Source organism: Python bivittatus, unplaced genomic scaffold (assembly GCF_059951505.1).
Source record: "Python bivittatus isolate LINGU-HERP-01145 unplaced genomic scaffold, Pbiv_v1 ctg000080_np1212, whole genome shotgun sequence".
In the NCBI taxonomy this organism is placed as follows: Eukaryota; Metazoa; Chordata; class Lepidosauria; order Squamata; family Pythonidae; genus Python; species Python bivittatus.
Genome location: NW_028277035.1, coordinates 37,360,289 through 37,471,285, shown reverse-complemented (window position 1 = coordinate 37,471,285; position 110,997 = coordinate 37,360,289). Strand labels below are relative to the sequence as shown.

Here is a 110,997-nt window from a genome sequence, read left to right as displayed (position 1 = left end):
GGTATGGTGATTGAAGTAAGGGCTGTGTATTTACATACACACCTGAGAAGAGTATTCTTCATAGTACCATTATGAGTAACCATCAGCTTTTGATACTTGAGTAACTCCAGCTTCTTCGCATAGGAAGCATGGAGAGATCAAGGTGTGTTTGTGATCCCATCCTCCTCTTTAGTGGTAAGGCAAGCAGGATGTTAATTATTAGAACAAGATACAGGAGTTTTTCTTTAGTTCTATCCTTAGTCTCAGTAATCAACTAACTCATCTGTCTACTGAGTTTATACAAAAATATCATCTCTGCCATAAATGTGAACGTTTGTCTCTTCCTCATGAAGATTTCCCCTCCAAAATAAAGGATAATAATCCATTCAAATCCTGTCTTATTTCTGGTTTGACCCAAAAGAAATAATACATAAGCCACGTGAGGGGTTAATGAGGAAGAGCCTTATTTGTAATAGTTTCCCGGTGAGACAATCACTAAACTAAAGCTGTATTTGTTCTGAGCAGGTTTCTAGGGTAACTTCCCATGCCTGGCTTCTTTATAAATCTTGACAAAGTGAACACCAGGTTGCTGGCTCACCAACTAAAGTATCTTCCCTCCCATCCCTGGATAAACAGGATACTGTATTGTCTCCTATGGTTTTGCTTGAGGTTGTGGGAGGGTGGCCTCTGAACACAGGTTGTCATCTGGAGTGGTGACTTATCATCTGTAACAGAACCATTTTGTATAATGAAAATCATCATGAATTTTGCCTAAAGTGGTTCTCTAGTAATTTCTAATCACTACATCCTTTTATGATAGAAGAACCATTGATGAAATAGCAAATGGAAGAATGGGCCATACAGCCTATAATCAAAATAACAGGTTGTTGTTGTTTAGTCGTTAAGTCGTGTCCGACTCTTCATGACCCCATGAACCATATTGCGCCAGGCCTTCCTGTCCTTCACTGCCTCCCTGAGTTTGCTCAGTTTCATGCTCACTGCTTCAGTGATGCTATCTAACCATCTCATCCTCTGCCGTCCTCTTCTCCTTTTGCCTTCAATCTTTCCCAGCATCAGGGTCTTCTCCAAAGAGATCTCTCTTCGCATTAGGTGACCAAAGTATCTGAGCTTGAGCTTCATTATCGATCCTTCCAATGAGCAATCAGGGTTGATTTCCTTTAAGATTGACTGGTTTGACCTCCTAGCAGTCCAGGGGACTCTCAAGAGTCTTCTCCAGCACCACAGAAAATAACAGGAGGGTGGTCTAATAACAATAACTTACTAGAATACTGGGAAGGAACCAATCATTTTGTCTGACTAGTGGGGGGAGTGTTGGGGAGCCTAGTCATGTCAATATGTCATTTCTCAAATCGCTATCTCCTACGGACCTTTGGATTGCTTCATTTGCCTTTGTTCTAATGCATCATCACAGATATTTACTTTTCAACAACTATTACCGCCAAGCATATCACACTGCTCAAAAGATCACTTTATGGGGGACCAGTCTAAGGAAAGTCCTAACAACAATCCGGTCCAAACAATCTCATTTAACTGCGGTAGATTTTAAAACTTCAGTGCCTGAGCCCTGAACTACTATAGCTGAGTTATATCACTTTCTGGAGATATTTATAGAAATAAAAATAAATGTTAACTTGTTTAAAAACATTGAAGGAATTTGCAGAAAAGAAAAGCTTCTGCTTTTGTCTGCTATATACATGTAGGATCTGATGGCACAACAGATGAGAACTGGGCAACAATGTTCACAGCTATCAGGCTGGTGAGCGTAGAACGTCTTGCAAACATCCTTATGTTCACATGGCAGAAGATTTGCTGCTATCCTATCACAACTGGCCTGAAACAGCAGGACTAATTCCAATCATGGACTTTTAGGCTACCATGGTAAAAAAGTCTTAAAATATATTTTCATCACACCTTGTTATTTTGCAAATTAATACTGTGCTTTAGGTAAACAGACTAGATCTGAAGTTATGAAAAGGGAGGGAGGGATAGATGGATAGATGTGAAGTTGTCAGGTATTTTAATTAACCTCAATGGAGATTTGCTCCTATATTATCCTGTAATTAAAAGATTTTAAGATCATTTCAGCCTTCATTAAGCTGGCATCTTAGATGTTCTATATTGGCTGGAATCTTGTGAGTTACAGTCCCAACATACTGTATCTGCAGGGAGCCAGGTCAGTGAAGTTTGTCTTAGACTATCATTGCATCCCACACTTTTGGTTTATTGGTTACATAAAGGCTTTTAACAATGTAGACTACAACAAATTGTGGTTAACCCTTAAAAAATGGTATACTAGGCTACTTCCTTCATCCATCCATTGAAGAATTCTGAGAACTGAATAGAATATGGAGAACTAAATTGTTCAAAATAGATAAAGGAGTGTGCTAATGTTATCCACCATTTATTTGACTTAGATACAAAATAGATAATAAATGCTGTGGAGTCCTTGGGGTTCTCTGAGCTTGGTTGTTTTTTTGCAAACGTTTTGTTACCTGGCTAGGTAACATCTTCAGTGCTAGAATGGAGTGGACCTTGCTCTCTGTTTATATACAGTAGCTTGCCCTGTCAGTGTTGGTGGGGGTGGAGTGCTGGACTAGAAGGAATAGGAATTAGAATTTAAGTTTCTCAGAGAACAACAACCTCAGATACACTGATAATGCTATTTTGATAGGTTGAAGTGAAGAAGACTTGAAGAATCTCTAGGTCAGTGTTTCTCAACCTTGGCAACTTGAAGATGTGTGGACTTCAGCTCCCAGAATTCCTCAACCACCCATGCTGGCTGGAGAATCCTGGAAGTTGAAGTCCATACATTTTAAAGTTGCCAAGGTTGAGATACATTGACCTAGGTGGAGCTGAAAGAAGAGAGTGCAAAAGCTGGCTGACTGCCCAATATTAAAACAGACCCCAAAACTAAGACTGTATGAACAAATAATGTTAACCATATGCAAAAAGGTGGAGAATAGTAGCAGACCTTACCTTCCTAGACTCAAACAATCACAGGGATATTGACATCTACTTGTTAAAAAGGCTGTGATAGAGCTAGACAAAATATTGAAGTGCAGAATTACCACACTAACAGAGTACATATTGCCAAGACTATGGTTTTCATAGTTGTAACATGGCTATGAAAGCTGGACTATCAGACTGAACAAAAAAAAAATGATGCCTTTGAAAAGTACTGGAGAAAACTCTTGAAAATACATTAGAATGGACAAAGAACAACCAATGAACAAAGAACAAACAATTCAGTTCTAGAACCAAACTTTTCACTGGATGCCCTATTAATGAAGCTAAAGCTTTGACCTGTAAACTAAAGGGAAGTGATAACCAGTGTGGTATAATGGTTAAAGTGATGGATTGGGAGTAGAGCGACCCAGGTTCTAGGTATGGAAGCCAGCTGGGTGACCGAGGGCCAGTCACTCCCTTTCAGCCCACACAGGGTCAAACTCTGCAACAAGCCAGCTGAAAAACCAAACCTCATATCATGCATTGGTAAACTTTAATAACTAGGCAAGTACCATGCAAAACAAGTGGACCCTGCAACTAAGCTAAGCTAAACTAAGAAGAAGAAAAACAACAACAGAGGAAAGGCCAGAGTCACTGGAAAAGACCCCAATGAAGGCAATAGAAAAAGAGATGACAGAAGAGAATGTGGTGAGATACTATCCTTGATGAGACACGCAGGAGATTACAAGAACTCAGTGCAGTTTCTAAGACACCATCCTGGCAAAATGATGCCCATTGAAAGAGTCAGAAACACAGTGAACGACTGAAAAACAACAGCCCACAGAAACTAATGATGGCGCCAATACAACTATTCTCACACTTATCACATTTACTTCCGTCACTACTTGGGCTTTGTGGTTTAGAAGCTTTTTTTTTTTTTTTCAAAAAGCCAACCAAACAATGTAAACAAGTATTGTAGCTTGTAGACTTATTTTGGTGAGTGGACATAAGAGTTACTCAGTTCAATTTCCAATTCCAGAAGCATTTTTCTCTTATTTAAATCATTCCCTTCATAAGGAATATTCAGTCAATGCATTGTTGCACATTGCTAAATATTTATGTTCTATACTTGAAGAAAGATTCCTACATAAAATCTTGAAAATGGGATCCTTTAGATTAGGCATATTTCCATTTGTGTATTTTATTTTATTGTATTGTATTGTATTGTATTGTATTGTATTGTATTGTATTGTATTGTATTGTATTGTATTGTATTGTATTGTATTGTATTGTATTATTTTAGGAATGAGCATTAGAGTCAACCAGCTTCAGAGATAGAAGTTAGGGGTGCACAACCTCTTTTGTAGCTGCATCTGACCCTTTGTATGTTAACGGCAAGGTAAAACAGCTAGACTAGACCAGAATAAACACAAGCAATTGATTCCCCTTCGGTCACAGTAAAAATGAATGCCTGGCATTTGGAAAATGAGGGTAGGGGCTCTGGAGGCCACACAAAGCTTTGAAGTCTGGATGCAACCTTGGGGTTCTGGTTGTGCATCTTAATGTAAGGTGTAGCAAAGAAGAGGCTTCATCCCCCCTTAGTTCCCACACACCTCAATGTCCTGCTTAACCTGTGAGTAGGGAAACACATGATTTATGCCACCAATATGCTGTGATTATGTATTCTGGCACATTATTCTATCCAACCTATTCTAATTTATACTCAAAATAATTCTGTGAGGGAATTTAGGAGATAGTGGCCTGGCTCATACTTTGCACTAAGCCAACTCATAGGTTGTTGGGTTCTAGCATAGTGTATTTTGTGAATTCAAACATTGTGGTTTATCAAAACCATAATTTATGGCTTAGTGTGTTGAATGAATGTGGCCAAGTGTTGTTAATTTGGTAAAGCATAACTAAACAAATCAATGAACAAAACCACTGACCGAGGCTGAATGGAGATTTGAACCAGGATATTCCTGGTCCTAATTCATTATGCCTAACAAGGAAACACAATTTTCGTGATCTGTGGAGGTGTAATCAAATGACTTTGTGATTCAGCTTGATCCTGGAGTTTAATTAAAGTTACCTAATACAGTAATAGGAGATATATTCCAATTTTGTATTTCTCTAGTTGCTTTTCTTTTTAGTTGAACTCTGATATCTGGTATACACCACATGGTACCTTCCTTTACCTACCCACCCCACTCCAAGAATGTATACAAGGTAAAATATATACAATTGGGTTAGATTTATATTTACTATCATTGTTCCAAAAGGCTAATAAGGGATTGTTATTGACTTCTGAGAATTATTCTGACCTATTCAAAATTGCCAGATGAGTTAGCTTAGGCCAGTAATCTATTTCTGTATTCTCTGAAGACAATATTTTTTCCAAAAAAAGATCCAAGAACAGCTGCATTTCTCACACTCAATTATATAGCCTGTGCACACAGACACAATATGGTTGAACCCAAAATTAGTATTAAATGAAAGTGTGGAAAACCTCTACTTTTGGAAGGACCACACAAAATGTAGACAAGTGTCTTAATTTACAGAAGACCATCTTTATTTTTAAAAGCTGTCCAAGAACAGTTGTCTATTTTAGAATATTCTTTGATCTTTAAAGGTTGCTAGTCCAAATCTAATTCACAGAGAAAAACCAAAAGGGAAAATGCTGAGAAGTCAGACTGAATAGGCACCTAAATCATCTGATCATATCTTCCCCACTAACATTGCACACATCCTGTTTTTAGTCACACTGTATTCATTGTTTCTCAGTTTTTTTATCTTCATATATATACTCCATACATATACCCACATTTTATGTAAAACATTGCCCACTTTTACCCTCTTTTTTGGATATGCATAAGTAACTATTCTGGAATAGCTAGTGTTGGAAATAATTACTTCAAGGGTGACATTTGGGCATCTTCTTTTGCTTTTCCTGGGGCCCCCAAGGGGCACATTGCCAACCCTAAAATTCAGAAGGACATTTTCCTCAGCTCATGACAGCCTGACTAAGGGGTGTAGGAGGAGGTGGAAGCAACAGGAAATAATGTCTTAATGTTTAGAAGAGACGTTGATACTAAAAGAGAGGAAGGAAGGAAGAAAAAGGCTAGCTATGAGGAAACAAAATAATATTCTAAGTGATTTCCCCAGGAAAAACTACACTTGCTAAAGATTACAAGCTAAGAGACGCATATAGCTGAATTGCATGGTTTTGTGTCAAAGTGGGTAGTCCAGCAAAATATCCAGGAAAACCAAATTGTGTTTCAAGAGTTGCAACATTTTGGAAAAAATACAACCCAAATAATAGTAAGTCTAACAGAGATTGGATCCAGATGTCTGGCACATATTTGCTTGAGTCTGTTAATAACAATATATCACATCCCTTTTTTACCACTATCTGATTCCTGAAAAAAATCTGGCTCTCAGCTTCATGGGACTGTACTTCTGTAGACAATTTTTGGTTTAGCTTCTATACAGTAGAAGGTCGTACTAAAACTTCTCTTTTTACTGTTCTCCCCTCGACTGACATAAAATTATTTTACTTATATTTTGGGGGGAGGAGAAGGAGGGAAATGGAGAAGGGCCACCATTGTGTTGAACAAGGCTGCACATCATCCCAAATTTGAGACTTATAAGGAAGTGTCCTACTTGATAAAGCCTTATTGGTAGGATGGACTAGGATGTTCACCGGACTGTCACTAGGTCTTTACTGCATCTACCTCACAAGATTATGATGAGGATAGCATTGAGGAGAAAAGCTCCATGGTAGGGGTGGGCAAAGTGTGGTTCCCCAGGTGCTGGAGTTAGTAATTTATCTACTTTCAAATGTCATGCTTACTCTTTTGGCAAAATAAATAGTTGCTTCAAGACTAAGGAGAGAAAAGGATGAGGAAATATTATGTGTGGAAATGTTCAGTGCTAGATTCTAAACAAACAAACACCTCAGCAACTCAAAAAAAAAAAAAGGCAAAATACAAGAAACAGGAACAATGATTTCTTGGGCAGATACTAAAAAGCAAATATAGTTGGAATATTTTCTAAACAAATCGCCTTATTAAGCTGCTGGAAAAATGCTTCATAAACTGCAGGATAGACATTATTATCAAAATATTTACTGCCAACTAGCAACGTATTATTTCTACAGTTGGGAGGCAAGGCCACTACCTCAGACTGCTCTTCCCTTTCCCTCCCCACTCATTTCAGGTTTCATCATTTAATTACGTATTTATTTTTTAATACAGCATTGGAGAAATTTCTCTAGAGAGTTTTTAATAACAGGGATCAGACACATTCTTTCACTGAAGCACCCATTATTTATTATGGTTTGGAGGCAGCAGAAGTTAACCTAAAGAGGGGCAGGATGGCAGCGCCGTTATATAAATATACGCAAATTATTTATAATTGGTTCACCAGAACAACTGATTGGATATGGAGTCATAAATTTGATTGGACATGCATGTTAATAAGGTAAGGACACTGAGGTAATTTGAGTGGTGCTATAAAGGCAACTGAATTAGATCAAGGCAATGTCCTTTGAGTAATGCCTTACTTTCTTCAGGTGTTATCTTCCAGTGGCCTTGCTTCCTAGCACAGTTGCTATCCCTTAGAGACCGAATCAACATATTTTGTGTCTAAATGTTTTATGCTGGAGCTGACAGTTTATTTTCCCTGGGAAAATGGATTCGGGAGGGGTAATTTATTTGACTTACCTAAAGCCATTTTCTTTCTACTACAACACCAATTTTCCATGTCAAATGAAAATGAGAATAAGCTGATATACATTGAAAATGCACATCTAATGAATAAAGGAAAAAGTAACACTGATATCTGCTCTGAAGCTTCTTTAAATTTTATTTATCTTCCATTTTCTGAAGCATACTAAGCCCAAATTTAAAGTTCAACATTAAAATGTATGATTCTTTTTTTTTTCTTTCCGAAATGTATACACCAACTCAGTGTGGTTATACCTTCAAAGAATTTAGACCATTGGTTCTCAATGGGGGCGGTACCGCCCCCCTGGGGGTGGTGGGAGGATGCTGAGGGGCGGTGAACATGTTTTGGGCGGTAGGGGGGCAGTGGGCATGTTTTGGGCGGTAGAGGGGCGATGAGCATGTTTTGGCATTCGAACTTAATTTTAAAACTCCCCAAAAAATGTATTAAATCAATTATCCAGTTTACACCATTTGTACCAGCAATAAAACTAACTTACGCGACGGCTGCCCTCACGCACTTCTAAGAATGGCGAGACGAATTTGTATTCTAGGTAGGCTGACCTTGAAGAACTCGACACTACGATTCTTCTCCGATCCCAACCAGCACAGCACATGCGTCAGCTGTCTTCCCGCGCGATTAATCACAGTGCGTGCATTGAGCGTCCTTTCAATATGAATGTTTGATTTGACCCGTGTTTCTTGAGTTGTTTTTCGTTCGCTTCATTTCTGTTTTTTCCCCTCAGTTTCGATTTACTTTCATTGTTTATTTGGCCAGTCGGCTAGGTAAGTGCGCTTATTAGTTCTTTATCTTTATTTTTTTGCATTAGTCATTTTAATTTTAATAAAAGGAATGCAATTACCTTCCAGGGCAAAAGTATCGAGTTAAATCGAACAAATTTGGTGTGTACGTCTACTGAAAAAAATTACTTAAAATTTTTGCCTTTTATAATTCAGTAACTCCCCCCCCCTCCCCATACCCTAAATTACAGGATTTTCACAAAGGGTGGCGTTGAAAAATTTTCCGCTCCTTAGGGGGGTGGCAGCTTCAAAAAGGTTGAGAATCACTGATTTAGACACTGATTCAGATTAGAAAAATAAATGTGAGTTACAAGGAAGGAAGGAAGGAAGGAAGGAAGGAAGGAAGGAAGGAAGGAAATCTTTGTGCATGTTTATTCAAAAGGGGTCCCTCTGAATTAAACGGGGCTCACTCTCAGTACAATGGAATTGAAGAAACATGAGATTGCTAATGAATATGCATAAATGTTTCACAAATCTCTCTCACATATCTCTCAACTGCATAGCCTATAGAACAGTGTTTCTCAACCTTAACAACTTTAAGATGTGTGGACTTCAACTCCCAGAATTCATGGCTGGCTGGGGAATTCTGGGAGTTGAAGTCCACAGATCTTAAAGTTCCCAAGGTTGAGAAACACTGCTATAGAACATCTCAAATGTACCTCCTGCAACATTGCGCCACAGGTACTGAGGAATGAATGGGTATTTTTTGTTACATTGATTCACACACATTTGTTCCTCATATGAATTGTGCTGGAGTATGAGAGTTTATCTTCTCCATTAAGCCAAAGGAAACCCTGTTGTAAAAGAATTTCCCTTTGTCCTTTTTCTCAAACTGACTCAGATGTGTAATTCTTAGGTATGCTGGGGAAAGAAAATAATACAAATCTCTAATGCTGTTGACAAAATAGCTAACAGATTTTTAAACACTCTTATGAACATACCTGAAAATAATTTTAGTATAATTAATAGAAAAAGAAACATCTTATTTTATCTAACAGAAAACGAGTATTCTTTAATAATGAAAAATTAAAGGGTAACAAAATGGAAAAAAAATATTACAACAGACTACACCTATCCACAAACTATGTACCTGTCACCCAACCCCATTTATGGCTAACCGTGCATCCCTGCGTAATCCTAATAAACATTTCGGCAGTCTCAGTTTGTCACACTGTGAACAGGTTTGATTTCTGTCATCTCAACTGAGGCAAAAAGCCAAAGAATATACAAATCATAGTTTTTAAGCATTCCTCAGTTACATAAAAGAAATAATTTCATGTGCATTAAAATCTGTATTTCAGTTACCTACATAGGTGGTGACGAGTTTCTTATTCACTAATCACAGGATGAGACTACTTTCTACATAAATTCTTATCTTTTCTTTGGAATAAGTTCCAAAGAGCTCAGCAAGTTCTACTTCTAAGTATATACACATAAACGTGTGCTGCAGGGCTCTACGAAACCATTCTACCTATTTCCACAGAGATTTATAATTCATTTCACCCGGGTCATTCCCTGTCATTCTTTCTCTTTGCCCTCATCTGGGGGATGGGGAAAGGGAGGAAAGTCATCAGAAAGTCTTTGCAGAAGAGAAGGGCTTAGAACGCTGTGGAATCTGACTAGAGAAAGGTCTCTTTGCTCCCAGTCATGCTGGAGGTGGGGGGTTTCAGGAGCTTTTCCACCTTCCAATTTGAGAAGCATTCAAGCCTTTGAACCTGCCTCCAGGGATCTGCTATGAACCTGCTCACCCTGACAAGGGCATTCCAGTCAATGAATGCAACTGTTCAAACTAGAGAGCTCCATCTTTCATGCTGAGATAAAAACAAAGGTTAAAAGATCATAAAGAAGATTGACTCCTGGATGAACTGATCTGTCATGTCAGATTATTGGCTGGCAAATGGTCCATTGGAATTATCTAGATTCTGAATTCAGAAGGTAGGTAATTCTCAGTAAAGAAAAGGGGAAAAAATATGGTGTCCGTTGACCCATTTCTCAGCTGCTAAGGTCAGAACTGTCCCTCAACAGAAAGGTTATTCTCAGCTTCACAGCTATCTGACATGATTTATCTAACCTTTTTGTTTCCCTTTAATTGTTTTATTAGTAATTAAGTAGAAAAACCACAGGAAAAGTAAAAAAGAAAAAAGAAAAAAAGGAATATATACACATACATAAAAATACGTACATAACATTGTAATCCCTAACTCATCTATGTTGTTATTTATCTTTTGTTGTTAATATTAGTATTATTATTGCATAAATTTTGCACTAAGGTGCAGGCTGAAATAAAAATTCAAACAATGAGATACAGTGATGAAATAAAAACAAAAAAATGCACATTATAGGAAAAAAAATTCAAATTGCTCTCTTTTATATTTTCCCTTTTTTTCTCTTTGTTTTTTTCTCTGACAGCTATTACTTAAATATTTTTGTACTATGCTTTAAACATAATTTATCTAATCTTAACATAAGCAGAAGGCCTGATTCTTTGGGTTTAATTAGCAGTGTACATGTTTACTCAAAACATCTACAGCTGTTACTCCCAGTGAAATATGCATAGAACTGCATATTTAGTGCAGTAACTTTCAACAATATTCCTGCAAGGATTAAAAAAATAAGAAGGACTACTTTTCCTGGCCCTCTGGCCATACTTGGCCTTTGAGGCTGCATTCAGAAGAGTAGTGGGTGGGTTCAGGACAAAAACTACTTTTGATTTGTAGTTTAAATTCAATTAGAATTAAATGGAATTGATGTGATTACTCTCCATTAACGTATTAAATAATTTTTGTGCCTTTGAGTGGCAACTACCTGGACAAGTTCCTGTAATTTTCTTGACAAAAAAGTGGTTTGCCATTGCTTGCTTCCTGGGGCTGAGAGAGAGTGACTGGCCCAAGGTCACTCAGCTGGCTTTGTGCCTAAGGTGGGACTAGAACTCACCGTCTCCCAGTTTCTAGCCTAGTGCCTAAACCACTACACCAAACTGGCCTAACTAAGCTATATTGGCAAATAAAATGAGCTTCATTTTCCTCCTTGTGCAAATTTTAGTTAAAAAGATGGAATAGCATGTTCCATTAGTATTGATTAAAAAGATAAATTGTCAATTAGCATTTAATTGACAACATTCCTCCATCATCTTTACTGCTGCAACATGGAAGTGAAACTGTGTAGTAGTGTTCCCTGGGGAGTCAAAAGTGTCAGGATGGTGACCAAAAATGCTTGATTTAAGTCCCACCCTTTTTACATCTATCACGTATGCAATGTTCATGAAAAAGGGTTGGGGCTTCAATTACAGAGTTGCAGCCATCACCTTGACTTTTTTGACTCCTCTGTGGACAACCATGAGCCCATGGCTTCCAATACTATCTAAAAAAACAGTCCCATGCTGATTTCATCACAGCAGGAAAGCTGTTAGGTAAACGCCCAGCTTTGGATCCCACATATAAACTCTGGCTTGAATAAAATGCTATAATGACACATTTAGTCAATGCACAAAGCCATTACATCTGGGCCATCCCAGCAGCAGTGATGTAAAAAGGGGCCCTGCAGCGTAATATTTGGACAAGTGCTCAGAAGGCACATTTGCATTAAATCCCAGTAATTAAGCAGAATCAGACAGCTGAGTGAAAGATGAAGTCAATTGCGTGTGTTTGTGTGTGTGCATGTGTGTACAAGTCTGTATATATGATATCCCATATAGGTCCAAGCAAGAGCATTAGCATTCTAGTAGGTGGCTGGGTTCACACATTGCACTGAGCCATAAGGAAAGTTCTTCGAATGTACGTACTTTTAAGATTTATAGACACCGAATTCAAACAGGTAACATAAACAAACAATAAGTCAAAAAAGAAAAACAAAACAACAAAGAAAACCATAAAACAATAAACAGACAATATATAAAATGTAAAATGTTTGGCTTTAGCCTAGCATGCTTTGTGACTTCCAAGTTTGGTAAACCATGCTTTATAGTTCAACTGCTGTGCAAACTGAACTGACTGCAATTTAAAATATAGCTTACCACAATGTGTGAACTGATTATTTATAGGAATGCATCTTAACTCGTGGCATATGCAACTTCCAGGACTAATACGTTTTGCTGTTGTTAATGCTATTTCATAGATTAATTTAATCCAATTGTACTAACTTTTTAATAAATTTAATAAATGATGTTAACATCTTTAAAGTAAGCCATGGATTGAATTACATATACAGCAGAGTCTCACTTATCTGACGTAAACGGGCCGGCAGAACGTCGGATAAGCGAAAATGTCGGATAACACGCAGTAACGATTGAGTGCGGTAAAAAAAAACAAAACCCAATCCGTATACAATAACAAACTGCACTGAGCGACCATTAGGAAAGGCGAGACATGACTGACACGAGTCATAGGCTAGACGCGTGCGCCTGCTGCGCCTGTTGCAATCGATTTTTGCGTTGCGGCGCCGCACCGTCAGGAGCAACAAGAAAGAGTACACTCACGCTCGCAAACAAGCGGCACACTTTTCTCGTCGCCAATTTATGCGTGTTGTTGTGTTTTGGGGGGGCGTCGGATAAGACGGAATGTCGGATAAGCGAAGGTCGGTTAAACGAGACTCTATTGTAGCTCAGCAGGAGTCATAAAACCTTTCATCATGCACCAAGGAATCCAATTTTGCATGTAAAACAGTTGCACTCAGTTGATTTGCTCCAGGTTGTGGAATTTCACCTGCAGTCAGATCTTCCTCTCCATAGCTCTAGTTGCAACAGGACAGAATACCCTAGTCACTGCTTAGCCAGTCCAATATAAAAAATCATGACAGTGCATAATATAATGGAAGACAGAAGTGCTTGTAGTGAATCAAACTCCTGGTCTAACAAATTAGTCTGAAATCAGGAGTCTGGTTGCATCTTTTCCAACAAACAATTTAAATCCCACCTCAGTCAAGCCACTCTATGTGGCTTGTGATGTGTGATGTGATGATGTGAGCCGCAGCTTGCAAAAGCTTATGTCTTTTAATAAAAGGTGTTAGTTGGAACAGGTGCAACCAGACTTCTTCTAACCTTCTGCTACCATAGACTAACACAGCTCTCCTTTTACAATGTCTCAAATTAACCTAGGCATTCCAGTTTGCACTATTTCTATAAAAACACAGAGAGATTTGTTTTTCAGCTGGAAAGGCCAGTGAACGACCCTGGCATTTTCAGTGAATAAAGCATGTTTTCCACCTTTGACTACCCATGTTTTCCACCTTTGACTACCCATGTTTTCCATGATGTAGAAGTGAGGTTGAACATTGGCTCCTTGATCTTAAGATAGTGACATAAGCAACTAGGCTAGTTTCAGAGCAAAGGATTAGGTCCAATGCTACTTTTCTTCCTGAAGGGATGACTTAAATTGTCAAAACTGATTAGTTACCGTGTGATTTTCAGATACAGGCCAATTCCCCAGCCAGGCATCGCTGAGGCGATGTGAAACCTGTCCTCACTGTTGTTATTTCAGCACCACAAGGATTCTAAAATGATTCTAGCTTATGCTGGAAATCGTAAGCAGGGATCCTGCCCTGGACAACTAATCTGGAGCAGGGCTAAGACCTTCCCCTTCTTCTTCATCTTGGTGAGATTTCTCAATGTCACCTTCCCTGGCTCCCTTTTGTTCCTTGGGGTCCTTTTCCTTCTCCAGTGCCGCAGGGCCCCCTTTGACTGTGAAAAAGATTCTATGGTGTCTGACTTGCTCAAATGCACTCCGATTAACCCTGAGTACATGATTTGCATAGACAGCGGAGATCTCAATGTTCTGGAAATCCCCTTTCCTGACCAAAACTTCCTCCCTGGACTCAGAAAGCGTCATCATTTTGTTTCACTGCTTTCTTTCAGTTCAAAGCAATGCAACAGAGTAGTCTGAAGGGGTAAACAAAAAGCCCTCCTGATGTCAGAAAGAAGAATGTCCTGGGAAATCTTCAGTGCTACCCTTTGTGCCCATTCTTGGGCAGCACCCTTCCTTCTTGCCCTGTCAGTTCTGCCTCTTTTTCTGTTTCGGGCCTTGCTTTACAGAGGATGGCTCTCTTCTTTAATGATGTTGAACAGGGAGAAGTGATTTCCCATCCTACTGCATGCTACACATATATTTATATTAATATTATTATTTATATGTACGTGCATTCTTTTCCTTGCTGTGAATTTATTGAAGACTGCTGGTTTATTAGAATATTCAAGAACATTAACACATTGGGCACCTTAGAGATATAATTAATAGGCAGAACTTGTTTACAGCTTGAATATGCAAACTTCTTGGAGTACCTTGAACTCATTGGGACTGACTTCCAAGCAATCACTTTGGGCTTCAGTGATGTTGTGGGTTTTTCTATGTGCACGTACTAGCAGTTAAGGTGGAACCAAGAAGACCCAAGTTCTAGTCCACCCTCAGCCACAGAAGCTTTCTGGGTGACTTTAGGCCAGTCATTCTCTTGTGGCCAAACCTACCTCACAGGGTTGTTGCTATTTGGAAAATGGGAGGAGAGAACACTATGTGTTCCACCCTCAGCTCCTGAACAAAAAGCAGGATATAACTTTAACAAATAAGTTGAAGCCTTTCTCTCTTTATCTCACTCTCTCTGCATGTTAGTTCTTAGTATTGTTTTCCAGCTCTTCAAGAACTGACTTATGGACATTTTATCTATGTATGCATGTATGTATGTAAGTGGAACATCAGCCTGGTAAAGCACCACCGAGGTTTTTCAGAGCTTCCTTGCCTTTAATCAGTAACTTCCTTCATGCAGTTCCTGCTTCTTTACTTGTTTGATCCGGTAGCAGCATTTGTATGCAATTCACCCCAGCCGTCTAGGGCATTTTAGTCTTGGCCAGCTGGGAAGTCCATAAACCTTCCTAATTGAATATTTGTCCAGAAAAGGGGGCATCGCTGAATGATATACTAAAATATGCAGGAGAAGTGCATAGAACAAGAAATGAAGAGGAGTTGTAAATAAGGAGCAAAAGGATACATAAATCATGCTGCAGTTCAATCGTTCCAAGTTTGTTATAATAGTTCACAAACACACGGAGGCACACAGAGGCACACACACAAACCCACAAACACATTTACTAAGGTGGTAAGATGCATTTGCTTCACTTATTTCAAATATGCTGCCCAATTTTCGAGTAGGCCTAGCTAGCTAGCTAGCTTGCTTATTCACTCATTCATGTATGTTTATATTCAATTTACACCTGCCAGAACTGGAGAGGCTCTCGGTGGTTTTCAATGCATCTATAATAGTACATGTCTGTGGCAATATAAATAAAAAATAAAATCAGAGTTACAGAATAAAGCATTCATAATGGAAGGGAGGAAGGGAGGAAGGGAGGAAGGGAATGAGCAATCACTATTTTCAGATAAAGAGCTACAAAGCCTGTATGTCCTCTAGAATCATTCTGGATCTTGAAGACACAAGTATTATTCAACTGAAAGCAAGACATAATACAAAGTAATGATGACAGGAATTTGTAAACAGTGCAGACAAAAATGTCATTCCCTGCAACATCTGCAGCAAACCACAGTGATGGCAAAATGATGACATGCACGCAATAGGATTTCCAGGCAGATACCAGCAGTATGTGCTTGGGTCCTAATGTCTAATGCAGTGCGTCATTTGCATGATGACGATATCACACGTGCCCTTTTTTGCTACCTTCCTGCAGATGTGCACATTCATATTCAAGATCACCGAATGAACATTCATTGCCTTTGACACGGGTTAACCCATTGTGTCATACTGACTGCAGGGGATGATGGTTTAAAGCAGGGATAGGGAAATATGGACTTCCAGTCTTTCTTATCCCTGGTTGGGGTTGGTGAGACTTCTGGTCCAGCAGTAGCTGAAAAGCTACAGATTTTAAGGATGAAAAATGGAGAACTTTATGTATCTGGAATGAATCTCTTTGTAGTTGATTTATGAGATTCTAAATCATATTAGCAATAGCTGTGAGTGCAGAACTGAGGGGTGGGGGTTTATTCCGTTCTCTCTTAACAAAAAAGCAAACTTGTTTGTGGATATTCAGTGGAATACAACCCTAGCTTGACTTCAATCAACCTGAAGTGCACTCATAACTGTATGTTGATAACTTAAAGCTGGTACAGACACAATACTGTCTGACCTTGAGATGCAGAAAAGCGGCATCCAGATCTGATCTTGAACAAGGTATCTATTTTCTCTAAGACACAGAACTCCCCCTAGCTCTTACAGGAAAGTCTTGCTTCCCCCTTGTCACCTGAGATCTGGGTTTTGTTCATGTATCAGCAGGGACCTCTCTTATCTGCCATGGTTTGAAGTAGTCTGACCTGTATCTGCCCACTGTGTACTACTTGTCTTGCACAGACAATATAGTTTCTCTTTACTGTCATCAGGGCTTCAGAATGGCCATGAAACACCATGGGGACAGAATCTGGGTTCAAATCTGCTACCATTCTCATTTTAGTGAAGATGGATTTTGAAGTTATGACAACTCAATACACATATACTGTACACAGACACACACCCCTTAACTGTGAGAAGAGAAAGTCTTCTTCTCCCCCTCCTTCACATTAGAAGCAGGACTGATTAGAGAAGGGGAATGTGATGAGGCTTCTCTTCCTCCCAAAGTGACACTTAGGTTAATATGCACAAGAGAAAATGATGCACATATGTACACATATGCACAGCCCCTGCATCCTGCTTGCCATCCAGACCAAAGATCTTAGCTACTCCAGACTAAGAATGATGCTCTAGAAGGCCTGTTCATTGTGCAACATGACAATTTGCCTTTCGACAGATGGTGACTTGGGCACAGATAAACAGGAGAAGATGAGAACATTTTCATGTATGAAACTTGTTTCCCATTGACTGTGCTCATACAACATCTTTACTTATCAGTTGCATTCACACAATATGCTAAGCTTGGTTAGCATTAACTGTTGGGTTAGGGCATTTTTCTTTTGTTTTTTCAATAGTTTATGGTATGGTTAATTAATTAATTAATTTGTTTATCCAATTTATATGGCTGCTCATCTCAATGAATGACTCTGGGCGGTGAACAGAATTAAAATAGAATAAAAACAGTAATAAACATTGTAAAAATTAAAAATACAGGCAGCCAAGAAACAACAACCCAAATCACTAACACAACCAAGAAGTGGGTCCCTGCAGATACTTGGGGCCCCAGGTCCAGGCACATTACAGTTCAACATACTGTATTGTGAAAGCCCAGAAAATTAATGCAGTAATCAAGTTGAGTGTGTTGTATGAACACATACTTTAGGTTCCCTTGTACTATTTATTGTCCTCCAAGACCTTTGTTGATCTGGGAAAGAAAGCTAGAAGACAAATGCTATTGCAGACAAATCTGCCTAAAGAAAGACTGGCACGTGATATCAGCCACTGTAGCAAGAGCTGTTTTAAGCTTTGGGTTAATTGTTCAATTTGTTCTGATTGTTACTCAGAACACATTTGTGGCTCAGTAAATGTGAAGGGATCAACTGTTCATATAATAATGAATAATTTCCTGATATTGCTTTTTCTTCAAATATTTCGCATGAGTCAGTGGGGACAGACTTGGTGTTTTCATCCAGTAATAGCAAAGTAAATAGTACCTTGACTGTTGATTCATGCTTGACTCCTGCTGACATCACATATCCATGTAGTTTTCTTGGTAACAATATGGAAGTGATTTTACATTTCTTTTTTCTGAGTTATTTTTTTCTGCTTCCCAGTCTAGGCTGCAGTTCTGAAGTTCCTTGGTAATATCCCATCCAAATACTAATCTGGTCTGACCCTGCTTAGCTTTCTTGACATCAGTCAAGGTCTGCTGGATGCTGCCATACGTTGTGACAAATGTTTAATTTCCCATGGCTGCACAGATTGCTTAAAATAGCTGCTTGTATGCATTCTCCATCCAACAAGTGTAGAGTTTGATTAAACAGGCCAATTTATGGTTCCTCAGAAGCTGATAGAGGAACCTGTAAGAATATACTGATTGCAGTGTAAACCTGGTTCTTTAGCGTGAACAAGCTTTCCTAACTTTCCTCCAGGTATTCCCAGAATGACTGACAGCACAGCCAGATTCAGGAAACTGAAGTCCCAAGTGGCAGGAAATTCTGGTTACTGACATCTCAGTACATCTGGGGTGGAACAAAATGCCCCAGAAACACAGCAGAGATATCCTCTGGGATGAAAAGATGCTTATTCTACAGCAGTGTTTCTAAACCATGGCAACCTGACGATGTGTGGACTTCAACTCCCAGAATTCCCCAGCCATGTTTCAAGTTGCCAAGGTTAAGATACAGTGCTCTAGAGGATACCATAAAGCAGTATCATTGTCTTATTCAGCAGGAGCTGCACATCTTGTACTGTAATGAAGTCTGAGCAAACCTTTATTAGGCTTTGATCTTCATATCTTAGCAGTTGAACACAAGAACCCACCCACCTCTATTGGCAATTCTGTACTTAGGAAATGAGTTATCTGAAACTCCCATAACTTTTGCCTCAGAAATAAAAATGACTCTAGCAAGAGTTGGAAGCAGATTACTGTACTTGTATAACAAGTTATCTTTGGGAAACAGTATAACCAACTTGTGAGAAAATTTTGAAGCATCTTGTTGCATGAAGAACAAAAATCACAGATTTCATAAATCAGGGAAGAAAATATTAGTTCATCAAAAGTGATCTCAAAAGAAATGTCATAATGCTTTTCTACAGTTGGATGGTAAAGACACACTTGAAATACTGTCATTACCATATTTCCAAAACAAAGATACTGCAGATCAGTTAAAGTACAAAAAGCGCGAACTAAAATAATCAGGAAGACTTGGCTAACTCTCCTTGAGAAAAAGTTATGGCATTTGGACTATTTTAATTTAGAAAAAAGGATGTGTAAGGGGGCCTGACAGAGGTGTGTAACATTATGCATGCAACAGAGAGAATAAAGAAATTTATATTTCTCTTTTGCCGCACTATAACAGTTGCTCATCCAGTAAAGCTGAGCAATGGGAGAAAATAAAGTACTACTCATAACGCTAGTTTAAACCAGTGTTTCTCACCTCAGCAACTGTAAATGTGTAGACTTCAACTCCCAGAATTTCCCAGCCAGCTTGCTTAAACTTGTTTAAACTATGGAATTCATTGCCACATGATACAATCATGGCCACCCAAGTCTGTTTTTTAAATTGAGCTACTAGGCAAAATCCAGATGGCTGATACTGTAGATGACAGCAATGAGTTAGCTTTTCTGTACAGTATTTCTTATTTGCCATCTAGTGCTCTAGCAGCAGGGTTAAGCTTGTAGAGGAAATGGTTGGAGGTCTCACCCTCTGCTCCCAGAAGCCCGCTGGGTCAACACACCTGAGCTCCCCCTGCCTTAATGTTGTGGCTTAGTACTTGCCGCTCTGCCACCTCCTCTCCAGGGAATGCCTTTACCTGGCACCCTTACCTCTAAACCTGCTGTGCAAGAGAGATGGGACTCCCCTAGCCTAGGGCAAGTAAAAGGGGAAAAAAAGGAAATAAATTACATAGCACCATCTTTTGGCCCTTTGTATTGAAATGTGTAGGGGGACGCGGTGGCGCAGTGGCTTAATGACGCTGAAAGTTGCCGGCCAGAAATGGTCGACGCTTCAGCGGTTCGAGTCCAGCCTTCGCGTTAAACAGGGTGAGCTCCTGTTTCCTCCCCAGTTCCTGTCAACCCAACAGTTCGAAAACTTACGTGAGTAGATAAATGGGTACTCTCACTCCGATAGGAGGAAAAATGCTGGCGGCGCCTTGCAAAAAGGAGTTGGGAGCAGTTGCCGGTAAGCGCGAAAAGGGCGCGAAGCAACGGAAACCCCGCCTCCTGCGCTCGCCAGCTGGGCTCTGCTCTAGGAAGGAGGCTCTGGCAAACCACTTCCGAAAAAGAATTGCCTTGAAAACTGCAAGGACTCGTTCAAGCAGTCACTGCAGGGTCAGCAATGACTGAGCGCAGACAAAAAAAAAAAAAAATTGAAATGTGTGACTAGGCAAATCAGCCCCTCCTTTGGGAGATGGATAAAGGTATAAATAGAACCAAATTTTATTTTATAAAAAAGGATTTACAAAACAACCTTTCATTCACAGGTAAAATATTCATTGGCAAAGGAAATAAAAATATAGAGTTATTCAAATGACAGATCTCCCATATAAAAACAATAAAGGACACTATAAAACTCTGGGCAGACATAAATGATGATATTGGTCTGCCAATAGCTTTGAGGCAACTCTGACGTAAAGAGGTTCGAAGCCACACAAAAAAAACACTGAGCTTAGATAGAGACAATCATAGCTACCTGTGATGGAATGGAATTATGAAGGCCAAGCTCAGGGAGATAAACATTTTCTTAGCTCACCAGAACCACGTGAGAGGAACAAGAAGATGAGACTGGTACCTCCCTGAGGAATTCACACTGTTGTGGCTGGAGGACTTTGGGAACTGGGGTTTTAGTCTGGGAAGATTCTTGCTAGAGGTTGTAGCTAATAAACATAGCTGGACTGAATTGGCATTGTCTCTTGGAGTTCCTTGGGCTAGGCCTGACACTACCAGAGACAATAAAGTATTAACCCACAGACCTAGAAGAAAACCCCCATGCAACTCATTAGCTAATTTCTTCTTCCTCTGGAAAATGGACTAGCATTGGATCAGATATTACCTGTGCCAATTCCTGCAAATACCAACTTTAATCAGACATTGGAGAGGAATTTAGCTCTGCATCCTCCTATGCGGCACAAGCCTTGGACCTTTTCTCCTGGGAGTTCTTACTGCAATTTCCAAAAGAACAAAAGCTTTTTCATCTGGAAAGGGAGGCTGCAGAATCTTTTTAGCTGCATGCTAAAGTCAGCATCTCTGTTGAGCCTGAGCAGGGGGTGGCAGGCTGGCTGTAGGGTTTTGTGACCTGCCCAGTCACTACAAGCGGTCATCTGTGCAACCAAGATCTGTACCTTCAAAAGCCGAACATTCAGTGGTGCCTATTCATTGGAATGGCTCATTGGAAGCACTCAAATGGTCCTCTACTCCTGTTTTGCTGGTGGCCTTGCAGTTATTTCTGGCTGGCTCCTGAGGGAAAATACTCAATCACTCTGGTTGTAGCATGGCTTTTCTTTTCTTTTCTTTTTTCTTTTCTACAAAGGGGTTAATGGGTATGGGACCAATTCTTATTTAATCAGACAAAGAATGCATTACTAGGCATGGTCTGTTCAGTGTTACTAGAGAAACTGCTGGCTAAACTGCACTGTAGAAAAGGGATTTGGATTTTTTTAAAATGAGAAACAGGCTTTTTCCAGGAAAAAAACACAGGCATTAAAAGAAAAAGAAAAACAGCAGATGACATCTGGATATTTTTTTTTCCTTGAAGTCAGGCATAGCCTACTTGAATTTCAGTGATACGCTGATTAATTTTCCCTTGCAACGAACAGCAGCTTGATGGTTGGAATGAGCTGAACTACAGAAATCAGAGAGAGAAACAATTGTGCACATTGATACATTTTGTTCCTTACAAAATAAAAATTATTCCCGAACGTATTTCTGTGAGGAGCCCTTTTTTCCTGCCTGGGGCCATCCGTCTCCAGGAATAATTTACTGGGCTCATGAACAGGGGAGGGGAGAAGCCAGTCCTGCAATGGGTGAGCCCAGGGGTCTCTGCAGGGTGGGGCCAAAAAGACACATAAAAAAAGGGAGAGTTTCAATTCCACTGTTGCAGCTGCTATCTTGACTTTAATTACCATACCATGTGGACACCCCTAGTTGAGCCTGGAAGATTCTTCAAGGTCACCCAGTGAAATGTGCAGTTAAAAGAGAGTTGACCGCATGTTTACAACACTGCCTCTCCTGAGGAGCAAATCATTTACCCTTTAAAAACCCTGGTTCCTACAGAACTGTTTTGCTCTTCCTTTCCTTCCTCAGGTCTCCTGTTTCTCCACAGTATGATAATTCTCTGTCAAAGAGTCCTCATATTGCACAGCTCCTAAGGCATTATTCACCCAGTATTGTCACCCATGAGTCACTTAAACATGATTTACCCAATTAGCTTGAATATATTTTCTGGTTCTGCAGGACGTACTATGTTGTAAATTGACAATACAGGTTGGGTTCACATAACTTGCTAAGCTAAACTATGGTTAGTCACTCTGTGGCCCAGCGTGTCATATGAACGTAGCCAATCTGCTATCAAAGAGATTTGATATTATGGGGTGATGCTAAAAGAAGACAAGCTGGAGGGGGAGAAATAGTTACATAAAGGCTGGAATTATTCCCCCCAGTTTTTTAGAATTTTTTCCAGTTTTCATTGTTTGGATCACAAGTTTGGGGTTTGACACCACATGTGAACATATCTTTAGTACTCAAGAAAAAAACACCCGAAGAAAACCCAGTTTCCTAGCAAATAAAATCAGATTTATGACATTTAAGGAGTAAAATAAACACTAAATATGGGATTCCAACAACTGGATGTTTTTTTTCTCAGTGAACTACATATTCACGTAGCAGTGACGTATTTCAGCATCCCCCCTCTGGGCTACAGGGGAGCCCTTTAAATTACTTTTGGATCCTCTTCAAAACCACCAGAAGAGCTGTCTAGGGCCTCCTTCGTGGGGAATTCCCCATCTCCAGGCTAAAAGTAAGCCTGGGTGTGCCTTCCTTTCTGCAGTTGATTAAAGCATCTTGGAAGGCTCTTTTCGACCCTCTCTCTGATTTGCCTGAGTGAGTAGTCATTTGCTGAGTAGAACATTTGCTACTGATTTTGGACCTTGGGGGTGTTTGGGGCAAGATGGTTCTCTGGTTTGGATATAATTTAGGGGCTGCCCTACCCCAGAGTTTAGGATTTCCACGTTTAGGGCTACCTGATAGAAAACTGGAACAAAGCAATGTTTACTGATTTCAGCAGCCTAGGAGAAAAGATGAAACTTTGGTTACTTTAGCTGAAATAAGTTTTCTAAAATAGAGGCAGAAGAAATCCAAATAAAATTTGGATAATGGTAGGGCTTGCATTAAACACAAGAAAGGAATGGTGTATAATCCCTGGAAAAAAGTGAATGCTCTAAAGTATGAAGGAGATTGACAATTCAGAGAGAAGGCTCCTTATACAATGTTATCTCCCAAGCAATGTAGAACAGAATTTATTTAACAAACTGCTGGAGAAGAAACCCTGGAAATATGATTCTGAAGGTCACCTTGCAGAGGCTGAACTACTCGATAGCTTTTTTTAGTGGCAGCATTTGTTTGAGAAAGAGGAGTGCCACCATTGCATAAGAATAAGCATAGCTTTGCTGGATGGCATTGGCTTTAAAGTATAAATTCCTTTTTAAAAAACCAAACAAAACTTTTTAAAATTCTGAGTGGGGGGGGGGGGAACAAGCCAGAAAACAAAACATACAGAGATATTCAGTGTTGCTGCCTTGCTACATAAAGAGCTGAGAACAGTTTGATGAAGTACATTAGATATAATTCACAGTGGCTAGAACAGCCATTTGGCTACAAGCTGTGTTGTTTAAACCAGGTTCTACCCAAAAAAAAGCTGCCTTGTTCATTAAGCTGTTGCATGCTGATAGCGTTCTTGTAAGGAAGTTTGTGCAAATTATCACTCTCTTTTAAACTGTAGGTTATGGATTTTTGCTTTTATTTTTGTTACCCTGATCCATCTCCAAATAAGATCTCTATAGCTACAACGAATAAAGTCGAATTATCATATCTTTCTATCTTGTATTTCAAAAGGTCTGTCCACACTAATTAAGAGACAGAAGGGTGGGGTGTCCACCGTATTTTTGTTGTCATAATGCTGTTCCTTTCAAGAAACAAAGGACAATCAGATAGGTTTGCTATGTCAGCAGATTGAATTCAGAAATATATCTCACATTGATACAGGGTATTTTTTATTATTTTTTTTAAAGAAAAAATATAATTATTACAACTTTGCTAAAAAAGTGGGGAGATTCTCTCCCCCCTCCCCCGGTATCTCCTGGCCTGAACCATTAAGCACTGCTGACAGGTTTTCTAATAATTTTTAATACTTAAAATCATTAAATAGCATAATATAGTACATATAGGACTATTCGTATTCGTACTATCTACATACTACTAAAACTCTTGCGTCTGTAACCTTTAACTGGGCAAAATGGTGCATCATAGGGCAACAATTTTTGAACCAAGGTACCTCAAATGGGCTAACTTACAGAATGCACCCAAAATCCAGGACCCATTACTCCTGTGGAATTGAAATTTGGGAAATTTGTCGCTGCTTATGCACTGCTATGCTGCTGCTCCGCCATGGTCAGCTCAGGTCACATGATCATCATGGGTGTATCCCTGACCTCTTTCCCATCTCCCTCTGTCCCCTGCGCCCAATTGGCTGGCAGCAAGGCAATTGGGCGGGTGAGTGGCAATTGGCTGCTTTGGAAACGAGGCAGAAATTTGAAATCTCTAAACAGCTGTGGGCATTGAGGGAAGGATGAGGGATCAACCTGGATGCCTGCTGGTGAGATAGGGCTGGCTGGGAGGCATCAGTGGTTGATGGATGAGCTCTCTCCCTTCCTTGAACGAGGGGGCCCTTGGGGACATGCCAGACTGGGGAGCGGGGGTGCAGTTTTCCTCATGGTCCACAGCTCCCTTTGTTCCATCTCCACCCAGCAAACTGGCAGGCAGTTCAATGTGTCAGCAGCAGAGGAGGAGGAGGAGGAGCAGCAGCAGCAGCAGCAGCAGCAGGAGGCGGCTTCATGGGGGGTCTCCTGAGGGTTGTGAGGGGAGGGCAAATGGCGCAAGCCTATGTTATATGTGGCAATGAACAAATGAAGGATGGAAGGGAGGGAGGAGGGGAGGGAAAGAAGGGATCCCCGACCTCTTTCCCACCTCCCTCTGGCCCCTGTACCTAATTGGCTGGCGGCAAGGCCCAATGGGCAAACAGTGATTGGCTGCTTTGGAACCGAGGCTGAAATTTAAAATCTCTTAATGGCTGTGGGTGTTGACAGAAGGATAAGGTAGTGACTTGGATGCCTGCTGGCGAGGTAGGGGTGGCTGGGGGGCACCGGCGGTCAACGGGTGAGCCCTCTTTCTCCCTCAAGGGAGGGGGCCCTTGGGGACACATCAGAATGGGGAGTGGGGGGTGCAGTTTTCCTCATGGTGCATGGCTCCCTTTCTTCCATCTCCCCCAGCAAAATGGCAGGCAGTTCTGCTGGTCAGTTGAGGAGGAGGTGGCAGTGGCGGCTTCACCAGGGCTCTCCTGAGGGTTGTGAGGGGAAAGCAAATGGTGCAAGCCTATATTATATGAAGGGAGGGAGGGAGGGAGATTTCTGACGCTCCCTGCCAGCTTCCCACAAGCAAAGTTAATGGGGAAACCAGCAAGTCACAAGATGCTTACATTCTCACTCCTTTTTTCCCCTTGGTCATTCTGTTTCTCTGTTTAGGTAAGGAAGTATCTCTTGAAATAATGACCCAACGGGTCACGGGTTGTCTAGTTTGTATTATAATTACTACAGTACAATGTATATTGTACAAGCCTGGATAGAGTAGTGGTTAGAGCGCTGCCCTTTGACGCAGGAGACCAGGTTCAAATGCCGGCTGGTACCTACCTTACAAGTAGGGGTCTTTGGGCAAAGACCCCCTAAGCTTCACTTGCCTACCTCAGATATGAGAGTGACACGAACTAAGAGTCATGCCAGCTCAGATGTCGCTTGGATTAACAAGGTCCGTGCCAGATGTTGGGGAACCAGGACAATCTGACGATAAGTGGGCTACTGGAATAAACCATACATGGATGAGACAAGAGAACCTGGAATTGATGGGATGCTACTACAATAGTAGAACTAATGAGAGGGGATATATGAAATGTATGAGGGAACTATGGATGGACAGAAGACCTACATCACACTGAGAAACAGCTAGTTTCCCAATGCTTCAGCATAGTGAAGAGGAAGCTGCTCTCACAACTTGAGATAGAGCAACTACATATTACATTCCAGACTCAAGAAGACCCAGAAGAACAACTGAATGTGCAGCCAATACCTGAAGCTGGAATGTCACTGCCACCCCCTCCATTACAGAGCACAGCAGCTGATATGAGGCCTAAGCTCATGGATAAACTAGCTATAGTCAAGCCTTGAGACCAATTACCAAGGCTCAGTGGAGAACTACCATCAGATAGTATGCTAGAAGATGTCAATAGAGCCCTCATGACAATCTGTACTACCACCATAACTCAAACCAATGAGCTGGTATATGCTATAGCTGCTGTAATCCTGGAGAAGCTTGGCTACACGATCAAGAAGAACAGCAGTACAACCCCCCCCCCCACCCGGAAAATGAGGTTGGAGGCTAAGATCAAGGCAACTCAGGGAGAAGTTAGTAAGCTGGTAGAATTACAGATGGATATGGAGATTAAGGATAAGACTCGGCTACTGAAAAAAATACAAGGGCCTGACTCCACCTGAAGCCCTAGAGACTGCTAAATAAAGGCTCATAGCACTGGCTCCCAGGCTAAGGAGATACACTTAGAGAAGCAGAGGTCAAGAAGATAAATGCCCGGTTCTCCAAAGAACCATCCAAGGTGTACTCCCAACTGCAGTACAACAACACAGTAAAAGCAGAGCCACCAGCAGCAGAATCTGAACAGTACTTGAGGAACATATGGGAGAAAGAGAAGATATATATCACCAGTACAAAGTGGCTGCAGGACCTGAGAGCAGACCATAGCAATGTTCCAGAACAGAAACCAGTCACCATCATAGTAGCAGACATCTAACAGTGGGTCAAGAACATGAAGAGCTGGACAGCACTGGCCTGGACATGATCCACACCTACTGGCTAAAGAAACTAACAGCAGTGCATGAACGCCTAGCAGCACAGATAAACCAGCTGCTAGCACCAGGCTCCCATCCAGACTGGCTACCACAAGGAAGGACAGTGCTGATCATGAAAGACCCCCACAAAGGAACAGCACCATCCAACTACCAGCCAATAACCTGCCTCCCCACAATATGGAAAGTCCTATCAGGCATCATAGTTGCCAAGCTACAGGACCATATGGACCATTACATGAGCACAGCTCAGAGGGCATTGGGAACAACACCTGAGGCTCAAAACACCAGTTGCTCATAGATAGATTCTAGACTCAAAGTCTAGACACAAAGTAAGACAGACCAGTCTGAGCACAGCCTGGATTGATTACAGGAAAGCCTACAGCTGAATACCACACACATGGATCTGGGAATGTCTGGTGCTATACAAAGTCAGTAGGATACTAAGGACCTTCCTCAAGAACTCAATGGGACTGTAGAAGGTAACACTGGAAGTCAACTCAAGACAGCTCGCACAAGTGGCCATCAAGTGCAGCTTATACCACTGCTGTTGTACATAGGCTTGAATCCTCTCAGCCAGATAATCGCAAGGACTGGATATGAATACAAGTTCAAGAGTGGAACTACCATCAGCCACCTCCTGTATATGGATGACATCAAGCTGTATGCTAAGAATGAATGAAACATCAACTCGCTGATCCACCTGACATGGATCTACAGTGAGGACATTGGGATGTCATTCAGAATGGACAAGTGTGGCCAGATGGTAGTAAAGAGAGGGAAGGTAGTTAAGACTGATGGGGTGGAACTACCAGCAGGCCACAAAGCAGTCATACAGACCAGCTACAAGTACCTTGGTATTCCACAGTCACATGGGAACCACAATGAGGAGGCAAGGAAGACAGCAGCATTCAAGTACCACCAAAGGGTAAGACAGGTCCTGAAAAGCCAGTTCAATGGGAAGAACAAGATCCATGCCATCAGCATGTATACCCTGCCAGTCATCAGAAACCCTGCTGGTATAGTGAGCTGGCCAAAGGAGGACATGGAGGCTGCCAATGTGAAGATCCGGAAGCTCCTCAAAATGTACAGAAGTTTCCACCCCAAGTCCAACACTCAAAGACTGTACATCAGCCAGAAAGAGGGCGGGTGGGTTCTGGTGAGTGTCAAAGCCACCATCCTGGATGAAACCCAGAGCATCCAGGAGTAAAATGGCACCCAAAGATCAGCTGCTGAGAGAATTCATGAGGCAGCAGTAGACATGGGAGGAAGTTCAAGCAGAGGAAGTGCCATGGCAAGAGCTTGCTCAGATAGCTGAGGTGGATGACATTGGGAAATTCTACCAGTGGCTGGAAAGGGCTGGACTAAAAGACAGCATTGAGGCACTGATCATAGCAGCACAAGAACAGGCACTAAGCACCAGATCCATAGAAGCAGGGGTCTACCACACTAGACAGGACCCAAGGTATAGACTGTGCAGAGAGGCCTCAGAGATAGTCCAACACATAGTGGCAGGGTGTAAGATGCAGGCAGGAACAGCATACACTGAATGGCACAACCAAGTAGCTGGCATTGTGTACAGGAACATCCGCACAGTGTATAGGCTAGACCCCCCCCAAGTCCAGATGGGAAATTCCACAGAAGGTTGCGGAGAATAACAGGGCTAAGATCCTGTGGGACTTTCACATCCAGACAGACAGGCAGCCAATCAACCAGACATCGTGGTAGTAGACAAGAACCAGAAGAAAGCGATGATAGATATAGCAGTGCCAAATGGCAGCAACATCAGGAAGGAGTATGAGAAGATATACATACATACATACATAGTGTACATACATGTATACATACATAAAATTTGTACTGTAGTTACTGCTTCTTTGCGGCTGCAGCAATTTTCTTGATTCCTCACCATGTTTTGACTCACTGAAAGTGATATGATCAGATTCTCCATAATTTGTCAAGTATAAAACTGGAAACAATTAGATGCATTAGCAAACCAATTATTCTACACAACTGAAGACAAAGCATGGGTACTTCTTAAACTGAATTTAATAGGACTGATACCATAATCCTATGTGAAGCTGCATTCTCAAACCCAATATTAAACCCCAGTCTAATTGAGAGTACAATCAAGTACTGGAATGATGCAGAAGCAGAATGTTAGATACTAGGTATACTGATGAAGCTCCCCATATATGCCAGTGGCATGGGTTAAACAGGATGGACCGCATGACCTACATATAGAAGGGTGATTTCTCTAAGCCAAATATGTACCTAAGGGTAGGATCTCCATTGGTAGCCTAGGTTTACACCAACCCCAGATCTATTGCAAGAAATCTTTCTCCATTGAGACTTCAAGATACTGTTTAAAATGGTGGATAAATTTATTCAAGATCCTTATACTAGTAATAATCAGGGTTTTTTTTTTTTCTAGCTTTGTATCATGCCTGAGTTTTCTTGCTTGATTCAGAATTAAGCTCAACTGAAACATTTTCCTGAAAAAAAATCAACTTTAAATTTAATAAATCCTTACGAAGTGCTAACTATTTCCTCAGATGCATTCTTTCACTTAAAGGGTTTGCTTTAATTCTCTTATAAAGCATGTATATATTGAAGGCAAAGGCAATAAGATCAGGTTAGATCTTATGAAATGACAGCTGTTTGCAAACAAAAATGTTTCCACAATAAACCAAACCAGTGAACACACCTGCCATTGCTTCATGGAAGCCTCTGATACAGTACAAAGATGTACAACCTTGGACCCTCAGGCTAATTTCTAAAGCCCTTGACTAGCCTGCTGAACAGGGAGGGAAGAAAAATGAGAGAGATGGGGGTCTCAAAAAGGAAACAGCCACCTGGCTCCACCTGGTAATAATTTCCGCCCCATTTTCTACTATCATGAATCTGAGGACAGATTATGAAATTCTCATCCCTGGTTTACAATATTCCCATGTGATGCCTCTCTTATAAATCTTCCCATCTGTTAAAATTCAAGAAAGACATCCCAAAATTTTTAGATCTACCAGAGGTCCATGCATCTTGTGATCCCAGGTGCATGAGTGATGCACAGAGATACCATAGATTGTCCCTGATGTGAGCTCAAATGAAATAGAACCACCATTTTAATAGCCACAATCTTACAACATTAGCAACTCTGGCAAGATTTGGTATTTTCACCTACATTCTTACAAGACTGCAGAATGGAACTCTAAACTTTCATGAGATTTTGTGACCTTATGAGATTTTGGCTACTTTTTAAATTTTTAAATTAATTCGTAACTAATGTTGGCATCCCAGCAGGCATAATAACATATGCATGATGGCCCCCAAAAGCAATGTGTCACCAACCTGATTATGTGATGGCTTTAAAAAACTTGCAGTGGCCATTCAGTGGTCCACATTAATGGAAAAACTGAAAACTGCTGGTGGAAAACAGAAGGGTACTGAGGACTGTCTCAGAATAACATGCCTATAGAATTTACTCCCCAGCGTAATGACCATGGCAGTAGGGTTCATAATTATTAAGCACCATTTTCTTGAGCCCCCTCCTATGCGAAGTTGTTGCAAGCTCTGCAGGGGAGGAGAGAACAACAAGATGCATACAGGCTTACCAATTTCACAAATGATGTGTGGTCACATCTGCATATTTGCATAAACAAGCAAATTATTAAAAAATAAAACTGAGTTTAGTGAGGCTTACTCCCAAGTACATGGATTTCAAAACTGCAGGCTGTGTTAGGAAAAAAACAAGTCTGCTATTAAGGATATTTATCTTCACCAGAAAAGACAAGATATTCACTCTTAATATATCTAATTACAGGAACACATGCTTTTGACAAACTCTGTGATATGACAAACTGTGGAGTCCTTGGGGTTCTCTGAGCTTGGTTCTTTTCTTGCAAACGTTTCATTACCCAGCTAGATAACATCTTCAGTGCTAAAATGGGATGAGGTTTGCTCTCTATATGAGTTATATGAAAAACTGTTACCTATCTTTTCATTCCTTTCATCTCTCATCCATATTGATTGGATGATGATGATGATGATGATGATGATGATGGTTACTATGACCTGGAGTCTCATCATTATCATCATCTCCACTTATATGCTATATTGAGAGATAAGAATGTGCCTTAAAATAGATCAGACTATTTACCAACTTATCCCAGTGTTGATGAGTGAAGAGGACAATTTAATCTCTAACTGGTAACAGATCTTTATTTCAATAGAATTAGCTCAGGGTTGAACTGTAGAGTCCTTGGTGTTCTCTGAGCTTGGTTGCTCGCTTGCAGATGTTTCATTCCCCAACTAAGTAGCATCATCAGTGATGTTACCTAGTTGGGGAATGAAACGTCTGTAAGCAAGCAACCAAGCTCAGAGAGCACCAAGGGCTCCACAGATCTCCATTTTCTTAAGTATTGATTTACTAGGTGCTGCTTTAAACTGAACTACAATCCTTTCCCTTTAGGGCTAGCATATTTGGGCTACAAAACTGGAGGACGCTGGATAGCAGCAAAGACATACAAAAACTCCAGCTCTTTGCTGCCACCTGGATGTTTGTAGCTCAGATCTGGTAGCCCTACTTCTCTTTTTCCCAGGAACTCATTGTGGCAGAGGCTGAATCTGTTTATTCTCTCAACAAGTAAGAGAGAGTAGCCCAAATTCAGATCCTATGCTAGAATCTGGAATGATCTCTTCTCCAAACTTTCCCCTGCAATGGCTCCCTTACATGTTCTGGTCCTAGCGTCTTTTTGACACAGCCAAAGTGACACAGCCAAAAAATGCTGGGTGCTTCCAGATAAAGCTTTATTTTATAACTGCCTTACCTCATTCAGATAATTTTATATGGAAGCCTGAATACTGCCAACTTCCATTTGTCATTCTCTCATGTCCTTTTATTGCTTCTGTGTTTTTTTTTCTTGAAGGGGGAAATCCATTAGGGAGGGCCAAATGAAATGACTGTGAAATGTCTTTTGATAGTGCTAGCAACCATATATCTGGAAACATCCTCTCTTATACATTATTTTTTAGAAGCTGTGGGCAACTTAGGTGACCAGATGTTGAACACTCCTGAACAAGGGCCCTATAATATTAGGTCAGACAAGGGCATTTTGACAGATGCAGATTCTTTCACTACTGCAATATGAGCATTTTCTAAAAAAAATAAATAGTACAGAAGTCCACCCCAATCCATTTAATCACATTGTTCTCCCACTTTTTTCTGCTGTCAGTATCTATGCAGATTATTTTAAAAAATGCACGACTCTCATTACCAATTCCATGTTGATATGGTTCTGAGCTACAGCAATACAGTAGAACTAGCTGCATAATATTTGCACAAACAAAAACATAAACTGAATATAATTGCCAAGCAAGACTGCACTGTAATGCCAAGCTGCTGTAAACCAGTTTACACCTTACCAGCCCAGTCCTGCATCCCTACCTCTTTTTAATCATGATCTCAGCCTACATTAATCATGAGCTTAGCCTACATTGTAACAGAATGGAAGACTAAAGCAACCCATTTTTCTAAAAAAGAAAACTATACATTTACTTTGCATATTCATGCCAGAGGAGGTTGCTATTTTTATCACTGCTCTTCAGGCTGCTGCCCCCCTAGCTAGATCTAATTCTGATCAAATCTCATTGCGATTTATTGCAACCGCTTTGTAAAAGGAACGTGGTGCTTTATTTCGGGAAAAGCATGGAGCTGAAAGAAACAGGCTGAAACGTAAAACCGAACAAACTTCAAAACCCCAAGGGAAACATCAGCGAGGAAAACAGCGGCTGAAGGGCAAGCAACCATATTTCTTGTTTACGCAGAAGACCGTTGCGGCCAGCTCCCAGCTTTGCGTTCAGGGGCGGACTCGGGAGATAACGTCAGAAGGCACACTGTCGGCTGGCGTAACCGGAGAACCCATCGCGCGCGCCAGTAACTTTACCAGCCCATCTGGGCTTCCCCGCGCCAGTTCCCCTCTTTTGTGCCTCTGCCGGCGGGTCTGTTTCCGCGGCAGAGGGAAAGTTTGCTGATTAGCTGAGCGGCTTGTCAATCAGGCGCCAGGGAAATTCCAGAGTGGGCGGTTCTGACTCAAGGTTCCTCCTGGGCAGCGGAGAGGAAGTAGAAGCGATGCCAGTGATACGAAGCTGTGGAGGTCCGGGAGCGGTTTGGACCCCGATCCGTAGCATTTTAGCAGGTAGGGCTGGCTCACCTCCTCCCCTCTCCTTGCAGGAAGTCGAGTTCATTGCCTCTCTTTTAAACTTGAGGAGGAGGTGGGAAGGATGGAGTCCCGGGTGCTTTAGGCACGTTCCCGGGATGCTGTGTGTGTGACAGTGCTGTTTCAAAAAAAATCAGGGGTGCATCTCACATTTCCTGGTACTTTCGAGTTTTGGGCTGAGGGCGGAACAAGAGCAGCCGAGTGCAGATTGCATTGGATAGGCAAGAGTATTGCTGTAAGGGATGCAGAAGCAGGTCCGAATGCCCTCATTTGGACCACTTTCTGGGAAATGCCTTTTCTTAACCTCACTTTGTAATGTCCGTAGTTCTGTTAGACAGCATAACCGGCAGTTCTGATCTCTTATACCACCGCAGGGAGTAAACAGGGATACTTGTAACTGTACTGAGTTCTTGGAGGTTATCAGGAAAAAAGGTTAATGTTCCCTTTAGTGTTGAATGGACGCTCTTTTTAAAAGCAACTTTGTCCAAGTACACAACCAAAATCCTGTTGACATATTTCTCTCTGTTGTTAAAAGGTCAGATCTCTTGTGTTAAACTGTGACAACTCACAGTTGAGACAACTGTCTCAACTCTTTGAGACACATGGATGGAAAGATCACATCAGATTGTGATGTCATGTAAATGAATTAAATTATTGACTCATTTGCTGAGGAATGTTCCTCTTTGGGAGCAACTGATATGTCTGACATCTGGTGCCCAATTCTTTTCATATACACTGTTTTGTTCAAAGCCATAATATGCACATTCCCAGATAAACATGCACAGGATTATAATCTTTCCTTTATGTGTTTACAGTATTTTTGTTTTGACTATCTTCCACAGAGTACAGGTTCAGATACCTGCGAAAATATTTTATCTCCTCAGTCCAAGATTGAGGTTAGATCCATGTAATTAATGTTAAAATGTGATTGGCTGGTTTGGGGTTAGTATGCTTAGTGGGTTGGGTTAGTCCAGTTGTAAACCATGGTTCAAGTTAATTGTTGGTTGGCTGGAATGTCATATGACCACAGTCTATGAATAGCTACTAATGAGCAGGGAATTAAAGCTGAATCTCATTAGTAAAAATAAAATCTTCAAATTGAAGGAGGGACGTGGATGTAGCCTCAGTCTGGGAAACTGGAAAACAATGCAAGCAGGAATATCTTTCTGTTGTCATGGTAACAATACAGTAGTGGTTTGCTACTTCTATTTTTGGGGGGAGGGTTACTTTTATTTTTACTATATTATAATCTAGCCTATATCTATGGTATTTCCTGTGATCTCCTTTCCAATACTAGTTAGATCTGAATCTGCTTAGATTTTTTTGGGGGGGGGGCAGGAAGGGAGAATAATCCAGAGTTAGCTACTTGCTATCTCCTGCTATAACAAATGCCCAATTGTTTTTCAGTGATGTCACTTTGGTTTGTCAGATTAATTTCTCATTCTCTGGTATATTTATTTCTCTGAATAAGGGAGAAAAAGCATAATCACCCATTTCCCTAAATCGTAATATTGTTTGTTTTAGGCTTAGAGTATTGTGTGAACTGAACCACTTGATTTGAAAACCATGGTTTAGTATAATGTGTGAGACCAACTAGTGGTTACCAATCAAGTGTAACAGAGTAGTTACAGTTGCAAAGATTGTTTGTTTGGGATTGTGCTCTAATGTTGTAAAGATGCATAAAATTGGATTGGAAATCTGTGTTCATATCTTTCAGTTTTTTCTAGACATGTAGAAGTTTGATGAATGTTTGCTTGGGCCTCTTGGGCCTTTTTTTGCTCACCACTAATGATAAAATCTCATGTCTGAAATGTTTTTGCCTGACGGTAGATAAATTCACACAGGCGGATTCTGCAAGCTTTTATCAATCAACAACTTAGTTATATGAATATTATACAGAGATACCATGTAGAATGCATTCAAAGATATCTGTGTTGTGATTATGAAACTCACTGGTGGACAAAAAATGAACAAGAGCCAAAACAGGTATTTAAACCTCATCTCTTTAAAAATAATTACTAACATTAAACTTAGTTTTTCAGAAAAATGAAATAATGGATTAATGAGCAAAGGAAATTTTACTAGTTGATTGCCTTCTTAGCTCCAACAGTTATTTGTTGCTGAAATCTTTTGGCTGTCAAAGTATATAGCATAAAATATTACTAAAATAAGGATACTAAAATTGTATCCTTATCCCATTACTTTCTGATTACAATTGTTACTGAATGCATCACAATAGATCAAAACTTTTTCCTTGTATTATATTCCACATGGGAATTTGCTGAAATGATCAATTTACAGGACTGAAAACATTCTTTCCAAATCCCTGCAAGGTAATAAGCATTATGATGTTTAGCTACTCGGCTATCTAATGGCTAAGTCCATAGACTAATTGTATATCATTATGAAGCTGTTGTTTAATCATACTGTGTCAAAAGTAGCAACTATGCCTGTGCAAATGTTGGTTAATTTTTTACTTATTCTAATATCTTTGGGAATATGGATGCTCCGTCACTGGTTCTAATTGATGAGGTCAACAGGTTCTTCATACAGATCTTTATTACTATAAGCAAAGGATCTTCAATCTGAGAACATTCCCTAACCCAAGTTACACTTGGTCTTGGCATTCAGGCTACACAGATAGCCAAATGCGTTTATCACAAGAATACAATGCTGGTCATGGGAATTTGACATGTGAACAGTTCTCCCAGTGCATACTTAATATTAAACATGTCAATGTGACTACTTCACCCAGTGGTGTTATTGATATATTGCCCAGGAATTCCAAACTTAGTTTGGTATTCTCAAATTCCTCTTTTTTGACAATCAAGAATAACAGTTCTTAAACAGTTATTTTGGGAATGGAATTGACGGAATGTCATTTCTTGAGTTGTATATCAATGATTTCCTGTAAGCAAAGCTAAAATCACTTCAAGTTTTCTTTTCATGAGATAATCTTGGAAAGTTTCATTTCTGAGTAACTTTCTGTTGGAGTTATCCTTGTGTTCCAGGTTATATTGAGTGGAATGAGTCAACTCTTGTCAGTTAGAAGACTTGGTATTGCTGTTTCAGAATTCTGTTGGTTCCAAAGATTTTTCTTTAACTATTGTTAGAATTTTTCTGAACAGTCTCAAAAGCAATTCATTTTCTTCAAAGACACTATCAATCCTGCCTCAAAAAACTGCTTTTAGTTTAGCAATGTCTGACTTTCACAGAACTTTATGATCAGTATATCATTGTAGAATTAAAACACACACACACAGACACACCCCTGATTTTCAAGGGGTTGAAACAAAGGCTTTTTTTTTTTAGGATTTTGCAGTCCTATTCCTCTTTTGCTGTTGGCATCATACAGTAGGCAAGCTTATGTTCAGCAGTAGAGTTGTGATATAATTGTCATGGGAAAAGGTTCAGTAACAAAAAAAACCAACTGAAACCATGACCAGTGACCCTTCTACAGAGTCTGGAGATGAAGACAAAAAGGGAGGTTTGGGAGAAAGGGTTAGTATGTGACATATCCCCAATGTGGTTTCTGTCACCCCATGTACAAATTAACATTGCAGTGCATATATATGTTGGCTTCTACATGAGCTAGAACCTGCATTATCAAGCTCTTGGCTCACGTGGAAGCCAAGATACAAACAGTACACTGCATGGGGAAGGTTTTTCTCCTGCACACATCAGTGCTAAACATGCTGATATCTCCAAGGAGATATCACTCATTGTGTGAGTGATGTTCAGTTGTGCACAGAGCTTTTTCAGAATGCCTGATGGGATTACTCTGTTGTTCTAATGGAATCTCCCAGAATCCATCTAATCGGATCCTACATCAGTTTGTTTGATTTTGTTTTAGCATGTTGTGTGAGCCTAGCCACTGTGGTTTACTTAGTAGCCTGTGGTTAAACTATGACTTGGTATCTATATGAGCCAAGTCACCAACTCCTTATTGTAACCCTTGGGTGAACTCCTGTATTGGTTACCTGTACGGGAAGTGGTTAGGCTCTCAGAGAATTCCAGGACCACCTCTGCAGCCTTGAGACACAGAACTGAGGCTTGTGTAATTCTAACCAAAGTGTAAAAAGAAAATAAAAAAGTCAGGATGAAATCAAATAATTTGGACTTTTGCTCTTATTTGTGTGTGTATTTGTGTATACACACACACACACACAGAGGAACACTCTGTGCAAAAGTTTAGCAATGGTTTGAAGGTAACCATTAACAAACATGCTGTAAAAGCACCTTTGGACTGTTTATAATAATTTTGGAGAATGAGAGGTGCTCTGGACGCAAGAAGAGGTGTTATTTTAATATCATACTGTGTCTGTTCTCTTACCATAAAAAGGAGATCATCCCTGGCAAAGTAATTTTTGTTTCCATTGGATTTACTGTTCAAAGGTTTGATATGGGGGAAAGGTTTAATACAGTTGTACAATTTTTAATTGGCATTTCCCCATACACAACCATGCCAATTCTCTGACTGTTTTTTTTTTAAATGTTATGCGATGTTAAGCAACCGGGAGAACAAAGTAAAAAATGATATGAAGGAAGCTGCAAATTGGAAATGTGTGTGCACATACATATTCCCTGTAGTCTGTTTTATTCAAAAAATAATAATAAACTGGTAGTCTCAGCTGCATTTTTGACCAGTAAAGGAAAGATGTTAGCCATTTAGTTTTTTTGTTTATTAGCCAGAACCAGGATGGGCTGCAAACCGAGTTTGAGAAAGACTTAGTGGATCTTAGCTGATGCTGTGAATCGTGTGCAGTTTCCCACTGCTTTCGGCAGCAGCTGGCTACTCCTGGGCATGGGAGTGTACAAGCCTTTAAGGGTCAGGTTGCTGAGTTATGCAAGGCAGACTAATGGCAAGCAGGAAGGATGTTGGCAGCAGCTGAGGTTGTGCCCTGCTTTCCATATACTAAGAACTGTATTTGCTCTCAGCAGCCTTATAATGGCAATTTTGTTTGCTCTTCTCCTTCTCTCTCTCCTTTCCCCTTTGCTTTGTTGTCTCTCATATCCTTTCCTTGTTTTCCCTTGTAAATGTAACACTGAATCCCTTTTTCTGGGTGTAAGCCTTTATACAGGTATCTGTAAACTCCAAAGGCCTTGCAAACATTCTTTTAGACTTGTTCACTGAAATAATCTTTTCTATGTACAAAAATGAGACATTCAGGATATTGAGTTCTGATCTAATTACTTCCACCTGAGATTCACAGTCTGTACCAATTTAATGCCTGTTTGGTGCCAGTTCTGGTTACATACTTTCTTTCCCAGCTGGTGGTTCTTATTTGTGGCCAACAGTAATCAAATCATTTGGACTTTTATCCATTATTCCTTAACATTTATCTCTCTTTCCTGGGCCAATGGGACAGAAGGTAGGGCAGACAGGTCATAATACTCCCCCTCCCCTTTTTATTTAGTTTTTTCATCATGGAATTCATGCTTTATGAATCATGATTTGATGGTTTCCCCTGAAATAGCCTGGTCTAGAATTGGCTTCTATTTTCTGGAAACAATCCTTGTGTCTTTATCATACCTTTGGTGACATATGCCAAAATACCATTGTGGTGCGTGTTTTGCTATTTTATTTATCATTCATTTATTATTCAAATTTATATAGACACCCAGCTCATATATTTGACTCTGGGTGGCTTGCAGACAATTAAAACAAATATAAAAAACAGCAAAAAAGAACAATACAACAAGAAAAAAAAACAAGAAAAAATATAAAAGCCTATAAAAACCATTGGCAAAACCAAGTCTTCAGGGCCTTTCTAAATGCCAGAAGGGTTGAGGCCAATCTGATCTCCAAGGGGATGATGTTCTATAGGGTGGATGCCATGGCAGAAAAGGGTCTCCTCCTGGGTCCCGCAGACCACACTCCCTGGCTGACAAGTTCTGCAACATGCCTCTCCTGCAAGTTGAGGGTCCTGCATAAAATTAAAAAATAATTTTAATTATTTTTAATTCTGTAGTCTCATATAATAAATACTGGTAAGGAAGTCATTATTGTACCTTTTATGAAAGTACATTATATATTCAACTGGTTTGTATCATCAATTCCTTCAACATGGTATCAAAATAAATATTGAATGATAGATTTTTAGATGTAATGATAATTAAGTATTGGGTATATATAGTATGTGCTGATCTCTATAAATACTTGGAGATCTAGGCAGTAACATCTAGCCCAACTTCTCTGATTGCACATAGAATATTTACCGCCATGCTTAATTTATGAATGTGGTCACTAAGATCATTATTTCAGGTGGCATTTGAGCTAAGATCATGGGAAAGTCTTTTTTAAAAAAAACCTGCAGGTCTGTTTTGTGTCTGAGTTTCTGGAACTGAGGTTTAACAGTGGTAGGCCACAATTAAAATAATGGTTTTAAACGAATATCAAATAGTAACAGTATGACCAGAGTAAGAATAAATGCATCTATACATTAACAAACCTGAAGGAATCCAGAGGTTGTCACTTGTGACAAAATGCAGTTTTCCTAGCTTGCAAGTTATTTTACCAACATATTTACTCCTGGCCTCCTCTATTCCAGAGTGATCTTTTAAAATAATCTAATTGAGGTAGAATAGTTGCTATTACAGATAGTCTTTGCTTAACAACTGCCCTGTTTAGTGACTGTTTGAAGTTACAACAGTGCTGAAAAAGGAACTTTATGACCAGTCCTCACACTTATGACCATTGCAGTGTCCCCGTGGTCACATGATCGCCATTTGTGCACTTCACAGCTGGCTTCTGACAAGCAGAATTGATAGAGAAGCTGGCAGTCACGATCATGTGATATCTTGCTTAACAAGCACAGGTGATTTGCTTAACGACCACAGCAGAAGTGAGGTCGTAAGCCTGTTGCAGTCACATGATATCTTGCTTAGTAATGGAGTTGCCAGTCCCAATTGTGGCCGTTAAGCAAGGACTACCTGTATTAGGTAACTGGCTGACCTACTATTTACCCAATACTTTTTAGTAGATTCTGTAATCTTATCCCAGAAGATATATAGCATCGATCACTTATTTGCCATCACCCTATCCACCTACCCTCAGCCAGTTTTAAGGAGAAAAAATCCCCTTATAACTATCTCCTGTTTTGCACTTAGTATGCGTAGTACTGCTGACAGTAGGTGGTAATAAACCTGTTTTGGAGGCTGCAATGTTATTTCAGTGGGTGAAGCAGAGAAAAGGTGGGCAGAATTACCTTGTGGTTTCTTCTCTTGCATTTCACAAGTCCGCAGACACCACTGTCTCATGATCTTAGTGTGAGGGGGAGTGTTTCCTCTTGATAGTACCGAGGTGTGTGTCTCTTTCAAAATAAATTCCCTCTCAGCTTTTAAAAAAGTCATTATTAATTCTAGCAACAGTTGTCATGGCACCAAGCTGATCCTGGCTGATCTCAAAAAAACTGAGTCGAATTTGGATGAGAACCTACCTGGAAACCCCAGCACTCTGACCTAGACTGCAAAGTTGAAAAGAAACATCCCACAAGAAGGCGTAGTGACCTGGGGCCTCCTATAGCACTGGTTCTGTCAGGACCTGAATGCTATAGGTCAGTGTTTCTCATGTTGGCTGGGGAATTCTGGATGTTGAAGTCTAGACACGTTGAGGTTGCTAAGGCTGAGAAACACTGCTATAGGTTATTAAACAGGCTTATATGTTCCAGAAGTCCCAAAACGAAACTATAAGTAGAGATCTCCAGAAGTTCTTACTAAAGTTCATGGTAACAGAAGAAATGATTAAATGTAGGACAGGAAAATACTCACTTTATTGACATTTCAGTAAAAGAAAATATCAGTGAAACTAAATGTGGGAAGATTTGTGACTGGCAGAATGGAAGACTTTTTCACACAGTGCATCATTACGCTGTGAAATTCACTGTTGCAGTTATGGTAGTGGTAGCTAGTTTAGACGGTATTAAGTCTTACTGGACAGATTCATTGAAAATCAGATTATCAGTGGCTATTAATATTGATACCTATTTATTAGTTTCTAAATTGTAAGGTGACTGGAATGGAAGATCACCCGCTAGTCCAGGCTGGTGAGCTTCTCAAAGCATCCAGTTGAATGTTATGTGACCCACTGTGCTAGATTATGTTACTCTATGGCATAAGCCAGCAGGGCTCTTACATGGAAGTCTTTTCTATCTATGGTATCTAGTAACTCCTGTGCTTCTGTAGCATAGGAAATGGGATTTAGATCTGTCTACCAGGACATCTGCATGGGGCAACTGTTCCTTGACAAAGAGCTAGATGGCACCTGAACTAAGTTTCACTAAATTCAGCATGTGATTGTGAGACACTTAATTGAGATTAGGAGTCATGAGTACAGTTATGCCAGTACTTAACCATCTTCATTGGGTCCTAGTGCATTTTGGGCCCCACTTCAGGGTAATGACTTTGACCTTTGATGCCCGTTATGACATTGGCTAGAATATCTGAAGGTATTTCTTTGTCTACCCAGGCTTTAGAGACCTCCACATGCCACTGCTAGGTGAGAGCCTTTTTGGCAGTGATGCCCTCTGTATTGCGGATGGTGCAGATTTTTTTACATTTCTGTAGCAGGTTTTATGTGACTTTATTTTATTTGTTTCTGTGAATGACCTTTAAATTTGGTATTAGGGTGGCATATAATTACTATAGGTCAATATATTTGTCAACCTGCTGCTGGAAATAAGTTCTTAGGACTTTAAAGGTACAGTATAGTAATGTATTCATATACTCAGGAATGAGATCTAGTGAACTAAGTAGGCTTATTTCCAAGTTATTATGAATAGGAATACATTGCAAATCCTAATTAGTTTCAATGGAAGGCTTTGAATCACACGATCAGCATTCCCATAGAAACTCAAAGTGCATTCATTAGCTGCACTGCATAGTTCAGAGTCTTATATCAATTAAAAAGGCATCCCAGATTAATCAAAATCACTACTAAAGAAAAGTTAATGATTTTTACACAATGTAGTTAAATTGCACATGACAGGAGAGATATATTCATTTATCACTGAAAACAAAGTATGTTTTGCTTTCAGATATGATCTCCTGATCTCTTCAACTTTGTGTGGATTAAATGCTTACAGAAATAAGCCCAACTGAATGGAGTTGTGTATAACATTGCACAGTAAATCAATCTAGATTTTAGTCGGAGACCCTTCATGCTGGATATTTTGCTGGATAGTATCTGAAAAGTTATTATGTATCTACTAGATTAAAACTTGTGCTCTAAACTTTATACACACACTCACAAAGATATATGCCCTTTGTTAACAAAGTGAGCACCATTTTGAAGCTGTCCCATACAGGTATCCTCCAGTTTAAGGACGAGTTCCATTCCCAAGGTCTGTCTTTAAGTCGAATTTGTATGTAAGCTGGAACAGTATTATTTTATAATACTGTATAAGTAGTGTTGTGTAATTAACTCAAACCATTGTGTATTTAACTCGAATCATTGTGTATTAACTTGAATTTTTCTATAATAGTCACCTTCTGTGAGATGGGCAGCTATATAAATATGATAGATAGATAGATAGATAGATAGATAGATAGATAGATAGATAGATAGATAGATAGATAGATACAGTGGGGCAAAAAAGTATTTAGTCAGCCACCAATTGTGCAAGTTCTCCCACTTAAAAAGATGAGAGAGGCCTGTAATTTTCATCATAGGTATACCTCAACTATGAGAGACAAAATGAGAAAAAAAATCCAGAAAATCACACTGTCTGATTTTTAAAGAATTTATTTGCAAATCATGGTGGAAAATAAGTATTTGGTCACCTACAAACAAGCAAGATGTCTGGCTCTCACAGACCTGTAACTACTTCTTTAAGAGGCTCCTCTGTCCTCCACTCGTTACCTGTAGTAATGGCACCTGTTTGACCTTGTTATCAGTATAAAGGACACCTGTCCACAACCTCAAACAGTCACACTCCAAACTCCACTATGGCCAAGACCAAAGAGCTGATGAAGGACACCAGAAACAAAATTGTAGACCTGCACCAGGCTGGGAAGACTGAATCTGCAATAGGCAAGCAGCTTGGTGTGAAGAAATCAACTGTGGGAGCAATAATTAGAAAATGGAAGACATACAAGGCCACTGATAATCTCCCTCGATCTGGGGCTCCACGCAAGATCTCACCCTGTGGGGTCAAAATGATCACAAGAACGGTGAGCAAAAATCCCAGAACCACATGGGGGGACCTAGTGAATGACCTGCAGAGAGCTGGGACCAAAGTAACAAAGGCTACCATCAGTAACACACTACGCCGCCAGGGACTCAAATCCTGCAGTGCCAGACGTGTCCCCCTGCTTAAGCCAGTACATGTCCGGGCCCGTCTGAAGTTTGCTAGAGAGCATTTGGATGATCCAGAAGAGGGCTGGGAGAATGTCATATGGTCAGATGAAACCAAAGTAGAATGTTTTGGTCTAAACTAAACTCGTCGTGTTTGGAGGAGAGAGAATGCTGAGTTGCATCCAAATAACACCATACCTACTGTGAAGCATGGGGGTGGAAACATCATGCTTTGGGGCTGTTTTTCTGCAAAGGGACCAGGACGACTGATCCGTGTAAAGGAAAGAATGAATGGGGCCATGTATCGTGAGATTTTGAGTGAACACCTCCTTCCATCAGCAAGGGCATTGAAGATGAAACGTGGCTAGGTCTTTCAGCATGACAATGATCCCAAACACACCTCCCGGGCAACGAAGGAGTGGCTTTGTAAGAAGCATTTCAAGGTCCTGGAGTGGCCTAGCCAGTCTCCAGATCTCAACCCCATGGAAAACCTTTGGAGGGAGTTGAAAGTCCGTGTTGCCCAGCGACAGCCCCAAAACATCACTGCTCTAGAGGAATGGGCCAAAATACCAGCAACAGTGTGTGAAAACCTTGTGAAGACTTACAGAAAACGTTTGACCTCTGTCATTGCCAACAAAGGATATATAACGAAGTATTGAGATGAACTTTTGATATTGACCAAATACTTATTTTCCACCATGATTTGCAAATAAATTCTTTAAAAATCAGACAATGTGATTTTCTGGATTTTGTTTCCCATTTTGTCTCTCATAGTTGAGGTATACCTATGATGAAAATTACAGGCCTCTCTCATCTTTTTAAGTGGGAGAACTTGCACAATTGGTGCCTGACTAAATACTTTTTTGCCACGATAGATAGATAGATAGACAGACAGACAGACAGACAGACAGACAGTCTCTGTTCTTAACTATGGGTCATCCTTAAACTGAGTGTTCTTAACCCAGGGACTACCTGTACTTGTTAGAATAACCATCATCAGAACAAGGTTACGTAATCTTTTGGCTTCTTAAAGGAAAATGGGTTAAATCCCTTCAGCTTTATGCACAGGGATTTCTTCCATTCACTTTCATGAACATGTTCTACTGGTCTGTAAAAGCCAGAAACTCTGTTACATATCCTTGAGGATTCCCTGCTGGTCTGTTCTCTATCAGCTAGTGATGTATTTATAGAAGTATAAAGTTTGTAACTTTGGAGCAATGAATTTAGCAACAGTGGAATCTGGAGTAAAAATGTTGGGTGGCACCAAAGCTTCAGGTGTGAGTTTATCTGGGTGATTGATTGATTATATGCCATTTATTCAGTGTCGACTCTTAGTGACCACATAGATAGAATTTATCTGTGTACTGATAATCTATTAAGTATCTCTGTCCCCTTGACTGGTGTGTGAATAATGTTGTGTGATTGTTTAGTGTTTTAAGTTCAAAGTGGTGGTTCCTTGCATTTCCCAAAGATCCATTATTCTGAATATGGTAGTTTATAATGGAACTGTAAAGGTTATCAAATAGATTAGTCATAATTAGGATATTTTTGGTTACTACAGGTTACAACCATGTAGCAGGCCATTTTTAGTACAATACTTTACAATATTTTGTTGTCATTATAATTTTAAACATGTAGAAATTGCTGCTCCTGAGATACTTGGACCATTTGATTTTCAATTATTCTGTCAGTTGCAACAAAAATGACAAAATAAATATTGTGTTAATATAGATTTGATGCTTGATCATCTCCCGGGATTCGATTATTAATCTGGTACAAGCCCATTATTTGCTGATTCCCTCCCCCACCCCCCAAAATCATTAAAGGAATGCCAACTGTATCACTTAGTATTCACTCCACTTTGTTTCGGACCTGGGTGATTGTATGGTTTCAGTTGTTAGGTTTGGCAATTGTCTGCTACAGACTTAACCCCCAGCAGTTCTCCGGGTCACTGATTCTTCAAAAGAATAAATCTTACTACAGGAAATGAGATCTGTGCTCCAAGTTTAGTGCACTTGAGTATTCTCTGTGCATGCAAACATACACTGGCTGTATTTCTCGATCAGCTTCCTGTCAGCTGCTGGGATTCTCCAGAAATAGATACCTTACTCATGAACCAGTGATTCTTTCTCATTGCTTTGATATGTCTTCTGTTTCATTATCAGCTGGACCTAAATCTATACACTCCTCCCTGATCTGCTTTCTCAGTTAGGCAAAGTGGGACTGCTGAGATGAATATATCATGTGCCAAGCAGATAAAGGAGTTCTCTTTATACCATTTGGTGCAGGAGGCTATTGTTGGGGTGATTGTGTTCGATAATTGATATAAAGCAAGCAGAATACAATTGTGTTTTCCCTTGAAAGTTGGAATGGGATCTGAAGGTAAGGACTTACCTTAGGCTGAGAATATCTACAGGTACCTATCAGACAGTTAAACTGAATTTAATAAGGTGTTCATTTGGATAGATAGGTCTCACTGAAATAGAAACCGTATTAGTAATAACGACAACATTAATATATTATAAAATATTCATATTAACACTGACAAAATGAATGTTTTGCCATAGACATGATAATTTGTAATATATGTAGTATTCTTATTTATTTGATTATTTGGTTATTTCGTATGTCATTGTAATCAGCTAAAGACCCCAGTGCTGAACATCTTAAAACATGTAACTACATAAGCATATAAAACTCATCACATCATACAGATGTGACATGTTCTAGTCAGTCAGAATCACAGATGGCACCAACCCCATTCTCCTCCAAAAGTTCTCCAGAGAAATTCAAATTTAACCTGTTTCTGGTGTACTGTTGGAGTGGGTGCCTTCCGAACGTCAGGATGGAGACCGTTCTATAAAATAGGGGTCCTTACAGAAGAACACTGCTAAACCTCTTCACATTATTAGGAAAGAATTACTCAGAAACTTTTCCTGGAAAAAAAAAATATTGGATGGGTCAGTTCCACTTAGAGGAGGCAGTTCTGCAGTTATCTAAAAGCCAAGGTATATAGGGCTTTATGTATTAATATTAGCCCCTTGAATTGCATTTGGAAGCAAGGCAGGGCTCATAGCACCAGTGATATGGCCCCTCCCACCCACCAACAAGATGGCTGCTGCATTTTGGGCCACCTGCTGCTTCTGCGTAGTCTTGAAAGGTGTGCTGCAGATTGCAGTAGTGGAGCTATGTGAGATAAGAGCATGAGTCAGGGCCTTCTGTTCCAGATACAATTCCTAAATAAGAAATATATTTTGTTTTAAACCCAGAACAAACTATCTCATTCTGGAAGTTCAGCTAAACTATTTTTTAAGATCTGTTATCATTCAGCAGAAAGAAAACATTTTGGCGACTCTGGATTTCAACCAAACTCAAATCCCATAGTAAATGTTTAAAGGGGATAGGGCAAGATGGGGTGTGTCACCTCTCTTTCCTTTCCTCCCCTCATTATTTCTCTGTGTGGCATGTCCCATTTGCCTGCTGACTGCTGATTTTCTCAGTGTCTTCCCTTCCCTTAAACCCTGTCTCCCTTCAGCTACTAACATCAACGTTCTTGGCGTTTTCTCACTCTTGCCCTCTGAATCACATATTCCCAGAGCAACTCCATGTCAGTCCATATCTATAACATAATGCTCCCATTTCATTCTGTATGTTTCATCCAAAACATACATATTTCAGTTCAGGCATAGCCCACACAAAACCAGCTGTTCCATTCATGGAATGGTTCATGCATTGAACATTTTGTATGTACCTGCTCCTAAAATATGTATTTTGTAAACTGTTTTGAAGACTGTTTTGTAAACAGCCAGATACAGGCTTCTCTGTTATCAGTGAAAAGACCCATCTCCCTACTGGGTCACTTGAACGCTCTTATAAAAAAACTAAAAAGACTCCACCATTACATGTTATGGGATAAATTGGTTCTAAATGGGAAATAATTCACTTGCTGAAATTCTTGTAACCCCATACTTTTCATCTCAGTAAACCTTGCTAAAGAAAACTGTGATGATCTTGCCTAGAAATGATCTTACTTACATTTGAGACAGCTAATAAGGGGTCCTGTGTATCTTTTTAGAAATTCAGTATTTTACAGGTTAAGGTGGGGAAACATTTCTGCTCATTTTTCATTTAGGAACTTCAGTTCTCAGAGAAACTTACTTTAATATTCAAGATCTAAGTTTATACCATAATATTTATTTATTTACATTTATTTATTTATCATATTTATATAGCAGCCCATCTCACACGAAGTGACTCTTTAACTTCTTTCTGGGATTAATGAATGGCACGTTTTCTTTACTTAAACTTGCCTTCATGTGCCATCTTGAAATTGGCACATTTAATAACCTTGGAAGATGTTAAGGCCCAACCAGCTTGGCAAGTATGGAATTTCCCCTCCTACTATATTAGCTACAGGAGAGGTGTGGCATGTAGTAACATGCCAGCTCCAATTTGATCCTTATGAACTTTGTGTGGGAATCCAGACTTGAAAAGAGCGAGGTAATCCTTCTGCAGCGAACTTGGGAAGAGTTTATAACTCAGATCAATTAATAGGATTTGAAAATGAATATTTGTTATTTGAGGGGTTGCAATATGTTAACATTTGTCCAAAAGAACAGTGGTATCTTTATGTTCATTTTAATGTCTAAATATGGGCAAATAACCCTAAATGCCTCAGAATCTCCTCTAGCATTAGAGGATTTAACAAGATAGGGTACCAGATAGAGCTATAATGGTTATTATTCTAAGCACAACAACTCTGAAATGGTGAGTACTCTAAGTTAGATATTCAAAAGTATGGGGGGCCATGAAATAAGAAGTTGGCACGTTGGTCTCCCAAAATGGGAATCCATTTTGGCATCTACAGATTGGAAATTAACATTGTTTCATGGGTACTGGATATCTTTACATCTTTTTAAAGAAGAAACTGGTGGGTTCAGCAAACTGTTGGAGATACAATGCTCAAAATGCAACATTGCTTTATATGATGTGTCTTGAGCAATAGAGGTTCCCTTTGGAAAGAATTTCCAGTATTTCACATATTACGTTTACTCTGAAATACTCTCTTTTTCAATGCTTATGGTATTTTGAGCTATGTAGCAGTGCATTTCTTTAATTATAAAGAAAGAAAAAAAAATAGATATGAAAAGGCTAGGAGGATACCTATTTTCCTAACAGGCTGAAGAACTCTGTTTCTGGATTTGAACAAGCGTTTTATCATTTTATCAATAGGAGACCTATTTACAAACTTTTCAAAAATGTGGGCTACAAATTAGTATGTGCTTAATTTCCCCCTTTTTTATAGAGTTAAGTAAAATGACTTACATATTAATAATCTAATTGTATGTCATGATACAAATGTTTACCTAAGATTGGTTTTGTTTAGTGCAGAAGATATTGTGCTTTCATGAACCTCTTTTTTTGCATACTGTTTTTTAGAAATAAGCAAGCAGTACACAGGGCTTAAAAATGTACATCCCACAAGCAATATCTGTCATGAGAACACAAGAAGCATCCAGCTCTGTTAAACCAAAGGATAGCTTGATCTCGCATTCGGTTTCCAGCACTGGCCTGGCAAATTCTTCTGGGAAATGTAAAAGACTGCACAAAGGCAGTAACTCTTACTATCTGGTATTCAGCATCAAAAGAAGATAGAGATTTTCTTAGGCATATGATGAGAATGAAACGTTATCCAACCATTTGCTCCTGCTAATTGGGCAAAAAGAAATATCTAATCAGATCACTGGTTTATTTAGCCTGGTAATATTGACTTTTTTTTTCTATACATAGTTATGATGGCCAGGGAGCCTAGCACCTCCTGCCTGCAAAGAATATGTGCTACCATTGGGTTGTCCTGTTCTGTGCATTAATAGCAGATAGGTGATGAACATAAACACAGCCCTGCCTATCTTAGTTCAATATTTTACTTCTCACAGCAGCCAGTCAGATGCCTTTGGGGTATACACAAGTGGGAGGCAGAGATGTACCTCTCTCCCACCGTTCTCTTGCAAAGTGGTATTTGGAAGCATGTTCCACCCAACCTGGAGGTCACCTTGTGTTTTCAAGGCCAATAATTCTCGGTGGATTTGTTAATTTATCCTGCCGTCTTTAAAAGCCATTCAAGCTGGTGGCCATCACTGTCACTTCTGAATCTTCCAGTGAGCTTCATTGGATGGTGCTCCTAGAGTTTGGGGAGAGGGTGAAAATTTCCTGTCTATTTTTTCTACACCATGAATGATTTTATACATTTTGATTGTGAACCTCCTTGGTTGCCTTTTTTCTCATAGAGGAAATGTTCAAACCATCTAATCATTTTGGTTGCCCTCTTTGGCTTTTTTTCCAGCTCCGTTATGTTCTTTGTCAAGTGCACTAACCAGAATCGCATACAGATCTATCATATATTTGTATAAAGGCATTACAATGTTGGTATTTTTATTTTAAAACCCTTTCCTCATGATCCCTAGCATGGCATTTGCCCTTTTCACAGCTGCTGCATACCAAGTTGGCATGTTCATTTTGCTATCTAGTATGACCCCAAGATCTTTTTCCTGGTTAGTGATAAACAGCTCAGACACCATCAGTGTGTATGTCGATTAGAGCTTTTTAACTGTGCAGCAGTTAACCATTATTTATTTGCTGCCTGGGTAATTGTTTGCCCAGGTTAAAGAGATACTTCTGGAATTCTTCACAACTATTTTGATTTTTATCACCCTGAGCAGAAATATCTGCAAAGTTGGCCAGTTCACTGGTATATGGAAAGTATACATCTCAGTGAACTTATTGTGCTTTTTAAATAGTATGTGCTAGTACAGCAATATCTACCATTTACCTAGGTATCTTCTTAGTTGTTTGGTGACTTCTACAGGATCTTACTGCAAGATGCTCCTCTTTGCTTTCCATGAAGATAATTTATTGCTGTATCAATAATTTATAATTTATTGATACACAGAGATATATATTTTGGTCTGTTCTGTAGGTATGAACCTCTTAAGTGCAAAAGCTTAGCACCAGAAAATTAAGGCAGAGCAATTAATCTGTCGTCAGCTTAATAGTATAGTTGCTAAACATTTGAGTTTGAGTTCTTCATCTTTAGTTTTACTTTTTACAGTAACATTTATTTGTACAGTGATTGAAAACAGCAGGATAAAAGAAAAGTGTGATAAGTTGGCTATCAAAAATTATTGTTCATTTTGCATTGTAAGTTGCTTTACTATGGCATTCAAGATATTCATCATCATAGTGCCAATTGGCAAAGGAACAGGCATAATGATCACTTGATTATAGACTTCATACTGTGGTGAGCAGTCCTGTATTTCAGTAATAGTATGCCTGATGTTATATGTAAATATTAACATATGCTAAATTATGCAGTTGGGGGTCTTTTTTGCCCCATGTTTTTGGTGATCTATTTTTCTTCTGAAGGCAATGTGTAAGTGGTCACTTTATGGAAAAAGCACAGTGGAAGAAGGGTTCTTCTCTTCTTTGAATATCCCTTCAGAAGTTTGTCTTTGAAAAAACTGGTGATTTCCTTCAAGGGAACTTCCCCATATTAAATCATGGCAAATGAGAATTTTACCAACCAAAGTACATAATAGCAGTCCAAAGCTACTTATCTCCCTGTGCTGCAGCCAGTCTAAAGTTTTCTTCATAAAAGAAGTAAAGATAGTGTTGATTACAGCCATCCAGGATGGGAATGTGCTTTTCCTAGATATTTGGAATCTGGCAGCTAACTCATGGTTACTTCATTTTTTCTCCCCAACTGAGTCTACTGATCATTCTCTTCCAGGCTTGAAGGAAGAATTATGGAGGAAGAGGAAACGATGTGTGTGTGTGTGAGAGAGAGAGGGAGAGGGGGAGAGAGAGAGAGAACTGGACTACAGAGAAAAGGCAGAAGTTTGCTTTTCCTGAGGGATGGGACAATTCATGGTGGGATTTTGACACCTTTTAGAAGGTCTTATTCACTCTCCCCCACCCAGCTTCTATAATAATCTTTATATTTTCAAGGATATATCTTTAATATTCTTTATAGGGAAGTCAGCCCTACAGAAGCTACCCCTGAAACTTTTTTCTCAGGCTGGGTCACACTGGACAGCGCAAAGAAGAGAGTCTGTCTCTGCATGCTTCTACAGATAGGTTTAGACAGGGGTGGGGGAGGGAATAGGTAATTTTTGTAGTGAAGAACTCAAGTCATGAGTAGGAATTTCTCACTGTTTATTTAGTGCCCTAGGAAAATGCAAGTTGGTAGATGAAGTTCACTGAAGTAGCTGTGTTAAATGAAGAACATTTAGGATTGTTTTGTTAATTTCTTAAATCTTTCTTCCGTAGGGGGGAAATCCCATTCTCTCTGAACCACCCGAAATTTAATTGCTATTCTAGTTGTTGATTATGTTTGGTTTCAACTCTTAGCTGGAAAATCCCCAGCATTCCTGAATCCTAATAGGCGGGTTATGTAAAATGGGAAATGCCTCTGAAGAAGAGATCTTGGATCATTCTGTGTCAGAGGTTGCTTGCTGATCGTGCTTTCTGGCAGTCATTTTTTTCTGGATCCCATCTCTCTGGTATCTCTTTTTGTGACCTGGGTTAGACTAGCAAAGCAGTTTGTTTGGCTTTTTATCCCTTTTAAAAGATACGCATGATTCGTATTCAATTGTTTGTTTTTGTTTGTGTTTTTTTGAGGCCCAGCAGTCAGTGATACCCCTTTACACACACACACACACACACACACACACAGAAACATCAGAGGCCATAGTATGAAGGGTCAGCTTGGATATGTAGTAACCCCAAATAAAAAAATTCTGCATGCATCTCTTCCTGCCTGGCAATACAAATACAGTCATCTCTATCTGCTGCCCTTTCCTGATAACTGAAATTGGCTGTGTCATTACAGCACATCGAAGATGCTTTGATGCTTGAGGCAAAGAACAAGGTAGGTTTGCTGGCCCACTAAGCTCTGTCTTTCTGCAAAGGGGACTAAGCCAGGAGCTTAGGAGGGACAATTAGGAGTTTATTCTTCTGTCCACATCTTCAGCCATCTGAGACAACCACTTCAGTCTGTTTGCATTTTGTAATTTAATTCAAGAACTAAGACCAAGTCTAGCAATCTGTTCTAATAGTGGCCACCTTGTTGCTACTGATGTCTTCTTCATGTTGCTAACGTGAAGGAGACATGCTACTTCTGTAATGTTTCTCTCCCAGCATTTGATACTTGGAGGTATAACTGGACTTCCATCTTCTTGTTCTCTCAGCTTTTCTGCCCTTTTGCAGCTTTAACAATAAGTGAGTTCCAGCAGTTGTATGCTAATCCTTGACCTTGCTTAGCACATAGTATGCACTGAAGATGTTATCTAGCCAGGTAACGAAACGTTTGCAAGAAAACAACCAAGCTCAGAGAACCCCAAGGACTCCACAGTTCAACCCTGAACTACACATATTCTCTTCTATTAGTTTGCTAAGTATTTTTAAAATGATCACTGGTGGAAAACTTTGTGGAGGATTAGTTTAATTTGCTACTAAAATCTATAATAACCAGCTCCACTACTTATTGTATCAATTATTTCTGTACATTGTTTATAAACTGTGTTAATCAGTTCTTCATTTTGATTTTTACCAAATGTATTACTAGTCCATTACACGAAGAGAAAGAGGATTTTTTTCAACAACCATAAATAAAAAAGTGTGCATGGGTAAAAAAGAAGCTGTGATTTAGACACAGGTGCCATTTGCATCCATGTAGTCATCTGTCACGAGAGTCTTCTCCCATGTATTCATACCGTAAGCATTTGGATTTGCATGAGATTACAAAGCATACAAGCATGCAGGTAGACTTACAGTAGGAAGGAAATTTTAGAAGCTTTCTGTAGTTGGCTGTTTCTGTTTTCATGGAGATTTCTTAGGCAACAAATTCTGCTGAGATCTAACTGCCATACCGTTCAGAAGCTCAAAGGATCACTAACTGATCTAGAGATCATTTTTAGAGGCAGTATGTATGAAGTTAAGCCAGTATTTAGAGGCAGTATGTATGAAGTTAAGCCAGTATTTTTAAAATAAGGCATTCCCAGTTTAAATATTGGTAACCTGAATCTCTGTATTCTGAGTCTCTGAACTGAAACAGAACTGTACACTTGAATAATAAAAAATACTACTGTGTGTGAACTTGCCATTGCATATACTGCAATGCAAAATATGTGATCAAAAAACATTTATTAGAGTGAGCTCTAAAATTCTTGGTCAGAGTTATTTCAATTATATTTGCACAGAATTGTTCATTAAAGAACTTTCCTTAACCTGGTGTCCACCCAGATGTATTGGACTGCAGCTCCCATCATCTTCAAGCTAACAAAATCGCTGTCCATCCTTGATTAGGATTATTTTAATCCAGCATAATGGATAATGCAGATACAATATTGGCTTCTCTTTTTGAGATTATAGAAGGAAGGGAGCATGGAGGATTTTATCAGACAGAGGCAGAAATAGTCACAATAGTTATGTATTATTTCAGTTGGAGCAACTAATTGCTGAGGATAGTGAGTGGGAAATATGTTTTGTTTTCAGATCTGTTTTGTGGCTTTCCCATTGCATCTGTAATTAGTCAGTGTGAAAAGAGAATGCTGAAATGAATGATCCTTTAGTCTGATCCAGCATTATGCTGCTTATATTTTTATCATTACATGAACTGTTTAACCCCAACTAAAAGTTTTTAACTTGTGCCTACTGTCTGCCATAATTCAATGCAGATTAGATTGAAAATGAGTTCAGATCTTAGAGCATTATTTCTGAGGTTCAATACCAAAACCCTTGATTTGTAATATATTTTAGGAGACATTCCTACATCTGAGTTTAGTATTTCCTGAGTATCTGAAAATGTTAAAGATATATTGCTTAATAGTGATTTTGGAGTCAGAAATCTTTGATTGTTTAATGCTGATCACTGTTTCTGTCTCACAGTTGCCTACCTTGAGAATAGTAGCCTACATGGAGAATGTGCGAATCAGAAATATAAATACAGAATGCAAATGATTTTTTTGTAAATAATCAAAATGGAAAAAGTATATAATCTGAAACACTGAGCAATGTGTGACAGCACAAATGTGAACTATATAATTCAGAGCCTGTGTAAGAAAATTTATGTGGGGAAAAACCTCTAGAGTTCTCAAGAAGTGAGTAGGAGGGGATTTGTGAAACGTCAGGAATTAAAGGTTTGGATCCCCTCAGTTATAGTTGTTTCTTGAGAACTGTCATTCTCCCTAAGATGCTAGAGTGACTGGAATAGGGAGGTGACCAATGTCAGAAAAATGGAATGAGGGGTGGGTAGCTGCACAGGACTGTAGTATATTTGGCCACAAGAGTCTTTGGACTTTCCAAAATTACTTCAGCAATAACATCCAGATCAGGGTTGCACGTCACGTTACTGGAATGGAGTAATGGTATCCAAATATCTGCCTTAGATATTTCTTAGAAACAGAAAAATATTTTTTTCTTGTTTCTAGAAGTTATTTATCTATTTGCGATTCACTTACATTTTTATTGTCTGTATTCATGAATGCTTGATTTGTTCATATCTGATAACACACACATTTTAAATTCCAGAATTAGAGAAGTACAAAGATTCTATCTATCTATCTATCTATCTATCTATCTATCTATCTATCTATCTATCTATCTATATACATACATACATACATACATACATACATACATACATACATACACACACACATAATTAAATCTAAGAAATTGAGAGAGATTGCAAAATTGGTCTTTCTCCCTGGAGGCCACATTTCTGGCATGAATTTCCTTATTAAATGGATTGTCAAATGCCTCAGTGATTAATGTTCTCTAAATTTCCTGTTAATCCCTATGGGTAAAAATATATCAAATTCTATATGGAGAAAAGCAGAGAAATTTCCAGCAAAAAACCCCCAAGGGAATATTTGGTTATTACAGAGATTCCTCTTGCTTTTTTACCTATATTATGTCCACACTACGTTGATCTAAATGGTTGTCTTTGACCAAGACATTGATATCTAGAAAAAATATAATCTACATTCAGATTATTTCTTTCTGTTAAAGGCCTAGTCCATAGGCAGGAAGTCATTGGTGACTGTTGGCATGCCAACTGGGATTGCCAGTATTTCAGCTTTCTTAGATGATTTCCTTCGGGAATGCTAACTTTTTACTGCTGTTTTTCTTGTCAGACAGAGATACCTGGAAATTCAGTAATTAATCTGCAGGCATGGAAGGCAAGGGGCCTTATAGAATCTACGACCCTGGTGGAGGGACACAGGAGGAAGCATCTGCTACCTTTGGACGGGTGGTAGAAGAAAATGCAAAACTTAAAGAGAAGATGCAGAGGATTAAATCTCTAGGTAACGGTGAGGATGAAATGGAAGTACAATTGACTCGTTGTTATTGTAGATGACTTTGGAATCCCAGAATATGTGACAAGCTGTAGAAAAGCAGCCTTTTATTTACTTCTTATCAGTAACCCCCTTAACATCTGCAGCATCATAGAAGCTAAGTTGGTGCGTAAGAGGCTACATGTGTGTATATATGGCTGGGTTGAATTACTACAGAAGATAAACAATGGTGGTCTGAGAGCAAATACAATTCAAGTAAGAAGAAAAGTAATCCTGTAACTGAAGTGCTGTTTGTAATCTTAACATTTGTATTAAAGCAGGGGTTCACCCCCCCATGCAATGCCCAAGAGCCAGCTGATCAGCTGATTTATGGGCTTTAATTGTCCCCTTTTTTTAGGAGGAAGAGGCTGAAAATCACTTCTGACAGCAGCAGGAAGTATGCAGTGATTTTCTTCTTCTTCACTGGGGAAGGGAAGCCTAGCCTAAAGTGGAGAATTGGTTGAATGTGTGGGATTTATAGATGTGGCCCTAGAAGGCTGATCCACTACCTGATGCAGCCCTCAGGACCACAAAGACTGCACAGGCTGCCTCCTTTGTACTGTGTAAACTAAAAAAAAAAAAAAAAAAAGCTTACGATGATGCCCACATAACTGCTCTCACTGTACATGTGAAACGGGCTTGCCTTGTACCTGGACATCACCAGAGTAGGTCCTAGTAGTGACGTCCAAGTATTGCACATGCACAAGCTATGTAAAAGATTGGGATCTTTTTATGTCTTATGGCAGTCAGTAGAAGGCTTAGAAGTTAAGGCAATTACATGTAACTGACTCTGAATATTACATGATGGTTCCCTGATGATCAATTCTGTATTTGCAGTCGGAGAGCTACCATATTAATAATTTTAAACTACTGAGAATCATGTCCACGTACATTCCTCAATTCCAGTTCTGCGCTGTTCCTCTTAAGAAATGAGCTTGGAAAAAATGTAGGATGGGGAGATATACATTAGAAATAACTTATTTTTAAAAGTTTTTTTAAAGGAGATAATTAATTCATATTACCTACAGTAGCATAAGGGTGATGTATCTCCAAAAGATTTAAATAATGCATATTAAGTAGTAATTGCTTTTTATTAGGAGTCTTTCATGCGTTTGGAATTTAATTCTGTATGTTTCTGAAAAAGAAATCATAATCATGTCTCAATCTAAAGACTATGGGCATTAAAGCTGAATTATGGATGTACATGAATGAGGCACTTGCCTACCAGTATAGAGTGAAATGGTTATCTTTTACCTACATAGAGATACTTGCTTACAGTAACTGTGTTGTCAGTGTAGCTGTCCAAACATTTGACTGCTCCGCTCATGAAAAAGGATGATCTCTGTGTAGAAAAGGATAACCTATCAACTAATCATTAGAATAAAATGTTGTAGAATGGGGTTAGTATTGTAAGCCAAGATTTTTTTTTTTTTAATCTGTTCAATCATGTCTGATTCTCAGAAACTGCCTGGACAAGTCCCTGCAGTTTTCTTGGCAAGGTTTTTCAGAAGTGGGGTGCCATTGCCTCCTTCCTAGGGCTGAGAGAAAATGACTGGCCCAAGGTCACCCAGCTGGCTTTGTGCCTAGGCGGGACTAGAACTCATGGTCTCCTGGTTTCTAGTGTGATGCCTTAACCACAACACCAAATTGGCTGTCAAACAAGCTGAGCTGTAGATATGATGCATTGCTAGAAAAAAGACTGAGCAAATATCAGGGAGCACTGAATCATACCCTTTCTGTTTTACCAGGAGAGCTATTTGAAGAGTCTCAATTAGAAGCATCCAGATTACGTCAAAAAGTGGAAGACCTCGTGAAGGACAATGAAATGCTAAGATCAGCCTCCTCTTTTGAAAAAATTGGAGAAATAGCAGGTATGTGACTATTAGAACAAAAGTGTGATCATCTATCTGCCAAGCCTACATTTGTGCATTAATGTGTGAGAGGGAGGGAATGGAAAGAAGTGTTGTATTTGGAAAAGAGAGCAATTTGGAGTGGGTGCAGGAAAAACAAATCTGCAATGTTGCCTTTGCCTGTCTTGGCAGATGAATCAGGATATAGTAGAATACACTTAAATCTAACTGTGACATCTGAAAAAGAGTTTCACAAGAATAGGATAGCTTGCATAAAGCGAGCTCAAATCTTCTGAGAGTTACCTTGTTTTCACCTTTATGAATACAGTAGAATTGAAGTAGGCATTGTAGTTGAATAACAGAGCAGTGGAGGCTGTCCTAGATTTTATCCAGTTAAAAAGACTCTATAAAATTAAGATGGGAAAGCCTTCAGTTGAAGAGTTATTGCCAATGAGACTGACCACATTGGGCTAAACTGACAATAGTTTTTTTATCTTTATTTAACTCTCCCAACGGCAATAACCGCCCCCCCCCCCAAAATACAATAAAGCAAAAAGCAAAAACCTGATGCCCAGTCATTCTCTTCTGATGCAGCCAACATCAACATCTTCAGGCTAGACCTCATGATAGGAGAGGACCCTCAGCAACTGCTCCCTGGACAACTGGACAAGGCAGGCAGAAGCTACCTGGGAGAGGTGGTCTGTTAGACACTTAGCATATAGGGCATTATTGTAACCAGCACCATGAATTGTACTTGGAAATGTCCTGGTACCCAGTGCAGCTTCTACAGCAGTTGTGTAACGCAACAGTACTGAGATTGCCTTGTAAGCACATGGGCTGCTGTATTTGGGATCAGCTTAAATTTCTGAATGGTCTTCACGGGCAGCCCCGTATAGAGCAAATTATAGTAATTCAGTTCTGAAGAGCTTAGAGCATCTGCACTCAAATGTCAATAAGTGGCAGGCTGTCATAAACTCATTGCTTTGAAACTTTATAAACAAATGCTGTACACTGAATCTTCAGAATGATACACTCTCTCCTACTGCATTGTTGAAGCCACAAAACTCTTCCTTCAATCCTTAAGGAAGGAAAGAGCTGAGATTGTCAAGACAGGTTCTGCCTGTCCAAGGTAGAAGGGAATAGATCACTCTATTTGACCTTTCTCAGTCTTATTTATTTTCATAAATGCAGCGTGTCCTGTTTCTGAATCAGTGCAGATTTTTTTTAAATGCATGAAAATCCACATTTATATGCTAGGTAAGCATACATTTAAAAACCAAGCTAAGTGTGCATTTTTCCTTAAAAGATGCATCTCTGTGAATGTGCTGTGATGTCTCTATACATCATTCATTCTAATGATGTACTTCATTCTAATCCACATCTGGAAACTGCTAATCAGACTGATGGATGAATTCCACAAGTGTTCTTCATTCTGTGATACTGTGCCATGTTCTGAAGAGCTCTGGAGTTGCTTGAAGAATTCAACTGAGATTCTGCAATAAACCAAGTTATTTATTTATTTGATTGATTGGTTGATTGATTGATATAGCTGCCCATCTCACAATCACAACTCTGGGCAGAGAAAATAGATTGAAAAACCAGTAGAACAAATATAAACAGTAACAAACAGAAAATAATAGCAGAATGACACCTGAGGAAAATCAAACTCAAACCACATAATCCAGTCATGTCAGAAAAAACCAGAACGACAGGCTCACACAACCTACAGGACCCATGCCCTGGGGTATATCCAGGCCTTCAAGGATTTACAAAATGCCAGCAGGGTTGGGGTCAAATTAATTTGAGATGGGAGAGTGAGGGGAGAAGATGATATTCCAACGGTTCCAAATCAGTAATAGTTGAGAAGTCTTCCTGAAAATTTGTAATCTGACATTACCAGTTGTTCTCTGCAGTACATGGTATATATGTGAGTTCATCCTACAATGCAATATTAGTTTGTATAATGAAACACTTGTGAGCCAGGAGTTTAACCAGCATTCTGAATGAACTGCCTATGAGTTCAATCATGTCCTCAGTAGACACATGTATGTTTAAAACGGTCTTCTACAACCTAGTACCCTCCAGATATATTTGACTGGATATAATGGAGGTTGTAATCAACACTTCTAAAGGGAATCTGGTTGAAAAGGGTTGAGATAAGAGATCCCTTGCAATTTGGAATTTTAAGAACTTGGCTTCAGGGAGTTTTGTTGTCATGCTCTGTCAAGGTATAGCAAACTCCTGGTGATTGTATAGATAAAAGCTCTCCTAGCCATCCTGTCTCTTGCAATGTTATGCAGTTCTTGAAGGTGCATTTCTGTAACTTTCAGTAGCACATCTATCCATCTCCTGTGCTGTTGCTTTCTTCTTCTGTCCACCCTGCCCAGCATTATAATCTTTTCAGTAGATGCATCTGCCTCCCTGATATATCCAAAGTATCATAGTTTTTGTGTTGTGTTGTGAGTTTGATTATTTCCTTCTGGTTTGATTTCCTTTAGTATTGGATGGTTGTTTCTCTTGGCTTCTCCAGCACTATGGCTCAAAGGAGTCAAAGTTTTTCTTCTCACTTTTGCACAGTCCCTCCTTTGTGTCTGTACATCATAACAGCGAAAATCATTGAGTTGACCAATCTAATTTTTTTCTTAATTAAGATGTCTCAGTTTTTCATGAGTTTGTTTAGGCTCCTCAGTATCTTTTTGCCCTTGTTATTCTTCTCTGAAATTCTTTTGCACCCTTACCCTCTTTACTGATGCTGGGGCCTAGAAAATTGTAACTATCAACTACTTCTATGGCCTCATTGTTTATCTTTATTTTTGTTTCCTGTTGACCCAATCTTAGTTTTCTTGATGTTCAAGGAAAACCTTGCCTTCTTGCTCTCCTGTTTTGCTTTTAGAATGATCATTCTTAGGTCTTCTTCAGTTAGTGCAACCAAAGTAATGTCTGCATATCTCAGATTACTGACATTCCTTTCACCAAAGATTTTGACTGCAACCTTTAGTACTTCCAGGCCTGTACTTCCAGATCTATATGATGTATTCAGTGTATAGATGGAACAGGTATGGCAATAGAATGCAACACTGTCTGACTCCAGGTTCTGTTCTCACAGTGGCTTCCTGGCTATTATAGAGAATTCTTATCAGAAGAAGATGTTGGGATATATCCATTGCTTTGAGGGACCGCCAAAGTCTTGAATGATCAACACTGTCAAAAGCTTTGGAGTCATCTACGAAACAGAAATACAGCTCCTTTTGATATTCTCTTACTGTTTTCATCATCCACCTAATATTAGCTATAAGGTTTCATATTCCCCCGTTTTTTTTCTGAAACCTGCTTGTTCAATTGCCACTTCTCTCTCAATACAGGACTCTGATCTCTTTTGCAGAATTTTCAGCAGTATCTTGCTGGCATGTGGTATTAGGGCTATTGTCCTCTAATTAGGACATTCCTCTAAAACTCCCTTTTTAGGGATTTGAATAACAGATCTTTTCCAGTCTTTGGGCCGTGGTGCTTTTTTTTTCCATATTTGTTGGCAGAGGGTTGCTGTGATCATTATTGTTTCCACACCAGCCATCTTTAAGAGCTATATGGGGATTTCATCCATCCCTGGGGCTTTCTTATGTGTCAGTTGTTTTTTTCAGATTTTTTAATAAATAACTCAGGGTGGAGAACATACCTAATACTCCTTCCTCCTCCTATTTTCTGCACAACAACAACCCTGTGAGGTGAGTTGGGCTAAGAGAGAGTGACTGGCCCAAAGTCACCTAGCCAGCTTTTGTACCTAAGGCGGGACTAGAACTCACAGTCTCCTGGTTTCTAGCCTGGTGCCTCCTCAAGCACCATTGGTTCCTCCTGATATTTTTCTCTCTCTAATACAGTGTCATCTGAGTTAATGTTTTTATACAGATTTTCTGTGTATTCCTTTCATCTTTTTCATATTATGTTCCATCATTAATTCATTACATGCTTGTTCCTTATGACATTGATGTAAGCTTGGATCGTTCTCATGATTTTTCTGATTTTCTTAAATAGATCCCTTGTTCTTCCTATTCTTATTCTATTTGTCTGTACTCTGAGTTCAGATATACCTCTTTATTTCTTCTTACCTGTCACTGGAAGTTTGTATTAAGTTTTCTAGTTTTCCCTAGATTTGCTTTGGCTTTTCCCTGAATTTTTCATTTAGTTATTTCTATGGCTTTGTTTGATAGCTAGTGTGTTATTAATTTCCTTTTGGCTTTTGATATGTGCTTTCTAGCTTCCTCTTTTACAATCATTTTAACTTACTCCCACAGTTCCTTGGACTTTCTGTCAACTAGGTTCAGGCCTTTGAATCTGTTTCTCACCTCAATCTTATATCTTCTGGAACGGATTTGTAGCTTGTATACCACTGGAATTGGATCTTTTCTAGTCTTTTTCATTCTGGTGTATTTCTGTGATTAGTAGCTGATGGTCTGATCCACAGTCAGCTCCCAACAACGTTTTGCAATTCAGCATAGATATTTTCCATCTGTTGCTACATAAGATATATTCTATTGATTACAGTGATGTCCATTTGGAGATGTCCAGGTTAAGAGTTGTCTTTTGTATTGTTGGAAATAATGTGTTGGAGGCATACAGTACATCTCATTTTCTGAACAGAAGTCATTGTTCTGCAATATTGCAGGTTCTAACTCTGAATTTTCCAACTGTGCTGCATACAATTCCTCTCCAACTTTTACGTTATTAAAACATCCTTCTTGGGTGTTTGATCTATTATTTCTTGTAATCTTTCATATAATTCATCAAATGATTTTTCTTCAGCGTCTGTCACTGGTGCATGTACCTGTATAGTTGTAAAATTATTATGAGTGGCTATCCTTGAATCCTGATGAAAATTACTCTGTCACTAATTGGGTTGTATCCCATTACACATGCAGATATTTGTTTTGGGATGATACTGCTATTCTATTTTTTCTATGGGTTTAATTTTCAGAATAGAAAATTTTGAATTTGTCTGAATGGAAATGTCTCATTCCTGTCCGTTTTAGTTCACTTAGTCCTAGAATGTTTGTTCTAGTCCATGCCTTTTCTGCTTTAACAGTATCCAGATTTCCTTGGTTCCTATTGCAGACCTTTCATGTTCCCATCCTAAGTGTTTTCAATAAACTCCAGGTTTTTCTTTCAGTTCTGGCTTCATCAGCAATCCTTCCCTATAGATTTGATCCAGTCACATCATACTGCCTAGAACTATTTGATAAAGCTCTTTACTCTTCCCCAGTAGCCAAATGGTTATCTCCAACCTTGGATAACTCTTTCCCTATATTCCATCTTCCTTTCCTATCACTAGTTAGCTGAGGACATCAAAATAAATGTTCCATTGGGTACTATATTATATCACACAGGAGGTGGTGGCTAGAAATGAGACATTTTCAGTGGTAGCATTAATATTGTAGAACTTCCTTGCAAAGATGATCATCAGATATTCTTTGACAGTGTGTTCCATAATCAGTAAATATTTATTCATTCTAATAGACGTTATTACAGCTAGAAGTTGATTGACTTTGTTTCAATTTACCTCTTGTTCTATTTGAATAGAATCGATTAGGCTGTGTGTTTTTTGTTTTATTGTAAGCTGCACTGGAAGCCTTATGGGTGGAAATAATTTTTTAGAAATTGGAGCTTGAGGGAACTTTTGATAATAACTATTAATTTCACTTGCTGTACATGAGGGTTAAACCTTGTGTGGCAAGGGACAGTGGTGCTTAGGTAAGATAGAACCATTAAGTCAACACAGAACAGAGGCTCTGACTCTCAGAACCACCAAAAATTCATTGACTTCAAAAGGCAGAAAAAAGAGGCCAGGAATTTGTGTTAAGCAATACAATCAGTCCAGCACTAACTACTATTCAAAATGTTTTTCTTTTTCTTCTGCAACATTTTGCTTTTTTCCCACCGCAGATATGAAAATGTATGTTACCTTTTATTTTAATTTGGAAATTATGAACTTTGGGGAAGGAATTATATCACTGAGGTATTACTGGCTTACGTATTTCTGTTCTGAGAGTGGAGGCCTCTTTTGCTACATATTGGGCTTAAGTCACTGTGATTCCTGTAGAAACCATAACTAAGGCAAAGAAGCTTCAAGTTTATAGGGTGATTTAAAAAAAAAAAGCATGAACAGGGAAAGGTCAGCTGATGGCTGCTAATTGGAGGAACAAAGTTGGAAGCTGGAAGGAATAGAGTTCAGGAGGGAAGTGAGAGCAGCCTTCTGAGTCTGAGACAAACTTGCGGGGAGGTGACCTGAAGATTGGAGCTAGTGGCTGAAGAGAATGTGAAGCTGCTCTTTGTGGTCATGGCAAAACTTCAAGCAGAGATCTGGCCAGAGGAAATTTCAAGCAATATTTGAAAGATTTGAAATCTTTATCCAAGAAGCTAGAAGTAGCAGAAGGAAAGGGAGCCAGTGGAAGGTGGCTATACATAAATTGTCCTTAGTTGTGAGAGACTGACTAAAGGTTAGGAAAATCTCCCCTGAGGAAAAAACAGTTGAAAGATGACGGGTTTGGGGAAGATTCCTTATGCATTAGGAAACATAACTAATTGTATTGACTGCAGTAATCTCTTGGAGAAAAGTAAAGCCTTATGTAAACCTTCATCCCATAATAAGTATCTTTCTTTAGTTTAATTTGTAAACCTGTTCATATAGTGATGTCAGTACTGTATCTGTTGGAACTGTTTTGCCTCCGTTATATCAGCCCTCCCCACTTGGTCTGGCAGAAGGGGCATGTTGCAGACGCCACCGGTCAAGGAATTTCGACTGGTGGGGTCTAGGAAGAGGGCTTTTTCTCCCGTGGGCCCCACTCTGTGGAACAACTTACCACCCGAGGTGCAGCGTGCCCCCACTTGCATGGCCTTCAGGAAAAGTGTGAAATCTTGGCTATGCCAGATGACCTGGAGGCCAGATGAAGGCTTGCACCATTGGAATTGGCTCATGGGGTAATTGATTCTACCCCTGGTCATCTTGAATGTTTTTACTCTTTTTATGTGTATGGTCTTTTTATATAGTTTGACTTTTTAACTAAATTAATGTGGATATTTATATTTTTAACTGTTTGGGGGTTTTATTTTAATTGTGAGCTGCCCAGAGTCACCCTCTGGGGGAAATGGATGGCATATAAATTTAATAAATAAATAAACAAAGCTACAGAGTTTTTATTTTATATATGGTACACACTGTGTTTTTTGGTATAGTAGTTCAACATTTTATAGTTGAGGGAGTGGTCCGTTAGTAAAGTCTAAGTGGAAACTTTGTTAAACATTGTACTGGAGAATGCTGTAAACCCAACTCTACATTTTCTTGAAAAAACAAAACAAGTCAAGTGTCCACATAGTTTTGTCATGGGATTAAAGGAAACAAATCCTACGTGGTTTAACTGAGCACTTTTAATAACTGCTGGAGATGTAATTTACGGTTTTCTGCCTTGGGCATCAAAATATTTGAAACCAGATCTCTAGAAAGGCACAGAGTGTGACAGAGACTTGATGGAAGTACTGCTTAAAGGCTGAAATGCACGACTAAAATGCATGATAGATCCAAATGAAAAGGCTTGCAGGGAAGCCTCTGTTAACCTTAGAAAATGTAATAATTAGTGTACAATTTATTCCAATAGAGTGTACATACTTGTATTTTAAATAACTTTTAAAATAAGTAAAAGGTTTTTAAACTATAATTATCTCCTTTTGAAAGGTAAATTAGCAGCAAATGGAAAAGCTGAGGAATGATTTTGATCTTTCAGTATTACAGTGTGCTAAGCCCAGGAGGAAAGGGGGGAAATTCCAGCTGACTTTGATCAAATGCCATTTATATACATTTGCATCACACACAAATGTTGCCCCAGAGTTGAACCACTTGTACCATATGGAAAGATAATTTGACATGTGAATTTTTGTTAGTTTTGGGACTCGTTAGAAGCTCTCAATAAGAAGAGGGCAAAGAGGACCCTTTGACATATCTGATTGGGGGTTTTCTTTACAAGGAATTGGTTAAGTACAAGTAATGGTTGTGTTTTCTATAAAACCTCAGAATCTGTTTCCTGTAACTGCAGGGCATGACTTTTTCATTCTGTCCAAACATCTATTTAGTCTCCCTCTCCTCTCCCTTCCTCTTTCTTTTTCCCCTTATTGCCCTTATTTCTGCCCACAAAGTCAGGATTCTGAGGTTCACTAATTCACTCTTTTTATAGGTGGGATTCCAGAACTTTGCTCTTCCTCTGATATTCCAGTTGAGGGGGAGAAGAACCTAGAAAAAGCGGCACCAAAGCCATCTTCCAGTGTAAGAAATCAGTCTTGAATATTTTTCGTAGCTATAACCACAAATAAACAATGAACCAAGAAGGTAGGTGTACATAGTAGTTGAAGTCTCAATTCGTTTTTGGAACAAAATGTGTGCATTGAATTGATCTGCAAGAATGCAGTGAAGATCCAGCAATTAATACTAACTTCAGTGTCCAGAGCTGGCAGGATTGGGGCAATTTATTTGTTTCACTTTGACTTAGATGCCACCCAACTCCAAATTGACTGTAAGCAGCTAGAGCAGTGCTCTATGAGGGAGGTTTCAGCACCTTTGGCAGAGGCTTACAGAAATATATAAAAATATGTAACTCTCCTACCAAAAAGCTCAGTCTTCAAGGGTTGTTGATAGTCATTTGAAAAAGCACAGGGGAAAACAGAGTGGGGAGATGGGGTAATGAAGCCCTTTCCTACATTTTATTGTAGGTTGCAATTTTTGTCATCTGTTTCAAGGCTACCTGATCACCAGTTTATATAATTAAAAACAAAACAAGACATTTAAATATGTTTTCTTTCCCTTTGTCTCTTTCTCTCCAGGGATCTTCATCTGAATTTGAAATTGTTGGCACTGAAGATAAGAGGTCCTCTCAGGAAAATAGTAGGAAATCTGTAAGTAATTTAAAAAATATTTTAGCTACAATGTAAAAGCAAGCAAATGTCATGGATTTTTTTTCTTTCTTTTGCAATTGTAAAACATTTCTCAAAACTTCCTCAAGCAGTTTTAGAAATGAAAATAGGGACAGGTAATTATGGAGCCTTTCCCAGAAAACAGGCTAACCTTGATATCTACATGGATTTGACTGATTGATTACTTTTTAAATACTAATTATAATTCAATACTTAATTATATTGCACCATGTAGCATCTTGTAGAAAAGGTTACACCCCATTCTCAATGAGATTAATAGTCTAACATTTGACAGTGTCAGGCAGCCTATCTAGAGCCAATATCTCTGTGTGTGTGTGTGTGTGTGTGTGTGTGTATGTGAGAGAGAGAGAGAGAGAGAATGTTTCTCTGTAGGCCATTGTTAAGATTCAAAATATTGCCCAGGTGCTTTTTGACCATCGGGGGAAAAGATACATATGTTCCCATCCCTTCGTTTTTATGGTAGACAAAGTGTGGGGACGGGGGAGAAGATTGTTCCATTTAATGGAGAAGGGGATTAATCCTACGAAACTATAGAAGTGGGAGGCATAGTGCATTCATACCTCCTGTGCTAGATTGCTCCTCTCATTGCCAGTTTAGTTTCTGTGATTGCTTTGTGTGCTTTGTCTCCAAGGAGCTGGCTTTTTCTGTATAGAACCATCAGCGGAATATAACTGCAGTTGACATTTGGGGTCTGGGTGGCAGACCTAGAAGCACAAAACTGTACAGATCATGCAGGTGCCACATGATTTGTTCACTTGGCCCTTTCCCAGGACAGATTCATAGAAACTATTAGGACACGATGTGAGAAAAATAATCTAAAGCTGATATTGTGAAGAGGGTTTTTTCCTCCTTTCTTACTTATATATGCAAAGCTACTAGCAGGTCAGCTATTTCCTTGTCCTTTGGTAGCAGTGTACACTTGCAAGCTTGAGCAATCAGCCAGGAGGATGGCAGACAGTGTCTCAGGCCTCAGGTAGAGCACGAAGCCTTTCTTGAGAAAGGGACTGAAGCTTGTGGGGTAAGAACCAGTGGTGCTTGGGTAAGATTATGTCAACAATAAGCAGATCAAGGTCACTCCCAGGGCTGGAAAAACCACCAAAACTTCATTGACTTGAAAAGGCAGGAAGAACAGACCAGGAATTTAAACTTTGGAGCACACAAATAAAGAGCTTCATTTCTGCATTCTGCTCTGGACATATATTTTATCTATAAAGCCTTGTCATATCCACGAAGCTTGTGCTGTAACCAAGTTGCTGAATGAGGAATTGAGTGTCTGGAGAGTTGAGATGCATTGTCATACCTGGGATGAACTCTGACAGCATGATGTACCTCCTCCTTCTCCTCTTCCTCTCAACACTATGGCAGGGAAGCTGGTGTTTCAACACTGAGATTAAACAATGGCTGCAGATCCTCTTGTAAACCCATGAACATGAATCAGGTCACCAGTGCCTTGCTCCAGTATCAGATCCAAGTTGCAGCCCAACTGGACCAGTTAGCCCAGATGATGAACCAGGCAGTGGGGCAGTTTCTGTACCAGTTCCAGACCAATATCTGGCAGCTGTTGCTGCTGCTCCAGCAGAAAAAATACCAGCAACCAATTCCCTGACTGGGGAATGATGGAAATCCTGGCAAATTTACTCCCTTCCTTTCCCAATGTGAATTACACACAGAGTAATAGATCTGTGGGGTTGGAATTGACCTTACAGTTCCTTAGTCCATCCCTCTGCAGTGTGCAGGAAAGCCAGTTAAACCAGTCTCAAGAGGTGGCTGCCTCAACTCTTCTTAAAAACCTCCAGAGATGGAGAGCCCACAACTTCCATAGATAGACTAGACTGTTCCACTGTTATACAAATCTTATCCTTAGGAAGTTTTTCTTTATATTAAAATAAAAATTAGATACCTGCAACCTGTATCCATTTTCTAGTTTCTGTGACCATCTTCCCCGTGGCCCCTTTTTATTTAGTAGAACACAGATATATTCCTAAGACCGGAGGATTTTCCCTTGGGCCAATCTCAAGTCAAATTTATATTTGGTCTAATGACCTTTCTCATTCCTGAAGCATCAACTTTGTACTTATGGGGGAAAATGACCTTTTGCACGTCAGTGTCCCAAGTGCTCAAGATCTGTCTAGCTGAGACTACTGCTCGTTGACTTTTATGCTCAGGGCTCATTGCAGAGTGCACTGAACTTCTCCTTCTCACCATCAGCAATGATTGGGAGTGCCTGCAACTTTATTTAGCATCCCCATTTCCTATAGTCTTGGGAATGGGCTGGCTTCAGACCCATGATGCAGAAGAGTAAAACTTTTGATTCCTCAGCATGCAAAACTCATGGCCTGTAGGGCTCACTACTCTGCAGCTGGAACTTCTCCTATCTCACCCTATCAAAAATAGGGACTATGCTTATGTGCTTTGAAAGGAAGAATTCTAGACACTGCCTCCTTCCCCAATTTTGTGGCTACTGTCAATTGCATTCCTAGAGCTTTGTTTCCTGAAAAACACAACTACCCAGGGTTAAGGACAAAGTTAGTTTGCCTGAAAGAGTTTATTGATGAGAACTTACAGAAAAGTTTTATCTTCCCCTCTTCCTTTCCACCAGCGCTAACTTTTTGTTAAGAAAAAGGCTGGTGCCCTGTGTGTAGCTCAGCTCCTGAATTCTGTAACCATTAGGGATCACTGTCTACTTCCCCCTACTTCTACGCTCTTGGGACAACCGCAGAAAACATGATTTTTTATTACATTGGATCTTGGGGAGCATATAACTGGATTTGTATGAAAAGGTACAATTATTTAACTGCTGTGGGTGCTTGTTGCAAGAAGCCATGTAAATTGAAACATAGATTGGATTGGTTACTGCATCTTTGGAATTTAGAAATTATATTTTTAATTATTTTTTTAGAAATTCTGTATTTGAGTTATTCATTTTCTCTAAAGATCCTGCTTCCAATACTAAACACCTTCATAATTTTAGCCTCTACACTAAGCTAGAAATATGCACTTTTATCCACTTGTATTCGATTATTAGGGCTTCTGTATTTCCTCAGAAGTAATTTAAATAGAAATCTGCTAGATTAAAATATATTCTGTTTTGGGAGCCCCCACTTTGTAGCAGTATCTAGAATATACATCATGTTCTCAGCTTTGCCAGTTTTTAACTATAAATTTGTTCTTAATTTTGCTGCACTAATCACACCACTGACTCAGTTTACCAAGGAGATTCCCTTTAAGTGGGATTCTGGTGCTGAAATAGGCACTTACTTCTCATGCCCATCCAGATCCCACTTGCCTCTTTGCTGCAAGTGGACATTTCTGATTTTTCCTTGGGAGTTATAGTTTTACAGTTTGCTGAGAGTTTCATAGTGTCCTCCTCCTCAACATTTCTTTCCAGGCAGTTCCTTCCACCAAAAGGAACTATGGTATTTTTAACCAAGACTTTTTGACCATCAAAGATGCCTTTGAGCAGTGTTGTCATGTCCCCAAAGAGGCAGAGCAGCCTATCAAGGTCTGGACTCACCACAAAAACAAACTTATCATAGGCTCACCTAGTACCCGATCAGAGAGGCACATTTTTTTCCTCATTTTTTACTTTTAGTAATTTACATTCTGGCTCACAGAACAAATAGCAGATGTTTTATCATTTAAGCGAAAATATCCTCCTATTATCTCCATTCTGTGCCTAGAAAACTGAGGCCTCCTGGCACTTGTCTTGCCCTATGAGACTCTTGGGTCCAGAAGGGAGATAAGGAGATAATTTTCCTATCTTATTTAGTCTGTACTCAGCAAGGTTAGGATCCCTATTTACAGGCTCATTTTGAAAATCTGGGGGCAGGGTGGGGGCTGCTTGCTTACTCCCTCCCACTTTGTGAGGAGGAAATGGGAAGAACTGTCACAGTGACCAGCTATGTATCCCTCCTTTCTTGAGGAAAAAAGTCTTGCAGTTCTGCAATTTTGGAGTATTAAAAACAACCCATCTCATTCGCTGTGCCTTTTGCGGGCTTCGTATTGGAGCAGATGACAAGGCCTATATTCATTGCTGCATTTGTTGCTCTGACAAGCTTTTCGTGAACAAGCCAGCTAGACTGTTGCATCCCCTCCCCTCCTCACAGGGATCTAGGGACAAAGTTTCCTTAGACTACATTACAAATTTACATGTGCCAAGTACATGGATGGAGAGCCAGTTTGGTATAGTGGTTTATTCAGCAAGTTTTTTTGGAATCATGCTTTGTCCATGCATTTCATTTCTGATAGAAACACGTGATTCACAGTTTGTTTTTGGAAAGCTGGATTTTGCTCTTAGATATAAAGTCCCATCAGCTCTGTCCATCACCTTCAGTCAGATGGAGAAAACTGAGAAGTTTTCTCAGTTGATATTTGGTGATACATGAGAGCCTCCTTAACCCAATTGAATATTTTTCCAGGAATTACCCAGTTGCTGTGGAAGCCCAGAAAATAATACAGCTCCTTGAAGGAGGCGCTGAGAGGCGTGGCATGGTCACCCACACTTGCTCCAAAGGACCTTTTCAACTTCAGATCTGGAGCATGGCACTTCCTGGCAGAAGATCCATCCCATCCATACTGCAGTGCCCTGATTTGTGAATGCTGTCCCACTGAATAGTAATGTGCTGAAGTGGGATAGTGATAAAGCTAGATGACAAAAGCAGTCAATGTGCCTATAATAACTGGTGCCCATAACAACTGGTACCCCTACAGATCTGGACAGTTTGGCAGTGAATTGCAGTAGATGAAGGATCGGGCCATTGATCTGGACATCCAATTTTGCATTAGCGTTATTTTTTGGAAGTGGCCCAAGTGTTCCTCCCCCCACACATGATGGAATACAGTGCTCATAATTCTCAGCATGGCCATGCCCTCTTGTGCTTGGGAGGACACGGGGTTCCTCTGGAACAATCAGGCAGCAGATTATAGGAGGAGGAAGCCATGGGCAAGACTTCAGCAGCACAACCCTCTGCTGGATCTCAGTCCCATGCATAAACTGAAGAGATCTTCTTCCCCCAATGAGTAGTTAGGATGCAAGCAAAAATTTGCAACCAAATCCTAACAAATCCTTTTTGTTGATTATATTCTAAAATAGATACATCCTGTTTAGGAGGTTTAGTTTCCCTTTCTTCTGCCACATTGCTTCAGTTTAAAACAGGACCTTCCATGCGCTCTATTAAGGAAATAGGGACTGATTCCTTGGATATCATTTAACACAGCTCTTTCTTAACAGTTACTAATCCTTTATCCAATCCAGGGATCCCATTTTTTTTCCCGAAGGTGAGTCCCATTTACTTGGCATTGTTCATGTCTTTTTCAGGGCTCTTATGCAGAGGAAGGGGGAATCCTAGCCCAGTTATTTTTTAACTCTGAGACAGAACAAGTCTCTTCACGTGTTGCTACCGAGACAGCATGGGTGAGGCTATTGAAGCAGAAGGTTTAAGGAAGCAGCTATACTAATATAAAAATAAAACATACCCACTTTGTTGAGGTCTGGAGTGGTATGGAACAGGCAAGACGTCAGCTCTGGAGGAACTAGGTGGGGTAAATAGCCATCATGGGCCTGTCAGGCATAATTGGGAGCGTTGCACTGCCAAACGTTCTCATGCTGTCTTCGCCTACATAAACCGATGGCTGGGGTAGAAATGAACAAAGCAACTTTTCCCAGATACCTCTCAGTTGTGTCAACCAAACTGGCCCTTAGCTGGACATTTGTTAATTCCTGAATAATTCCTGATCCAGAGGCATCAGAGACAATAATAAATTCCAGACAAACACATAGCTTTATTAATTATTCCAAACAACTATAATTAATTATTATAACAACCATAATGGGTGCCCAAGGGATGTCATGTTCCACCCTTATGTTATATAATTCCATAAAATTAGCAGGGATTTTTTATTCATAGATGTATAGTGTACACATGAGCGTGCACATACACACCCGCAACATGTATATTTTAAATCACAATTATTTTCTCATGAGTAAATATTTAACCATTCTGAGATTTTAAAAAAGGAACTCCCAGGTCTGGAACAGGAAGCAAGATTAAAACCAATATATGCGGTTGAATGAAGTCCAACTTCTAAAATCTGCATCAGATTTTTAATAATATATGTTTGGAAATGAATATGAATTGCGGAAATATAGGAGCTTTAGAAGAGGTGAAAGACATGATTCTTTTAGATTCTTTCAAAAATTATTTTCAAAAGAATTTTGCTGCAGTAAGATTTTCTGGGACATTGGGAGGATTGCTATAAATAGCATATACCAATACCAGTACCAATACTTTAATGGCCAAGTATAAAACATACACAAGGAATTTATCTTCGGTGATAACAGCAAAATCAACGGTGCGTTTGGATAAGAGCAAAAAAAAAAAAAAAAAAGATCACATGGTATTCAGCAAAGCAATGGCACGAGGGAAAAAACTATTCTGATGTCTGGATGTTTTAACATAAGGAGCTCTATGGCGCCGTCCTGAAGGAAGAAGTTGGAACAGATTGTACCCAGGATGAGAAGAGTCTGCAGATATCCTCTCTGCCCTCCTTTTGACCCTCACAGTATATAGTTCCTCTATAGGGTAGTATGTTGTTGAAGGGGACTGAGGCTTTGTTGAAATGAAGTGGGCATATACATTGTAGGAAATGCTCATCTGAATGTATCAGTCTGAGGCATCATCCTTTTATGACAGAAATAACTAGACTGTGGGCTTTTGTCTGAGTTTAAAGTTACCCCCATGTTTAAATCAGCACAAATGATACTGGCATACAGGTTGCTGACCTGCACCTCCATTCCTTCTGTAACCATTCCCTTCCATGTTAATAAGTGATAAAAGCTGGTAGATTTTATTCAACTTGAGGCTGTCACTGGAATTGTTGGAATAATGGGAAAAACATTACTTCAACATTGCTACAGCTAGAGAGGATTTGAGTTGCTTTCATGTGTTGGGGATGAGCTGAAGGCAATGGCCTGGGGTCACCACAGGAAAAGAAGAAGTTGCTAGAGCATGTTTGTGGCATAATTAAGTGTAAAGTGGAGAAAGGCCTTGGATTTTAGCTTGGTATTCCTGGAAAGCCACAGGCTGTATTTTCATCATAAAAAGCATCTGTAAGAAAATACCTACCAAGTGCTAGAAGATGGTGTAAAAAAATGTAAAGATCTCCATTTCCAAAGCAACAGAGTGCCTACATACTCTTTTCATTGTTGTATACTAGTGATAAGTGGGTAAAAAAGGTCATTAAAGCTTACATTTACAAACCATTATTCTATAATTTCCCTCACTCCACCCTGAAAAAAAAAACTAATGTTTGTTTCTTACATGTAATGTTTGGTTATTGGCCATATTGGCAGATTGCAGGAGTTATAGTCTGTCACATCATGAGGGCATGAGTTTGGGAAAAGCTGCCCAAGAAGGAACAGATAAAATTTAATGAGAATCTGCCTTGAGTATAGTTATGTTCCTTCAAAATGCCTTATATTGTGACTTATAAGGTAATAAAGTCCTTGGAGTAATGACAGATGTACAGGTTATGATTCCTTCTTGATGTATTTTCCTCATGAATCATCTGCAGGAGAGATGGGCAAAGTCTCTTGCAAGACTGGATTTTTTTTTTCCTGAACCAAGTTCATTGGGGCAGCCTGTGGAGGGGAGGAGATCATGAGTCAGCTTATAGGTCCTGAGTGAAAAGTGGTATTTCCCTGCCTTTCACCTTAAAAGATTTCTTTTGCATGGACTGCCTGTGAGGTGACTATCCAACCCGGCTGTGCTTGCTGTTGAGCAAGGGGTCAGTCTTATGTGCTTAGAACTCTTGGCTCTGAAGAGTGAGTTGTAGCTCACAATAGCAAAGGCTGTTAAGGAAGTGTAGTTAGGAGGCTTTCTCGGTCAGATATGGCAGCATTCTGTGGAACTTGTGTCTGGGGAGCCTGCGTGCATCATTGGAATGAAAATTGCTAATGCAACTGCAAAATGAGATTCTGCAACTGGAGAACAGAAGGTAGGAAAAGGCATTCTTAAAATGGGAGAGAAGAAAAGTTGGTCCAGATGCAGAAGGATCATCCATTAGAGTGGAAATAGTAGTGAAGTAGGCTTCTGGGTTCAATTCAAAGCATTGGTTGCTACCTTTAAAGCCCTGTATGGCATGGGGCTAGATTACTTGTGTGATCGCTTCTCCCTGGTGATTTCTGTCCATATCAGCAGAGCGGGCATGCTCTGGTCCCATTGGTGAAGCAATGTCACTTGGGGGTTCCTAGGAAGCAGGCCTTCTCTGCCATGCCATCTGGTTTATGGAAGAGCCTTCCCCCCCCCCCTTCCGATATGGCAGCCCCAACCCTGTCAGCCTTCAGGAAGGCAGTAAAGACCTAGCTCTTCTCCAGGTGCTGGGGCCAGGATGTTAATGGAATGCTGGTATGGGTGTGGCTACATTGACTTATTAGTAATGAGACCTTTAGGGGCCTCAAGCTAAGGATTTTTTTTAATGGTTTTGTATGTTCTGGTTTATGTTTTTACCTCTGTTGGAAGGGTCTTGTTCCAAATGCTCCATATCTTTCATTTGGATGGGGAAAGTCTGAAGGAGGCCTCTATATTTATTTGAATAGGTGTGGAACATTTTGTCAGGGTGGGATTGCCCGTAAAAATGCCCTCTGGTTATGCAGTGGCTTCTGTCTCCATTCAAACAAATGTAGTTAGAATCGTGCCTTTGCCCTTCTAGTTCAGCATAGCCTTTATGTGAGCAAGCTGAGTTCCTTGATCAGATTTGAATCTTATCTGGAAATATGAGTTGGAGCAGAGGTCAGTTTCAGCTGTTTTATTGTTACTTTCCCTGTGGCTCTTTAGGAAGTTAGTCAAGGCAAAGAGTAGCATTCCAGTAGTGTACACTCAGAGTTAAGCTTTCTTGGAGTATGTTCCAGGCTTAATTTTTAAAATAAGTAATCTGTTATTCACATCACAATATAGTTTGCCCAGAAAAACCATTTGCCATCATCCTAAATGAGGAATAGACTATAGTTGCTCAATGAAGAGGGAAAAAATGTTTGCTATTTTTCTTTTTCTCTGCACTTAGTACTTAGCACTGGTCCTGCAAGCCAGTTTTGAAACCAAGCCCTGGACAGCTTAGTCACAAATGACACCCACAATATGTGTTAAAGATACTCTGCACAACAATGAGAATACCAAGACTCAACATTCTTTAAACATACTCTTCAACCTCTACTCAATTCTGACTTGAACCCAATATCCCCTGACCTGAGAGTTTTTGGCCCCTATAGTGACTGTAGAAATTTAACCTAGATTTGTTGATTAGGAATCTGTGAACTGAATTCTCTTTATTAAAAGCTGTGCCTTGCAATATTCAGTGGTGGTATGTCTGCCAACTACTTGAGTTTTTAAAAAATTGTATAAGGAAGGTAAATGCTAGCTTGTATTTATGGGAGATTGTCTAGGAAAACAGGAACAGGGAAATCATAGAGGGGTAAAAGAGGTAAGAATTCTGTAATGAGTCATTTTGGAAACACAGGATATTACTGACATAGGTAAGTTCCATAGAATCACTGAGACATCCCAGATACAGGTCCTCATTGAAGAGGGAAATAAATGCTGGCCTTGGATTTGCAGTCCAGCCTTAAGAGAAAACCCCCTTCCTCTTTTAAGAGACCTGTGTCCCCTCTTCAATTAAATTATTGTAAAGGTGGAAGACATGGAGAAAGGAGGAATCAAAAGGGGCACATTTTCCCTGTGACGGGCATTATATTTTGTGGGGAAGGAGACCATTTGGAAAGGGGTACAATGGATTTGATAGTATGCCTAGTGCAGAAAAAAAATGAATTACATTATAAAACACTGGGTATTCTCCAGAGCAATCCCCAAATGGGACAATTTTCTTATCTCCACTTAAGCAAATAGGACCTTAAGGGGCAAAAAAGCAGCTCTCTGCGTGTCGTGTATGAGAAGTTTCCTAGTACAAAATCTATAAGAGGGGGAAGATCTATACTCCCACCTTTCTAAACAGCATGAATCCTATTCAGTTGCCCTCCTACTGCACACAAACAAAAATTTTTTTTTTTTAAGTGCAGGATAGAATAATATCAGGTGATCACATTTAGTGAACTTTCCAGGCCTAAATTGAAGTGAAAAATGACAAATTGCTTTTCTAATACCATTTTCTACTTTGGGGCATTTTCTGCAGGACTTAGAGCCACTTCCGAACGAGGACGCCAACCTTATGCTCCACCTTCAGCGTTTCGAGAACACGCTCAGTCTTTTTGCTGAGGAGTCTGACAAAACCCAGCTTTTTGCCCATCTGGGGCGTATGGCTCTGGAGTTTAACCGCCTGGCCTCCAAAGTGCACAAGAACGAGCAGAGGACATCCATTCTTCAGGTCCGAGGGCTACTGGTAGATGTGCACAGTTCATTTGCTTCTCTGTATTCCTGAGTTCTCATCTTTGTTTTTTCTTTTTCTTTTTTCCCCCAATCCTACTGAATGGCCATAACAGGTGGGCCATCCCATGAAAATGTTCCTATGTGCCCAACCATAGTATACCCTCCCGGGTCACCTGGTTGCATTATGCCTTTTATGGTCCTTCGCCTTCTTTTCACTCTTTTATTTCTGTGACATCCTTAATACTGCTCTGCCCGATCCATTTTTTGCAGGAATGGATAAAACCCTGTTAGTTCAGTTTCATTGCTCCTATATTAAGCTCAGATTTCAGTTTGCCTGTGCCCCTACAGTGAGCTCATGGCTGGGCAAGCGCTTTATTGCAAACTCTGACATGTTCCAAATCATTTTGTCACGCCCGGTGGCATTCTATTGTCCTAAAGCAATTCCTGCCATGAATAATCATCCGTCATTTAAAGGCTCTCTGACCCCAATTAGGAAATGTAAAGTTATTCCTTTGTTCATTCTTTCCTTAGATGTCAGTTTCCAACAAGGATGTGAAACTTTCAAGGGAAGTAAGACCCGGTCTTTGTCAAAGCATCAGAAATACTTTTTCCTCCAGGCTATAGACTAATCAGTAAAACCTTTGGGTAAAGGGAGGAAGAATCTTTCCTGGGACAGGCCACTTGCCAGTGACATACACTTTCTGTTAGGTGACTCAACTAAAAATGGGCAGAAACAGTTGTGTCACCTCTGGAAATGATACTCATCCTTTTTTCTGAGAAATTCTCTCTAGGGCCACTTTAACATGGCTTTGCTCATAGCACTTACTGTTACTTTAACAATAACCTGTCCATGGGGATGAAAGGGAGCAACTGAGCAAGGATAGGGCAGGAAGAAACATTATTCCTTTAACGTCAATGCAAATTTTTCTCCTATTGTAAAAAGGGTACTATGTATTTGGAGGGTGGGGAGGGGTAGAATTCCATTTGGGATCCTGGCAAATATAGAAAGTTTCTCATGCTACAGATGGATTGTTAGGTTTCCCTGTTCTTTCTTCCCATCCTTTTCATACGTTTTCATAAGATTAGAGGAAACCAATATAGTATAAAGTGTGTTTCAATAATTATTTGGAAGAACTGCATGGGATCTTATATATATGCAGGACGTACATTAAAGTAGACTACCTTCATGTAGAAGTTGGGCTGCTTTCATGAGTAATACAGAGATGCTGTGCTTGCATGAGATCTGAAGCACTTCTGGATTTTGAAGCATGCACAACCTTAATATTTAGTGATGGTGTCCAGTTAGGACTGAGAAGATGCAGTTCCTATCAATTACTATAGATGAGGTTGGAGTCTTCACTGTTTCTCAACTCCATTTTGAGCTTCTTGGAGGTAAGGTGGGAACTCAAAGAATCCAGCTGGATATTTGTGTCAACATTTGAAAGAAGAGGTGGTGAGATTTGTGCTTAATTAATTCAGATTAAAAGACAGTTACCAAGAAAAAATAGTAGGTGGTCTGTTGCTGGAAGGTTTTTGGCAAATATTAAAGCCATTCACTATTTTCATCATACCTAAACAAATTCATCTCTCTATACACTCCTACACCCCTACTTCTTTGGAAGCTCTTTCTTAGTGTTGGTCCCTCAGTAAAAGGCTATGGAATACTCTCCCCAGAGACACTACTTCATTGTAAGGCCATTCAACAGACAGTTTTGTTCTGTCAGGCCCTTGGGTGTTTTATTGTGTCACAGTGATGTTTTTAATTAACCATATCTTTGCTATCTAGTAACTTTTCTGATTATTTGAAATGCTTATTCAATTTATGTTTTTGTTACGTGTGTTATACTGCTGTTTTAATTTAAATGTATAGATGCAGGTTGGAAAAGGCCATTTTGTTTGAGAAGTCTTTTAGTATTTTATTTATTAAATAAAAAACAATAGGTGAAGTATATGATTCAGCAAAAATTCAAATGGCTCTTGACAAATATGATACAATCCATAGTACTGCTGGCTTGTCTTCCTTCCTTCCTTCCTTCCTTCCTTCCTTCCTTCCTTCCTTCCTTCCTTCCTTCCTTCCTTCCTTCCTTCCTTCCTTCCTTCCTTCCTTCCTTCTCGTTCTCTCTTTTCCTCTTTCTCAGTTTCTCTTTTTCCTTCAAATAGGCATTGTGTGAACAGTTACGGAATGAAAATGAGGAGTTGAGGACAAAGTTGGAGAGGGAACTAGAGCAAAGGAATGAGATTTCAGAGAAACTAAGGTGAGTACATCTCAGGTGGGAAAAGAGTATGTTGGTGAGCAAACATACAACTGGGGAAGAGGAGAAAGTCCACTATTCTGGAGTGGATATGTTAGTGCTACTATAGAGGTTGATTCTAGGACTGTAATCTAGCTGATAGGAAGAAGCAGAAGTATGCGGCAGTACTCCATAAAAAATGTTACAATGGTGGGAAGCCCCATAGAGTGATAAGGGAATTTCCATATATTGCATGGTGCAAAGTGAGTCCAAACACTGGTCCAAACTATTTACTTTTTTTAATGAAAGACCAGAACACAGGTAAAGTTTAGAATGTAATTGTGGAGATCTTGCCCCTTAAATTCTAGTTTGCTCAGCTTGCATAGGGTGGCATAAAACTATATCCACAAGCCTCAGACAAAGAGAGGCTAACACTAGTGATGGCCTGCTTTGGAATCAAGACATCTCACTTGCTTAAGAAAATCTTTCCTTAGCCCAGAACTTTTTGTGAAGGATTAGCATAGCTCATGAAGAAATATTTTTCTTCCTTCTTGATGAAGCTAGGTGATTGCTCACATGTTATCCCTGACAAAAAATAGATGGCCTTCCTTTCATATGGTTTACTATGATCTGTGAGATCTTTCAGAAAAAATTGCATTTTTGATTTGCTGTACTTTCAAAGATTCTAATTAGAATTAGAGGAACAAGGTTTGTTTTCACAGTTGTGAATGTAATTGAGAATTACTAAGAGAGCTTTATCCAGGTCATCAGGAGCCTTCCTTACTTTTGATGGAAACTGTATGGAGTCTATATAACTCTTTGTCATTTGGGTTTTCAGAATGCAAATGCTTTTTAGTAATACAGTTATCATTTGTATCCTGCTGGCTTCAACTGGCAAAAGTGAAGCTTTTCTGAATACCAACCCTCAATATCATGATTATTCCATTCCAAACCTTATCTTATAGCTAGATTTGTAGGCTAATAGTCAGATGTGCTTTTAAAAATGCCTTGTCTTTAATTCTCCATTAGATGCTGCACTTGATAGGTTCCATCTCCGTTATGAATTCAACACTCCTTGATCAGTCTAGGTTCTAGGGTTGAGTTAGCTCTCAAGTAGGGGATAAGAGAGCTATCTTGGACTGTCATAGATTCTGTTAGGGATATAATGCAGTCCTTAGAACATTAACTTGCTTGGGCAAGAATGAGCGAACTTGTTCTAGCTCACTTTCTAACTCAAAATCAAGTAGGTGTACTCTGTTTCAAAGCAAGACTCATATGGTAAATTTAGTCCCAGATTCTCAATATGGTATGCCTATATGTTGAGTTATATCTCTTATTTCATCTTAGTTTTTTCTTTCTTTCTTAGATCTATATCTTGCCTTACCATCAGGAGCTTAAAATGGCATATATAAAATGTTTCTGGAATTGGTTTTTATAATAAAGATTGAGAGGATATTGTTTTATTTTTTAGGCAGTAATGGAGCTATTATAGATTAATTCAGTAAGAACTGTGCCTTCAAGTTATACAGAGGCAAGCAAGGACAAAAAGAAATGGAGAATTCATATTGAAAAATTAAACCCCCTAATTCTGTACTAATTCCCTACAATTGAAAAGAAAGATATTTGATTGTTCAGTCACCTGAGAAGAATAACCCAAGAGCAGCTCCCTACTTGACCTACGTATAGGGTTGCACGGACATAGAGAGAGAGAGAAGTTAAACAGCATCTCAAAAATAAAAATAAGCAAAAAGCAGAAAAAATTACATTTCAAAAATAAAAAGCCCGACACTTTTAATATTGCCTGCTGAGCTCTATAAAAGAGCAACTCAAGGTATCAAGCATAAATGTTGGTTGACTGGGTGTATACGTGCATATACATAGACACTGTATATGCTAATCCTTTGGTTAACTTAGTAGTGAATCTCATATCTTCCATAAGTGTCTTTCTTTCAAAAGTGAGATTGCTCCTGATTAATCAGCTTGATCCCTATTACTATCATTTAATTGCTGAGGGAGGAGCCAAATCATAACATTCCATTAAAAATAGTTTCTGGAAGATGATTATGGCATTTTTTTCCTGACGCACTGAATCATGGTAACTGCTTGTAGATATCTTGAGTGTGTGTTTGGCAAGGCAGGATAGAAATCTAACATATAGTATGGTGCTATTTTGGGGAGATGTTCCATAATAAGGGGAAAAGCAGTGTATATTATAAGAATGTAAGAAGATAGGGCTGGATCAGACCAAAGGATTATCTATTCCAGCACCCCATGTCCTCTAAGTATTCTGTATCAAAACCCATTAGCAGGAAGTGAAGAATATACTCCTCTGCTACTCTTAGTTCTATACTGAATGGTATTTGGAGGCAAGTTGCTTGTAATTGTTAGCAGACACCCAGTATAGTTATCTTTATCTTCAGTGAAATGATCTAATCCAGTTAATGGTAGATATTTTTGTCCTTGAGCTTTAAACTAGATCTCATTCTGAATGATGGCTACCCTGACAACTGCCTTTACATACTTTGCTGCAAGCCTAAAAGACTGCTTTCCTCTCCTTAAAATGTAATACTGTGTTTGATGATGATGATGATGATGATGATGATGATGATTTTCTAATGTAGGTGTGAGAATCTGGAACTCAGAAAGATGGTGATGATGGGAAGTAAGGAAGGAGTGAAAACAGAAAATATAGAATGTGCTGGCCAGCAACAGGTAGGAGGATTTTAGCCTAGATTGGACTAGCTGTTATCTTGTTCCACTATTCTGTGCCATATGCTGATAACATTTAGCCTTAAATTGCTTGGAAGTTGTCTTGCTCAGAAATGTGAACGTAGCTATATCTAAGGGTCAGCTTTAGAATAAAAGGAGTAGATTTAAAAAATATCTAAAGTAACATGTATTTAAAACTTTAGGATGAGCATAACCTTAAATTATACATCAAAATATTTAGTGTTTTTAATTAGCATATTGTTTCATGTTTTGACACAATGGTGCATGGGTGTGTGATTTAAATATAGAATTTATTTGGAGCATAGTATCTTTAATTTTAAGAAAAGAAATGCATAGCATTTATTTATTAAATGTACATGCAGTCAGAATAATGATCAACTTCAGGGGTTTACAACAAATAACAGATAATAAAACCAAAATAAAAGAATGATCTCTTAAATTATAAAAAGGATAAAACCACGCAGTCCTAATCACTGCTAAAGCCATTAGGCTTCAAATACCTTCCTGAAAGATGCCAGGGCAGGGATGGCCCATATTTCTGGGGGAAGGCTGCTCCAACAGGTGGGGGCTGCCACAGACAAATATCTTGGTGCACATGTATGGGGAACCCTAAAGCCTCCCCACCTGGGTTGAGCAGAGCCAGACAGGAGAGTTCCATGTGGAGGCTGCAGAACTCAAGATGCCTAGGAGCCCAGCCAAGGGCGAAGCTGGCGTCGCGGCGATACGGCGGGCGATCCTGGGCTCCCAGGATCGCAGCCGATATCTCCCCCCCCCGGATGGTCCCGATGGACCTAAGCCGTCCCGTAGAGACGGTGATCACAAAGGGCGCGTCCTGCGGATCTCAGGGACACCGCAAGTCCCAGATTGATCCCAGGAGAAGCTCTTGAAGCCGGCGGAGGAGAGGCAGCCATTTAATGACTGCGAAAGCCGGGACAGCTCCAAAGGAAGAAGAAAGAGAGGGGTGTCAACCGGGTGAGATGGACCTTTACTACTCAACTATTCTTAGAGAACACCTTAAGTAACTTAAAGAGATTTTTAAAAGTAAAGAAAAGTGGATTAAGCGGCGAGATTGAGCCTTATAAAAAAAAAGGGGGGGGAAATCTTTGTTTTTTAACTTTCCCTTTTTAGTGGAATTGGCAAGATGTTTTTCTTTTAAAAAAATATATTTTTAACTGGACTGGCTTTTTCTTTTCAATACTCAATAATCTTTTATCTCAAGCTTTTTTTTTTATTAAGATTTTTTTATTGTTATAAGAAACCTATATTTTTTGATTTGGAAGTGGGGAAGGTGGAGTTGAGAGAAAGTAAATGAAAGAAAGTTGCACTGCCATCTAGAGGCTCGATATAGTGTCTTTTTTTTCATTGTGACGTATGCTCAAGGACCTTGGGCTTTCTAAAAAGATAGTGGAATGTGCATGTTTATACAGGTGCCATCCGAATAACTATAAATAAGAAAGCGGAGTTGAAAGCGACTTTGAAAATATCCAAGATGGAAAGTTTGAGTTAGTCACAAGAGCCTTGTTTAGTGGCAGTAGCTCTTCTTTCTGGTGGAAGCTTTGCTTTGCTCTCTATTCCCCCCCCCAGTTGGATTTTTAAAGAGACCTAGCCTTTCCCCTCCTCTTCTTTTTTTTCCCTTTGCTCTTTTTTTTTTTTTCTCTTGGCAAGAATAAAGATAAAGAATCCTTTGATTTAATGAAGGTCTATACAAGATAATAGACTATACGAGAAATACAATGCAGAAAAAGATTTTTAAACTATCGAGGATGACTATAAAAAACTGGAAGAAGAGTTGCAGAAATTCCCGCAAGAAAAAAAAAAAAAAGATATCAAAGCTAAAATGGACTTAATTAAACATAAAACGGGATCAATGGAAAAGGAAGAAATAGCACAAGAAATCAGAAACACTAAACAGAACTATTTTGAGGCTTATAAACCGAGAATCAAAAAGGGTTAATCAATTGATAAATGAAGAGGGACAGACTTGCTCTTGGTACTGAGGGTGAGAAAAAGATTATACAAGATTATAATGGAAAATTGTACGAAGAGAATACTTAAAAAGAAGAAGTAAAACAATATTGAAAGAAACTACTCCAGATGCCTAAAGAAAAAACGAGGGGAATACAACAATGATGGAACTGACAGAAGCTTCCAAAAGCAGAATGTTTGAAAGGACATTTATTATTGCTTTCTCTTATCCAATAATATAGAAAAAGGAATAAACAGCCAGATATTTTGGGATATTGAATGAAAAGGGTGAACTTAAAACTATGCAAGCGTTTGAATAAGGTATAAAACTGAGATATAAAGTAAAGAATTGTATTTGATTGTAAATGTTTTAAGATATTAGACTAAAATTCATACATGGTTGGACATAGTAACATATAGATTTTAAACTAGAGATATTTTTGTTGAAACATGTAGTGAAGAATTAAGTATGTTTTGATAGTGGTTAGAACTGTAACTTTTAAGAATTGGAAGAATGAAAAAGTACCTATGCAGGAGGAAGTTATTGAAAATTATGGAATGTGCAGAGATGAGTTAAATTGATATTTGAAATTAGAGTAAGAAGATAAGCAATTTTATATGACACGGGATTTGTTTTATTAATGATTGGATGAGAAAATAATAGTAATGTAATAGATTAGGAAATTTTATAATAGAAATTTGATATTAATTACTATATATATACATATATAATCGATGGATAAAAATGTATTACTAATCCTATTCAAAGCTAAAATTTTTTGTAATAAATGATTTTATAGATTAGCTATAAATGATTAATAATTGATAATTGATAAGTATACAAGTATATTTTGAATAGATTATATGAGAATTTATATAAATGAGTGAAGATTATGAAAGGGGCACCAACGATTTGGTAACTGGTTGACACACGGTATAAAATGGAAGATTTTTTTTTTATGCCTTTGTATGTTTTTGTTTGTTTATGTATGTTTTGTGTTTGTTGTAAAGAATAAAAAATTTTATTAAAAAAAAAAAAAAGATGCCTAGGAGCCCAGCCAACTACAGCTCTAAAGATAAAACTCAGCAACACCAGCGTTAGATTTGGAGCCAATGCAGTGCTGGCAACACTGGTGTTACATGGCTGAAGTGGCTCTTACCTGCCAAAAGGTGGGATGCTGGAATTTACACCAGTTGCAGTTTCTGCGTGATCTGCAAAGCCAGTCCTATGTAAAGTACATTGAAGTAGCCCATTCTGGTAGTGATAAAGCCATGAGTTACTGTACAGTCATATGTTATTATGTCTGTTATGCCTTTCTTTTGGTACTTTAGTTGATTCCTGCCAAAAGCAGAGTATCTGTTTGTTTGTTTGTTTATTAATGTAATTTATATTCTTTTTGTTGCTGTTTGCTTTCTCTATTGCCATGGGCACTTTTTCCTGGCTGTGACCTGTTCTGGTGCCAAGCTAACCTTGGCTGATCTTCAAAAAGCTAAACAGGCTCTAATCTGGTTAGTGCTTGGATGGGAGGCAATCAAGTTTGTGCTTCCTCAACATAATACACAAAACTATATGTGGCCCTCAGCCCCAAAAAGATTCATTCATCTCCAAGATGGAGGAATCTTTATGCTTGGTTATTCCTGTTTTCAGTCATGGAAGATTTAAGGATGTCTATGAGCAAAACAGTCAAAGGGCAATTTCTCTTAAGATGACACAGGTATTTTTCATCCTCTCAATTCTGTCATATGCAGGGTGTTGGGGGAAAGATGGAGCTGAACTGTGCAGTACCTTAAATGACAGGTTTTGAAAAGGGAGGCATGGATCCAGCTTCTGGCTAGTGAGTTGTCTGCTTTGAGTGACTTCTCAAGTTCTGATGTGTATCTGCCTTTTAGAAGGGAGCCACAGAGGAGAAAGCAGCAGGGAAGAGCATGTTGGGGACAAGTGAGAAGAAAGTGAAGATACTTGAACATCAGCGCAATGAGGTAAGCCAAATGTATACAAAAGATAAATATATCCCTTTTCTTGGGATCATAAAGTGTTTATTATTGATTGATTGATTCATCAAATTTATATGGCGCCCATCTCACAAACAAGTGACTCTGGGCGGCACACAAGACTAAAGAACAATTAATATATAAAAAACAGTTATTATTATAATATTAAAAACTTTTAAAAACTTAAAAAAACACACAAGGCTAAGAGAGAGCAGCAGATGTTACTAATAATGGAGCCACCTCAGTATCTCACCAGTCCCCTGGGGTCCCCAGGCCTGCTGCCACAACCAGATTTTGAGAGACTTCAGGAAATCAACAGGAATGGAGCCAGCCTCACTTCAGGGAGGGGGGATGTTCCATAAAGTGGGCGCCGTAGCAGGCCTGCCACCTAGGACACCCTAAATGTAGTTCCCTAGCTGACATTGATATCAGGTGATGGCTGCTACCAGATAAATAATAGAGGTTACTTACCCTTTTAGTCCAGAACTACCTCCTCTGAATGATTCTCCAGATTCTCAAATTGTCATGTTACCTGCTGTTCTTTTTTATTTGTTATATTCCTAATCTTATCATCACCAAGAGTTCTTCCTGAATGTGTCATCTAAAGTATGCCCTCTGGCGCACAGATGTAATCCCTCCCCTGTCCAGGAGAGATTTGGAATAGACTAAGTGTGATTACTAGCAGGTTCAGCAATATGGGTGATACCTGAATGAGCCTATGCAGGATATAGGGCTATTGGTCAGACTTCGAAAAGTAAGCAAGGTTATGTTTCAGCTCTGTGACTGCTTGTGTCAGGGAATGAAGGCTGTAAGGGGATATGTCCAGAATAACTTGATGCATTTTTTTCTCTAGCTACTGGAGGTGAATAAACAGTGGGACCACCATTTCCGGTCCATGAAGCAGCAGTATGAGCAGAAGGTAATGACAAAGCTCCAGGACAGTTTTATCTGAGATGTTTCTGATAGCACAATATAAGATGAATGTTGCCTTGTTATCAAATGGAAGGAATATGAGAATGTTAGTTGTGTCATAGGGTCTCTACAGTACTATCTGTTTGAGCCCTCCTTTAAGACTTTCTCTTTTATTGACCTGTGAAAATGTAAACACTATTGAGTTTTTAAAAAAAGAAAATTACACATATTACAGCTAACTATATACAGAGATTGCAGCCAATATAAATCTAATAATACCAGTATGCAATTTTATGCTTTTTTAAATTTAATATCTTTATTTTTGTAATGAAACAACCTTTAATCTTAAAAAAAGAAAATTAAAAAAAATTAAAAGTACAAACTAAAAATAAAAACTTAAAAAGGAAAAGGGAAAAAAATCTAACTTATATTTTATATTTATCAATAGTCACTGGTCTACCAATAAATTCACTACTATAATATAAACAATACAAGATATTATTCTATGATATCGTAGAATCTCTGCCAAAATTGCCAAAAGCAATTTTATGTGTTTATTCCCCAAATCAAATATTTAATGCAGGAATGCCATATAGTAAGAGATTGATACTAATATTACATGCTGTAGGTATACCTCCATATTCTGATTTTGTTCATTTGGGATAGCATAGCTTTTAAATTGGCTTTAAAATACATGAGGAAGTTTTGTTTTTTGTTTTTGTTCTGGCAGATAACTGATCTACGACAGAAATTTGCTGACTCCCAGAAGGCACTAGCAGAGTTAGAGACAGAGCGGGAACAGAAACAGAGGGATTTTGACCGCAAGCTTCTCTTGGCAAAATCCAAAATTGAAGAAGAAGAGGTAAAGTCCAAAATCCCAGTTGGAATGCATCCACACTTCTGTCTAAAACAGCAGTGTTTACAATTAGATTTAATGGGTTGACAGGCAGGTAATATTAATATCATTTTTCTTTGATTCCTGCTTTCAGTCCTCTGTAGTAACTCATCATGAGGATGTGTCTTAAATCTTTAAAATATCAAGATGCAAGTAACAAAGTTGACATTAATGAAGTATTATCAGTAGAAAGTGGCGATGGACTCAGTCATTTCTGTATCTTCTATAGACCTCAACTCATTAGGCCTTGTAGGCAGGAGCAACACATAAAGAACTGGAAAAGCCAGTCTTCTAGTGGACAAAAGAGGCTTTTGCAGCTCAGTTCTATAGTGCTGTAACTACAAAATCCGTGTAAGCTCTTTTGCTTTTGGATTTGATTTCTGAATGTTCTCATCTTTGTATTTTCTGGAAGGCACTTTACTCAGTTGGGACCTGCTCTCTTTCTTTCCATCAGTGTTCATATTGCTATGTGTGGTTCTATAAAAGAGGACACCAGAGAGCAAATGGGACACTGGGTAGCAAATGGGTATCTTTAATCAAGCAAGATAAGATTTTTTTGGATGGAGGGGAGATATTTGAGAATGACAGCTGTGTGATGGCCAGTTGTATTTGACAGGCATCAAAATTTTATACGCTACTTGGTATAAACTGACATGCTTTTGAAAGGTTAACAAGCCTGAAGGTAGACCCTGTCCAGGTCTCCTTATTCCCTCTTATTTCTTCTGGAGTGACTTTTAGGCAGGAAGGGAGGTTCATTGTTCCAAACCTGATGGAAATAAGAAGGAAAGCTGTTTCTCCTTTCATACATCTTCCTCTCCTTCCCTTCTATTCTATTCCTTTTTTCCCCCTCCAGGCAGAAAAAGAGAGACTTGGTGGGGAGGTAAAGGACCTCAAGCAGAAGGTGAAGTTGCTTCAGGATCAGTTGGCGCCAGTCACAAGGCAAAGAGAGTACCAGGAGAAGGAGATTCTCCGACTAAATAAGGTGGGTGTCCTCTAAGGAATTTGTAGCTGGTTCCTCTTCTGCTTTTCTTAGCTGTGTGATTCTTTACTCCCAGGTGATGGTCTTCTCTGGGCAGTGGAATGATTCTAGATCTCTTCCCATTGCTGCAAAAAACAAATGTTATGCCAGGAAAGGTTTTCTTACTGTCCCTTTATCGCTGTCTCCCCTCAGGCCTTAGAAGAAGCTCTGAACTTCCAAGCTCCTGCTCTTTCCCCCTCAGCCTTCAAAAGCCCTACTGATCCTGGCCTGGGTCTCCGGCACCAGGAGGTGATGACCCAGAATGAGCTTCTGAAGCAACAGGTAGGCATACAAAGTTAGTTTGTTTGTTTTTAACATAAGGTTTAATATTGAATTGTTTGATTGCCAATAAGGATAGCATTATTAGATTACACTCTAATCATTGTTGCAATCTATCATTTTGATTCATAACTCATATTATTACTGGTTATTGTCGTTAATTGTCACCTCTCGATTTTAATAATAACCTTTTAAGTTTTAAATCGATACAAGATATTTTAGTTGTCAAACTGAACTAAAGTAACTTTGAATTTTTTAAATATAATCTTAAAATGCTTGTAAATCTCCTGTTTACTTTTAGCTTTTTTTTTTTCCCCTGTCTTCCCCCCCACCCCCAGGCTGTGCTCTTAAATATCTAATAAAATAAAAAAATACAATTTAAAAAAAAGCAGGTAAGGGTTATTTCTGTCAAAACAGAAACATTTCAGTTTGAGACTAATATTAGGCTAAAGTTGAATTCAGGGTAAAGCTAATCATTTTTTCAGCAGTTTGAATGGTTCCTACCAAGCTCCAGTTCACTTATTAAGGTCTATCCATCTTTGTTTAATATAGTGTCTCATGCTGGTATTCCTTTTTAGCCTGTTAACATTGTTTTGATTTTAGGAGGGGGGAAATACTCTCTTGATTTTGAATCCACCATGTCTTTTTTCCCCCTTCTTGGCATGTCCAAAGATGTAGATTCTTATCATTTCATACTTCTCTTTAATTATTTACCAGAAGTCACAAAATATGAAGTAAAAAGTAAAATAGCTATACAGTAAAGCCTCATTGTAACAGACATCCATTTAATGGAATTTGGATGCAAAAGACAAAAATTTGAGTTTGGACATTGCCTGAAAAAACAGACAAAGTCTATTAAACTATATTATTTATGATTTAAATTATTGGTTGTGTTTTTACTCTGTTTTTATTTTGCTTTCATTGTTAGCTGCCCAGAGTCATGTATATGAGATGGGCAGCCATATAAATGTATTAAATAAATAAAAATAAATATTTATGTACTGATGTTTTGGGGAAAAAAATCACTGGCTGCGGTGGGCAGATCAGTGGAAAGATGGTAGGAACATTATGAATTGGGCAGGCCAGCAGGAGGATTGAAGGCTATGGTAGGAAAGTCAGGATAGAACTTTCTTTTTGTCTTTTGAAATCATATACTTTTTGTCATTTGCACAATGGCTACAGTTTGGCCTCCCCCACCTTTGTTATTCTAGTTTATGAAATATTTCACTTTTTAAAAACTCTACACTGCTTTTTTGCTTTCTATGTTGTCTTTACTCTCACAAGCCTGGAAGATACGTGTTGTACCTATAGTAGATGGACAACAGAGGCAGTACCTCTTCTAATGAACTATAATGAATTCATATGATGACATGCAAATCCAGTCCCTCAAATCAAAGCTGCCCATATTGTTTCCAAATCTGAGTTGCAAGTGTTTTCAAATAAAAAGAATTATCCTTTTTTCCTCGTCTAAGGCTATGCTACCAATTTCATTAAACAAAATTTGATTGTCAAATAAGATTTTAATGGGTTTCTGCCTATATGGAAAGATTCAGCAGTATGTATTTGTTGTACTTCTGTGGTTTTATGGGTATTAACATTTGTACTAGTTTCATTGGTGGATCTTATTAATTGACCATTAATATCAACAATAATTAGTATTATTGTTAAGTGTTTTAAGTGCAGTTTTGAAAAGTTGTGTATGCTGTATCAGTTGGAAGGCTTGTTGAAAATATTTTTTATCCTTAAAGATAATTTTTTGTAGAATTAATGACAGGATGTTTACTGCTTGTTCTCACAACACTTAAAAAAAAAGTAGGAAAATAGGCTAAAAATGGGTTAACGAATCTTTGAATGGGTCAGAATGGAAACTGGTGTGTGAGGGATCACCATGAGTTTATGAAGGAACTTCCTTTGTCAGATGATTCTATGCTTTGCAAAACTATGGCACTTTTTGAATTTAGGATTCTACATGTTATGTTTTCCTAACATCAGTGGTGAAACATGTAGAAGATGTAAATTTGCAGGTGTAACTGTCTGATCCTGGGATTTAAGTCCCTCTTTTTCTGCCAGGTGAAGATTTTTGAGGAGGATTTCCAGCGGGAGCGGAGTGACAGGGAAAGGATGAATGAAGAGAAAGAGGAGCTGAAGCAGCAGCTAGAAAAACTTCAAAAACAGTTGACCCATACTAATAACCAGGTAGGAAACCAAAGGATCATTCTGCATTTGGAAGTTCTGGTGATCTAAGTTTAATCTCTTCCACAGAATCCCCTGTAAGTGGATTCTATGGAAGAGATGAAATTTAGACCATTTGCCATGATCCATGCAAAACTCCAGTCTGTTGATTAATCTGAACTAAATATCTTGTGTTTTTGTTATTGTGGTGTGCTTACCAAAATCTCCTGGTAACCAAGACTTTCTGAGTAACCAAACCTTCTGAGCAACTACCACTGCTTCCATCTGTCTGTTGGCCTCTTTCCCCATTTCTTGGTCCTTTCAAGCATTCTCCCCTTCCCTCTTTCTCTTTTTTTCTGTGTTTTTCAGCTTGCTACCCATTCCCTTCCTCTGATCCTAGCCACAATCCTTGGAGATTTATGGATAGGCTTGTCTAGCCACATCCTCTCTCAACATCCTTCTCCTAAGTAATACTTGCTCTCATAGATGAATCAAGTTATAGTTGATTATGTAGTTCCCATCTGCCACTTGTTTGATTCCTGAAGAAATTAAAAACATGAACAAAAGGGTATGCTTGGGCAGCTTTTTGAAAAGAGATTTTAAGTGGAACTAGAGGAGGCAGCTCAGTAAGTAGAGTTAAAAGGTGTTTAAATGCTTGAGTTGTAAAGCAGTGGAACCCATAAGACATTGTAGTCACTGCCTAGAGAAAATTATTCTTCTTGTCAGGTGCCCACTACAGTTTCATATGCTCTTGTAGTGCTCTTGTCTCTTGGATTACCATCCAACTTCAAATATTCTCCCTATCTTCCAAGAGGTATAGAACAAAATACTCTATCACTGTCTTTGTTAGTTCCACATTGGGCATCCAGAATCCAGTTTAGCTAATCTGCAGATTTGAGCACAATATTTATATTGGTCTGCTTGTCCTCAGTGCTAGAATGCAGTGCACATGGAAGTCTATATTCTTTTCTTTCCTTTTTTGCCTTCTCTTTTCCATGACAGCTGCGAATCTTTAAAGAGGACTACCATAAAGAGAAGGAAGAAAAGGACAAGTTTAAGAAACTACTTAAGCAGCACAAACAGGTATGGATTACTATGGAAAGGGAAATGCCAGCTGACTTAACATTATGGCTTCCCAATACTGAACATATGCCATAGTCACTTGACTTTTGGCACTGGAAAGAAGATTGAGAGACTAACTTCAACATACAGCTCAGATTTAATTTGTTTTTGTAAATTTTGATAACTCCCTTATAGCCAGTTCATGTTAGGAATAGTCTGTTGGTCTGATCAATTCTGCATTCACTATTTGTAAGTCCTTTCTTGTCTTATGTCCACATTAATAGGCACGTCTTTTTAATCTCTAACCAAAAATTTTTTTAAAGGGCTTGTTCTTCCTGTATGCCAGGAAGTGCTAAAGCCGGAGGGTAAGTGTCAACCTCTATATTAGTCTAGGGCCTCATTCCCAATCTGATAGTTCTATCTAAATGTGAGAGTTTTAAGTCCAGCACAATGCTGGGGCACCAGATTGGAGAAGTCTGGTTCTTTAAGCATCCTAATTAGCAGCATTGTTAGCTTTGTAAAATGTGAGTCAACACTTTGATGGTGCTTTGAAGGAATGAAAACACCTTCAAAATTAAATGTCTTCAGAATGTGAAATAATGCCTGGGGACTGAATTGCATTGTACTTGATAAAAGTAAGAAATTGCAGAATAATCTACTTCAGCAAATACTGGCTGCTTTCATGCATTATGCTAAGCAAGGAATTTTACATACATTGGGCACTTAATATTATTTTCTAAAAAAGTAGCTGAAATCTCCCAAGCTTTTGAAGGGAAGATCACTAAAATCTCATGAAATCTCAAGTGTGAGAACACCAGAATCTTGCAAGATTTGTTGATTTGTGAAATTTCATCCATTTTTAAAAGCAATATTTTTTAAAAAATATGGGAGTCTCACAGTTGCCATAATGTGTGTTATATAGATTTGGATTGGCATGATATGGAAACCCAGCCTTTCTGTAATATCAGTACTTGTGCTAAAGCTGTTCCTTTCCTCATATGAAGACATTAACATGCAGGGAGATGTCTGTCCCAAAGCTATCTTGAAATGGAAATCCTTGGGGGCTTTAACTACTTGACCCACAATCTGTCTGATAGATGCCATTTCCTTCCTAAAATTTCATTGGATTGAAATTCCAACTGTTGCTTTGGTTTGGCTAAATTAATGAGAAATTGTCAGTATTGTACTTTGGTAGGGAAATGTTTTTGTGTCTTCCTCCTTTTATGTAATAAAATACCTGCATTTCATTGATTTTTCTAAGGAATAGGAAGAACAAATTTAATGTGACTTTCCATCTGAGTTCAAACTATTGTTTTTTGAAAGGCCTGTATTGGTGAAGGAGGTGAGGTGCTCCACAGCACTCCACAAAGACAGGACTTTGCCAGATTCACAGCCTGGAACTGGTGTATACTGAGACCCCCTTTTTGGACTGATATCCCGTTAGATCTACCACAGCCTCCTTGGGTCCTTCCTGATGACTCAGCTTGCAACAACCCAGTGATTGGGGATATGAAAATTGTGGTAAAATCGTATCTGAAGGGACCCCCATTGGGCTAGGCTTTTCTAAAAATGCCTTCCCCAACTTTAAAACTTTAAAAGTTTTAAAAGTTTTAAAAACTTTAAAAATTTAAAAGGGGATAAAAAGGCATATGTCAAGCCAAAACATCCTGTTTTGATTAGGGGATAAATCATTAGCCTTTATGAACTAGGATTTCCACAAACTTCCATCAGTTTCAACTTCCTGCTTTCTTACTTGCAGCATTCAGGTGACAGACTGCACCCAGAGCTGCAGCCAGGGCAAATGAGCCCTATCTGCCCTGTGTACCAGTTTCAGTGCTCTCCTCCAGTCCAACCACATGTCTATCATGGCTTTGAGGACTGGCAGCAGATCCGGTACCCACCATCAGCAGTGGCAAATGAGCATCCTCAGAACTACCATCGTGTCCCACCTGTGAGTTAATAAAATGTGAAGAATCAGAGCAGGGAAGCAATAAGAGTAGCCCACAATTGCCAGCTATTTTCTTCTGTCCAAAAAAATGGATAGAATTGGAATTCTCAGATTCTGTGCCAAAATTTGTGTACAAGGAAGCACAAGAATGTAAACTTTCTCATTCAGCAACTAATGCTTTCTTATATTTGTACATTGCTGCCATTCATTATGAAGAACTATGAAGTTTCCACTAGAAAATATACAGCAGGGATGTTTCAGTTCAAACTGTTTTGAAGTTGAAGCACCTCTTTTCTGGTTTGAAATGTCCCATCTTTGAGTACCAACCAGCTGTTTAAGATACAGATTTGTCCATTTTTGCTGATATCCAGTAATTGCCCATGAGTTGAAGGATGCATAGAATAGCTGGTTTCACATGTGAAACGGCTATTTCATGCTTGAAATAGGGAATTTCATGTTCAGAAGGGGGGCGGGGTTGAGCTTGAAGAGATTAAAATTGAAATGTATTACAGATGCCTACTATATAGTATTTTATTCTATTGTATTCTATTTTTTTTATTTTTCTTTGTTTCTTATAGCCAGATTATACCTGGTATCCAGCCTGTATTATATCACACAGTCAGAACATACAAGGAGAGGAGGGTGTGAAACAATTTCCCAAGGAATCTGGTAAGAAAGAACTTTTTATTTCTTTCATGACATCCTAGAATATCTTTTTCAGTTATACTGTTCCTGGCTCTCACTTTTAGGATCAACTAACTTGTTAATATGATTCATGTGGAAACATTTGGCATGATCCTGATTTGTGAATCATTAGGAGAGCCTTCACGACCCTGTTAAATAAGATCATTATTAGTCTGTCTTTCAGACATTTCTTTGACTTCATCTTAGGGTGCTCTGAATTGATTATAGTTTGTTTGGTGTTTAAGTCTGGATTGAGGAGAGCCCTAGCTTATGATTCTTGTATATCCTTTTCTGCTCTTTTATAGCTACATTGATTTTTATTTTTTTTTTATGTTTGCTTTCACATATACACGAAATGCAACTGAAAGCTGGCTCTGGAAACTAGAGTGCTTAATATTGGTGAGGATTTGGGTGGCAGACCCATTTCACCTGAATGCTGTGCAAACTAGCAAGTCTCGGCAAGGAGAATTAGGGTCCTGGTAATACAAGATTTGAAAACTACTTTAATACATATGTTTGCTTTTCAGACCCTACAGCTCTTGGGATACCTAAAAATCAAAGACCTGTTTAACTTTGTGGTGATATGTGTTAGCTACAGAAGTGGAACAGCATCATGTGTTTGTCCAGCTCACCTTCTTTACTTCTGGACATTGGTCACATTTATTTGTGTGTAAAAAGATCCACGCCGCTTGGATGCTTGAGATAATAAGCACTTTTAGCAGGATTTTCCAACAATGAATGGCAGATGGTGCCAAGAAGCAACCAGTGACCCAGTGCTTTTGGAAAATCTGTCCTTCTGAAATCTCCAGATCTTGTTTTCTCTCAGTATTTGGATCCACTACTTTTTCTCCTCCTGCATTCAAAGACTCAGCTGTAAGAGAAGAACCGATAAGCTCCAGCAACGAACACTAGGATTTCTGGGTTCACAGGACCTGTGTTTGACTGATTCTCTTACAGTAGAGCAGCTGTATATCTAGGATGTGTTGGCAGTGTATATCTAGCATTTGTTGGCAGTGGAAGCATGCTTTGGGCAGGACAGCGATCCTTGTATAGTAACTAATCCCTATACAAGTTCAGGATTCAGCGGTTGCACAAGGACGAAGAGATCTTCTCATGTTTGTCTATATAATGTATAGGAATAAAAATGAAAGATACTTTTCCTACTCTGAATGAATTACACACACACACACACACACGTTCAGACTTGTAGTTGTCAATAAATACTTTAACCCCAGTGAATGTTAATTTGAATTGAAAACTGTTTATATTAGTTTAATTACCCGCCCCCAGCCCACCTACCCCTAAAATATGGCAGCCCTTTTTGCTCCCTCTTAGTTGGAAGTATATTCCAGTTCTTCAGGAATCTTACTGCATGTTGCATTATGGAATTACATCTGATTATTTAAGCTGCTCAGTGGGAATAGGCTTCAGATTTCACTTCCCAGCTTCTGTTTTGTCACATTCCTAGTTACTCTTGAACCTAGCTTGTAGACTAGATACATCTGTTCCCTGATCTAACAATGCAGTTCTAATTTTCTTCTGTTGGAAAAAGGGTCTCTTTGGCCCTCACATGATTTAAATGGGATAGATGTATGATGAGTGGTCTTTATTTTTTTAAACACATTACTGATCCCTCGGAGGGATGAAATGCTGAACCAGCCAAGCAATTTTCAAAGTGCGTAGCACTGGAAGTGGCATAAATTGCTTGTTACATGCTCCTGTAAAACATGGAATAAATATGCTCATTTGAAACTAGAATTCATGTTCACCCATAAGCACATAATTAAGAAATAATTGTGTGTTTTCTTTTTCTTTACCAAATAAAGGAAAGGAAAAATAATTTTAGAGGGTTCACAGTGCAAAGAAAAATGCAGAACATGAGTGTTGTGAAGAATCTGTAAGCCTCTTCTCTTTTTTTAAAAAAATATTTTCACTGAGTTTAGCTTTTGTCATAGGGAAGTGTCTGTCAATTATTATAGAATAAATTGTATTGTAGGAAGAGGTAAAAGAAGAGACATAATAGGATTGAATGTTTTGCCTGTCTACAGTCTCTAAGTGGAGACCTCTTTCCAAAACATTTTGAGAAGCTCTTAGTATAAGTTGCCACTGTGTTTATGTAGGCTAATATTTTACTAGCTAATATTCTGGTTTCAAAAAAGCATTGGATAACTTGTGCAAAATTATCTTAAATATATTCAGTTTAATAAAATACAAATTTTCCTGGGCTGTGCCTAGAGTTTTATATCTGAGCTTTGCTGTCTTACTAAATGTGTCTTTGTAGTATGCTGTGTTTTTATTAGATACCTTTCAGATTGCTATGAAAGGAAAAAGAGGTATGTGGGAGGAAAAAGTGTATTTTTTCCTTTATGCCCCCCAAACAATTCCCTGCAATGCAGGTAAAAGGAAAAAAAGTTTTCACACACTGCTTGGATTTTCTCTTGTCTTTGAAGCTGGATAATTATGAAATGAAATCCAAGAAAAAGCACAGCTACCTTTCCTACCTTTATGAATTCATGCTTGAAATCATGGAGAATATATTTAGCGTAGAATAGTGTGTATCACACGTGTGTTTTTAATGCATGCTATCCTGGCACCAAACATGGTGAGCTATAAACCTAGAAATCCTCTATTTAACTCTGCAAGCATGAGAGCTAACAGATCTGGGCTTTCGAAATCCAGAAAACCTCTAGAAGGCAGCAAAAAGATGCAGAAAAAATTAAAAGTTTGATGTCATTTAGTGGGCATCCAGAGTCCTGCAGCCTAGATACAGCAGTGTTTTTGAGCTGCTGCCCTTGAATATGGAATTAACAACAGTGACCTACATTCTATATCTGTGTGAAAGTTACCATTATATGTAACATTGTATAAATGTGATATACCTGACAGCTGCGATATGGTCAAACCTAAGATTTCAGCTCTTTCATAGTAGGAAAGTGGCTGTGTGATGAAAGTAGTAAAACAGAAGGCTGATCTGCATTAAAAGAGAGTCTCCAACAACACAAGTGCATTGAGAATTTGCTGTTTTTATTAGGCAGTGTTCTTACACAGTAGATGTGGAGGTCAGAGAAGCTGGGATTTGGGGACTAATAGGAAGGAATACATCTCTGCAAAGATTGTAGTGAAGTAGCTGAATGCACTTAAGAACTACTCCACTGCCTTGCAGTCTTAGGCCAGGTCCCACTCTTAGGGAGTTTTCAGACCTAACCGTCATTCTGATGCATTTTCCTTGCCCCATAAATCCTTTGTCCCATCTTCCTTCCACTTGTCTCAGAAACAAAGTCATTTGAGAAATTCCAGTTCATAAATTCGCTACGTGAGGTTCTGTTCTGTATTTTGAGGAAGGGAAATAAACTGTACTTTATCCAGAAATGCCAAGGCTATTAAATCCATCTATTTTGGAGGGGAAATCCTATTTCCAATAGAACTGTGTGTAACCCAGATAGTGAGTAAGGATTGTACATAAGAGTCAATGGGGGAGGGCATGAGTATGCTGGGGATGTGAGAGAGTCTCTTACAAAGACTACAAATCTGCAGCCTAAAGGTGCCATGAGACTCTTGGTTATGTGGAGAACAAGCATAGCTTGGCCTGAGTTATGACTGATGATATTTTGCTAAGAACAAAATATCTTAGCAATTTAAAACAACAAAATTAAGTGGGAAACTCTTAATGAATGTAGCATTTAATATTCACACAATGTTGGAAATGAGTTTAAATTGCTAAAAATAAACTAGATGGACTTTAACATTGCGACACAATGGTTCAACGTACAGCTAGTCATTTTAAAAAATTCTCAATTTTGTTGTTTTTAAAATTTGTAGAGAATGTTTTGCATCAATATGTTAATAATGAAAGTGAGGAATAGTCTCCACTTTTCTTTAGTACTATAATATCCTAGAGGTACAAAACCCAAAGGTCCTCTTGTTTTTGTGCTGCACTAGTAACAGACTTTTGAAGCAGTATCAGAAGTAACTAAAATGGTTTCCCAATACTATGTTCATCCTGTGGAAATTAAAGCAATCACTGGAGTAAACTGAGGTCAACTTCCTTTTGTAAAGTTATGCTTGGAAATATGTCAGTTAAGATTAACAATTTTGATGTTAAACTTTATCAGTAATAGTGTATGAACTGGCACCTTCTAGGGTGAATTCTATCTTAACTTTTTTTTAGCTTTGAATAAAGGATATTTCGATGATTGGCTGTTTGACAGAAGAAAATGAGTATGTCTGGATATGTCTGCAGTCTCCCTCCCCTCCTTGAATCCATCATTTGCATGGAGTCTATCCATTTGTGGTGTTTTTCCTTATGATTCTTAGAATATCATTCTTCACAGTAGCAACATTTGTCCGGTGAAACCACCTCATCAAGGGCTTTCCATCAGGACCAACCAAAAATTTCTCAAAGTTCCATTTAATATCATGGAGCTTCAGAGGCGACCAGAAGAGTTTCGCGGGGTCACCAAAGTTTTCCACAACAGGTGGACAGGAGTTCTATCAGGAAAAAAAATAGCAGTTATTTTTGTTATTGTTTCTAGAATTAGAATTGTAAGGTTTTTCATCTTTAGTCTAATGGCACAGGGGTGGGCAGGATGGAGAGAGAGATGTAGGTAACTGGGAACAAAGTCTATAAGAAGGCATATTTATTATATAAAATATATTATATAGACATATATTCAAATTATTATGAAGCTACAAATTGTTCTATTCTAAGCTGATTTGCTCTACTGTAGCATTGCAGAATGATACTTAAAATCTAGTAATTTATTTTATTTTTATATATTTATATAGCCGCCCATCTCACATAAAAGTGACTGGGTGGCAATGCCTCACTTTCTAAGCAATTCCATTTTGGTTTTGGTTTGCATAAATAACATGTATAATTTTGGATTCCACCTTGCTCTGTCATGAATAAGAAAATGTGCCACTGCATTGAAGCCTCCAACTATCACCAGGGAGAAAGGTAATTTTTGCTGAGACTCTGCAGCCCTCTAGTACCACAACACCCAGAAGATTTTCTGTCCCTCCAAAGGTAGATTTTCAGTGTGACAAGAAGTTAGCTAAAACAGTGGGAAAATCCTCCCCCCCCCCGACACACACACTTTTCTGCCTACATGAAAATTGCACGAATAGGTGAAATTTTAAGATTGAGGCATTAGAGGCTTGTCCCTAATATCAAAATATTATTGCTCATCATCTGTGAAATAGTGCAGCCAATTCAAACCTTCAGGAAGGTGTAAATTTTCTGTTCGTTCTCCCCATTTACATCTCCTTTCTGAAAGAGCTGGAAATTAGGGACGAAGCCTCCCCCAGGTCTGACATGTCTGGAACAAAAGGAGAATATTAATAGTCCCTTTCAGAGAGAGAGCAGCAAGAAACAGCCTACTGTATTTTGAGGACAACTTCCCACTTCTGTATGAGAGCTGATATTCAGCGTCTTTGCCCCTACAGGCCTATATATCTGGCTGTGCAGATACTGATATAATTTTTTTAAAAACCATTGCTTGGAGAAAAGTCCAAACCTGCACAGGTGAGACACAAACAGTCCCCATCCCTTTATGTTATGACCCTTGAAGCTCCAACAACTCACACTATTGAAATTGTTGACAGTGTTGAATGTAAATGTCTTGCTGATTTTTGGGGGGTGGTAGATGGGATGTCAAAGATGACATGTTTGGCATAGCATGTCTAATCCGTGGCAGGGGTGAGGGACTTCCCAAATCATAAAACCAATCTGAAAGTACCACTAATCATTCTGCTAATTTAAGTCTTCAATCACCCCAAAACATACCCTACATAAGTGTGGCCTACAGGCATCAAATGCCAATCCATTCTTGGATGAAAAGGTCCATTGATATGCCCAATTTTCATCAAGATACAGAATGGATAGATGTAATGACTGGTTCCCAGGCTGATAAAAGAATTAGGAGACCATTGTGTAAACCACCAGTTGCAAGCCCTGTTATCAGTGAAAAGACTAAGTGGCTTTCTGGGTTACAGGAAAGTAGTTGAAAACAGAGAGGTCTCCCCATTAACTTCTGGGTATATTGGTTTGAGATGGGAACTAATTCATTTGTCAGAATTGTAGTAACTCCAATGCTTTCTCCCCAATAAACCTTGCAAAAGAGACTGAGAATTGTGTTTGAAGAATAATCATTTCTGGTTTAGGAACAGGCCAACGAGCCTAACAATAGGTATACACTGGCGATACCCAAATGTAAGCCCATTAAAGAATAAATGATAAAGCCACAGAGGGAGACAGCAATCTACAGTTGGGAAGTCTGGCAAAGTTAACATAATCCTATATGACTAGCATAACCAGAAATGAATTCCTTGCATGTACTCACTTTAGTCCTAGGAGGATTTCAGAATTCTGTCCAGGTTCTTGTTTTCCAAATTGATTGCATGGGAAGCCAAGGATAGCAAATTGGTCATTTCCCAGTGCAGTTTGTAGTGCATTCAGTTCTGTTAGATAAAAGCAATAGGATACTTCAGCAATAGGCCTCTGAACATTCTATAAGGCATTGAACATTCTACTGAACATTGTTGAACATTCTGTAAGGCATTCCCCACAGCCACAATCTTTGCCTTCTTAGTTAGAAGCAACATTTTTTTTTTATCACAGCACAGAGCCCAGCAGCTCTCCTTACCTTTCTCTCCTTGAGCTGACTGATCTTCCTGGTGGCTGGCCAAAGGAGAGGGCTAAACATGACAGTAAACAGATGATCCACCCCTTCCTTGTTCTTCCTCAAGGAAGAAAATTTTAAAAACTATCTGACCATCATGTATAGGAAAAGCAACAAAACCTTCTCTTGGAGGTTGGGGGATGGGCTGGTACCGAGCCACAGTGGGCCTCAGCCATAGCAGGGAGGAAATCTGCAATGCCAAGAAGGGGGATGAGATGGTGGTTTCTGCTACTGAGAAATTTCACACTTACGGCTCCAGAGGAAACACCATGAACTTATCTTTGCAGCTTTTCCTTTACAGCAAAACCTGAACTGGGAGATGACTGGCTTGGCTTCCCAAGCCCTGGGATGAAGGAATGAGAGGGACACCACTGATCTGAGACCAGTGCAGCCATCACATGTGGAGTGGCCTAAGCCAGTACAGTTCCAGTGTCATGACTTTTTTACTAATATATTCTGCTATATGCACTGCAACCTTAGATGCTTAATATAGTTTCACTGCCATGTTTTTCCTTCACAGTATTCCATGAAATGTAATTTTTGTGGAAACACTGAAAAGAGCCATCATTCATCTTACTATATATCATAACTTACAGTTGCTGATAAAAGGACATGGACATGCCAAAATAGTTACTAGAAGTCAAATTCAGCTTGAGGAAGCCCTTACTCTAACTCTTCAGGGACAGATCAGAACTGGACTATGGGATACAATAATTAAATACTTCTGAGCATTTCTATTCCAACCCAATATTTTCAACTAGCTTCCATATTTCTGGGTACAGATACAAGGTTGCTGGAGTTTTGTCTAGAAGTCCAACACTTGCTTACTTTAGCAACAGATCATGGTGGAGTGTACTTCTCTTCCTAGCTCAGGAGCTTACCAACATATTGTGCTGTGAGTCCTCAGTAGGTGGCCACATTTACAAAGAGGACAAACTTCCCCAAATAATTCCGGAAGGGGATGTATTCATCATTTATAGTGAGAGCCCCATAGTCATGGATTGTTCCTTGAACTGAGTCATAGCAAGCCACCTGGAAGACAGCACAAGATAAAACAGGCAAGTAGCATAGGAGAAAGCATACTTTCATGAGCTCTAACACAAAACTTTCATGAGCTCTAACACAAACTCCAGAATCAGCTAAGTACCTTGTCTGTAGCCCCAAGCTCCAGCCACTGAAATGGAACAAACTCTTCAATTTTATCAGAAGCTTTTCAGTATGAAAAAGTATGAAATGTATTGAGGTAGTGCCTTGAGATAGGTTTTACAATAATACTTGTCATAGGAACTCAGCTGCAGCAATATCTGTATGGATTGAGGAATATAAAGACTTGCTACGGTCTCCTCCTTGCAAGACAGTGAATATCTAGAGTCCCTTTCCCACGTGCAGAGGGCAAGAAGCACAGCCTAGGAGCAATTTAGTAGTATGTGGCTTATGGTGTAAGGAGTGTTTTGATTGTTAAAGGCATGATGAAAGAAACCACAGCTTCTGAACTTCTCTCTTCTGTGGGGCTACTTCATAACTGTAGGAAGTTTGAGGGCTGACAAAGCTATGAATATATTTTAAGAACACGTTAAGTAAACAGTAGAATATGTGAAATCAATACTGAAAATATATTCAGTCTCATAGGTGGTATGAAAGTTAGGAGAAAGGAAAGTGCTAGGCATGCAAAGTCTCCTAAATTCAATGTTTAGGGAGGGCTAAAACTCTAGAGAGTTGATGGCCGTAAATGCAGAGCAATTCCTGCCAGCAAAATGCAAGCCAGGACCTACTATTAGAATTCAGCTCATCTGCTCTGTAGATTCTCTGCCACCTTTCACAGTAATAAAAGACTTTTTCTTCCCCTTTTCCCAAAGTCAGCTGATCTAATGCAAAAAGCTTTGGGATGGGATTTAGGAGGGTGTATTTTTGTGTGTCGAATGAGAGGATTACAGGTTTTGCACAGTTATTAAAAACGAATATTTGGTCTGTGTTCCAAGTCACTCTAGTCCTTACTTCTAGATATATGTTTAGTTGCTGGCCTGGAGAAGTAGATCCCAGAAGCATGAAGTTTGCCTTGGCACAGAGGAGACTGAGCTACATGGACTAGTAATAGGAACAAATCTCAGTGATAAAAGGACTATATTCCATGAAAGTTTAGACTATGATAATTTGTAAATTCTGAACATACCAAGAAGTCATTGTTTACTAAAGCAGTCATTTCTCTGGAGGTTTATAAGCATTATTTTCTGAGGAATTGCTTTTGACAGTCACCTAGAAACGCTGGTTCCTAGGATCTGACTAGAACATTTCAGCCATTCACTCTGCCTCCTCCTGCACCATCAGAAGTTTAACCTCCTGACATCAAAAACTGCTGCAAATCAGATACTAGCCATCCATGTCTTAATCCGTTTGTTTTTCTTTGCATGAATAGTTCCAGAACAACAGAAAAGTTTAATCAAGAGTTACTTAAACAAGGTCATGTTTATTGTTCAGATATTCAGATAGGATGCCTAAAAAGAAAAAGAAAAGAAAAACCTTACACCTGCTTTCCTCTACCAGATGCCTTACAGGAGTGTTAATCCATAACTCTCATCATTCCCAGAAATCATGGTCATCATTATGGGAGTTGAGGTCCAATGTTTTTTTTTTTTTTAATCTGCACTCAGTCGTTACCAACTCTGCAGTGACTGCTTTTGGACGAGTCCTTGCAGTTTTCAAGGCAAGGTGTTTCGGAAGTGGTTTGCCAGTGCCTCCTTCCTAGAGCAGAGCCCAGCTGGCGAGCGCAGGGGGCGGGGTTTCCGTTGCTTTGGGTCTTTTTCGGGTGTGCGCGGCTTCCGCACTACTGGCAACTGTTCCCGACTCCTTTTGCAAGGCGCCACCAGTATTTTTCCTCCCACCGGAGTGAGAGTACCCATTTATCTATTCACGTAAGTTTTCGAACTGTTGGGTTGACAGGAGCTGGGGTAGGAAGCAAGAGCTCACTCTGCTACGCGAAGGCTGGGCTCGAACCGCTGAAGTGTTGACCATTTCTGGCCAGCGTCATTAAGCCGTCCTATCTTTAATACAGCCAAACACTTTGGAGCACAGCTGCCTGCTGTACGTAACTAGAGCTAGATGTAACTACAGGTTTGAAAGAGAAGTAGAAATAATAGAAATACAACTACAATTTTTCTTGCTACCTTTCTGTTCACCAAAAACAGTGACATTTTGTTCCAACAAAGTTCACCACAGCCATGCACACAAAACTTTGCTCTGTTTCATGCACTTTTTGTTTTCTTTTTACCAGATTGGCAAAATGGTGTAGAAATGGTCCAAAATGAATGGATAATTTGCAAAATGAGATACTGAAAAAGCTGAAACTGATGTACTCTTACTCTTCTCGGCATTGTAAAAAGCCATTTGAAAAGGTAAAAGGTGAAGCTTTTTCACCGGCATGGCACACTGCAGTTTTTGAGGTTTTGCTTGTCCTGAAGATATTAAAGCCTCTAGCAGCCTTATGTGGGGATTAAATGTTCAACTTCAGAGGAGTTTGATATGTTAAAGAAATGTATTAATAGAATGAAAATGCAGAGGCTTTAGAATATTCCAGATAGTTGCATTCCAAAAATTTAAAAGAATTAATACATGCAAATAACCACCATATATGTTTACTTCAGATTTAAGAAATAAGGATTAAGGCTATATTTGCTTAACATGGTAAGCTATAATGTTCATTTAACCTGTTATTCTTGATTGTGTACACTGCTTGCACCAAAGTATGCAATATTTCATGGCATCTAGGCCTAATATCGATGCCATCTGGTATGTTATAGGTTTGTAGCCTATAAAAAAAACTAGGTTACAAAGTCTTGTTTCTACACTTCTAAAATGGTGTCCATTTTAGGTCCAATGACACGGCAAATACTAAGCTTTGGTTAAAGAATAACATGACAGCATCCACTCTCTCTTTACTCAGCCTATACAGCTTAACAGGCAACGCACTAGTCAGTAAGTTACACAAATTAAGGAATTATAAACCCATGTTATTTCAAGTTTCTTGTTCAGAATATTTTATTTCAGTTTTACGTAGTTTAACCCACTTTTCCATTTGGGAGGGAGACTTTGGCATCTGTAACTGACTAGCAGATTGAAATACTGTAAGTTGCCAAATTTCAAAGTTGCAATTTCATATTGACATCTTCACCTCATTGTCTGTAGAGAAAGAAAAGGTGCAGGTGGGAAAATATCAAGAATTAAGAAGACTTCCTATTTTGCCCCAGCAAAGATGCTAACAAGAATCCTTGGTGGAAGATAGAATTTAATTTTTTCTGTCCCACTGTGCCATTTCTTTTCATGTGACTCTCTCTCCCTTTCTTTCCACAAACAATACAAGGCAAGATTATATCCACTGGATTTTTCTTTGATTTGGGCTTAAATGAAACATTAGGGAAAAAGTCTGAAATGGTAAATTCCTGGAATTCTGCATGAACCCTTTCCTTCCCCCTGCAGATCAATGGAGATTTGCAAATCAGATTCAAATCTGAAATGTGAAAAAATAAAAAACAAAAAGAAACGTGAAGTAACCGAAATATGAAAAATATGCAACCCCCCGCCCCCAAACACATTTTTGTGCAGTGTACAAAAGCAGTCATCATAGTTATTTTCATGTTGGTTTCCAGTTGCTATTTTTACCTGGAGTATTTATTTGCCAAACTAGGAATTCTTAATTATAACCAGCATAATATTCCTCAACATGACTAGTGAGCCTATTACAGGGCCACAGACTGTTTTCCTATACATGGTGGTAAAGAGGTTAAAGACAGAGTTGGTAACCACATTCTTCTCTGAATGGAGCATTCAGTGCTCCAGGATACACAAGTAGCCTAAAGTAGTTTGTTGATTCCTTAAACGTTTTAGAAACAAACACTAGAACGTCCTACCTTGGCTCGATCTTGGGTCGGCTGAGAAAGAGGAATATGTGAGCAGGTTCTTGTCTCCTCATGTTGGTGAGGTAACGGAAAGCCTGTTGAAATCTAATTCAGATCCAGTGTAATAAGGCAATTTTGTAGTAAAATCAAGGACTACTTAATATGTACATATTAAGAACAATTATTATACCTTAGCACTTCCTGTGTGTGAGAGAGCACATATTATATTATCTCTAAAGTCCATACCAACACAGCTCTATACATGTTTATTCATTTTTTGCAGCTAATGGCTATAAGAAATTGAAATTTATGATTGAGTCTACTAAACTAAATTCCAATGAGATTGATAGTACTTACTCCCAGCTGAGTATAGGCTAGACTCTAGCTTTAGTGGCACAGTCACCCTTGTACACTCAGGGATAGTGTCATGAATATTCAGTGTATATCCACCCAACTCTGGTGCCATCCAGAGAGGCTGACTGATGGAAATTCAGGTAAGTACAGTGTCAATGCCAGGGGAACTGCAACCTGGATTGGGGAAGGCCAGCTAGCCACACAGTTCTTCTTCTCAGTCTTCTTCATCAAATGGTACTTTGATTTAAAAAAAAAAAAATTCAAGCAACAAAAAAGAAGAACTATAACAGTGCAAGATCACAATTAATGGGGGAAGGAAACCATGCTATATTTGTAAGGGTGTGCAATAGATTTGGAAGGGTTTCCATTTATTTTCCAGAGAAGTAGCAGTATTTTCAGCCCAGACCTAAGTACCTGAAGCAGCTGCAGAAATTGCAGATAATTCAGGAAATTTACACTGTGACAAATGTGTTATTCTCTAAGGTGCCACAAAACTCTTGAGCTGTTAATTCTACTCTGACACAGTTCTCACTGCTTAAAACTGGACCCAGACTCTTATTAAACAAGAATGGCTCCCACACTGATTAAAATACCTGTTTCTGTACTTTGAGAATGGAATATTTCACCTGCCACAAGGGTGGCTGGGGAATTCTGGGAGTTGAAGACCACACATCCTAAAGTTGCTGAGGTTGAGAAACACTGGTTTAAACAATAAATTGGTCATTAAGCTTCTTCTGTCAGCACTGGCAGCTTCCACTGTTTTTCTGACCTCAGCACAGTCACAGTGTTTGCCAGCGTTTGCCTGTGCAAATACACAGCCCTTGGTGTAAACAAGTCTCTTGAAGATGATCTTGTCCACTGTGCTAAATACAGGTGGCCACATAGAAATGTTGTTCCACCATATTTGTTCTGTTAACTGCAACACAGTCCTGGAGCAATTTTCTTCTTCCTCTTTGGTGGGTTAATATCTGCCTCACCAGGGACCTCTGTAATTCTGAGTTCCTTTCTTATTTCTACAGGTTCCCTCTCTCTGCTCTGTCCAGATTTGAATTGGACAGGTAGGACAAAGCCATACACACCCATCTTTTATTTCCCATCATCATTAACATCATGCTCAATTGCACTTTTGCAAGAAAAATGACTTCATTTCTCTTCACAACCACCCTGTGGGGTGGAATGCTAGCCTTTCACGTTACACAAAGGTGTATTTGCAGCCCAGATTCACCTGGGACCTGCGTAGCAACATCAGCAGAGCCTTAATCCTGGATCCAATTTACAACATTACATGTATTTAATCATCCTGAAAAATGTGCATATATCTCTGCTGAATCAAGTCTGCTGAGCTCAGGAGTAGAGGGAGTGCACGCTAACTGATTGCCAGGCAAACACCCTCATTATCTTTCACCAGTTGATGGGGGGGCTGCTGGTTCATGCTGGGGGAAATGCCATCTTTATCCTTTGATGCAAGTCTGACAGTAAAGATTCAAACATGGGTCTTAATTTAGTAAATAAATGCTAAAAACGAAAAAAGCAATAACACCCAAGCAAAATGGTGCTGGTTGGCTAAAGCCAAATTGGGATTCATTTCAGTCAGTCTCTTTCTGAGACTGTGACTTTGGAGGGAGTGGATTTGGCCCCCATTTAACCAGTTCACATTAGCTGCTACTAGCTACACATTCCTAAGATGTATGTATCACTACTGTATCACAAATACTCAAAACCTCTAGGCATTGCTCTCCATCCTTACCATCCCCTTCAGGCAAACACCATCTGGACCAGAAAGCACCACCTGTCTGGTCTGATGATATCCTCCAATTCAGACACTCCCCTCCTTGAAACATGCTAGAATGTCTTACCTTCTGTTGTTCCTGTCCCAGGTTGGGCTGAAATAAGCCAGCCAAAAGCAAGGAGATGATCCATGCACCTTTAAGTCTGCCCTTCATGGTAGGAGAGCAAGAGGGACAGGGGCCCTGCACCCCTGCCTGGCCTTGCCTCCACAAAAAACTGTGTTGCTGCTTGCTGTAGGTGTCTCTTTGTGTTTCTCTCTCTCTGTCAAACATTACCACCTTCCAGCTCAACAGCTAGTATAAAAAGGATGAAGCTAAGTGCTGGTAGCCAATCATGAAGCAGCAGGAACTTGAGGGCTGGTCCTTTTCATATTAACCATGTGGCTTCTGGGCTTCAGCATTCCTCAAAGGCTGAGATGCCAAATGCTGCCCAGCTCCTTAAGACTGAATTGCTATACATCTACCTTAGTGCTCAATTCAACAAGTGGAACTGGATTAAAGAAAACATTTGAGAACAAAGCATGTTCCAAATGGTCATTTAGAGGAATGACTCTAAATGGAGTCATTTGGAATAATATGACTCTGTGATGTGTTAGCACAAAAAAGTCACATCCTGGGTCTCTTCTGCTGTCATTGAATACTGTACAATATATCTCTTAAAGTGGGAGTATGTCCCATTGAACTCAGCGGAATTTGTTTCTGAGGAGAATTATATAGAGCTCTGCGAGTAACATTTTTATTCCCACTCTTCTTTTATTAAAAACCAGGCATGTATTTAGATACATCATCTGTGTCCCTAGTATTCCCAACTGGGTTTGGCTGTGGCAATAGGAGTTGTAGTCTAAAATGTCTAGAAAAGACTTATTTTGGGGGAGAGTGGGGGAATTAATTTAAAGCCAATGGGATACTGGACCAGGACTGAGGAAATTGGGGTAGAAGTCTCCTTCAGACATGGAAGCTCACAGGGTGACTTTGGGCTATTCTTTTCAGCTCAACCTACCTCACAGGATTATTGTTATGAAGAAATTTGGAGGAGGGAGTGTTATATTTGCTGCCTTGAGGTAGGAAATAATTCTAACAAACAGGAAAGAGGAACTAGATCAAGTCCTAGTATTTACATCTAAGCTGCCATTTCAAGAGGCATATTTCACAAAAACAGATTTAGAAATAATTTTAGCATGACCAACAGGTGTTCTGAAGGATCTCATGTTCATATCACATTCTGTAATGTTCCAGGACAACACTGTGAATGTTAACCAATTCAAATTTATAGTTGGAACTTAACTGTAGTTAAGGTGCTCAGAATGGTGTTCCTCATACAGTCTAGTGGTCAGTATTGCCATTGATTTCTTATCCATTATAAAATTAAGAAATCATAGAGTTGGAAGGGACCATTGAGCCCAACCCCTCTGGAATCCAAATTACAAGGGGTGCTCACCATCTCTTGCTCTTACACTTCTTTACCCCTAAAGTTCAGTTGGAATGTGCCTTCCTGTATCTTAAATCATTTGTTCTCTTTCCTGCCATCCAGAACAAAAGAGAAAAGACCTTGACCTTCTTTTATGTGACATTTTGTCAGACATAACAATCTTTTGGAGAAACTGGTTCACTGGGCCTTATGGAAGCCTTTGGAGGGACACAAAAATAGGTCAGGCTGTTTTTCACATTATCCTATTTGCAGATGTAGAAGTAAATCAAACACCTTTTTGCCACATATACCCAAAGCTTGGGATGAAGTTTAACCTCCACCCCTGCTAGTGATCTTGCTTAAAATCACTACTTTTGTTCTGTTTTTATCAATATGGAAACAGTTATCTTAATAAACATTATGGAGGAGAGAAAGATAGAAACTTTAACTCATTCCTTTCTCAGTTTTGTAGGCAAGAAAACTGAGTAGGCAATTTCATATTTATCCAGTAGAAGAAAAAATCTTCAACCATTACTCATGAACAGGACTTAGCAGTGACTGTAGGATAATTCCTGAAAAATATTAATGGGAGAAGTTCCTTCATGAGATCTTTCTTTCTTTGAGATAAGTCTTTCTTTGA

General features: G+C 39.2%; 2 protein-coding genes across 10 annotated transcripts; one reads left to right on the top strand and one right to left on the bottom strand.

Moving 5' to 3' along the window:
• Positions 1–33,238: 33,238 nt before the first annotated feature.
• TNIP1 (TNFAIP3 interacting protein 1) lies at positions 33,239–99,411 on the top strand. 9 transcript variants are annotated; one of them, XM_015887350.3, is made up of 18 exons: positions 33,250–33,445; positions 55,955–56,131; positions 57,904–58,026; positions 66,222–66,310; positions 66,865–66,936; positions 77,158–77,364; positions 79,512–79,606; positions 82,204–82,294; positions 86,168–86,257; positions 87,123–87,188; positions 87,912–88,043; positions 88,930–89,058; positions 89,248–89,376; positions 91,444–91,569; positions 92,548–92,628; positions 94,367–94,558; positions 95,138–95,224; positions 95,767–99,411. In XM_015887350.3, the coding sequence occupies exons 2-17, from the start codon at positions 55,993–55,995 to the stop codon at positions 95,201–95,203; spliced, it is 1,827 nt and encodes a 608-aa protein (XP_015742836.1). In that variant the 5' UTR covers positions 33,250–33,445; positions 55,955–55,992; the 3' UTR covers positions 95,204–95,224; positions 95,767–99,411. The 9 variants fall into 9 exon arrangements, with proteins under 9 accessions (XP_087989987.1, XP_087989986.1, XP_025019724.2 ...); XM_025163955.2 differs by having other exon boundaries at positions 33,260–33,445; positions 55,959–56,131; positions 95,134–95,224; XM_015887348.3 differs by having other exon boundaries at positions 33,263–33,445; positions 95,134–95,224.
• GPX3 (glutathione peroxidase 3) lies at positions 98,243–109,227 on the bottom strand. Its single transcript, XM_007423968.3, has 6 exons — positions 109,019–109,227; positions 106,821–106,913; positions 102,801–102,951; positions 101,581–101,698; positions 100,458–100,557; positions 98,243–99,727 (listed from the first exon to the last, which is right to left on the bottom strand). The coding sequence occupies exons 1-6, from the start codon at positions 109,220–109,222 to the stop codon at positions 99,518–99,520; spliced, it is 876 nt and encodes a 291-aa protein (XP_007424030.2). The 5' UTR covers positions 109,223–109,227; the 3' UTR covers positions 98,243–99,517.
• Positions 109,228–110,997: the final 1,770 nt, after the last annotated feature.

Coding starts and splice junctions, on each gene's coding strand:
- TNIP1 (XM_025163955.2), top strand. CDS start 55,993: ATGGAAGGCAAGGGGCCTTATAGAATCTACGACCCTGGTGGAGGGACA. Junction 66,937..77,157: donor AGGAAAATAGTAGGAAATCT/GTAAGTAATTTA, acceptor CATTTTCTGCAG/GACTTAGAGCCACTTCCGAA. Junction 89,059..89,247: donor AGATTCTCCGACTAAATAAG/GTGGGTGTCCTC, acceptor GTCTCCCCTCAG/GCCTTAGAAGAAGCTCTGAA.